The sequence below is a fragment of the Battus philenor genome, unplaced genomic scaffold, assembly GCF_028537555.1.
Source record: "Battus philenor isolate CCGP_79_NKW_IND1 unplaced genomic scaffold, ilBatPhil1.0.hap1 SCAF_10, whole genome shotgun sequence".
Taxonomy (NCBI): domain Eukaryota; kingdom Metazoa; phylum Arthropoda; class Insecta; order Lepidoptera; family Papilionidae; genus Battus; species Battus philenor.
In genome coordinates this window covers 3759663-3881558 of record NW_027181662.1, presented here as the reverse complement: position 1 = coordinate 3881558, position 121896 = coordinate 3759663, and the positions used below count along the sequence as shown (strand labels likewise).

The 121896-nt window shown below is 31.3% G+C and overlaps 2 protein-coding genes across 2 annotated transcripts; one reads left to right on the top strand and one right to left on the bottom strand.

Moving 5' to 3' along the window:
- Positions 1–5609: 5609 nt before the first annotated feature.
- On the top strand, positions 5610–6554 carry LOC137926744 (probable sodium/potassium-transporting ATPase subunit beta-3). The gene has a single exon (XM_068770435.1). The coding sequence runs from the start codon at positions 5610–5612 to the stop codon at positions 6552–6554; it is 945 nt and encodes a 314-aa protein (XP_068626536.1).
- Positions 6555–14284: 7730 nt separating this feature from the next.
- On the bottom strand, positions 14285–97014 carry chp (chaoptin). The gene is made up of 24 exons (XM_068766534.1): positions 96898–97014; positions 44224–44313; positions 36672–36876; positions 34369–34539; positions 31090–31298; positions 29531–29685; positions 28122–28224; positions 27077–27277; positions 26065–26201; positions 23895–24114; positions 23543–23764; positions 22690–22931; positions 22401–22573; positions 21684–21765; positions 21446–21611; positions 21233–21375; positions 20026–20167; positions 19403–19534; positions 18714–18911; positions 18018–18302; positions 17443–17685; positions 16209–16444; positions 15227–15353; positions 14285–14906 (listed from the first exon to the last, which is right to left on the bottom strand). Exons 1-24 carry the CDS (start codon positions 96898–96900, stop codon positions 14802–14804), a joined length of 3990 nt encoding a protein of 1329 aa, XP_068622635.1. The 5' UTR covers positions 96901–97014; the 3' UTR covers positions 14285–14801.
- Between the last annotated feature and the right edge of the window lie 24882 nt (positions 97015–121896).

Here is a 121896-nt window from a genome sequence, read left to right as displayed (position 1 = left end):
AGTCTACCGTGGTAGCTAGTAAATGCAAAAGTTTTTCTGCCGTCTAGTTTTAAGAACATTGAAATATTTACGTCATTTGATGATCATATAAAACCTCTTTATAATAGTGGTATCCTTGAGGCCAACGCTGTATATTACGATCCTTATACAAAGGTTTATAGTCTTTTCAGATAGTCAATATATGTGCCACTAACGTAATAAATATTATGACTACGACAATAGTGTAATAATTCTGTTAATGAAACTTTTGTCATTAAAACAGATTTGAATAATACTAATAATTATTAATATCTGAATGGAATTTTATTGTAGAATCTTGATGGAGAATCGTCTATCAGTACACAATATGCGAAGTTTTTTTTTACAGTACTGACAACTAATTTCCCGTGAATTGATATTAATATGCTATACCAGTTGGATCAAAACGACCAAACGTATAATTGGGTATGAATATATATGCGTTTAGTGGGTCGTTATGTGTTAAAAAAACAACAGAAAATGAGGCACAACATCATTGAACAAAAAACCAAATTAACAGACGAACTGTCTTGTGACTTATGCTTGAAGTGGAAATGGGTAAGTCACACCTTCATCAAGGCACAGCAGGATATACGTACAAACAAGAATATTAAAAATAACTACACGATGAAATCAGCAATATCAGCCAATAGGGATGTTGGAAGATAGAAGAAAAAATTGGGTGGACAAAATTAAAGATGACATTTGAAGATATAACGATAAGAGAAGATGCCGGTAGCGGTTGGGGTGGCATTTACTAAGAGATTCATGCAGGCCGAATTAACATATTATATTAATTTTTTTTTGTAATAGTTTAGTATAAAAGCAAAAGAGGAATTTCTAACCATGTATTGCAATGGACTTAAAAACAACGTGGGTTCGCAATCGAAGCATATTTAAAGGTCAAATACATGTTTAATTTACTAGATGCTTTAAGTGATATGATGATTTATGTTACTGAATATAATTGGCAATCTATACTTATACTAGAAATACGCTTAAAAGATCAGTATTAAAACAACGAATCTTTTTTGAAACGTATAATACAGTTGAGAGATATAAAATAACTCTATTATTCATATTCATTATTATTATTATTTAAACTAATTTTACAAACAATAATGGCAGTCAGACTCTATCAGGTTAATAATCTTCTTGAGTATTTTTGCTACAAAAACTTTCGATTGACATGCAAATTGTCTATAGTTTAATTTAAAAGTTTCACAAAGTGGCGCAGGCAGGAAAATTATGTTCAATACGAGCTTTTCCTTCCACCTTTGTTTAGTCATCAACTTATGTATAAATTCAACACTTACTTAAATATTCCTTGTAAATTCCAAAGAAATATTGATTCTGTTTAAAAATTCTCAGAATTGTTTAACTTTTGTAGCTTAAATTCTACAGACTATTTTTCATGTTACGAATACATTTTGGAAATATAAAAAAGTGTTCGATTATATTGTTAAATTTTCTGAAGGTCTTTAGTTTTAACCTATACTTATTTTTAATAATAATCATAATAATAACAAAAGGAACAAAAATTTGGAATAGTTTTGTTTGTTTTATGAATGTTTAGTCTATTTTGCAAGAGGGAGTTAGGATTGTCTACCGTCTTTTCCTTTTCATCATCCAATAATACCAATCAATCGTAGTGCTGAACAGAATCAGGCACACTTAATCCAAAACAATATACGTTATAGTAAGTTTCAAATAACATTGGACAAATTTAAATAAGTTTTCTTATTGTACGTACATAGTTCCGGTCATAATTATCTTTTAACTAAATGTTAATAAAGTTATAACAATCAAAGTAATAAAAGTGCTACTCAAATAATATTATTTGTATTTACTCTTCATTGTACACCATAGGTAATAATTAAAAGAAAAGAATCAATTTATACAGAGGCACAAGAGGTGATATTATCACTCGAGGCGATTTCCGCCAGACAACCTTTGGATGGAGATGAGAGACATGAAGAAGAATGTAGTTTAGGGTGCATGTATATATATATACACTCACATATATATATTTTGATTTATATATACATATATGTACATACAAATACATACACTGCTAATGTTCAGAGCGTAGGTGACTAAAAATGTATACGCATTTTAATTAGGTAATTATTTACTTTATTTCGCTCGTGATAAATATGTAATTTAAAAATATCTAAATTCATTTATCTTATGACACTTCTAAATACGCTAACAGGTTTATGTATTATGTAGTCATTATTTTTATCGTTAAAATTGGGTAAATATTCTTATCAGTTATCAATAGTTCCATTTCTCACAAACACTAGTACGTGATTGAAGGCACTTTTCATGACGTTTGTCTGGAAATGCTTAGTAAGATTTGTGCGGTAAATTACACTATCTACAAATGTAAAGCCCCGAGCGGCCACTGAGCCTTGCAATAACGCTATCCGACAATCTTGGACATTCTGTGACATCGGACCCGCTGTTTCTACATCAGTGATATCGTCACATTTGGTATTGACCCTTCAACGCAATAGCCTCGAGGAAAGTTTCATGCTTTTACTACGTACATTTTGTTACAATGAAATTTTTATTTTATTAGACTTTGTGATCAGTGTTTATACTGATCGTAAGTAATATTATTAGTATGATTTGGTTTTCATTTTTCTACACATATTTTTTCACAGATATTATTAATTCTTGACATGACTTTAATTAAGCTAGGAGGACTAAGATGTAAGACCAATATCGAGCTCTATCCAATCGTCTATATATGTATTTTATGTATTTTATTTCTAATTAAAAATAGTCTATTTATGTATTTTATACGACATCAATAATAGTACATAATTTTTAAGGAATAATAACTTATTTTCAGAATCAGTAAATACACATTTTATAAAAATACCAATATTTGTATTATACATTATTTTAAATTTAAAAATTAAATTTTTATCCCGAAATTTCTTATTGATATAACCCAATGGATAGGCTACTTAAAAAGGAAATGTATAGGCCACATATCGCGCAGAACCGATGACTGCAGATCCTTTAAGTTCCAAAGTGCAGATTCCATCAGAAAACTAATAACGATGACCTTATTAAATTAGTTGGTAAATGCCGAATGCTGCCCGCTTCTAACTAATCTTATCAGAAATTTATGGGGGAGGCCTATGTCCAGCTGTGTACGGCATTTGGCTGAAACGTTAAGACGATTAATTACTTTGAGTTACTATTTTATGTTATCGTGGATTACATTTAAAGAAAAGGAAGTAATGACAAAGTACATGTTTATTCATATTTTGAAGAAATAGTATCAAAGGTTTTTTTTAAAGAGCGATGTCGGCTGGCATCTTATATATAACTGGTGGTTAAAAAAAAATCCAATAATACACAGTAACGAAGAATTTTGTTATATTCCACTAACAGCATAACAATGTTTTAAAAGATCCGTAAGTTTCGGTGGTTCAAATGAAAGCTCATTCTTTTTCATATCGTCTGTGCATTGTTATATATACTCACCAACAATAGTCACAAACACTGATCTACAATTACAATTAATTTTTAACAATATGGTAGTAACTAAATATATATTTATTCTACAATAAATGAAATTTATTAACCATGCAATTTTCAAGTCTGTCATGCCAACAAATAGTATTAACTATTGTATTATAAATAAATTAAGACCATAGAGAAAATATAGAAATTATTCTATCAAGTTCGAACACAAATTTAATGAGTTTTCCCATGATTTTCCTAAATCACTTACCTTAATTATTACTTAGGCAAATTAAACAATTACACAAATTAACGCATGCCATGAAGCTTTTTAGGGGGCCATTAAAGTTTTACGAGTTATAAATTTTCAGAAAAACCTTGTAACAAAGTTCAAATTTATTTCGATAACCTAGGATAAAAGTATATTTTATGTTCAAATTAATGATCCACTAATTTGTTCATACATTTTAACTTAATATTACTTATAGGAAAGAAGTAATGCTTATATTAGATTTATATACTTTGTTTCAGAGTTAGTTACTTGTTAAAACTTTTTAAAGTCATAAATCGACTATTGGAGTTATATCGTATTGTCATTATTAGTTCCATTATTTCATAATAGCGCTTTTCGCGTAAGACAAAAATAACCCTAGATAGCCAGTACTGAGCGAAAGAAATAGACTTGGCATTTTGTACATAGTTGGATTGACGGTCGGAAAAACAATTTATTGTCTATATAAATTAAAATGTTTGTCAATTTTAATATTTGTCAAATTACCTTCAAGTTTTTTTTTCTAGAAAAGAACAAAAAAATTAGAAAACTGACTTATGCTTTATAATATCTTATTACATATATGTCTTGATCGAAATATTTATTTAACAATAGTTGACCCGTGGAGATGGCTATGTTGGGGATTTCATAAAAGTAACCGACATAGTCCAGCGGCCTCGTGGCTGAAGTGGAAACCACGGACTAATATGGATTAGCGGATTAGTAAATTGAAGTTGAAATGGCAGCCGCCAAACCAGGTAGCATGCAGATGGCTTCTGAAGTCTTAAGATTCTGAAGTGGAGACGATCTGAGGGCCTGGTAAGTGTAGCGTGGGGCGTCCACCCAAAAGAGGACGGACAGCTTTTTATAGACTTTTCCAACCGGTCCTGTTAAAAATCTATGAAGGGTGCCTATGTCCTTCGGTTGAAATGATAACAATGAAGCTATCCCATTCGGATTTGGACTGTCACAAGTTATTGGCTTGACCCAAAGCAATAAACAAAAAGTAATAAATAAATCGTATGCCAGAATGATATATAACAGTTTAATGTCTTGATTTTCTTTTCGTTCTTTATAATTTTATTGCAAAAATACAATAAATTGTTGATGTATTGCACACGATACTTTTTTTTTAAAAATGATTACTTATTTTTCGGATTTGATTAAGGTCAAATATCAAAGGACAGATATTTTAATTTACTTAGAGGTTCGTACCCAAATATAAAGGAGTTGTTTTTACTATTTTCCTCGTAATTCAACCTTCATGTAACCGTAACTAAAATATAAAAAAAAAGAAATTGCCGTTTTCGAGTATAGTGCTTAGCAACTCATTTGGAAATTCATTTTTATTTATATAGTTGTGCATATACACAGAAAATTGACATATCATAACAATTTTTTTTTATCTGTACGTATGTCTTATTATCTTATTTATATTTCAAGTTTATCATGAAAACCTTTAAAAAATCTCTGTTGGCGAATTAAAGCTTAGTTGAAAACGAAATAAATAATATTTTTGTAATAATAATTGATTTGACCTTTTATTTTTTTCGCTAATATTAAAATAAACGTATTTTTATTAAATAAAGAGTTAATAGTTTTATAAAACGATTACTTTAAGATACGGTGTTTATTAATTTAAAATATTAATCAACTTAGTCAAATTAATTGTAGTTAATAAATACAAAATTACTGACACAAACATTCAGAAACCATTGACATCGCAGCCGTATTGATGTTACGAGTTCAAATACGACTGTAGCAACTGTCAAGACATGTCAATGTGAAGTTATTTGTTAATAATAATAAATCTCGTAGATGTTCTTCAAGTGGTGTAATGGGATCAAAGGAACCTAATATAGTAAAAGATAAGGCTAAAGCGATATCATTATCTCCAAGTAAAGATTACACACCACCGACAACTTCTAGAGACACGGGACATGTGATTGTGAAAAAGGATCAGTCAAAAATTCAAACACCGTGGTATAGAAAACTTTGCAACTACTGTTACAATAGAGATCAGAAAACATTATGCGGTAGACCGACATCAAGTTGGCTCTATATTATTGCATATTCAATTATATACTTTTTATTCCTGTGTACATATACTATGATATTTTTGTATGCCACGTTAACGATTATAAAAATGAAAGGAGACTATCACCTCGTAGATAAAGCTGAATTACTAACGTACGCTCAACACGGAATAGGTTTATCAGCGACCCCATGTGATGTCAACAATTTACCATTAATCTGGTACAAGGATCGCGACGCAAAAGACTACCAAAAATATGTTAAAGCCATTGATGACTTACTCTCAGATAACAGAAGAAAAAGACACGCAAATCAATCAGACTTGGGTCCTTGTGGACAACAACCATACGGCTATGGTGAGAAACCCTGTATAATTATAAGGATTAACAAGCAACTAGGTTGGTCAGTAAAACCTATAGATGAGAACTCTGTCAATATTAAAGATGTTCCGGTACAATTAAAACAGTTGTTAAAAACAGATAAAAGAAAGCTGATCTTAAACTGTGATGGTTACCACAAGTACGACAAAGAGCATATTGGTAAAATCGCGTACTTTCCAGACCCTCCCGGTTTTGACGCGAGTATATTTCCATTGGATATAGAAAAAAGTTCACCGTTGATAGCTATACAAATATCAGATTTCACACTTGGCCTCTCAATAGCAGTCGAGTGCAAGCTGTATTACGACGGAGGTACGTCGTCGGTGCAATTTGTTATTTACGTCACACCTAATAATACAAATGTATAAAATATAAATAAGCTTACTTCATTGGTCAATAAAACTTGAAATATTTTTTTTGCATTTCTATTTACAAAACTAATGTAAGCTGTTATATTCGTTAATGTCCAATAATAAATCGTTTTATATATTGCTGACAATATTTGCGAGTATACTTGGAAGGTAGAGGAGAATTTTTTTTATAAATTAAAGGTTTATAATACCGTTATCAAAAAGTAAGGTTAATTTGTTTATAAAATTTAAATTTCTTACTTATTCTTCTAAATTAATTTCATACCTTTAAAAGTAATCCTCGTTCAACAAAACGCACCATTGGCATGGTTTTTTTTAGTTTTCGAAACAGACAGATTAGTTTTTCCGGTATAGCCTGTGACACCTTCTTCAATTCGGTTTTTATCTCTTTAAACGTATCAAAAAAGCTTACCCGTCTTTTGAGCTTGTTAACAGGCGAATGCAGTGGTTGCGGAAGTACCAATGCAGTATGACGTCGACTAATCGACACAGAGAGACCTTTAAAATAGTCTGGGTAAAGCCAAACAATATTATAAGTCTAATCTCTTATTGTCAATCGACGATTTTCATGCAAGAAATTTTTAATTTCACCTTACCTTTTAATCACAGAGTATAATCTCAATTTCCATAACAACTCACAAACAATACTCATTATGTTTATGTTATAAATTTGTACTGTTTTAATATTGTCAATATTAGACTTCCTTAATAACGGAGAATGGTTTATAAATGTATCAGAATAGATGATGTTGGTATTATATCGTCGTCGGTCGTCCAAATATTACTCGGTTCACAAGTAAGATTATTATTGGCATGTTTGTATTATGTGCTGCTTTTAGTTCTGTTTGTGTCGAAAGTTCCCATTTCTGTCATCTATAATAGCTCAAGCAAAGCAATATAACCATTTATTTATTTATGTTATTATATTACTACATACATATAACGACGAACTTAATGTTGGACGCCTTCACTACAACTTCAAAATTTGTGCGATGCTGAGATAAATTATTGAAGATATACATAGATAATAAATCGAGTAATTTCCTTCGCATTTTGTTAATAAATAAAAATACATCCACTATATAGCCCTGACCTTCAGATTTAACTAATTGCTTCGGTCTCTTCACTATTTTTTATGCAGTCTTAGATTAATATTAAAAGAGAAAACTGTCAATACTATTTATCGCGTTTTTTATCACTCGTTCCATAAATTCTTTAGAAACGCATCCTGTCAAATCTTAACGATGGCAACAAGTTTTCATACAAAATTACGTCAAAAGACCATACTTAAATGTTAACAAACTTTCATATATACAGGGTGTACCACGACAAAATGTGGTTCTGGAACGGAGGTCGTAAATATCTATCTATTACACATCTATGTATGTTCAGTAATTATCTAAGTATTTGCGATATAAGTTAATAATAGACATATTATGTACTATGAAATCATTGGAGTTTTTTTTTAAAAAAAATCTTAAGTTCTTATATATCAGCCGAACCATTCAATATTGCTGAAAATATGTAGCGGTGAAATGAATAGGTAATGTAGCCAACAATCTCCACCCCTGGATCAAGTTTAAACTGTCAACCATATACACACTATATGCGATATATACTTATAATAAAAGAAAATAAAAACAGTGATATATCCCTAAAAATCTAACTTACATTTGTATAAACAAAGATAATAATTCAGTTAGATAAATAATAATTACAAACCAGCATGGAACTCTTTTACCAGCGGTACACATTTTTATTAATAATGTCGACTCAGACAGCCGTTTCATTTTCTTCTCTGCGGGTTGTCTATTTGTTATTATAATAGAAAAACTACAACAGTTTTTTTATAGAACAGTTAGACAGCTCTTGTAGACGATTGTTTTGTACCGCCAGCTCAAATTATACCGACTGCCATGTAATATTATGTAATAACATTTCACTTGTATTGAGCATAACTCTTTATAAACTGCAAAAGCTTTGATACTTATGAATACTAGTTCGAAATATTTAGTTAAACTGATTATTGGTCACAGATGTATAATCTTTGAAGAGGTTAATGTTTTACTTATAGCAGTACAAAGTCTGCAACGCACATTGTAAAATATAATTAATTTTAATATATAGTAATCTCAATTTTGTAAACGCTATTTCTTACCATATTATTATTACGATATTTATTATTTCTTAACCCTTAACTACTCGCACGAATAAAATCGCTTAACTGCTCGCACGGGGTCCGTGGTGACCCCAATTTGTATAAATGAAATTTGATGATTCCTTTTTTTTAATGAAACAAGCGAATAGTAATTATGAAAGTACTTTATTTAATCTATAAGACATAAAAACCACAACTTAAAATAAAATCTAAGGCATAAAAATAAATAAAAAATAAACTTCTACAATAAGGAACATTTTTGCACAACATGTGATCATGCATTAAAATTTCATGAATATTTAGGAACTATAGCGATCATCGTTATTGCAGTTTTGGCAGTAAACAATGAAGTGCTCACTACACAAAAACTTTTTGCATTTACTGCATTTTGTGGAAACTTTTCGGTCACTCTTTCTCAGGCAATTATAGCACCGCCCACGTTTAGTGGCAGGTGGAGCAGGTGGGGTTTCTCAACCATGTACTTCCAATAGCCACCTTTTTACTATTTTTGGAGTTGCGTTGACGTTGGTTCGACGTTTTTGATGACTTTCAACAAGTTCCGTTGCAAGTTGTCGCAAGAATAGACGCCTCACGTGAGTACGTACATTTTTTGTGTTCGCTTTGTGAACAACCAATACACTTATGCATGTAACATTTAAAAAATGAAAAAATAATGCTAATGGCCAACGTTTGGTTCTCCTTCCAACATTATATGTCCCACACAAATGGTCATTAGTTTCTACTCTACTCTTTGTGCTATTATAATAAGTAATTATAGCAGGCTTATTCTTATCACCAGACACTGGGTCAATGTCTGCATTGAAGACAGTAATATCACAGATTTATTTGGCTTTGGTACATAGGATACCATGCTCATTGTTTTTTGAAATCCAGAAAGGGAACTGGTTGGAATTTTGGTCATCACGTACATCCAGTAGCCAATGTGCAATCCATGTTTGATAACTGAGGAATAAAAAAAGACCTATGTAAATAACATATTTGAACGAAAAATAAAAAAAAAATTCTAAACCAGTAAAACGATAGAAATTATCATTCACTATAATATATCATTCAAGGTTATATCAATATCCAAATAAAAACAATAGAATATAAAAAGCTTCCCTTTCTCAAAAAAGTTACGTAAGTACTCGCACGGGGTCACGGCTCAAGACAGCAGCGGCGTGGTCTTCACCTACAGCGGCCTAAACGGTACTAAAGTATGTTCTTTAGCGCATATTAGGAGGCTAGCGGGCACACGGGGAGGTTCTAACCGTTGCAAGTGCATTTTTTCGATGCGCGAAAATGCGTTGACCCCATGCGAGCAGTTAAGGGTTAAACCAATTATTTTTGGAGTGCATGTACCATACATTCGTTGTTTCAGCTCTTAGACGTCAATTGCAAGGCACATGCCTCCTCTGAAGATAAGTATGTTTATCTTTGGGGAAGGCCTATTCCGCTACCACCACCCTTTCTACCATACAGTATTTGCCAGCAAATGAGCTATACCTCTTTAAAGTTTTTCCACCTATAGCCAATCATGTCGTAAAAATAGTCATAAAGTAATAAGTTGTTATGTAGTTAATAATTGTTAATAATAACACATTTTTAAAAAGCCTGCAGATAATATATACGGACTTATATAATTTTTCTATTTTAACAGAAAATAATAAAAACAAAATGTACAATTCCATTTACTTTTTATCAAATTAAGCGAGGTAATATTTCTTCAATAATGGGGAAACTTAATTCAATATTTCACAGAGTAACAGAATATTTACTTAAACAAATCTCTTACATATTTACGACTAAACAGAGAGAACTTATTGTTCTACAGGATTATTTGTTGGTCGGGAGAATTTTAAAAAATGATGAATACAAAATAAAAAAGTATGGTTTCTGACATCATTCCTAAGGTATTTTTCAGGGTAGTTTGAGTTATCCATCTTAAATTAAATTAAATATGTGAAGTAAACCACATACCTGTTCCATACGGAAAGTGTATTTACAGAATTACAGGGTTTATTATACACCTACGGGAATAATATTATGAAGGGCTCCTTGTGGCGACGTTGGTGAACGCGTTGTCCTGTTGCGTATCTCGGCATTACTAGAAGTGAATCGTCTGTCGACAAACAAATTATTTTTTCTTTTCTTAATCGGCATCGGTCGAGATTCGCCGGTTAGAAATTGACACGAATCATTGGTCTCCAAATATACTTTGATTATAAAATCACTTTGTTTTTTTTTGCAAACATGATGAACAACTCGCAAAAAAAAAAAAACCAAGGCTACCCTTGTCCTTTTTCCGCTTCTTTACTTAACGGTTTTGTAAAGCAGTAAATTTTATATTAAAATTCTGTTGCCGGACACATAATAACTTCAAGTGTTGCAGCTACAGTTTCAAAGTTGAAAACTTATAGGTTAGACAAATAAAACAAAAACAATTATATTTACGCAATAATTTATTCATACACTAATAATTCAATTTTTATCATAATCACACTATTAAAAGAGTTGTTAAGTAGTAAATACATAAACATTTTATTTTATTTTAAATCGAATTAGTTTTTATAATGTAAAACCATCCTAGCCGCAACATATTCGATTCACTTAGAGCTTAAAATAATTATAACGGTTTGAATAACTAGGACTTATAAGCGAACACATATTTTTTTTCATCATAAACAACGTTTTAACAATTATATTATATTTAAATTAATTAAAAATATCTTATTTTAACATCAAATAGAAAAGATAATCAAATAAGTCAGCATCAAAGAACATATTTCCAAGTAATCGTAACAACAAACTCTTTGCTAATTATAATAAAAGTATGAACACATTAAAACTTAAACATAGATTAAAAATATTTTGTTTTAGTATATTTGTTAGAATCATTCGACGACATTATGTATTGAACTAAAACAACTAAATGAGTGGCTTAAGTCGATAGTAAAATAAAAATTTCCAAACATATAAGTCCATGTTAGTCAAACCCTAAAATAGATACAAGAAGACAACTTATTCCGATCGGAGGAGAAATACTCAAAAAGTCTAGCTTCATCTATATCGCAAAAAAAAATATACAACTAACAGTACTTTATTATTTTATTATACTTATAAATACACAATTAAATTGAGTGCCACTGATTGTTGTCTGTTTTAAAATCTTCAAATTTTTAAATAAAAAACCGAGAATTAATTCTAAAACGAAACATATGAAGAGTTGTTCAACTAAACATTTTTTTTTATTTCTGCTCTATGCTTTATTATGTGCCAGTCTTGTGGTATATTTTAAACGACGAGGTCAAAGAGGTTTGATTAAATTATTATATATTAAAGAAAGAGCCAGTAAAGTTATTTGCAACCAGAACGAATAGATAATAAATTAATAAACGCTCCAATCGGACAAAGTTGATACACTTCAGCAAGTAACTTCGCGAAGTTTGACAATCGTAACTATACTTAAAATATTTTATTGGCACTATCTATGTATAATACCTATCACAATCGGACCTTGCAGGTTAATTAAATATTATAATAAGGTAATATTAATAAGTATCATTTTCAAATAGTAAATTATTTTGGGATTCTTTGGATAATGTGACATTTATAAGACTATAGCTTCATATGGTTCTGCCTTAATGCAAAACATTGATCATTCGTAAATAGATGATATTTATATGACTTGTATATTCAAGTATTATATTTGGAGTCAAATTTATGTCTATCAATTTCAGGAAAAGAGAAGCATTAAATTTATTTTTCAATATAGCCCATTGATTATGTCTTATGAACATGATTACTGATGTGATATTGTATTACTTTCATATAATTATCATCGTTTACGAAATCTATTATAGTTTACTCGTTATATTATTGAAAGACTTCACGTAATTAACTTGTTAAGGTATTTATATCGAAATCTTTTTTGTTTGTTGTGTGACATTACAAATCAAGTTTGTAAAAACATAACATATAACAACAGATATTTTTATAAGAAATCAAGTCTGCGTTAAGACAAAACCAAATTCATATACATTAAATTCTTGCGATGTCATATTTAAATTTGATGATTGGAATGTTACCTTTTGCCCTTTAAGGGTTATAATTTCCTTTATTTTAGTTTAAAGCTACAAAGTTTGCAAATAAATATGTCAAGTCGATAAGTTTGTTAATCGTATGCATTCGACTGTCAAAAATGCTGATTTGGAATCGATTTAAAAATATATCTAAAGATTGCTACTTGCTTCATTCGAGAACTAATATATAATTTTTGCAAAAATTGTAGTTTTTGTCGATAAAATTAGACATCCTGAAAGCTATTATGTTAAAGATTAAAGAGCAACTATTATAGATTTAACTTTAAATCAGCTATACAATTCCCGTCCAGGTTAGCAATATTTATTGTAGGCTTATCAAAAATAGAAGGATTAGAGTAATATATATCACAAAATATATTCATTGTTATAATGATACGACTTTGTTTTCCATACCAAGGCATAATGAAATAATTAAAACAATTACACTCAAGAAAATATCAGTTGTTTAACATTTACACCTAGATACCATGTACGAAAATCAAAAATAAAACCTAAAATTGGTATTAAAAATAAATTATTAGTAGTTAAAATATAATTTTATATATTTTAAGAGTAGCAACGATGGAATGGTATCGAAAACAATAGTCTAAAAGTAGGCCTGACACCACATTCAGACTGGACCACTGAAGAAGAGGTATATCTGATTCACTCGGTTATACAGAAATATTGAAAACATTGGACTCTACAGCATGCAAAGATTGGGATGGTGCAATAAACAATTAAAAATAGCGTGCCTGCTAAAAGAGGAGTAAAATATCTAAATATTCATTACAAAAGCTTTTAAGTCGAATCCAAGTAAAGTATCCAATCAACTAATACAAAAAATGTAGGCTATTAATTTTTCAATAACACTATCATAATCAGCAGTGAGGCTTACAAGTACTTCAATTCAGTCAATAAGATTTTAATTGAGTCAAATTTTAATTTCATTTTACGGCATGCTATGTAGACAAAATGTCGCTACAGGCAAATACAATACTAAAAGTTATGTATTAAAATATTTTTTTTAGATTTTGTAACCACATAGACTTTGAAATACAAAAACAATGAAAATTTCTTAAACATTTCTCAGAAGATAACTAATTTGTAGAAGTATAAGAAGAGATTTGGATAAATATAACACTACGTCAAACATTAAAAAGATAAATATCATTTAATAACAACTATATTTCAGATTTGCGAAGGTATTCAAACAAATTATAACGAAAATAAACTATTCCTAAGAACATTTCACATTTGAATATATTTATAAACGTTAAGGCCAAATTCTCAAACAAATACATCTATAAATTATATTGTTAATATTAATAATGGACGAACACATATCATTCGAGCGAATGCAGTCTACGAATACGTTAAGTCATTGCTTTCAATTCAATTAATCTTAATTCGAATTAAATGCAATATCTACATGACATTAAGTGCACTTCCATACACTTATATAACTATCATGATGATGTCACTATATATGATAAGCGTTATGTATAAAATAATAATTAAATAGTTCTACTCAAAAAATAGGACAGTGCACGAAATGTGTAGATTTTGAATAAAAAAACAATAACACTCAAGACTAAAGGGAGCAAAACAAAGCGTATTTTAAAAACTAAACTTCAAAAACATTTTTTTGTAGACTCAATTCCATGAGATCGCACTACTCAATTTGATTTATTAAATCACATTTTACAGGCTTCTATATACTCACTCGTTATAACCTCAATGTACATTTAGTATCCACCATCAAGTAATCTCATAGTCTTAAGTTCACAGTATAATCACTGCATTTTCTTGGTTTTGGCTGATAAAGATTTTTTACTAGGCCATATTACTGTATAATCCGAAATTTGTATTGGTTTCAAGTCTCACTCGTTTCTGGATTTTAAATAGTGAAATTAAGAGATACTGTAATCACATTATGATGGTTTTAATATTTTTAAATGAAAACTTCTAATATATTCAAGCAATGTCACAAAGTCAATGTCTTCAGATGTGAAGAAATGCCAAAAAGGACATGCACAAAATGGTAAGTATATTCGGTGACGACAAAAATCCTTTACTCCAACTGCAATCTAACTCCTTCGAGAGTACCTGCAAATTGAAGCAGTTTTGAATTATCTTTTCACTTAAATATTATAAACTTTGCGGGCTTTTAGGCTAAAGATGTCGCGTAGCAAATTAAAAAAACAGACCCGTGTATAGAGTTACCAGTCTGACTCGGCCCCGCGTACAGCCAACATTAACAAATATTATATAACTTTTCTTTTCATAATTATAATGTTTTTTATAACATGCATTTTAACCGTTGTAATGCTGATGATAATAAATTGTTGCTCACATTTTTGTAATAAAAATTCAGAGATAAGTAGATAAATGAACCTATTTAAAAAATAAATATTGAAATAACTTACGTCAATCAAAGTTCGATTATTGTACAAAGGACAAATAGAGAATCTGACGTCGTCGCGCGTCGCAACACATTTTGAAGGACTTTCACAAAGGTATTGTCTTCTCTTACGATCCCAAGCTTCGATCCATCTGCAATGTTAATTAATAATTTGTATCTTATTTTTCTTCAAGCCAGTTTACAAATTAGAAGCGAATAGCTAATATTTTTATGTCGACGGGTAATGTGGATGAAACTCCGGCCCCCAAAAGGAGTAGTAGTGCTACAGTAAAAACACTATATATATTTTACTCTTGGTCATTTGTTAACAAAGAAGAAAAGTTACAAAAGTATTTACAAACAATATTTAAAAATAATGTTAATGGCTTCTAAATCTGTGAAACATCTTTATCCACTTTGATCAATACTGCTAGATGGATTTATATATTTCATACGATGTTACTTGGAAGGACAAGGAAATAAAACATTGTTTTGATACGATTTTTTGCCAAATGCCGAATTTGTTATAATTAACACTAAATATAACGAGATAAATGACTTATTTTGAGCCTTTGCATTGAAAATGCACGTATCATCTTATCGCTTTTGCACATTTGACTTCATGACTTTTTGTTATTAATTAATCTACGGTTATTATACTAGTTCTATTTATTATTAAATTTAATTTTTATAATTTGCCTAAAAACCGTATTTCATATATTCAAGCAGGAACCATAAAGTCGGGTCATTTGATCATCTATCGTAGGAATAAGTGCTTAGTGTGATTAGTGTTAAAAGATGCTTCGTTTTACACATAAGTCTAGTAATTTTACCAACCCAGTTTGCGTTAAATCAAAATTGAAAATCACAGATGCCTGTTACTTTTTGTAATAGAAAACTCCGGGGCATATGTATGCCAAAATGACCTAATTTAAAACTTATTAATTTATTTATCTGTTCCCTTGAATTTTATGCTTAGATTAAAAAGTTAATTTGCCAATACGTACCCGATTCCACAATCACACGCAAGAGGATTTCCTGATACGAGAATATCGTGAAGGAACAAGTGGTTGGGAACATCTGGCCACTCCTTCTGTGCTGGATTAGGCACTCTAGCAAGGCGGTTGTATCTTAGATCCAGTGTTAAGTTTTTGATACGGCCTGGCCTCCAGAATACTTCGCTAACGATATCTTCGACGCTTGTGTTGTGTATTGTTAATCGTAAGACCTTTGATTGCACTCCCTGATCACATAAAACAAGTTTATGATCATAAAAAGTCTGTAATTCTTTAAACTATTATAAGTACATTACTACGTAATTTAACAAAAATATTAATATATAATATTTGTCGTTTTAACTGACAGCTTCATAGCATCCGAAGTTATTTGAAATGTAAAGAAATTTGGATTTTACCAATTACAATTAGTTATTTTGTCAACTGATCGTTAGATATTTCATTCGTAGACCCATTCTTCTGTTATGAACATTAGATATAGACATCTATAAGAGATATTAAAAGGACTACAACACCTTGTCAATAAAATGTCACAAGTGCTAAATTAAGAGGAGTATGGACTTAATTGGAACAATGTTTTATCTATTGCAAGTTTATAAGTTAAGGAAAAGAATTGGCGAAATACTTTATTTATTTATTGATTGAAAACATTTTTAATTCAATTTATGTATAACGGCGGACTTAATGCTGAAGACATTCTCTACCAGTTAACCGTTAGGTGGTGCAGAAATAAATCAATAAAGGTAGACGAAACAAGTAAATATCATAAAAGACGAAAAATAAAATAAAAAAGTAAAATCAAATTGAGAGAGAAAATTATCATATAAAGACACTTTACATAAATGTACTGGTGGGTACTACCTACTATAATTATTTATAAATATAACATAAAACACATATTTAAATATCTATATGTACTATTCATGTATATATTAAATAATAAAATAAAATAATCGTGATGATTCTGATATATGATAATATACATAGGATTATAATGATTGAAATGAAAGTATAAGAATTGAAAAAGTAATTAGTATTTTAAATTTTTTGAACCATGTTTAGTTTACATACAAAAATATCAAACTGTCCAATCGCCTCAATGTTTTTCTATTTTGACGTTATTTTTTAAGATCACGAGGCTTAATCATGACTAGTGCAATACGAATCTTATTTTAATTATAAATTAAACTTACTGTTAAATATATGATACTTAAACAATACTTACACTCAGTAAATATTGAGATATAAATTTCAAAGATCTTCCTGTTAATGTTATGTTATTAAGTTTGCATGGTAGTTCACCAGTCATTTCCTTGCCGAGGTCCACCTGTGGGTCATCTACTTCGATTTGGAGATTTTCTATCGCCGCATTATACGTCAATAGTTCTGGTATATTAAAATCCCTTACACTGGGATATACGTTCGTTTTCAATGTACGTAATCCAAACATTTTACTGAAGACTCCATTCTGACAAGAGAACGATTAAATAATTTAGTAATATTTATTTCAGGCCTCTAGATCGACACTAGTCGACGCCTTTGGCATAAGGAGCGTAGTGTTAAAGACTCTAACGTTAATTGTAGATTTGTTGAGTTATACATCATTGTATCACATACGATGAAGAACAATATATTTTCTAAAGTTATATCCTTTTATCAGTAATCTACTTCTTTGTATGTGTTATTAAAATCTTAGGATAAACACAAATAAGTGATAGATACAAATTCTCCTCGGCTATCAATAAAACCTATTATTTTAAAATTCTTTAAAGATCAATATATTTAATTAAAAATACTTACTTCCAAAATATTTAACTTGAGACGTGTCACGTCTAGATATTCAAGACGAGGTGACACTCCATATAGACTTGTATTTCTCAGTGCTGTGATAGGATTCCCTGACAATGATAACCAACGAAGGTTGGTTAATGAGTGCGTTGCTTCTGGAACTTTAGTGAAATCGTTGTACGATAGATCCAGAGCTCTAAGTTTTGTCAAATTTGCTGTGGTCTCTGGTGATATTGATGGTAGGTTGTTGTAAGACAGGTCAAGACTTTTTAGTTTCGACAACGCCATTGACGGTATCTGAAAAGAAAGTACATTTATTTTTAGACGTTGTTCTGTTATTCTTTGAAGCCATAAGGCGGCCTTTTTTAAGATAAAGCCGTAATATAGTCATAGTTACCCTATGACAAACTTCAACCGAAACTCGATAATGCTTATGCACTACCGTTCGGTGATCAAATAAACACCATGGAACCTGCATAGCCTTACAAAATAGACACCTACATTTGGTATCATAATAGTGGCAATATTTTGAACAGAAGATGAAAATTACACAATCGTTATCAAGTGAAGATAAAGTAAAAATACAGATACTTGACTAACCATTATATATGTAAGGTTGCAAAATTAGATATAAGCAGCTTCCAATCGGTCTTATTAGTAATCATTGGGCGGCCTACGAATGGTGATGAAAGTTTGTCAAATACTTACAGATGTCAAGCTCACGTTCTTCAAGCCCAAATGAGATAGTCTTCTTTCTAATCCTTTAAACATAGTGTTGACTCGATCGCTCGGATTAAACGGCGAATTGTTGCTCAAGTCCAACCATCGCAGCCTAGGTAAAGCCCCAAAAGACCCACCTTCCACGCGCACCAAATGATTGTTAGATAAATCCAACCATGCCAGGGACTGGAATTATAGAAATTTAACAAAACTTAATGGTGGTTGTTTAATAAACACAAATCAATTTGAACATGAAGAAATGACCACTGATTGTCCAATGTTAAAATACGTTTTTTGAAAAAATTCAATTGTATATGTGATCATTATTTTTTATCTTAACTGGTGAATAAATAATAAGAGATGTTTAAAAATAAAATATTTAGTACTTACTTGAAATAAAGAAAACTAAATAAATTACTACAGAAATAATAGTGAAAAAGGAAAGATTGTGTCAGTAATGCAAAGGAATTATTAAAAGTCAAAATTTCTATATAAGACAAATAATAATGAAAAAGAATATGCCAAAAAAAGTTCATAGACGTAACAAAATAACACAGTCGCAGAAAAGTATGCAGGTTGGAAAATCAAAATAAGCACATACAAAAAAAAACATACAAATAAAATTGCACTATTTGTTTGTTGATGAAAAATTAGTTCAGGATCTAACAGCGGTCTACCTTGTACAAAATATTCTGCGGGAATTGCTTTTTTTGGTGGAAGACCCGAGTGTGATCCCTTCTAGCTGTGTGGTACATGTATTCGTCGTTGTAGTCGTCATGATCCTCGGGCCAGTAGTCCTGATCGGGGTTCTGGCAACACATGCAGGGACAAGGCCACAAATTAGCATTAACTACCCACACACTGGCTGATACAACTACGTATGTGTTAGTAAACATACACAAGATAATTTGTCGCTTTCTTGTTTCGAACATAGACGTTGCACAAAAATCAAACTTTAATATTTAAAAAGGTAAATACTTTTATAAAATTTATCTTTCAATAGACTTCAGAAAAATCGATGTTGAAGAATTTAGCTATTTTATATTTGTAAACAAAAAAGCGACGATATCCCATAACAATGCCAAACAGGTGAACGTTGTTAAATATGTCACATAACACAAATTATTTAAACATGTAGAACAAATTACATTTGACGATCATATTTACATTATTTTCGTTTCATTCTTAAATCATGAAACATACAAGCGTTTATTTAAACTACTTCTCAAACAGCAGGTTATTTCCAATAAAGATTTGCATTGTTTTTATTGCAGTGCAATGTTATTTGGTGCATAGTTACCCTGAATCTTTGAACTAGGTCGGTAATGGAAACTGCTGGTATGGTATTTCCGCTCAAGTCCAATTCGACCAGGTTTCCGGCGGCGGCATGTGATAAACAATTTGTAGGTACTCTTGATAAATCGTTATTTGATAAATCCAATCTGTCGAAAAAATTTAATTAAAATTTGAGTAAAGAATTGAAAAAATATTTTTCCAGGCGATTGATTAACAAGGTAGTAGCAAAATTGACTCTTCTTTAACAAATATCTTGTTTGACATGCGACTAGAAGAACGCCATCTAAATGGACGGTGCACTTCGAGAAACGATGTCGCAATAACACATAGTGTCGACGACGGGCAGCATGTAATTTGATATGCCGCGCGATTATCGGAACTATTGACAATATTATATCTTTGAAAGAATGAATAGCTATACGAGTTTATGAGGCGGTGGTGAAACACCGCCCGAGCACGTGTTTGATCTTCCTTCGATTCGTGCAGTTCGCTGACGAAAATATTAGCCATGATCAACTAGAATAGTGTTTCCCAACGTGGCGTCTCCGTCCCAAAGAGTGGCAATTTAATTATTAAGGGGGCAATTTGAATATGTACTCGACACGAGTTTACCCCTTACGCTTTAAAATAAAATTTATGTATGTTGCATAGGGCGTACACAGGACATAAGAATTTTAAGGTGAGGCGTGCCACAAAAAGGTTGGGAAACACTGGATTAGATAGTATATTAATACACATACCAAAAGTATTTATAATTTGCACCTGTTTTTTACCTATTTATACCTAACACAACGGCAGCGACCACATTACGAATAGAGTCCGATTAGAATTTTTTTTTAAATTATACTTAAAAGTATTGTGGCCAGCAGTACGGAGTATGAACGTTATATAGCCATGACATTATGTCAATATAAGCATTCTGTTTGCAATATCATTTCTGTTACAACATGACACTGTTATATTTGATTAAATTCAGGATTAAGTACCGCTATATTCGCAAAGTAATATAGATTAAATAGTGTAGGAAATATTAATTTAATAAAAAACTTATCAAAACAATCTGTTAGGTCAACGGTCAAAACTTAAGTACTTAGGTTTGGAATTTAAAATTTGATGAAAAAACTTATCTTTGAAATATGCTGGTTTAGTGTAAATTTTATGAATTATACAACTTATAGAAGAAAACAAAAATTTTAATTTGGTTTATTTACCTTTCGATTGATGGCGATATAACAAGATTGTCCGCTAAGTTTTTAATACGGTTATCGGAGAGATCAACGGATGTTAATGCCAACATCTCATGAAATACTTCAATAGGCATATCAATAATGTTATTATGCGACAAATCCACGATCTGCAAAGCAAAATTACATTAACACCAATATTTAATTGTCAAAACAGTTTATCAATAAGATTGTTTTTACCTGTAGATTCTTGACTTTTTTAAAGCAGTCGTATTCCATGTGGTATATTTGATTGTGAGATAAATCTAGATATTGTAGCATCAGCATAGATCCAAAAACTTCCCTTGTTATGTTTCTAAGTAAATTATGTGATAGATATAATTCTGATAGAGTTAGATCGGCATGCCTAAAAAAAGATGTTACAGTCAATTTTATATCTAAATAAAACAATATACGTAGAAGAAAAAAAAAACCGTACCTGAAATAATACGGCGCGATGTAGGTGATATTATTATGTGAAAAGTCCAACACTCGAATGTTGACTGAGACCGTTCCCATACCTAAAAAAATATCACATTTAATTAAATTATTAACAATAATCTATAATCTGTATCATTTGTAGATGAAAATAAAAAAAAAACATGAAGTTGATTCACCTTGTTGTAGAGGAATCGCATTGTCAGAAATCAAGCCTTCATTAGATGCAAATAAAGAGAAATAGGAAGAAATTATTAGAACAAAAGACGCAAATAAACATAAAATTATTAAGATAATAGTAACAATAAGCACAAAATTACATTTGCAAGCCAATTTCTTGTTTTTTATAAATATACTGCGGAGATTCTTCGGTAATATTGATTCGCTTATAACTTAGAATATGCTCGTATATAAATGAAAAATACTAATGAGATTGCATGTAAATGTCACTGTTGAAATGTAATTAGAACCAGTAGCAATTTTTGAGTATTACTACAGCTTTTTGTTTCAAATTAACTAAATGGAATAAACCTGTGGTGTTCTTTATTATGTTTTAATATTAAACTTGTTTATCAAATAAAAATAAACTTTAAGGCAAAACATTTTGTTAGTTATAATAATGCTACTGTAACACTATATTGAAAAAGCAGAAATCGAAAAAATAAGAAGAATGCTACACGAAATGATGACACACAGTAAAACATCAAATATAACATACTTTGTGGTTTTGGTGGTGGATAAAAGTTCGACGAGAAGAAAGTTGGTGCATTGGAATCGGTGAGTGTAGTAATGCGGTTGTAGGAAGCATTTACTTTCAAAGCTGTTGCCGAACCCACTTGATCGAAAATGGAGAACTTGAAAGTTTCTAGACGATTAAACGATATATCCAACCTGGAAAAATAACAAAATGGTTATTCATTATAATAGGAATAGGTATAGCAAATGCAATTAAAACCGAAGCATCGTATTATATATTGTTAGTTCCGTTAAAACAAACTAAATCTTACTCTTTAAGAGCCGGTAAATTTTGAAAAGCTTCCTCGGTAATATCGATTATTCTGTTTCCCCTGAGTTTGATAACTTTCAAATTATCTAAACTAGTGAACGCTCGTCTTTGAATACTTTCGATTTGATTATCTTCTATTAAAACTTCTTGAAGTTCTCGCAGGTCAACGAACGTGTGTTGGGCAATTTGGGTCATTTGGTTCAGGGATAAGCATACGCTTTCCAGAAATCTATGTATATCACCCTGAAATCATATTAAAGTCATTGTAAATTGTTGATATTGTCAGTTTTTGATATATTCAGGCGAAATTTCAGAATTTCATCGATTTATATAAAATTGATTGATTTTTATACATGAGAATGCTGCTACAAGAGCATTACTAACATCATTTAAAATCCTCAAGAGAAAAAAAAAAACAATAAATCAATTCCGAAATCACTAGAACTAACTGCGTAAGTTTACAACCTATGATCTGATATACCAGCATTAAAGTTTAAGATAAACGAGTCTACCAGTCAATAAACATAATATACGAACCCATAGCTAGTAATTAAAGTTACATATAATACATTAACAATTTTTGAAAACGTTTTGTAAAAAACATAAACCGAAGCCTTTGATATTTTGTATAGATCTTCATAGAGCGATCTTTCTTTACGACAATTATAAGCATCTATTTGAATTTAAAGTGTTGAAATTTACCTTTACTTACTAGAAAATATTGATGTACTGAACTAGCACTTGTAATTAGAAGGAATTAAATATTTTTTGCCAATGCCTAGTATATCTTTACAATCTTTATTTACCATGCTATCGAAGTGAACAACCAAATAAATGTTTGACTTGTTATTTACCTGCAAGGTTCCTTTGGAGAAATGATCTATGGAATTATCTTGAAGGTTTAAAATTCTGAGTTTGTACAGGAAGTGGAAAGAAGTGTCGGGGACGTTCTTTATCTTGTTGTTACTTAAATCTAAATATTGCAACTCAATCAGAGCTTTCAATGGTTCGAATGGTAATATTTTAACTGAGTCGTCCAAACCATTGGCCATTTTTAATGTTGTTAAACTATGCAACTGAAATAAAAAAGTGTAATTAAACATAAATTATAAAGGATCCAAATTTACTCCACAATTTTACTTTCTTTTTACGAAAAAAAAAAACACAAAGTAAGTTTGAAAAATTCAATGCCTATGCGATGCTTACCTCAGCAAAAGCAAATGGATCGATATAATCAATATTATTTTCAGACAGATCGAGTGTTTTGATCGTCCTTACGTATTGAAATGCACTTGCTTCTATTTTGTTTATAGTACTGCCAAATATTTTTAGATCTTCAAGTTCAACGCCAAATTCGAGAAAATCTTCAGCGCTTATACTTCTTCTTATTAATTTACTGACCGCAAGATATCTCAGCGATCTCATTCTGTAATAAGACAATGTTAAATGAATTACAAAAGTGTTTAAATTCTACTAGTTAATCTAGTCTTTCCCCAAAGGTCCATTTAGTGGGACTGATGACTTAGTTAAGTTCACGAGAAGTCGCTGGAACTTTATGTCCAGTAGTGGGCATCTATCGGCTGATTTGATGATGATGATGAAAGGCCATTATGTTGCCATTATAATTATCACTTTACAAAACTTTGGGTTTTTCAAGGATTGACTGAATAATTGTGGTTTTGTTATTATTTCTACCAATATCACGAAAGTTAATTTATTTTGTTAATTACGAGGGCCAAACTGAAAGTTTTTAGAACTGACAACTTAAAAGCATTATATTAAAAAAATAAGTTTAAATTTTGAAAATAGAACTCTTTACCAATAATATTGAGTATACATTTCATTCATTTGTCATTTGTTTTACGATTTGGCGGCAAATTGAAAATTGTCTGTGCACGTCAGAATGAATTTAAGCCGAGAAAATTTTCGTGCAATGATTTTTTATGACTTTCAATGTCATATAAGTCAACAAGAAAGTTATGATAGACTTCGATTGGCTTTTCACGATGAAGCCCCATCTCGTGCCACAGTTTACAACTGGTTTAATGAATTGAAACGTGGTCGAACTAATCTCACCGATGATTTGCGTGAGGGACGGCCTTCTACAGCGACGACTGAAGACAATATCAGTGTTGTGCGGCGTATGATAGAGACTGACAAAAGAGTGACCTATCAGCAGATTCGGACAAGTCTAGGCATAGGTATGAGTCAAGTGCACAAAATCCTCCATGAACATTTAGCGGTCAGGAAGCTTTGTGCCCGCTGGATACCGCATAATTTGACCGAGGCTCAAAAACTCCGCCGTGTTGATTGGTGCCGAGAAATGATCCAAAAATTTAACGGAGGTGACTCAAATGCTGTGTTCGACATACTAACGGGTGACGAAAGCTGGATTTACTGTTATGATCCGGAAACCAAAAGACAGTCTGCTCAGAGGGTGTTTCCTTCCGAAGAGTTGCCAACTAAAGTGAAGAGAGGTCGAAGTGTTGGAAAAAAGATGGTGGCCTCGTTCTTCGGAAAGACAGGTCATTACGCGACAGTTGTCTTAGAGGATCAGAAAACGGTTAATGCAGAGTGGTACACTAATAACTGTTTGCCACTTGTCTTGGAAAAAGTTCGAGAGAAACGACCTCGGAGCAGGATCCTCCTTCATCACGACAATGCCTCGTCACACACCGCCAGGCAAACGATCGACTATTTGGCGACCTCAGACGTGGAATTACTGGGTCACCCGCCGTATAGCCCCGACCTCGCACCCTGCGATTTTTATTTATTCCCGAAAATAAAAGAAAAACTTCGAGGAAAACATTTTATGGACGCCGAAGAAGCAGTGGCTGCGTTTCAAAACGCCGTCGAAGAGACCTCTAAGGCCGAGTGGGCAAGGTGCTTTTCTCAATGGTTCCATCGAATGCAGCGATGTATTGATGTAAATGGACGCTATTTTGAAAAGTTATAATAAAACTAATAACTTGCTAGAATGCTTAGTTTTTGATTTTCTAAGAACTTTCAATTTGACCCTCGTATGTACAACATTTTTCAATTCATAAAATCTTAATGAATGAAACTCAGTTAGTTTTATCTATCCGAAGATGTTAAAAATTTAATACTATCTAATGTAGAAATAGATATATAAGTGAAAGCATTTTAACTTTGTTGTTATATACATGTATCTATTTACATACATTCTAAATCATTTATTTCTATTGTAAATTGATATCTTTGCTTTCTTGCCTGTCCTTGAAATCTGTTTTAATTGCTTAAATGATAATAAAATATTATCTTTTCAACATTTTTATATTCTGTACCGTATATAGTTAAGTACGGTATCTTAGTATTAAAGATAGAACATATAAAATGTAGAAAGATATAAACGTACTTTCTTATATCTTGCAAACTTGTTTCCAAAGAGGACGAGCCACTGATGTCCAGGTAGAATAGTTTGTACTGGAAGTTGTTGTACGAAGTTGGAGTAAACTCCGTCGGATTGTTGGTGGTAAGTAAGTTAGTGTCCACCTGTAACGTGTACAATTTTATAGTTTACTAGCTGATCCCGCAAACGTTGTTTTGCAATAAATTAAAGTTTTTATTTAACAAATGTAAGATAAGGGTTGATCGAAGAGGGGTGAAAATTTAGGTTTGTATGTATTTTTGTATGCTGTATCATAATAAAATAAAAACCAAAAAAATTGTCTAAAAAATTAAAAATTAAATTTAGCGGTGGACCACCCTTATCACTTAGGGGTATGGAAAATAGATAGTAGCCAATTCTCAGACATACTGAATACGCATGTAAAATTTGGTAAAAATCGGTCAAGCCGTTTCGGAGGAGTCACGAACACCGTGACACGAGAATTTTACATATTAGATTTTTAATTTCCTATTAATGCAGGTACCACCAAAAGCCTTTATTCTTTTATTGTGAATTTTTTCTTCGAGATTATTGTGGCCTCTTAATAGGTTGGGTGCGTTTGGTAGTCTCGTAGCTTTAAGTTAAATAAAAATAAGTTCGTCTTCCAGCTGCGAGCCACGACAGCGTTTCATCATTATATATAATTTTTCTTATATATTTTATGGGTAAATACAGCTAAAATTTATACAAATTAACTACTCAATTTGGAAGTTTTACTCAATTAAGTAGTACATTATTTTATTTCAAGTTGATGGATAAGCGCTACAGGCCGGTAAATGCCTTGAGGTTTAGAACAATGTGCCAGGACAACTCATCAAAAGATTCTGCGGTAGATTTTTTCTTGAGGAGGTCCGGTATGTTGAACGAAGGTATAAACTTAATAGTTTATACCATTATATAAAATTTTTGCGTAAATATGCACATTAAATTTAATAATTTAATGAGCATATTTACGCAAAAATTTTGAACAGCTATTTACCTTATTCTCCCGCAGATTAAGTAATCTTAGCGAGTCGAGTTTATTCAACATGAACTTCGAGAGCATCGTTAGGTTGTTTTCGGATAGATCTAAACTTTGCAGACTGTTCTCAAGCCCGGCGAAAGAGGCGGGCGATAAATCTGAAATACTGCAATCACGAAGCGAAAGTGATTTGATCTTTGCATTTCTGAAAGCATCCTCCTGAAATCGATAAAAGTATATTTATTAGTCGCTCCTTCTTTATAAACTATACATAAATTCTGACATAAAAATATATTATTTATTTTTTATGTTTAGAATATTAAACATGGGTGACATATTATAAAAGCAGAGAAGAATAAATTAGTCTATACACCAATATGTGAGCAATTAGGCAGAAAAGAGCGCGATTGATAAAACGCACACAAAATAATTAAAGAACAGATGGCCTGATTTTTATCTACCTTTGTCGAACACATATCTCAGTAGATGACTTCCATTTGCACACTGCAGTTAAATTTTGTATTACGTGGCACTTAATTATTTATTTATTAATGCAGTTGGCATTCTCTTTGACTGGCACATTCGATAAATAAATGACACGATAAACTAAACCTAAAATATATATTCTTACCATGTTTAATATTTATACTTCACTATATAATTACCAAATGAAGGGTTATAAATTACACGTATGATACTTATATAATAATTTTAAAATCACAATGATAGGATATTATTATTCGGTCATATTATTAAGTGAATTCTAAATTTGAATTTAAACCACAGTAGAATATTCTAGTGATTTCTTTCGGTATATATAGTATGAAATAAATATTAAGACAAATTGAGTGCTAGACGTTTTAACCAACACAATTCTAATTGATTTGTAGTTTTTTACTAGTGTTATTATATTTCCATGATATTTTTAATTTGGTATCTAATTATGAATTGAAACCCTATTCTGTCGTGTTCAAGATAGACTATTAAATAAATAAAAAAATAAATAAAACTATTTGTTTTCCGTAAGGAAAATACAATCCTAATACCAATTGATCGCACTTACCCTTAAAGAGATGATAGGATTTCCATCCAGCGCTGTGGAATTCAATATATTGAAATATTTAAAGGACCCGGGCATCAGGGTCCCGATGAGATTATGGTCTAATCTGAAATAAAAAAAAATAACGATCTAAAGCACAAACAAAAATAGAGAAAACAGAATATATTTGATATATAAATCGATAATTTGTAGGTGCATTAAACGGGTGAACACATAGCGCATTTGTCAGAAAAAAACTTTTACGCCTGTTTTCACAGGTCATTAATTTATTTCTTCTATTGAGATACGTGAATAACTAATAACTGCTTGCAGTAAAATGTCTGCGAGGCAAGTAGTAAACAAGTTTTACACCGATAAAATAATTGCCAAACACCGTGTGAACACTCGGTGTTAAAATTAATATCAATAATTATTATAAGTCCTTTCTAAACTAATTAATAGTAGTGCATAAATCTGAGATATTTAATATATGTTATATCATAGATATTTTATAAGCATTATCACGGAAACAAGTCCAAAATATTTTTTTTTATTTGTTACTAAATCATTACTTTAGCATATCAATGGTACGTCATGTTTTATGACGATCACCTTGTACTCGTAGATAGGCGGCTTACGCTGTGTTTATATTTGGTAAATTATCATCGTAAATAGCAAGTTATTTGGAAATAATATTGTCGAACACTGTGTCCTATAAATAAAAGTACTTCACCACTAAGTTGACACCAGTTTCAACTCCTATCTTCATTTATTTCGTTAACGCAATTGTTACATATCATGCGGGGATTCCCCGCTCGCGGAATAACCAATGAAAATCATTGGCAGTTGTAAATCAAATGTGGCGAGGGGACATAGTTCAAGTTTTATTACACAAAAACTGACACGTGGAGGTGGATCATAATGAAAAAGCAATTCGCCAATGAAAAATCAATTTTTACCCACACCAATAGCATTCGTGAACAGAAATCTGTTATAGTACGGATGCGCATTTTAACGAGACTTTGGTAATAAAATAAACAAATAAATCAGCCTTTCACAGAAATATCACGTAAGTTCTGTTTCTGAACGAATATTTATCTAGTGATACGTTAATATATTTACTAATGCTTTATATTCACTGACATATAAAAAAAAGAATTGATATGGCTGTAACATTATTTATGAACTGAAAAAACTATTTTTACTATTTAATACGGCTTTTTTGTTTTAAAGTTTGTATGTTCATATTATTTTTATCTCATCTTCTATTTAAAAATTTTAAATTTGAAAAAAAAAATCCTTATTTATTTTCTTTTCCGATTTACGGGGAATCGAATTGCGAAGTAAAACCAAGAACTGGATTTTATACTATGCTACTGCTTCAGGAATATTGGATATTTATTTTAATTAAATTAAACGTTTTACCAACTTACTTTAATGTGTCCAAAGACAAAGTAACTCCATTCAGTTCATGATTCGGAGGCACTTGCTTGATCATGTTGTTGGAAAGGTCCAGATATCTCAATTGGCGGAGTGGAACCAACTCTTCGTACGGGATGTAAGAGAGCTGATTGTCACTTAATAGCAGCTGTAATTTTGATTACAATGATATTAAGTATTGTGAACAAAATTTCTCGCACACAAGTTTTGTTGTTATAAAATGTTCCACTACTGGAACAGGTTTCGAAAAGTGTACAGTACGATTTGTGATTTTAAATTTTATATTTTATTTAAATCTTTATTGTACACGCTGGAAAATATATACATAGTTAGAAAATGTACAATGCGCGGTCTTCCCACTCAAGGCAATTTCATCCAAACAACCAGAGTATGGAACAGAGGGGTAAATAAAAGGTAGTTAAAGTGTAGATATATATAAAAATATAAATTTACAAACATATGTATATAGCAAATGCTCATTAAAAAGACGGTTTAATACATAATTATAAATAAAAACATCAAACTTAACTTGGATCGCACTTGTCTCGGAAACAATAAAGAAACAAAATGTAAAATGTTGCAAGTACATTAAAGTTTTCTCCTAATTGTTAAGAAACACTTCAATAGATGTTGAAGTCTATATGTTTCCTAATGCTATTGCCAATCTACGAAATTAACTTAAAAGCGAAATTGATATGCTGCTATTAACGCATAAATCACAAATTCATCTTTACCAATGATTTAGTCATTAATATATATTTGCACTAAATTGAGAAACCAAAAAACAAAGCAACTGCAAACATTGTTGCTTAAACATAATCATTTTTTTGTTATAAAATACGTACATCCGGTGTTCTCACTCGAGACAGTTTCTATTGAAGAAGGACAATTAACATAGGATAGAAATTTAATATGTATAGTGATTATAAATACATAACTTACAGAAAAAACTATTTGAAATGTGTACATAAATGTATGTGTATATTTATATATATCATCATCATTTCAACTTAGAACGTCCACTACTGGACATTAGGCTCGCTCATCAGTTTCCAACAGGACCGGTGGGAACTCGCTTGAATCCAGCGTCTTCCAATGACCTAAAAAGGTCGTTTGTTCACCTTTTGGGGGGTCATCCCCGTCCAAAGGTCCGTGGTTACCGCTCCAGAACCTTAACGCCCCAACGGCCATCTATTCTTTTCAACTAGCCAATCTGCTGGGTGATGTCGGCTACATTAAATCGTCTTTGGAGCTCGTTATTATTGATGATTTCGTAGAGAAATCCCGAACATTGCCGTTTCCAATTTTTAAAGTAGTAGCACACGATTGAATAGATATAGAAATGAAGTCACTAAGTTCATAAGGAATCATAATTTGTTAAGCAGTGTTCAGAATATATAATATTACAAGATTTCTTAGCTCCCATGAGTAAGAGAGAAGTGTACATATGAAGTACACTAATTATATTCAATAGTTAGACCAAACGCTCTTAGATGTATTAAGAAAAATATTTGTTTATTGAATAGAAATAAAAATTGCTTGTAAAATTTACCTTATTCAGTCTATTCATGCCATCTCTAAATACTCCGCTGTCGATAACAGCTAAGTGGTTTCCATGCAGGTCCAAAACCTCCAGCATTGGTAGACCAGAGAACGCGTCCAATGGCAACGTGCTGATCGAGTTCTCGGCTAGGATCAAGGTGTGCAAAGTGTTCTCAAGGCCTCTCCAATTGTCACCAGATATATCTGTTATCTCGTTGCCTGAAATTCATAAAATTATATTTCTATATACTGCACTTTACATAGCATTTAAACACTCCCAAGGGTTCGTTTGTTTCATAGTCTGAACAGAAAACTAACATCATTTTTTATAAATTCATGTTATTATATACATGGGATCATTAACAAAGATTTCTTCTGTACGTCGTCGTGAAGGATCTATCATCCTACAGCCCAATTTGATAGAATCTAGAATCAAATTTAGCTTTCCTATAGTGATATCTGTCTACTAAAAGCTTCGAAAGTTCCAAACGCGCCTTGTGAAGAACAAATTAAGTCAGTTTTTTTATAGTTACTTTCACAAATCCTTGATACTTTAGTCGAGCACTCATTCCAAACCTATATTAAACACTATAACAGAATATTTTTACGAGTATTTGCTAAATTATTTTTTTTTAATTAATTTTCTTTTCAGCCAATGGATGCACACTGCAGGACAAAGGCTTCACTCAAAGATCACCACGATGATCGCCTTCCCGCAACCTTAACGATAGCTTAAGTCCACCTAGTGGGACCTACTCACTCCGCCTGGATTAAAAGTGACTACATGTTTGTTTAGAGTCTAAATACGGGAGTATAGCACTATACGTAGTAACAAATCTTTTAACTTACGTTAAGAATTAATTAGAAGTATTTAATTAACAAAGTAAGTAAGGCTGTTGTCTAAGTGTCTCGCAACTTTCCTCACGTTAAGATAAATGTCCAAAAAGACGATCATTAATTACAGTCTCTTGACGATAGCGTTTACGACGACCTTATATATGAAGTTTAATTTGTCCTGACAACAGGTATATATGAGAAATCGCTATAATATAGTTACATAAGCACTTTCAATGGTAATGGTTTACAATTAGTACCCATAAGCAGTTTACGTAATGCGACTACCTGTTGCTTTTATTTGAATTATTAAACTTATAATATAATCGTAATCCTTTAAGAAACTTATAATATAATATAGTTAATGTTTTTATAACCTAGAAACAGGCGGCATATAAGTTATGTGAAGAAAGGATTTTTAAAATCATAAACATTCAACGCCTGCGATGCTACTGTGAAAGTTATATTTTTTTGCCATATGAACCTTTTACAAAGTATAAGTTAACTTGTAAAAGATATGAATAAAATCCTTAGAGTCGTTCATAAGTTATTGCATAATATGCTGATGCTCGTATACAGGCTGATTAATTATATGTGTATAAGTCTTCAAAAAGTTTTTAAGCTTTTTACACCTATTTCCAATCTCCCTGTATGATAAATTCAATGATCATTTTTAAATATGTAAAATTATTTTTATTAGAATAATCCAGGCCAATAACTTTTGACAGTATAAAGTCTGCAGGAAGAGAGAGTAAAAAAATATTTTTATGTATACACTTTATCTTATATTATTATTATCATTACATTAATTATTATTACTACGAAACTATTGATTTTTGAATAGGATGTCATTTACTAGATCAATTACGGTGAAAACTTGTGTGTAATATCATGTCAACAATGCCACAAGAGTTGAATTTGGACCTAATTTGAGTCTATCATATCGCCTGTAATGGCATTTTTTAACTTAAAACTATGAGGGCTCCAATCGTGCTTCGATATTAGAAGAGTCGACAACAAACTAAAACAGGTTTTTTCGTAATACAGAAGTAAGGAAATTCATTCTATAGCCTTATCACTTATAAATCCTTCACAATATAAACTTATTAAATTAGTCATATGATTTTTCAGTTTTCAGTGCATCCAATACTATACTCATTTGTTCACAAATGAGCCACTGATTTTTAACTTACAGAATAATAATTCTATCTCCATTTATAGATATATCCTTATGTATATCGGTAGCTTTAGTATATTTATAAAATTTCACTAGTGATTTAAACATAATTAAAGTCAAAATCTTCGCTGTTCTCACTGAGGTAATCGGCTTAATTTATTCTGCTGATTTATTTATTTCTAAGCGTACATTTGTTTATCTACCTTTATAAATTCTCATCATTGATCTTACTTAGTAAAAACGTTAGCCTTATTCAATTTTAGGTTTAACTTAATTTAGTGATTTCAAAGATAGGATGGGAGAGGGATAAGAACGAGTGGCAAAGTGAAGAAAATTTCTTTTTATCTTCGTACTGGTAACAGTTATTGGCTTGTACCAATTCGTTCTTAAAAAAAAAAAATCTCATATAAATTTAAATAATTCGCTTGATTCATTGACAATTTCTTTGTAACAGTAAATAATTACATACACAAATAACTTTGTGATTTCATATATAAAAGTATGGTTATATAATAAATGGTTATAATTTGTAATGTAGAGTTATGTATATGATTTTTTTTATTTGAGACACACAAGCCTTACTTTTATATAATATTACGGGTAGGGGCTGGAGTTTCATTTAGCTGTATGCTTGTAATAGAAATGAAAAATGTTATTGATTCACTTTTCTTGTATTTTTTTAATGAAAATAAAAAAAATTCAAGCGGTCCTTGATTTCTTTACGAAGGAACTCAATTGGTGATACCGTTACGTACGATACGTTTCTGTCGACATATTTTACGGAAAACCGATTGATTTTTACTGCTCTGGCATTGAAAATTTGTATACTAGATGGCAAAAAGTTATTGATAACGAAGATGAATATATTGTTTATTAATAGTAAAAACTTGCTTAAAATGTAGTCGTGTAAATTTAACTTAAGAAAGCGATATTACTTTTTGATTCCCTTAATATTTACAGTTTGAGCTGGAATTTTAAAGTTAATTTATTTAAAGTTATTATACCCTTGCTATATTTTTTGTCTCTAAAAGAGTTATTAAACGAAAACAAAAAAAAAAAATATTTATGTAGTCCTCGAATTTTGTACATAGAAACCCATTTGGCGATTTATTTTAATTTATATATACATTTAAAACATCGAACTTCCCACGCATATATTGTAAATAACGTCTTACATTGTATTACATCAAAGCAATAAATTTTAACAAGTACAGCGCTCTCTCAGTGAGAACGTAAAGACGTTATCAATGAAATTACTTCGGTTAAGATCCCACTCACCCGTCAGATCCAGCAACCTCAATTTCTGTAGATATCTGAGCGCCCTACTCGGCACGGCCGTCAATTTATCGTGTTTCAGTTCGAGCTCCCATAACGTGTTGTCGAGGCCGTAGAACGCCTCCTCGTGTACGCTCTCCAAGGGGTTCTGGTTTATAGCCAACCTGTAGAGACCTGAAATCGATTAAACGTAAGATTAAACCGGTACATCACTCCGTTCTTAATACACGTTGAGGATGCGATGCGAATTACATCACAGTGAATCGTAAATTGACATCGTAATTGTCTATCTCCGTTCTTGGAAATGGTGTTCATTGGTACCTATTTGCGGCTTGATAGATGTTTCAACTGTGTAACAACTAATTTAATTAAAAGGATTATCATCGTGCTAGGTATTGTATTTTTTATATTTCATTAGCGAAATTTAAAAGTATAAAGAAAGAAGCAAATTAACATTCTTTAACTTTTAAAATAAGTACATAAAACAAAAGTTTAACACGCCAGGTAGCGAGTGAAGACTCGATTCCCGTTCTTTCAACCAAATAAAAAAAAGACTTTTATTTCTAGATCCCTAATTTCATTAAATTTCCGAACAGTTGATTATTGTATTTTAAGATTAATCTGTGTTAAATCGTTGCTTAATATGATTTTGGTTGCTGTTTTAATTAATTAATTAAACTATGATTTATATACATTTGCTATATCATTGTCATACTTTCGTAGAGAATCCCGAAGTAATAAAAGAGTTATATATTTTTAATCCACATAACCCAGTGTATTGGCATGTTGAACCGGTAGTAGATAGGCCATAAAATAGACAGCTATTGAAGCCTTAAGGTTCTAGAGTAAAGACCACAGACCGCTAAGTCCAGCGTTGGATGTGCACTCACCTCGTTGGAAGACGCTAAATTCAGGCATCTTCCAACAGATACTCTTGGAAATCTACGAGGTATGCTTATGTTCAGCAGTGATTTTCCTACAATTTTAATAATAATACTTATGGCGAAATTAAATAAAACTTCAACACGCGTATTAAAAATTCGTAATCTAAAAATAAATACAATATTTATGAGAAAACAGTAATATGAAGCTGAAGAGAAGGTTACAGAAATGTCAATTCTACATTTAAATTGAACTTATTCGTCATAGAAATCCAATCAGTCAGCCCTGGTTAGTTAACAGGCGACCTTTAAGCTTGCGTATTTCTATAAATAGTCGCTGGGCAATAATCCATTTAAAGACTTACGCTTGGCATACGGTAGCTGTTGCAGTAATCCACTTAAGTTATTGACAGTGAATGAAGCTCTAGTAGAAAATGCTGAGATCTGTAGCCTAGCGGTAGAGTATTGAGACTGCGATCGTAGGTCGCGGGTTCGATTGTTGATACAGTCTTATATATATTTCACACTTTGTACATTAATTGTATAAGATTATCCTTGCTTACAAACATATTCTCAGAGGATATACAGCAGGGTACTCTGCGTAAAATAGTACGTCACTACGATCGCTAACCCGCATGCCAAGCCTTGCTATTATGGTATATCTATCAATAAATATCTTTAACGGAGGCCTATGTCGTGGGCGTTTTTGGACTGAAACGACGATGATATGACAACAAAGGTAGCTTCTCAGCATTTCATGTATTCACCTTGTTAACGTTTTAATATGAGGGGCCCTTTTAAGGAGATCGCACTGTAATTTATTTACATTTACCGTTTGAACTCCTTTTCCTACCTAAAAATTTTTTATTGAACCTAAAAACTTGTTATAGAAGCCCGTTTCCGAAATGAGTTGATGTTTCTTGACTGGTCTAAATCCTTCAACAGGTTAGATATATTTCACTTTGAGAAGTTATTGATTTTATAATATCAATAAACATGCAAACATAAATTTGTCAGTGACTTTTGTTTTAAAATTTAATTTTAAAAGAAACAAATTGTTTACCTTATAATTAACACTCTAAACATAACGTAGATATGATTTAGAGATTTTTTTATATAAAATCTTTTGCAGTAACACGTCTCGTCTCTTTAAGAGACAATAGATGTTGTGTTTCGATAGCTCAGTAATTACATTAACGTAATTACTGAATGCGTGGCGAAGGACAGATCCACTCGTACACTATACTATTATAATGGCTTTGTTTGTTTGAGGACAGTATTGGGCTTTTTATGCAAAAGAAACTTAAAAGTTTCAATGGGATGTTCCTGATTTGTGTTTATAATTGAAACAACACAAAATGTGTATCATTTCAGCAGCCATCTTTTTTTGTAGTTTCTGACCTACTTAGAATAAATAATTTTTACCTGTTGTTTGAAAGAACTGCGGCTCCAGATCTCTTATCTTATTCCCCGTCAGCTGTAGCGTGAAAACTTTTGAACTGTTGACGGCACTTGGCACTCTGAGTATGGGCACGTGCTTGCATGTAACAATACCCAAGTCGCCCGCTGGTTTTGAACAAGTGCACAGGGCTTGGAACAGACACGGCGGATGACCAGTGTCTACGTGAAGCTAGAACAAAAAGATATTTGAATAAGAGTTTCCTTAATCGACTTGTGTATGTGTGTGTCTGTTAATGTGTGATTAAGCTCATGTGTGTGACATGTTTCTCTGCGTATTAGCAATGTCTGAATACAATCATTACCTTGTAAAATATAGAAATAATAAATTAATGTTATGAATACATGTATGATAAATATGCACGATTAAATAAATTTATAATAAAATAATGTAGTGAAATAAAAAGGTGTAAAAAAATAAGATTGTTTAAATAAAATTGACATAAAAATTCTCGCATGTTAACATTAATTGCTTCACTCCCGTTGGAATGCTGCTTACGCCATAAAATATCACGCCGCGCTATTTCACTGAGTTTATATTCTAACTTTTAAATAACTATATATTTTTCACTAATGTTTATAACACTGAATCTGCCATATTAAAGTCAATCTAAGCATTTATAATTAAACAATATAAACACTGGAGAACGTTTACTCGCATATTGAATTATATTGACACATCATTACTTGAATTGTTTGTAATAAATGTTAAGGTGCGTGTGAGATAAATGGGAGCTCCTCCGCATGTGAATTGTTATGTTATGAGCGCCTTACGCCCTGAGAATTGTAATTGCAGGAGGAAAGTATGTAATCCACAAAACGAAGACATTCATAGAAGTTAAGTTACAAAGTTACATATGAAATTGACAATTTAAGTCGATTAGACGAAAACAAAATGATTTTTTTTAAATATACATTAACTGACTGCCTCGACTGATTTCTAAGTGTCAAAAGCTGCCTGTCGCAGTCTAATGGAAAGAAATTAAGAAATAAAACGTATTTCAAAGTGACCACTTTACTTATTGATTTATTATTGAATAACAATTAACGAATAAAACATTTTATTTTCATTTAAGTAATTGATATTATAACGTATACCATAAATTTCATTTAAAGCGATCAACTGTGAAGTTTCTGGTCGGTTCTTCACAGCAGATCAACATAAGGAGCCGATGGTAGCGTACTACTAATATTAAAATAATTACGATTCGAAATGCCTGTAAATAACTATTTGAATAAATATATTTTGAATTTGAATTGTTATTCTTTATTATACAACACATTTTTCTTAATTCTAGTTTATTTTTAATTGAAAAATGGCATAAAATAAGAAAAGTGGTTGTTGTTTCTGTTTTCCTCGACCTCATTACGCAATATGTGATCAATTTTTAATTAAAAAATAACAAAAAGTATTAAACACAGTTTTTCTTTTGTAATGATTGTCAAAAAAAATTGTTATTCAGGAACAGATGGTAAATTACTGTGAGACTTCTGTTGAAAAAATAAAATGTTCTTTTCATTCGGATTGGCAGAGGCGTTGTCAAAGTTTGTTATATTTATTGTTTGTTTAATCATTTTTATATAATAATTCGCAATGTAAACTATTGGCAGCCATGTACTACTGCAATTTTGTACGTTTTATAATTTTTTTGTTTAAAAAATTCGGGTAGCAAGATTTTTGTTCATGATAAATAATTTAAAACTAATGAAGCATTTGAATTACCATAAAACGGTGAATGGTGGTAGGTTAGAGCCAGGTCTCAAGAGTATGGAGGGTAGCTTAAAATTTTCAGTTATAGGTTTTTACAGCAACAATTTTTCATTGAGTGTGTTGTTTAATGGTAAGCCTTTCTATTTGTTCTTTGCAAAAATGTATCAAAGGATAGACTTAATGCCTAGTCATTCTCGTTAAGTCAATCGTGGAGTCGATCAGTATTTGGTACAAACTAGTAATTATTTTGTTGTATTTTAATAATAACTATTTGTGTAGTTATAAATGTTTTATACAAAGCTTTCATACTATCAAACTTTTAATGGACACATTGTGTCTTTGCATTGAAAGTATTTATGTAAAAGTTCGTGAAAAAGAATGTCTACGCAAGATGTTTAGGTCCCTGTATTTCACGCTAGATTGCGCTAGTTGTATTTTAAATATCGCTATGGTTTGTACTCTGCCAGTATTTTAGCCACTTCGGGACCTGAGAGGGGGTGTTTTATTGAAATTTTACGCAAAGAAGAGGCACTCTTAATAATTGATACGTATTTCTAGTACAAAACTTATCATTTTCCCATTAACTCGGCTAATTAGAGAATTTCCTCGTTCCGTCCCTTACACACTTTTTTCCATATAGATTCAATATAGTCTTTCAAAAAAATTACAGAGTTCACAACAGAATATTACTAGAGACGGAATTTTACAGTGAATGTTGTCCAAAATTTAAAAATAATTGTCAGGATAATTTTTTTAAGAAAATCTAGTCACCTTTAAATTTAATAATAATAAGCTCATAGTAAATGGATTGCTTCTTAAGAAAGAGATGTGTTTTTATCTACTTTAGTTTCATTGAGGTCTAACGATTAATTGAAGTGAGGATACGAAATATAGTTTCCCTTTTAACGTGCGAAGATGAAAAGTAAGCTTTAAGTAAGTAAGTTAAGCGTTTTCTTTCCTTTAAGTTCACATTTTCTACTTAGAAAAGAAATAAAACAGTTCAATGTGTTGCCTATTTCTATTTGAGCAGTTGTATAGTTAGGTAGATAGATTTCGTATGTTTCTACTAAGTGTTATTGGGTTTCTAATTCGGTTTAGGGTTGGCATTGATGAACCCATTTAAACAAATCTGTAATAAAGCGGACGTGACAGTGGACAGTGACATAAAGTGCGCAGAACAGATGGACGCTTGGGCCTGGTTCTGGAATCAGAGACCAAGGTCTGGCAGCGTTGCACATCGATCTACGAAGTTGACATTGTAAATCTGTGAGGGCGGCCAATGTTCAGTAATGAAAGTCCTATAGCTGTAATGATTATATTTACTTACTCAACTCTCTCAATATACGAATATTTTAGAATCTCATATTGTATAAGCCGTTTACTGTGTTTGGTTTAACTGGATTAAACCACTACATGAGCAAATTATGAAGCACTTCATAAATTATATCATCAATAAAACTGTGAAATAATTTAAAAAATAAACGAAAATTTTCCGACACCCTTCGAGTTCTCCGCCGTACTTTAGTTACTCTTATAAATTGACATATAAGATGACGCTTTTAAAAGGCTAGATAATTTCAATATTTTTACAACTAACACGATAATATAATTGACGGAATAAGACGTACGATTATTTGACATTAATATTTGACACCTTATATCATCACCATTTCAGCTTAGGTTGTCTATTGCTAGGCATCAGTCTCGTACAAAGTTTGCCGAATAAGACCAGCCGTAACAGACCTGCATCCAGTATTTTTCGACTATCTTTACTATGTCATCTGTGATTGTGTATGCTGTATGCTGCGCTTGCGATCAGCGACCGTCTGCTCTTCGCATTATGTGGACTTCCTACTGCCATCTATACATAGAAATTTATTTCAATTTATCGCGTTTGATGTCATCAACTTGAAATCATCAAAAATAATGACTACGACTGTGCGTAGTGATGTGTGTCTTGCAAAGCGATTAAATGGTTCAGATGCTTAAATACATTACTTTTAAACAACAATAGGACTGAAACCATAGATTTTAAATAATACAATGCATTTACTTTAAAAATTTACCACAAAAATTGGAATCAAATGACAAATATATTTTAATAAGTTAAGTTATTTTTCATAACAATGATTTCATAATACAATTTGTAATACAAAATACTGCATATTAAAACCTTTGCATTAGCGTCTTGTGATGTAAAATGGTGTTCACATTATTCCATTTATTTTAGCACGATACAGCGCTCGTTATTGTAATGTTGTCACACGTCTGTTTTGCGAGAAAAATAACTACCAGTAGAATACAGTTACTTGTAATTGACATAATTCAACTTATAAATTGTCTTTTTATTAAAATACGATATTGTGCTCTGTAATAAGCGACAACCCTGTTCTGTGTAATAATGAACAGTCTATACGAGTGTACCGAAGTATTAGTATGCCCTATTACGTATTTGAGGTTATGTGACTGGCTTATTTAGAAATGATTATTTACGTTTACACAATTATCTTGTACAATTTCTTTTTTAAGCAATACAATTCGATTTTTTGTCGTCTACAAAAGTCGCCTTGGATTTCTTTTGTATCTTATTGTGTACTATGTTTTATTAACTTAATATTCAGTCCTCATTGTCGGCCTCCACCAAAGATATCTAAATGGATGATATACCATTTTATTTCTGTTTTACTAACGTGAGAGGTAGGTGCAAATGTCACTGAGCATGTGTAAAATGTCAACAGGCATTAATTCCGGCTTTATTAATTGTCTTTGCATCTTTAGAGAAAAAAAAATTATAATCTTTTTTCAAATACCGTTTATACTATGAAATAGAAGGGGTGTAACCTTTTTATAACATGTACTTTTGAACTTATTTTAATGTTGTAGATGTATTATAATACACGACGATCTCTAACAAGGAATACAGCACATACAATGGATACATTGGTAACATGTTTACAATTCACAAACTGACGTGTTTCTCAACTACCACACCATGCAACCACAATATGGAAACCCAAATACAACGACCAAAAAATACGCAATTGAAATCAGATAATAAAAACTTTTAATAAATATTATATTAATTTGTGTTACATTTTGATAAATGTTCAACTATAACGGTTTCAAAAATTTTTAACCGTGTGTAAATAATTTTGATATCATAATTCACGATAGTCTTGTCGAAAATTATACTTTTAATGTTTAATTAAGTTACTGTTTCTCTTTAGAATAGCAAAAAAAAATAATGACCTTAAAAAGAAAAAAAGAAAAATCTTTTGGAAGATTAATACCAGCTTAGAATACCAGCAAGATTAGCACCAGGTGTACGAACAAGTAATAGGTATTCGAACTTTACAATCACAAAATTGACTAATTTATTTTACATTATCAGAAAATTATAATGGTAAATGTTATTAAAGAGGTAAAATTATACAGGCAGATTTCAAATAGATGTAAAAGTGTTTAGGGGGTATAGTTCATTTCTCAGCAAAAGGCTTCAAAGGTTTATAGCCTATTTTCAATAACTCCGTACAAAGTAATCTGTTTGATACATATACAATAAATTTATTTTAATATTTAGTAATCAGAATTATTAAATCGATGTTATCGATCAGTTCTGAAACCACTGACTTTTGAATAGAGTGTACTTTGCGTGTAATTAGGGTGTAATTGCCAGGAAATATGTCATATATATTTTTAGAAACTCTTACTGCCCTTTTTCAATTATCCTGTATAAATATTATTAGTAGTTTCCACCACTAAACTTAACAAAAGTTTAACTAAAAAGATCTAAATAATGTCGAACACAGTATTAAAAACAAGGTTGCAGGATTTATTTGTTTTTAACGGATAGCCTCTTTTGCCTAATCGTCAAATACGTATCTCTTCTAACGGCAGTGCACAAAATTTGAGGACTCCGTTGGCAGTCTCAGCTTTTTTGACCTGGCTTATATTGCAGCCTAAGTGACATTTGCAGATTATCCAGAGCCGAGGAGGCAGGGAGTAGAGATGAGTTTAGCCCAAAACATGGGAGAACTTATCTTCCGAGCTCTTAGATCTCTTGGACGAACTCTTCTTGAAGTGACCTAGTGTAAGGGACATGAGAGACGATGTCGACTTGACTCGGCTAACATTAATATCACTTCACAAAGCTTTAGCCATGGTGGAAAGAAAGATTTTACGCCCCAAAAATCAAGAGCATGCACAGTCGTTTTTGTAGAGAGGTACATGATTGACTTGAAATAAAAACAATTAGAAAGCCTTTTTATTCGCCTTTTTACATTGTATTCAATAAATCAGTAATCTCTTAATTGAATAAAAAGATAATATATATCTACATAAATACTTTTTGCATTCCAATTCATATTTACCTAATTCTTTGAAATCCTTATTACGTGCTCCTTCTCAAAGCAGACTCGTGTTTGCAATATTAAATGTTCGAAACTCAAACATACGTAGAAATCATTTCTTCCAAGAAAATTAAAACTGATCGAAGCGAACAAGGCATTTGCTTTTGAAGTATTCGAATTAAATATGTTAACGGATTTGATACATGTCTAGAGCAGATTTATTACATCGACCTATATAATATTGTTAGAGTAACACAACATCGACAGATCACACAGATTGAGTGATGAAACACACTGTTAGTACCAAACCACACATGAGTAAATGTTAAAGAAATGGCTGACGTAACTTGCGAACATATGTAATGTTCTAGCTCTTATTAATGAAGTCCGATGAAGGAACATGACCGATCAATCACCACAAATTACATCACAAGTAAAGCGAGAAACTGCGACTCATTCACACTTGACTTAAATACCTTAAGGGGTCCGGCATAACACTTGGACCGACGGCAACATATTAGCAGAGCTATGAGAGGCAGATATAATCTCTTCATTTTTTTCATTTATAAATAGACGGGTAAAGCAGCATTCCACCAGCCTTCAGCGTCGTTTGTCGGCGTCAGTTTACTGTTTAAAAATGCAATAACGACTAAAATAAAAGTAAAACTTATGGATGATGCCAATGAAGTGATCGATTGTAGTTTAACATAAAGTTAAATTATTTATAAAGTATTTAAAAATCGAACAGACACATCATTACTTTTATGTTTTACCATACCATCATCATTTCAGCTGTAGAACCTCCACTCCTATACATAAGCCTCCCCATAAAAGATTTCCGATAAGACTAATTGGAAAAGGCTTAAATGCTAGATTTTCCGACGACCTTAGCAAGGTCATCTGTCGTTTGTAGTTGGACTTACTAGACTGCTTTTGTAGATCCATGGTCAGAACAGAACCTTAAGGCTGCGGCAGGTATATGTTTCTCACGCTTTGCGCTTATCTCACTGCCATTTCAACTTGCCCATTCGCTGGGCAATATCGGTTACTTTTGTTTGCTTACGGATCCTTTTATTTCTGATTCCATATCATGGAGACGTCTCGGCAATAACCCTCTCAATAACTCTTTTAATGACTGCGAGCTTACCAATGAGGCCCAAAATTAGAGACGCTGAAGGATATTAACAATACATCATTGACAAATTTATAAATATCATTAGATCCTTATATATTAAATTTTCATTCTCAATATTGGTGACTTTGTACTGATTTCAATATAAATTAAAACAATCTCAATTTAGTTTTGAATTGATCGTTTAGCGTGATTTTAGAACGTTTATTGTTATTTCAAATTTAAAAATTAGTAGTTCATATGTAAGGACCTAACATATATAACAATGGGTGTGTTAATAAAGTGGAATCGTGTGATATTGTTATAAGTCCGAATGAATGTACTCACTTCTAATGCTCTCGCCAATGAAGCCCATATCATCAAGAGCAATGTGACGACTACGAGCATGTAGCCAAACTTGATTATCGCCATCAAACTCTGAAAAGAAACAAAAAATAACATAAACTTCATGTCTATCAAAAGAATTTACAAACTCATTGAGAGCAGGTATGTTTATCGATCAATAAATGTTATATAAAGACGAACACGGAACAACAATTATAAGTGAGACAATATCATTTATTTTTAATCCGTAATCGATAATAATTTTGTCATAACTGCAATGAAAAATTGCTCTGAAATTTTTTAGAATTAAACAAATGTTGGCCGCTTTCAAGCGATCATATTGGGGAGACCTAAGCACAGCTGTAGACACTCTTGTTGGTAGATATGAATAACAAGCACTGGTAACACAAACAGAGAAAGTAGTCTCTTGAAGCGAAATGAAAAAGTTATTAATTTTATCAGCCTAGCTAGATGCCAAAAACATTTGCAGAAATACTACACAGTAACTATAGTGTTGGTGCATTTGTACATGATGATTTAATTGATAGATTTCCTTATGCGCGTAGTATAAAACTAAACGAGTTTATGATCATCATCATCTAAGCCAATAGAAGACTACTGCAAGGCATAGGTCTCCCACAAAGATCGATATGATGACAGGTCTTGCACTGCCAACATCCAGCGACATCCCGAACAATCCAAATATTATGAGTTCATTTATTGCTGTATTACATTTAAAAATAATATTTTTTTCTCCTAGAACTCACAACTAAATGAGTCGTGGTAGTTCAGTTTTTATTCAAGGCGAAGGTCAAACATTTATGTTTTGAAATAAAATATATCATGCACTTCGAAAATAAAAAATGTGGAATGAATGAAACGAGCCGGTGTCATAAAATACGCTGTTTTAATTAAAACATCGCCAACAGATACGGTACGATACAACTTGGTTCGTATAAACTTTCTAGGTCAAGTTCAGTAGCAAGTAAAAACAAAAGTGGCGCATATAAAAAGCTGACTGCAATGCAAGCGAAAGCATTATCTAAAAATAAAAAAGCACTGTTGTGGTTGCAAATAAACAGTGACAATATGACGAAAGTTAAAACAATGGTATATAGTTATGAAATAGTCAAATATATGACGAATGTTACAGGTTCACGCTTCGCACTGCTTACGTTTAAGAAAGTTTTAAAAACAGCAACCATGTAAAGGTACTTTTTATAGGAATCCAAAGGACTAATGTCGGCATGGCTCCTCTGAAAAAATTGAGAAACATGAAGCCGCATTATGCGCTTCGGATTACGTTGCAATATTAATATTTGAAATAAGTCCCATGAATAATACATTAAAATTAACTGTTATAAGTTAAATTGTTGTGTAGTGCACAATTGTTCTTCGCTAGTAACAAACGCATTTTATGTGCGCGTAGGGATTGATGCAGCAAAGAAAAGTAAACTTAATAATGAGCCCAGATATACGAAAGTTATTAATAGCAATAATAATAATCGTACATTTTATTGGACATTCAAGTAACATGTAGATATAAATGCAACATATTAGTGTCTAGCGATTAGTGCGTAGATTGAGCACATGTGTCACATTTAGCTATTAACGCATAGAGTAAGAACTATTGGAATTATATTAATATCTATCGTTCTTGGAGCTGATGATAAAGTGTAAGCGTATTGAGATCAGAGAAAGATTTAACTGCGACATATGAAGCGACCAACTAAATATTAACCCACGAGATCTGACCGACGCCACACTTTAAATAAAGAGAGGACTATCGTCTTTTTGACAGACGACGTACTTCGAGTAACATCTAATGTATCTGTAGCAGTCATACTTAAAGCTACATGCAATCGCCCAAATGCTTGTCCACGTGTTTTGAACGACGCTACACTTCACATAAAGAGAGAACGGTCGTCTTATTGACAGACGACGTACTTCGAGTAACATCTAAAGTATCTGTAGCTATCACACTTGAAGCTAGATGCAATCGCCCAAATGCTGGTCCACGTGTTTCGATCGCTGACACATTTTAAGCGAAGAGAGAACGATCGTCTTCTTAATAGACGACATACTTTAAGTAATGCCTAAGGTTTGCATAGCTGCCAAACTTGAAGCTACATACAATCGACTAAATGTTAACCCACGAGTCCGTCAATGAGTGAAACGCGGTATGCGTTGACAAACTTTGCCAAAACTAGTCACTTATATGCCGCATAATTGTAAGAACTCTTTATGCCTGCATATATAAATAGCCAAGTAATTCTGTGAATTCTTTCTATGGCTGATAGGTCTTGAAGTATTAAAAACACGAAAACCGAAATAAAAGTGTGTATACTCATTTGAGCTTCGCGCGTATATATACCGACGTAAATGAATTTTATTTCTGTGGAATTCCCCGTTTTCGATGCGACGGTAATGATATGTAGGTACTGATGTAAATAAAGAATCATATTTCAGTGATATTCCTCTTTTCGATATGCCGCTGACGATGACGTAATATTCTCCCTCTACTACTCCCTACTCTAAAACTAAAAAGGGACCGGCAATCCTGACTTACACTCAGGGGAACTGCTCCTCAATAAGACTACACAAAAATCAGCTCTCGAAGTATCGCACCTTAATTACGTTATTTGAATATTTGTGAGTGAATCATTAATAAAGTTATTTTTAAAAACGAAGTCTTGCAATCCTGAAGCTAAACCATCTCATAAACATAATAGAAACACTATAATAGAAATACTGAATTGGCGGGGTTTTCGCATTCCGCGAATTTTGCTGACATCCTTTGGATGGATTGAAAAAGTTTTGGGAAATTAATGGAGGAGTGTCAACTGTAACGAAAAAAAGAAGCACTCTATATTGTATAAATAATAAACATGTACATTTTGTTTTTTGTAGTCATTTTTTGTTTAATCGTTACACAACCATCCAATACTAGCTTATTAGCTAGAATAGTAAATAGTTCATTAACAAAAAAACTTACTACTATTTTAATTATTCTGAATTGCGAACATATGCTAAAGTTTAATCACGACACCTTCATACTTAACATCAAATTAAGTTACTGAAAAAAAGGTTTTTCATTGAGGAATAGTTGTTGGAAAGCCAATATTAAAAATCAGTTACTTTAGTTAAACAGATATTATTGAATTTACCGTTCATTAGTACGAAATTCAATACGATCTGATATTAAGTTACTACGATTTACTTAATTGAATGTTGCTTTACCGATTTCACAGATATTTCTAGTAATAAATAATTAAATTCACTTTTCTTATAATTTATATAGAGTATATATATATATATGTTTAACTAAAGTAACTGATTTTTAATATTAGCTTTCCAACAGCTATTCCTCAATATACAGTACACATTTCAAGTAAAATAAGTTATAAGAAAAGTGAATTTCACACTGCATTTTTAATTTGTGGCATAAAATTATTTCTAATTACAGAGCCTGTTTTAGTTGGAGAAGCAATAAAGTATTAGGAAAACGGTATTCTAATATATTATATATTAGTATAGTTCAAATATAACATATATACATAATTATCAATTGGTAAAGCATGTGCTTCATACAATTAAAAGAAATAAAGTGGTCATATTTGTATGTGCATATAAATCTTATGGAAATCGATAGAATCGCGTAACGAACCAACAAGCACATGCCTCCAGCTCAAACACTTCCGCACGCTCACGTGAAGAGCCATTAGCCTCAAGTGATTTCTGCGAAATGTCAGAAGCCCTTGTTAAGGCGATCGATAATGACATTGAACTATCATTAATCCATCCATAGCTTTAAAAAATATCTATTGAAAGTTCCACATGAACGGTTTAAAACAAATATAATGCTTTTAATACAGTTTTTTTCTAGTACGGATAAAGACTGTATTATATCCTAAACATTATTATTTGATTCAGATGTGTAATAAGTAAATAGATACGGGTTACTAGTGTTTGCACAATCTGACACACGATTAACATTAATTGTTAAAGAACTATTAAATACAATCACCATTATTTCAGCAATAGGATGTTACTGCTGTACATAGGCCTCACCCATAAATTTACAATATGACCGGTTGGAAGGTGTCTTCGTAGGCCGTTGCCTGTGTACATGTGGAGTGGAGTGGAGACACTCCAGAACCAACAGCGTTGTTAATAATTGTAGCTTGTTGTTACAATTATTAAAAACGTTTAAAAACTTTGAATGGGGTTATTAGTTAATATTTATACTGGTGCGATGATTTACAGGCAGGCGGTATATATATATATATATATATATATATATATATATATATATATATATATATATATATATATATATATATATATATACATATTTATACATTTTATAATGGTACATATATATACATACACACACATATATATGTGTGTGTGTATGCAAGCAATGCCTTGCGAAGAACGCCTTGTTGAGTTCGATGGAAGGCGCTTTATTTATGCCCCTTCCTACCGGTCCTATTAAAAATCTATAGGTGAGACCTATGTTTAGCAGTGGTCTGGCTGAAATAATAATGTTTGTTTTAATAGTAGCCTAACCATTATATATGTTGTATACAGCTGCTACTCTCGAACATGAAGGAAAAATTTATTTTAGAAGATTGCGCTGAGGAAATATTATCACATTAAGAGCTCCTTTAGTATTTAAGTTATTAGTAGTTATTAGTTAGTATATTGTAGCACATAAAAGACATGTGACATTCTTCAGTTCGTACTGAGCCAGTTTTATCTCCAAGTATGTAAAATGGAGAACCATACAGTATGTAAGAAGTCAAAGGTAAGTTTTTGTAAATAGGAACTATAAACTTGTAAATAAGAACTATTAAAAAGTAAATGTAATGTTAAGTACTTTTTATCTCACATGAATTCAAATTTGACGTTTTATTTGTGCAGTGTTTTCATTTAACACTTATATATAGAAATAGACTCTATGCTATTTTATATCACGATCTAAGAATTTGTAGCCAATATACCATTTTGTTGTTAATTAATTTTTTTAATAACCAATGGCATAAGTTCTACAATATATTTAAAAGTTTGCTATTGTATATCTAACATTAGCGAGAATATTTAAAAAAGAACAAATAAAAGAGATACGCAGAATGAAACGTCAAAGTGATACTGTCCGGTACAAATTTTTCAAAATCGATTTGTTCTGACTATAAACTACTTTGATAGTAATCCACTGGGAAATTTTCTGAAAACGTAGAACATTTTTATGAACAAATATTGTCAATCGGAAATCTAGTTTCAGATTTTATTACACTTTTATTATTGTAAATGACTTTTGACATTTTTCATTTGGTATTTATGACATCAACTATTCCCAGGAAAACTTGCACGTTTCTTTCAAAATTGAATAATACTTTTTTTATATTCGAAATAAAATAAATGTTTAAGTCACGAAATTTAATATTTGTCTCTAAATTATATATTCTTAGAAGTTCAAATCTTTTATTTTAAGTTATAAAAATATTTGAAAAATGTGTATTACTTTATGCATAACATTACAACTGTATATAAGAGAAGGTTAAATGTAAAATTCAATATTTGGTATGTAAGTCAAGTAATTTAGCCTTCATTTTCAAGTAAACCAACACTCCGTAATTAATGAGGCTTCACTTTAAGCTTAGTGCAACGCTTAATGTGCCGGTGAGGTTAACAAGGACTTAATTGCCACCTCTATTAGTGCTAGGAAGAAATGTACAGTTTATTTTTGCGAAAGAATTCTTAGAAGCATTTATCAAGGTTATTCATTTACTCAGACGAAATATTTCTATCACAGACTTTATTATAATCAAAGGTCTGCGATTTTTGCAAAAACAATTCAAAAATTGCATTCACAAAGCGTTGTTCAATTAGATATGTAGCATTCACCATTCCGGATTGAATAGTAGACCCGAACGAATATAAGGGAGGTAGCTCTGAGTGTAGAATGTGAATGAATAAAATATGAAACGTTTATATGTAATACGTGACGTGATAATATAATTTGAAACTAGCCAATCATTGAAATTCGATCAAGATCTTATCTACCAATTCATGAGTAACGGTTTTTATTCTTTTTACAAATCCACTTACGAACTTTTTATTGTTTTGATACTCTAAGTTGGATTGATTGTAAGCTCTTTCGTTCAACGTCTTCAAAAAAAAAAGATGACAAGTTTCCATTGTCCTATATTTTCCACATTATCTGTTAAACAGGGACGCTGTATTTACATATCGGTTGTATACCGGCGGTCATCGCAAATATTAAATGTGCTATAACCCTGATATTTGAAGTAACACGTTTTCATATAACCGGCCTAGTACTTAAGAATCTAACTTTTATAGTTATTTCCTTTGTATAATTGGCTTCATTAAAAAAAAAAAACATTTTCCTCGATAGTGCTATAAAATGAGAAAGACTAACGATTTATTTCATCTATTTTCTATAACTTTGACAAGACTTTACAGATGATTTAATAAAAAAATCTTACAATTTCGAGTGAAGCTTCCAATTGTTACTCGTGTGTTAATAAAATTATAAAAGCAGTTGTTGAAGGTTTTTGGTATCAATCTGAAAATTCAAGTTTCTTTAACCATGACCTATTACTTGTCGCCGGTTCCCGTGTTGGAGAATTATAAGCGATACTTATTTAGTAAACGTAAATAGACTTAAGCCTCTAAAATAGAAAATTGTGTAACTTCTGTCATTTATTTGTATTTATATGATACTTTTTCCCACGTAAATATATACATATATAATAATATTAATTTATATATATATATAAATTTATAGATATGTATACACACACATACATATATATACATATATTTATTTATATATATATATACAAGAGTACGTATTTGTAGGTACGTACATCCTAAACAGTCCACACTTTCATGTCTCTCATCTCCATCCAAAGGTTGTCTGGTAGAAATCGCCTCGAGCGATAAGACCGCCTCTTGTACCTTTAAACGGTTTGTTTCTTTTTTTTCTAGTTATTGTCTATGGTGTACAAAAAAAGTTTAAATAGTAATGCTGTGCTGTGTATATGAAAAAGTCATTTAACTCTATGTTTTTTAATGATTATTTATTTATTTAATTTAGGATTGATTATTTGAAACTAAGACAAGAAAACGTGTGTTGAGTTATCTGGCACAGAAAAAATCTAAAATTTCGGAGTCTATTATTTATATACGGCTGATATAATGAATAATGAAAATTGTATCCACATAGTACTGTTAATAAATTATAAGTGGATTAACCATAGATATATCATAGTGGTTTAATTCAGGTGGACGGGATATAATTTGATGATTAATCGTATAGACGCAATGGACGCAAGGAGAACGTACGGTCTAGAAATTGGTGTGGTTTGAATATTGACTTCTTAAGTCCACGATTAGATATAGAGGTGAATTTATAATTGATGACTACGTAAAAAAGTAGGTATTTAATGAAATATTTATAATAAGAATATATTTATATCACAGAAATTATGATGTAATTAGCAGTAATATAGTTTAAAGCTTTTAGAAAATGAAACAACATTATGAAGAAAGTTTATTTAGCTTACGTAACGAAGTACCGAAAAAACCGACCTATATTAACTTAATTATTTTTTGTTTCGATACGTTCTATGTAAAGTTTGAAACGAATATTTTTAACACTACACACGAACCCTTCCAACGCCACAAATGTTTCCACAAATGTTACGAAAAATCAAGAGCTTTGAGTTCGGTAAAATGTAAAATATTTTTCCGTCTAACGTTTTTATTTTTTTTTTGTACAGAAACATTTCGAGTTGCCGGTACATTGCTGTAGTACTAGAGTCAATTCCTTTTTTCATTCCCGAAAAATTAAATTTAGCGGAATTTGAAAGTTTTAATATTTTTTGACTGAAAGCCTTGACGCTGTGGATACTTACGCCTGGATTCAACTGTCGTGTTGACGGCTGAAAATCGAGTTTCAAGAGAGGCTGATAATTGTTTGTTTTAATATTACTGCGAAATTGTTATCAGACATTGTTTTTCCTTTGATCATGGTGCTATATTTATTAAAATACATTTCGCAGTAGTAACAAACATTTATTTTGATTTTTGGGCTAGTTTTAAAATATGCGTTTATGAAAACAAACAACGCGTAGATTCCGAACAAACATAACGAGAGATTGAATTACATTTTATCTCATTAATGTTGGAATCTCTGTGACCATTGCCTACTTTAGAAAATTATATTATAATACGACCAGATTAAAATACTTAAAGTGACGATTTTCCACAAAAAAAAACAAGTTGTGTAAACATTAAAAATAAATAAATCGATAAAGAATTTATAAATATTGGCGTAACCCGCATAGCAATTGATGTAAATATAAAATGGACTGCTGTTTTGGTGAAACAATATCAAAGGGCGTATCATGATAGGTAGTTGGCTGTTAATTGCTTAAATGTGCAATGGTTTTACTGTGTATTTTTTAAGGCTGTTTTGGAGCATCGAATTTTTTTTCATCTTTTCTTTTAAGTTGAACATTGTAGTCATGGTTTTAGCTAAGAGGTTTTGTAATAATAAAAGTGTACATATTTTTAGATAATGTATTAAGTAAATGTTTGAAAAAAATTACCGATTCAGCTTTAAGATTACTTATCGATTAAAAACAAAACTTTTGATAATTTTTTATTATGTGAAGTGGTTGAAAATCTCGAAGTCAATTATAATCGTTATTAAATCAAAATTTGGGTCCACAAAGAAAATTTAATTGAATTTGTGTGGGAGTGAAATATGGTAACGCAGCCTTTACCTCATACATACATTTATTTCGCCTAAAATTTTCAATTTTAGATTATGCCCACATGCTAACAAGCGAATGTGATTTTCCAACCGACGACAGACGGAAAGGATGCGATGTTGAAAATGAGCTTCTAAGTTTAAAAATGAACTTTAATATCTAAGATAAAAAGTTTTAAATTGAACAACGCAGTAATAATGAATAGATGCATTTATTTTGCATGTTTTTATTGCGAGCGACTCTAACGAATATTGTGGTTTGACGAAGTTTTTGATTTATGAACATGTAAGGTTCGTTCGTTGAATAATGTTTCACTAGGGCACTATAGATGTATGTCAGAAGAGATACAATTACACTTTATATAATTTATGTAAACAAAAAACAATAAGTTTTAGGATAGGATCATTACGTATGTAAAATAATATTGATACAAATATTTATTATATTAATATGCGGTTTTATGATTTTGTCAAAAGGTGTCTATTGATTATGACTTAAGAAACAAAGTCCTATTGTGGTCTATGAAATGAGTCAATACTTACGTACTTTACTATTGTTTTTCTTGAAATATTAATTTTTTATTCTTGATAAACATTTTTTTTTTTATTTTATTCATTTTGCAGTGAAGATACGAAAATGAATGAACAATCACAATTGTCGAATATCACAACAAATTTTATAAAAGATAAAAGTGTATTTAAAAATGAATATTACAAATTGCGGACGTTCGGCGTGACCCTAAATATTTTATTACCTTTACTACGGTATCATTATTTATTTTCAGATGATACGATGCGTGAGTTGTCATTAATCATGTAAACTCAGCGATTATGTTCACACATGAGATGGTCTGCTGATTTATGAAAATTTACATTGACAGAGAAACAGGCAGATTTCAGAAATACATAACTATTTAACGTAGTATTTATAATTAATAATTTTTATATAGATTAGGTTATGTTGTAAGCTTAATGAAAATTAGTTAAATCGATTCGTTTCAAATTCAACCATTTAAGAGCATCTATATAAAAAGCATGAATAGTGAAAAAAAAAAAGATTTTTTTTCGAAATTGCCAGCGGTAAGGCTCGCAACCGAAGTGGGGCGGCTTCCATCGCCTATGGGTTGCGTCAAGTTATTTCACGTCGGCTAGGTGACCCAAATACACTGTTACCTGGGAAAATGTCAGTAATCCAAGCCTCACCAGGAGACTAATAACGGGTTTAAAGTAACCGTGTATTCGCAGATTTAAATATTTCCGTTCTAAATTCAAAAACACAATCACATATTAAATTCACAAAGAGAATATAGATGTTAAAAGCAATTATTTAAAAAAAGTATTCCCATTATATATTATTTAAATGAATCTTATTACACGTTGCATGTTATGTCCAAATACTATCTTTATTTAATTTAAATAAAAGAAATGCATAAATATATGAAACAACTACTAGATCAAATTAGTTGTTCTTAAGGACATTGGGTTTGAAAACTGTTTAGTTTGTTTTCAATATATGTTTATACCTATATCCTGATACACATAGTAAAATGAGGAACTAATAATAAAATCTAAAATAATTTATTTTTTAACGATACCACTACGATTATTGTAACATATATTTGTAATAGGATTGTAAAAAGATGATTCAAAATTACATTATCACGTTCTTATTAGACTGTGACTCAGTCAAGAATATATACGGATTCTTTTATGTATTATATTTTTTAATGCAGGGAATGATTTTCAAATTTTTTTCAAAAAAAACAAATATAAAACACAACAAGAAAGGAAAAAAAAACAAAAAAAAATTGAACCAGAATCAGTTAATAGTGAGTATACATTCTGAATTTAAAATTACTCGCTTTATTTTTAAAATCCGGAGATTGGATCGGTTTATGGTAGCTGTAAACATTTCAACGTTGCAGTTATCGAGTAGTCAATTACCACTCAGCTTTCGCTAGACTTAAGTGCAATGGCACATTATATCTTTGAACTCGAGTCACTGAATAGTCATCGCAATCTTTCCAGATACATTGACATGAATAACTGAAAATAGTACTGAAAATAATATTTAAAATTAAACTCTCGTATATTTTTGTTTCGAAACGGATTTATTATTAGACACAATTTTTTACTTTCTCAGTTTTGGGATCGAGATTTTGTTGTTCTTTTTTCCGTCTGACATTAACTTCTTCTTACCTTTAGATGATGAAGTAGGCATATGCCTCTCCTACCTCAACAATGTCGTCGGTCCAGAGACAGAAAAGAAGAGAACCTTTCGGCCCAACCGCCATTGGTTGCAACTTTAGACAAGCAACATTGAACTACGTCGGTGATCTTGATTCTTCTGTTATTTGTTCTGGAAATTGGCTACCTTATGATAATCCTAACAGGCTATTTGGATCTTTGTCCCTGCAGACCGGAGTATTTTTCTCTTTTGTCATTTTCAAACAGTTCTTGAGATCTGTTAGCCTTAAATTGACCTGCTAGTTTTCATTCGATACCGCAACAGTCGAAGCAATGCACGCACAAAAGGCGTAACATAGTGTGCGATAAACTTTCTGATTAGGGTCACAATCCTTAGTAGAGAAAGCATGACGTAACAAGGAGGAGTTTTGGCCGAAGAAGACAATACTACTCTTTCAGAATTACATAGCCTACTGTACTGCTTTCCGAGTTATATAGTATTCAAAATATCCTATTTCCCGCTGACTTATTGTAATACTCACGTCATTTGATATCTTATTTTTGTTGAACATCATATTCTTAGTAAAATTCTGTATAATCACATTCCCAACGCCCACTGACCTTTGCTCATTGTTTCAATGAGTTTTTATCACTTCGCGTCATACAAAATTGAAAATAAAAACAGACAGAGGGAACAATTACAAAAAAGATAATTTTATCTTGCTTATGAGAAATGCGTGAGGAACTTACTTAGTATGAAAGTTTAATTTAGAGTTACCAAGTTACTTTGGACTCTACTTGTATCTTCTATGGATTTTGAATCGTAGGATATGTTTTTTCAAGGTGTTTTTATTTTTATTGTACGTACCTGTGTGGTGATCGACCTCACATTATTTCGTCTTAAATTTCAATCCTGAATAATTAGTACTATGTTTCTGTTTTAGTAATTTAATACACAAATATGTCACGTGTTGGTTAGTAATATTATTTAATAAAAATCGAGTGGAATAAATAGCAAAATAGCTTTTCTTATCCGTATCATAAAGCTGTCCATAAACCGATCAAATAGGGTTTAAAGAGAATTAAAGTACGTTTGATAAAGGTCATAAATTGTTAGCGACCTGTGTTATTTCATCTTGCCCCTTTTTACTAAGATGAACGCACGCTTCAACAATGGAAGCAATAAAAAGACGGGATAAAAGTTTGAATTGATGTTCTATGAAGACCGATCTCTCTTCAACATTAGCGTTGAAGTACTAGGCTATAGTAAAATAGTAATAATAAATCTCTTAAGTAAGTAATAATAAATCTCTTCAAATTTATCTGAGACACGAACGTGTTTTTGAAATGGGTTACTCTAATATTCAGACCCGGTATGCATTAGTGGTAGGAAGTTACTTTAAGTTATATTCAAAACAGAAAGAAGAAATCAATACACTGGTTATCGTAGGAAATTTCTCAAACTATAGACGACCATCGCAATGAACAGATAGTACAATCTATTCATATCAAATAAAATGCTACACGTGTTGCAGAAAGCGCAACTACGGTCTTACAAATTCACCTAATTTTTTCTGAATATTTTTGTTTAAGTACGAAAAATGTTCTTAAAGAAAACACAACCCCTTTTTTTCAATGCAAACAACATCAAATATAAAATACAAAATCAAATTAAAGCAAGTATACTATACAAAAATTTTTTGTAAAAAATATGAAAAAGTGTGTTAGAGTGTCAAACCAAACTATCGTGGATCATAAAGCCTTAGAAATGTCTTGAAGTGTACATAAAAAACTTATAAAATTCTTCTAAGTTATTGTTATTAATAATAAATTAAGCGATTATTCTAAAATATTTTGTATGAGAAGCCAATAGCTTTCGACCGCGCAAAATCTATGGAGGCAGCAAGTTTAAAATAATTATTTCCTTTGTTTATTTTGAAAATTATATTCCATTAGCTACGAAAACAATATCGTGCCATCAATCAACCGCGAACGTAAATACAAAATAAAACAAAAGAACAGACTGAAGATCTAATAAAAAATATACGGAACTGTTTCATCAAAACCACACAAAAAGGACAGTGGAAATACAAACGAAGTCGAGAATAAAACAAACTTTGCGGCTTCCACTCGCTACGGTACGGAGTGAAAAAAATGTGAAAAATTTCTACCGTCGTGTTAATACGGTGTGAGATACGCGGGAAATGCGAAAGCAGAATGAATACTGTGTATTAATTATACAATAATAATAATTTACAATAATTTTGCAAGAACATGATGCAGTTTATCTTGTACGTATCTTTTTTATAATTGAGGATTGCATAGTTGTGTCAACGAGGAAATCACGTAAATATAACGCAGTATACATTCGAGTCACACTCCCAAACAATATCTTCTTTATAAAAACAATTTTAAGGAGCTTCTCTACGAATCGGTTTTTCATATTTTACAAATTTTTTTTCATGGATAAGTTACACCAGCCTTTATAACTACCAGTAAGCAATCACCACAAGGTACAAGGTATTAAATACAAATTAGTTTACGTTTAGTAATCTTTTTGTTATTATCTGTAGACACAATAGCAAGCAATCGTTTTGACGCAATAAATAATAAAAGCTTTTGCAGCTTATTTAATATCATCATTTCAGCTGTAGAACGTTAAATACCGCATTTAAGCCTCTCCTAAATTTTCAATAAGACCACAAAGGTCATCAGTTGAGATACGATAATGACTTCCATGTATCTACGAATCTCCTTGTTCCTTATGCCATCTCTTAGCATAGCTTTCTCCAGGGCTTCTTGAAGTACTTTCAGCTGGCCAAAGAGGCTCGAAATGAGAGACCACGTTTCCGTGTTCCCCGTTCCAATATCTAATTATAAAATTAATTTTATAAGATTGGCCTACCGCCCCGCGTTCTATAATAACCAACCGTTTAACGAAGGCAATTTTATCGTACCACCATGCATCGCTTATTGAATTACAGTACAGCTAGAAAGGGAAAATTCATATTAAATCGCATAAATAAATTGAATTTTGTTACTATTGTATTCTTGATCATTTAACATTGTTACATAAAAACACATCTTTTTTTTAAGTTACAAAAGATTGATTACTTAGTTCTTGTCTCTTATTTAATCTAAAGTTTAGTCACTATCGCGGTGTTATTAAATATAAAACATCAATCAATAAGGATTAAAGTCATCTGATATAAAGAGTTTATTCAAAAACATCATGCTCTAGTCATTCTCTCCGTGATAAAGTTAGAGATCCCTTATAATCACTAACGTCTCCGCTTTGCCTGTAATTATACCTCCAGTATCATTCAACTACTGAAAAAAAGGTAGCGTAAATGACGACATTACGGTAATATCTTGCTGATGAGGGTGGAACCCTTTAGTCTAAGGACCTATTGATGCAACTGCTTTCATTACTAGGATTCGAAAAGATCTCTTCACGACAAACAGTTTAACAATGCAACTGGTGTACACGACTGTACCAATAATTTTGTTTTATTACTTACACTTTTTGAACTTACATTAATACTGTACTGTTAAACATATTTACTTAATAGCATGGTTTGTTATAGAAATAAAATATATAGACTTGTAATAATGTTAAAAACTTGAAACGTTTTCTTGTTAATATGCAGTAAAACTTAAGACATTAAAACAGTGATCTTTGTATTGTGAATAATCTTTTCGAACTCTGTAAGATTACAGAATGTTTTATCCATATGATACGTATCTATTTCGTTCAAAAAGCCACATTTATCTAGAAATTAATGTTTTCATACTTCATACAGTAGAACCTTCATAATTAACGTTCAATTATGAGAGTTGAGCAGTGGTGGTCCAGAGGTAGAGCACAGAGACTAGCGATTGAAGGTCGCGGATTTGATTCCGAATCTTATATAATTCACACTTTGTGTAATAATATAGGGTTGCCATGCTCACAAACAACCACTAGTTACCAGAGAATGGGCAGCAGCGTCCTCTGCGAATCATGGAACCACACAGCGATTATGTTATATCTCCCCGTGGATACCTTTAAAGGCCTACGGATAAAACTACGATGGATGACAGAATGCTTTTATTAAAAGACTTAATCGAAGAACAAAATTATAAAAAATAAATTAATGATAGTTTAGTCGGTGAAAAAATTCATGAATATAAAATATAATTATATACAAAATGAAAGTAGATGTAATTCAGTAAGGTTGTAACATTTTGCGTTCTCGAATATCCCTTTTCTCGTACCACTTCTACGTCGTAATAACGAAGCCAATTTATTCATATTTTCTCATATCGGAGTATTAAGTACATTGCACCCGTCTTACTCAAAGCGAAAATATAGACCGTTTTATTCATGATACTTAATACAAACGTATATTGTTATTAAATTTTATATTGTTTTATATATTGAAGTAGAATTCAATTCTCAGAAGTGTTTTCTTATTCCTAGTAGAGCAGATACAATCATGGGGGTTCATAGCATCTCTACCAATCTTTTCCATCTTTATTTCATAGAAGTAGAGATGAAAAAGATTGATAGTAGAAGTAGAAGTATTTAGCACGTCCATCTAGTGGCTACTCCGTGGGGTCGTTCATCTAATCTGACCATCATAAAGCTAGGCGACATATAAAGTTGTGGAATCTTTAAAGGGGTATATATGTAGTTTAATTCATATAAAATAATCTGTCCGAAAATGAATGGTTTCAAAAACATTAAACAACGTAAAGTTAACATAATAAGAAAAATCGTTTTCAAAATTCGAATAACTATATATTAAATAAATTATTACGTAGTATCTTTTCATAAAGACTTAGCACTGGTAAAAGGTCGTATTTCAATTGAATAATAATATATGCTATTATATTTATACATTTCAGATTGTTCACATGGTGATGAGAAATAAGCGAAAAGTTTTATCGCTCTACTAGCAAATGAGATATACATACATTTATTTATAAAAATTACATCTAAAATCAATCGTCCTGTAGTATAAGATGAACAAGGAAGTAAAATATATAAGGGTATACCTTACCCAGATCGCCTATTACATTGCAGTGATATATAGCCCAAATTTACAGAGGGTATATCTTTGTGCTATAATGTCCTGTGACTTTTTATAGCACTTTCAACTAGTGGGCGTTAAATATTATAAAGGTACATTTATACATACAACCTTTAAAAAGGTAAATAATATTTTAATTTTTTTTATCCTAATCCGAAAATTCTACTTAATTCGAATAAATATTATCTTATTCGAAATGAAATTATCTGATTCAATATTTCGGGTTCTTAATTAATGATAAAATTATCGGTCTCTGTTTTGATATTATGATCCTAGCATTAATTTTAGTGACACCATATTCAAATTAAATAAAAAAAAATTCAAAAACATGGTATTCTTTGGGTTAAACAGATATAATTAAATAAATTACTAGAGAACAAGTTCTCAATACTGCTGTAAACTGATATTTTATTCGATGTAAACGCATCTTTATTTCATTATTACAACGCAAAGAAATAATTTGTACATTTACAATTTCAGTTATACACAAAAGAGCTACAGAATCTTCACAAATGTTTTCTTTAGTTGTGTTAAGGAGAAAAAGTAAACGAAACAGTGCTAATGTAATGGACGTTTCGAATCGCTTCTCTTTAAGTTTTTCTTAATTTACCAAAGCAGTAACACAAATTAAAAAACATAAAAACATAGCCCCGCGCCAAAAGGGAATATTTATTCGGTGCGAAATTCTTTGTTGTTCTAAATTATACTCTAAATGGTTGGTGTAAAGATCAAAACCTTTTTAGCACAGCCAAAACTAAGAATGTACAGAAAATTTTCTGAAATGATTTAAGGAGAGTGATAAAAATGGTTTATGCGATGGTAATTAGAGAACATTTCTTACTGCTAAGCACCTTTTTTATACTAAAATTAAAACCTTTTTTTAACACAATTTAATGAATAGATAGTAGAAAGTAAGTAGTAAAATAATTATTAAATAAAATATAACGTAATAATCTCGTTACAAAAATAACTAATCAACTCTTTGATATAAGTTTTAGGTAGCCAATATAAAACTTTTTCTGAATCAATTTCATTAATTCCGCGTTTAATAACTCATATTTTAGTACGAAATTACTTATAAAACTTCTGATGTAATTGATGTAATTATGTTCGTGCAATTTCTTTTGGTTCTGTGATGGTGAAAATCATAAATTTTGATATGTTACTCTCCTATGACTATTTTTACTAACATACCTTAAGTGACATAGTAAAATAGCGTATCTCCTTTATACAGATCCCGCTGAAAATTCTAAGTAGAAAAAAAAGTTTTATTCAAACTTTACAAGAATATCTCGTCACGCATAACTACTTATTTATATTCATATTCCTTTTCAAAAGTTACGCTTACATATATGTATATATATATATATTACTTTTATATATGTATACATTAAAATAATTTTAGTTAATTAATATTATTTTGCCTAACACGCTTTAAAATTAGTTTTTAAATTTAATTCTAAATATTTTTTTATAGGTGACTTGTATGCGCTGGAGGTAGAAGCAAGCAGTGTAGCAGAAAAACATATCTATAACCTCATAAAGTATTTACATCAATTAGGAAGGAACATGAGTTTAATTCTGAAACGGGCTTCTCAAGCGGTATTGAGAGGTCACTATTTTTTTTTATCCTCTCTCCTATTTAATGTCGGGACAGAGTATTAACATTTTTTTAAGAATTTTTTCACGTCATATTTTATTTATATACTCGTCTATAATTTATCTTAAGATCTCTCTTCCATCATCTTACATTCTACAATCTCTCTCTACTTTCCTTCTACATTACTTTCTAAACTAATGTTCTTTCCATCGCCTCTTGTCCTTCGCCTCATTCCTCAACTATCGCAGGTGCAGTTTTAATATACATATTATTTTTTTACATATTACAATGTACTACTTTAGTTTATATTACTACTAGCTGACCTGGCCACGCGTTGCTGTGAAAATTTAAAAAGTGGAAATAATTGAATTATACGGTATTTCGTTCACTACAAAATAAATTTAATTAATTTTATAGCGTCAACAACACGTGGTAATTATGCTGTTAAAATGTAGCTTATATGACACGTTCGTAGATTTACCATAGCAGCGCCATCTATTGATTACTTACTCAACCCAGTCGAAAGGTATCGACATCTGTTAGAATCATTTGGAGTTAACAGATAATTGTGACTGTCAAATAATAACAGACAATAATTAGCAATAAATTAAAATTGCGACTATACTTTGAGATTTAAACTATCCTGTCTCTCAAGTTAGATCGAACTGCACATGGTGTGCGAATTTTATTATAATCGGTTAAGTGGTTTAGAAGTCCATTGAGTATAAACATTGTGACACGAGATTTATATATATTAAAATTATGCTGTTTATTTTCTTATTTTACGAATATTATCACATTTTATCACAGCAAAAGATTTTAACTTAAAATTTTGTAAGGTAGGGAGAGGTGAGGGGTCGCTGGAGGTGAACGTCAACGCTTTGTAAGGAAATCTTCCTAATCCTAAAACGTATTTCGTTAGCATCGCACCTCCCTCTTCCTTCAATATTATAGATCGCACAGTGAATCCATGGAATGCTAATAAATTACGTCTCTAAATTTTTAATCATAAATTTACCATTCTATTTTCTAACGTTATTATAAATGATAATTACCTTTTCAATATATTTTAAATAAAATGAAGGTTGTAAATATTGATAAAATCTTTCATGATAATTATATTTATCTACGTGTAACAATACAAACATTACATTGATGAAATAAAACAATTACTATCTCAAAGTACCTTACGGTAAAAAATTATAGAAGAATCCATAGGGAAAATCGCCACAGTTGCATCGTTTCCCTGAAAAACTTTTTAAAATGCATCTAACAAAGAAAAATTGACGCTTTGAATTCTCTGTCATATGAAGTGGAAATTTTTCTATTTTGCATTGTATCAATACCTATCTTCTACTATGTGGTACTGTTTAAGTTGCAATGTACTGATTGCATGTGCTTTATAAAAACATTTTTTAGTAAAATAAGAAAATTTTAATGCAGCAATAATACATTAATTCGTAGTAATTGAAACATATCGGTAACCTTATTAGATTCATAATAAGCGAAATTTATATTGTTATCGCTGTCCACATGTGGAGGTAGCGCTGGCTTTGTTATTGGTTCGGATCTGGTGAATTTTATCTAGCAATGAAATCATCATGCCAAATTTATTCGACTTCTGTATCAACGATTTTTTTTTCTAGGCCAAATTTATTGAGATAAAATATTTTTTTAAATAATTTATTAGTTTAAAATATGTCTCTAGCGCAAGTACTATATTATATTTATATTTTACTTGCTATATATCATCTTAATTTTCATAACAATACGATGGTCTCATAACTACGTCGTTAACTATCTTAATAAAAGCTCCTTTCAAATGCTAGTTACGAGACGTCGTTAGAGAGTAGTGAGAAACGTTTATGCGAATTCTGCTATAGTGAAGTGCTAGATGTCACTGACCCTAACACGATGTTTTTATAAGATCAAAGAATAAGAGTATTTTTTTTACATTGGGTCTTAAATGGCATTTGCAGATTTCGTCGGAGCGAGGTTGTAGGGCGCAGACTGAGCTTAGCCTAAAACCTCTTTCAAGGTAGCAAATCTCCAGCGCGCCCTGTGGAGCGTCGGTCGCGCTTTTCCATCGCTCAAGCAGACGCTCAAGTGCACTCACGAGGGAACGCGGGCTTGGACTGTCACTCTTCGATAATAACCGTTTATCATTCTGATATACTCCTGGCACCCGAATGAACCCAAAACAAAGTGTGTATGCGAGTATTGAACAATATATTAATTTAATGTGACTCTGTTTTCATAGCCCTAGGATCTATAATCCTGTCTGTAAGAAAGCTTAGTCCTTACTGTCTGAAAATCACAGCTTATAATATAAATATATTAGTATATAATAATGTGTTGTTAATAACTATGAAATAAGTAGCTTAAATGAGAAACGTTGCCCTAGCATAGTTATAAATAATCAAAAGCAAAGTGATTATCGTAATCATTATGATACACACGATTGTTGGTAATATTTGCTGGTAAATATATAATGTTAATGCTATTTCAACACAGAAACAGGCGAAATAAAATTGGCACATGAAAAACAAAGACTTTTAAATATTCATGCCATATACACTCAATGTCTACTCTTGCAATATAATATTTCAAATGCAAGTCGTTGTGGAAATTATTTTTTTTTAACAAGAACTTTTCAAACTTTTCAAAAAGAGTGTACGTTGTAATTACATCAATTAACTCCCTATCTACTTTTTTCCATCGGACTACAAGACTCACGGATTCAAGATACAAATACACGGTTGATATCTCTTCAACCTGCACTAAGCGTTTTGATCCTACTTTTAAAGTTCGAACAACAAAGGTATTTAACAACCTACCTGCGTTGTTGTTTCCAACTAACTTGGAAGAGTTCAAGTCATCAGTGATTATGTTTCTTCTAGGCAAACACATAGCATTGTAGTCATCGCTTAAAAAAACTTTTGAAAAGGAAGATCAATAAAATTGATACAGTATTTCTCAAGCTATGCGTGACTGAGGAATATATATATATATTTATTATATTAATAAAATATGTTATATTAATAGAATATGAATATATTTATAAAACCATTTTCAGATTTTGAATGGTATTACATTAATAAAATTTAATAATGTAAAGTTTCCACGGCTGTCGCAAAACCGGAGTTTGTATGTAACAAAGAACAGTTAGTGACCTAAATTGGTTAAGTAACATATACGGATATTAAATTATATTGATTAGTGTGCTTGTTATAACTGTTGGCTTTACATTTGGGACTCGTTTATGATTCCCAAATGTAAAGATAACGCACACTCCATAACGTTATTATGGTACTGTTGCGTACATAATTTCTCCAATAACAATCTCAATAGAGTTATCTGATATGGAAAGATAAAAGAGTTTAAAATGACAGGAAAAGATTGTTTTATACCACGGGTGCAGGACGCTTCAAACAAGTCTTTACGGAAATCTATTGAACTTAACTCATCATTGGACATTTTAGGGCTGACATTAAGGTAATGCTGAAATAAGTCAATAGAATAAGGAAAGGAAATAAACAATATAGCCTTTAAGAACATAACATAAATATACTAAGGAAGTGTAATTAAATATACATGTACTTATATTCCTATTTTTCTACAAATATGTGCTGCAGCTTCCTAAACAATTCTTTTACCGCACGTTCTATCAGGATTTGGAATGAGCTACCATTTAAAATACGAGAAGCTGGCAGCAAGAAGACTTAAAACGAATGCTGTGCGATCATTTTCTAACATTGCAGCAGAATTTTATCTTATTTCTATTGAATTTTATTTAATACTGCGGTCCTATAGAAAGAGTAAACAATATACAAAGTTTTCATTTTATTTGTTGATTTAATGTCGTAATGTAAAAAAACGATTACTTAAGAAATAGTCTTATGAACTGTAAGACGAGTAATAATATGTTTATATATACAATGTATTCTTTAAGGGTTTACAATAATTTTATATTTGATTACATTCTGATACGCCTGTTTTTGTTTTGATTGACATCAAATGTTTAACTGCAATTGTCAGGAGTTTTATCTAATGAGATTTATATGGTAAAAGAAAAGTACTGTTTATCTATCAATCGCTTAATTTTTTCTACATAGGAACCTTCCTTGTGCTTTAACAAAATATAAAAAAAAAATCCGGAGCCTTAGCGGAGTTTTATACATACAAATAACATATTTCGCATTTTTTTTACATTTTTCATTGATTTAAATTTATTTAAATACATGTACTTTTGTATTAATTTTTAAATTCATTAGTACTTGCTTTTAAATTATTATTTATTAATAGATACATATGTCCATTATAATGTAACAGATCACACATACTAGGCGTATATTTTTATTTAAGTAATGAATTTATAAATAGAAGGCATATCCTTAAAATAAAGATTTTTTTTTATTTTCGACTGGTCTCCCGCTGCTACCCAAACGTCATAAAGGTTCCTCGGGTTTATAGAGGCGGGGCGTCAGCCTTAGACCTTTTATAAGGTATCGAAGCTCGATGGCTTCCGGGAGTTGTGATTCAGGCCACATACTACTATTTTACCGGATTGGTAAAACTTTTGCTTACCTCTAAAGACAGGAACATAATATCCTGTTGCTTTGTGTTTTATACAGTGTTTTTCAAATTTGTATTTTGTAATTTCTTAAATCGATCCTATAAATTAATCGAATGAATAATAAAATATTTTATACGAGAGACAAAAATAGGCAAATGAAAAACAAAAGAATAAAGAGTGAAATACGTAACACTGATTTCGTATGATTGCCTCCACGTCTATTGAACATGGCTATTGTGCGGCACTTGATTTTTCTGAACGGGAAATACTTTTTAGTAAAGTCTTGCTAAACTGTATCGGAATATACATTGATTGAAAACAGGCGAAGGCAGAACCCATATAATATCAATTAATATATGTTATACCTTATTAAAATCACTGGTTCTAGAAATAATCAATATCGATCATATTGTAAGAAAAGGCCTCTATACTGGAATTATTACAATTTAAAATTAATTATTGTTTACAATATGTCTCTGCAGAATTTGTGCCGCTAGAAGTTATTGGACTATAGTATTCTTGTAGAGTTTCAGATTGATCACTATGTACAGGGTGGTGCAGGTTAAAAAATACTTTTCGCTGACAAATTAGCCATACATTCACCACTTTAAAGTTTTTACACCAACAACGTTCCTAAATCAATATAATTGTATAGCGCATATTTAAATTTATTTATTTTATTTAAAATATCAAAACCTGTAACAATTTGTGTAATAAAAAAATAAGAGTAAATTAAAAACATTCACATACTCCAATGTATCTCTATTGCGCCACAGAGCAGCTACAAGAACAACAAAACAGTGAAAATTGTTAACATTTGAACACGACTCCTCATTACATTGTACACAAGCTTTCATGAATAATTACTCTGTGTATGAACCTGAAACAGTTACATTATCTAATTGTAGATATTCAAAACCAAAAAATCGTAGCATAATATAGCATAATACAAATATTTGATAACATTAAAAGTAATCATTTTTTCAACCGTTAGATGTCTAGATCTGAACACAGGCCTCTCACACAGACTTCTAATAAGAAGTAAACACCTAGCGTGTTTTATATATGTTTATGTATGTGTATTTTATATTGCATTATTGTTAACACTCAAAAGCACTGGTCACACGAAATGCTATTAAATGAATAACTTTAGTTTTATAAACTCATGTATCCAACAATTCACAACAGAATTATATGGATCGTAAAAATATATGTCCAGTGTAGTCACAAATTTGGACAAGATTATAAAACTCAACTGCATTCAACTCCTGTGTGGTTTACAAAGTTATAGTATAAATTTAAACATGACGGAGAATTTAATGCAAAAAAATTTCAGTAGAAAATTACTTAAATCCCAGAAGAACTTTATTAACATCGTGAACATTAAAATTCTATTTCCTCTAGAGATTCTAACTCAGCTTATTTTAAATAGATAATAATGTACAGAAGAACACGTTATTCATTTATTTTACACGTTCCTTATTAAATTAAATACCTTTATTATTGATTTCCACTAATAAAAAGTTGGATAAAAATGTTCTATTTTTTCTCGAAAACAAAATCGACGGTTTTACACAAATTGAGTTAAGAAATACAAAACATAAAATGACAATTTGTAAAACCTTTTGCAAAAAACCATCAAGGACACAAAGTGGTGCCTATATGTGTGCCAGAGAGTGTTCTAGTTTAAAAGGCGCATGAGTAATAATCCTATAGGCCGGAAATAGTGTTGTATAATTCAAAGAGTGCATCGTCTGCCGTCGCTAATAGACTTCCATTATTTGTGTCGCATTTTAAATTCTCATATTTATATATAAAGAGGACCGGAAAGTAATGTCGTTTCTGTCGACATAACATATTTTACAGATAAACCTTATGATTTTTACCGCTCCGATACTGAATATTTGTAAACTAGATGGCAAAAAGTCGTTAATAAAGGTTAACACATTATTGATTAGAAATGAAAATTTGTTAAAAATTTAGTCGTGTGAATTTAAGTTAAAAAAGCGACATTACTTTCCGGGCCTCCTAATATAAAATTGTTCATACACGTAAAACACAATTTTTTTTCTTTTCGATATATTTAACTATCTTCCTCTCTGTATATTTATAAATACGTTTACCTATTTATTTTGAAGAAAATGACTTAAGTTAAAAATAAACATATATGAGCATAAAATATTAAGACAATTTTATTGCCAAAATTATAAAGCAAACACATAATATAATTGACAAAAGTCTATTCAAATCGTATTTAAAAAAAGTAGTTTAAAATTGAACAAGTCAAGATTCTGCGCCGGCATGTAGCTTATAACTACTAATAAATGTTTTCGAAAGTTAGTTGAAATATAATGTTTAAAGTTAAAATTAGTTGAGTTGTTTTAAACTCCGTTAATGAGAAAGTCTGATGTCGATAACACTACCTCGGGTTATTAGTATTTGTTAATTATACCGCAATATTTTATATGCTTAATATATAATTAATTTAAAAATTTATCTAACTTAGGCTTATGGCTTAATATTGCCTGGTTGTTCACTAACTTATCTCTTCCTAACTTAACTCCGTAAGGTAGATGCGTTGCATAATTAACAATAATTGGCCGCGTAAGGTAGGTGCGATTTTATACCAAAGGCCTCCACAGTACTCTCCGTTCAGACCGTTACTATGGTCGATAATAATCTGGAAATCGTACTGTTCTGCCACTTTTGGTACATCTCTGTTCGTTTTCAGTGGGTAATGCTTGAAATAAATTTGATATCTAAAATTAAAACAAAGATCTTACAAATACGCAGAAAATAAATCAAGTATCTAAAAATAGTCATTGAATTTAAAAATAATCCTGTAGGACGCTGAACTGATATTTGATATAAAATGATCATAACAAAAGAATCTATTTTTAACAGACAAAAATAAATTCTTTAGTAGCGCGTGGAGAATTTCAAAGGAAAGAGATTTTCGTCGCTTAGATGAAATTTAAAGAAAGATATAGCTCTATCTAACAATTGAAGATATTACTTTAAAAATATAAATAAAATATAAGGTATATTTTTATCAATTGTATTACAATGGCTACTATAAAATATATATCACAAAAGTGAATATCTTATCACCAAACAGAAGCACGATATGTAACCTCATCATCATAGCGAAGTTATCTAATATCCTTTCTGGTTGAGAGGTAAAAATAATTCTAGAAACAGCATAAATTCAATATAAAAGATGGCTGTTGGCTGCTATACCTTCTAGTGCTTATCTATGTTAGATTTTTTTATCGGGTAAGTTCTTCTATTTCACGTAGCAGACTGATACATTTTACGTCCCAAAGGAATCAGAACACGTTACGAATGTACGTAGATCTAGCAATAAAAGAATGATCAGAAACGGTAGCTGAATCCATATTATCTTATCTTACAAAGACCCGTTTACATTTATCATTCATTGTAATGTTGTGTAGATCCGTGGTTTCCAAAGTGGTCCAGGTTAACTCTTGGGGTACCATCGATAAACGCAGGGGTTGTTGGCGAGACAAAAAATGATGGTTCACGATTCGTAAACGGTAATCCAAAAAAAATATCTGCTTTCGATAGTGAAGAACTAAAATGTTTGCATGGCACTTTAGTTACCTACTTAACTTAGTTAATACTTCTAAAACTTGTGTATTCCGTATTCAACACAACATGTCGTTATTTGTAAATCGCCGCCGTCCGCAACGTTTATTCAGACGTGCAAAGGGACAAAGTACGACTTGTGGTGTGTGTGCATACAATCTTGTCTTAATTTGTTTGATTCTTCACCAACATAAATACAAATGGCAAGGATATTCGTTACTCATTTGTTTCCGAAATTTCGAAAAAATAGTTAATGGTTGTTTGTCACAGTCGCTGCAGGGGGTTTACCGGAAGCAACTAAATTTTCAAAGTAGTTTATGAGAAAAAAGTTTAGAATCCTCTGGTATATATAATCAATAGTTTGCAATATAATTATAGTTCAATCTACGCTAATGTTCGCATGAAACCCGTTGCGGTCATATGCGAAGCCTCGAATGGCAATGATTGAATGATTTGTAAATTCAACTCGGAATATATAGATAAACTAACAAAGCATTTATTTCCATACTTGTATTGATGTACATATCCATCTCTTTTCTGTACACAAAATAATTTAAATATGTATTAAATCGATGTTTACTCTGCAATTATGATCAAATTCGTTCGTAAATTTTATGCTCCATTTTAATTTCAGTTCTCACGGTAATATTAGCAGTTATTATTTGGATAACAAAAGTTTACATGTTTAAGAATTATGTGAAATCTATTTGTACCAGTTTTTATATCTCCTAAGAGGTATATATAAATCACAGGTAATCTGAAAGCAAATAATCGCTTTAACATATATATAATATTAAGGTATAATTAAAATTACCTTATTGTGAATAATGGTATTTAGTCTATCGTCTATAATGTTACTCTTATATTTTATTACTTCTTGTATAAGCTGAACTATTCGAATTTTATTTACAATATTAATTTTAAATGAACCATTTCAATTATTTTTATCCATGGCTCTCTGGTTGTTAATTTTAATTCAATTACTGCTACTTTACTAAGAATTCATGAGAGAGTTTCTAGTTAAATTTGGATTTAATTATGTAATCCTTAATTCTTGTTAAATAATAAAAAACACGACCACAAAAATATTTAATTGTATTTTCCGGTAACTTGGATCAACCGCCGAAAAAATATGATGTAATAATAATTATATGGGAGAAGCACATCGTTCATGGAACCGAAGATCGTTGGAGCCGAAAAGTTCCCGAATGGCGACCACGGCCTGGTAGACATGACGTGGGTAGCCTCCACATAAGGAGGGCCGATGACATACTTAAGGTTTCGGGAAGTTGCAAAAAGGTCCGCTTCTTTGGAAAACGTTGGAAATCTAGGAGTGAGTCAATGTTTAGTAGTAACTGTTCTAAGGCTGAAATGAAAAAATATTGATAAAATATTTAACGTTTAATGACCACAGTAGAAAAGGTGGGCAGGCTCCTTACTTGGTGACACAATTAAGGTCGGAGGAAGTCGCTGGACGCAGAGAGGGCAAGGCTGGTCATCCTGGCCATCTTTGAGGGAAGCCTATGCCTTGTAGTGGGCATTTAGCGGCTGTTATGATGATGGTGATGAACCACTATATTTAAAAATTGGATGTGGACAATTTAAAAGGCTGATAATTGAAAAACATTCTGCTTTCAGCTGATCTTCACTGCTAGACATGGACTCCCAATTTAATTCCGGTTGCGCCTTCCAATGACCTAAACCAAAGCTCCTCTCCACTTTATGAGTGGTCGTTTTACGCTATCCGTTCCGTGCTCCCCTGAACCTATAGGCAAAAGTGGCCATTTGTTTTACCCGCTATATGACCTTTCCAATGCCACTACAACTTGCCATTATTAAATCCAGAGGAGTAATTCTGAGTATAGGCTTCTCCATGGCTCGTTAAGCAACTGGAAGCCTGCCAATAAGGGCTAGAAAGCATGTTTCAGTTCCCTAAGTCATCACTGGTAATACATATTTGTCGACTTTCGTCCTAAGTTACTTCCGAAAGTTATTGAAGTTTTATAAATAAATAATAAATATAAATCGAGTGAACATTTTACCACCGTTCAAGTTAGCTTAATGAGAAATAAATTACATGTACTATGATAAAAATCTTTCTTAAATGAGGATAATAAAAATGATTTATAGGGACATCGTTTATGTAGATTTTTGGAGACAATAGATGTCTTTGTTCTACGTAGTAAAGCTTAAGTATAAAAAATTAGAACAATTTTTCTGTCAATAAGTATCAACATTGTATAAACCTAAAAGAAAATTTGAGATTTTAATAAACTTTTAAGATCCAAGAGAGGACAATTTTATTTTTAATCTATGAATTGATATTTTTCCTAGTCAATCTGTTTATTATTAATTAAGCACATACTAAATCATTCGTTAGATGTACCGTGTTATTTAAAATAGATTTTTAACTTATAATAACGTCCTTAGCACTTCTTAGGGAGAGATTTGTACGAGTCATTGTAGTATTTAAAAGTTCTCAATTAATGTTAGCATTCATTGTCAAATCTACGTAATATGTCCAGTGATAATTGACAAGAAAAATAAGTTAAAAACCTCTAATTAACAGGATGTTATGTTATAAGTACAAAAGACTTAAATGGGTGAATGTATAACGCATTTACTATCAATTAATGTAATGAATAGCCTGTATAAAATTCAATAGCTTCCGAAACAATAAATAACTAAAAGCTAAATTCGAATTACTAGGAACAAAATAAAAATTAATTGTTGTTTATTATCTGTGCATATACTTTATAATGACAAAAGTTGTTGACTTGACGCATTCCAAAAAAAAATAAGGAATGTAACATATTTCAAAGTGATCATTTTATACAGAGTGATTGTAAATAGGTGCAAACGTTGTACAGTTTTCGTTGACCAATACTTTTATAGCTTAAACCAATCAACCTGTTTGGGTAATGTACGACAACATGTTAATATTTTTCAAATACTCTAACGTATTTTCAGATTTGCTTTATATTTCTGTTTTCCAAAAATAGAGTGAAAATGAAAAAAAAATATATAATAATCAAATTTGTAATAATTACAATTACATTTAGACTACTTTTGATTTGTACTAAGAAGGCATCCAGGCCTCACCTAAAACTCGAAGCGTATATTTTTAATTGGCAGCTACTTCACCGTTTTATCAATTTTCAGACTTTAAGCCATTACCGTGGTTTTATCAGCGGTTTTAATCAAAGGCTTAAAACTTTACGAGTTTTGTGCTCCGATGAAAATGAGAAACAAACTTGTTAATAATTACGGCTACAAATTTTTCGAACCGTTTTAATAAATTAACTTTTATCACAATTAACTTCACTATAAACACTTTAACTATTAAAATTGTCAATTTCTGTTCTATATAAAGATATACTATATTTTTAATTTATTGAAAGAGCCAGTGTCTGTTTTCAAATAACACAAAAAAAATATGTATAAACATAGAGTAAATAAGAAACACGTAAATTTTAATGCGGTGTTATATCGAAGTATCGAAATATTCACTTTCATGTAAATTTATATTGAATTTATAATTTATACACGCAGGATCAAAGAGGTCTGATCAATGATGAACTTCTGTATTTAATTGTACATTATAACTTAAAAATATTCTTCTTAAGCAGGTATAAATTAACTATAAAGATATTATATATATATATATATATATATATATATATATATTTATATATATATATATATATATATAAATATATATTTATATCTATATATATGTATGTGTACGTGGGAACGGTACTATATAAATACGAATATTTAATAGATGCTACATAATATCCTATTTTAGAGGCAAAGGAAATGCTGACAGATATTATTTTGGTATATATATAGTGATATTATCAAAGGTTGCTAAATTTTAATCTAATTTCTATAAAATTTACTTCCTCTGGCAATTTTCTCATGATATATATAATAACAAATGATAATAATGATAACTTTACAAATACAAACTTCTAGATCTGAGAATATAATATATAAAAATGTAATGTTTATAAAAGACTATAAAAACTTTTTTTTAATTAATGGATCAGTACAAACGCCGGACAGCGCCAGCGCTCTTCGGCTAATGCGTAATTAATTTTGTAGAGATTAAAATATCATGTACATTTAATTTATAAACAGAATAACGTTGAATTAACTATGCAGAAACTCATTAATAAACTAGAAAATTCTATTTCGATATTATGTTTGTTATAATACGATAGTGGAGTTGTTGTAGCGAACTTTAAAATAAAAATTTAACCATAATCGTTAAGTCCACAGTTATATAACAGCAGGTTACAAAGTGGACGGAATGGATAGCCGCTGTGAGGCTGTAAGATTCAAAGGGTAGACCACAGACCAGCAATCGATGCAAAGGACGTCCACTTACTTTGGTCAGAGCTTGTTAATGTTGTAAAAAATGCTGCTTGCAGTTCGCTTTCTATCGGTCTTATTGAAAATGATGATAATGAAATAAATCAGTGATTCCCAAAGTGGTCTATATCCACCCCTAGGGGTCTATGACAACCTGCAAGGGGTCTACGTCAGCGAAAAAAAATTTGGGGGTCCATGAAATGAAAATGGGGGTCCGCGACAGTGGATCTCAATACATACACTGATAGTACCTATTTACTTACATCATACTATCATATAATATCAAAACATTTACATTATTTATAAAAGTATCTATGAAGTAAAAAATTATTAATATGTTACGTATATTTTTCATAACAGATACAAAATTTTATTTTGAGTAGTGTTAATTTAAATTCAATTAATAAATGTATAAATTAACATGTGTTCTCAAAACAAATCTAATAACGTTTACTCCCAGTTGAAACAAATTGTATTAATTCTGCCCGATGTCATAAATAAGTGCATTTAAACGGCACGCTGTGTAAATCTAACAATAAATATACGCGATAGAAACTTCGAGAACCGGCATCAAAGTTAGACCACAGCGCGGCGTCTGCTAATCGTATATCAAACTGTATATTCGAACTTTGCGAAACTCTAGCAAACTAGACTTATAGGCAATCTTCATAATAGGCCAAACATCGAGGGCAATTTGATGGAATATTATTTGGCGCAGATTGCATGAACCAATTTTGTCGTTTTACTTCGTTATTGTTTTTAATTTTTTATTTATTTTTTGTTCAGAAGGTCACAGTGTATCTTCATCATTTTAACCCGTTCCCTCATAGACTTACAATGGGAACTGTAGCAAGCAGTTTGCATTCAGCAACTGCTTATCTTGTGTGCAATGATTATATTTATAAACATACTTCTTTTTTACAACCATAATGGCGGCGTAGAGGTTAATTAATGAAGGTAGGTGAAATAAGTATAATAAAAGAGAATAAATGATAAGAAGAGTAAATGTTTATTTACGATAGTCATTTTAACTAAGTATCCAATTGTAACTATACTTAACTACAATATAATAATAATAATAAATTTAATTTCAGAATCTAATGAGTCCATAAAATTTAAGTACAAAATTTACTTAAAGGCTATATTAGTCAAGGATTATTATGTCATACAATTTAACTACAACACTAATTTAAAAAAGTAGTTTAATATAAAAACTTACTTAAGACATTTATTAATAGTAGTGTTTATTTTAACATTCACACTCTTTTGTACGTGGATACAGTGGTGATAGAAACCATTTTCGTATACATCACGCGCGACTACAGTTAAAATATCTAATAATAATAATAAAACATATAATATATAATAATAGATCAATATATATAAATATAAATAGTAATAAATATGAAAGAGGGATTTTTCTCGCGTTCGTTTGGTATATATATATTTTCAAACTATATCTTCTATTGGTATAAAAAGTGACGAAAATATTTTTATGGCAAGTTAAAAATTATCATGAGCGAATCGTGAAATTAAACCCCTAAAGGATAGTTTGGGTCCAACGAAACGGTCGGAGACAGCTAGTATATAAATTATTACATGGATTATCAATATTATCATTTCTTTTTTATTTTTCATGCTTGAGGCTCCCATAGAAACCACGATCGTAAGGTAAGATATTTCATCAAACATGAAATCCGCAAGGTTTGAAAGTCACATGAACAGACATTCCATTTGATTGAAACGCAAAAGCTGACAAGAGATCTCTACTTAGCTTGTCACTTAATACTAGCTTAGCATTCCGGTACAAGGATGTTCAAGAGGAACCTCGGCTGGAACTGTTTCTGTAATCAGATTACACTTAATAGTCTTATGCCTTTCGGAGTAAGTATGGAATGTAGTTCTGAATGTCTAGTCAGCGCAAATATGTAAATGTGATTTACCTTTTATAATTTTGATGGCGATATATTCTGAGCTATTTGTGATCATTTGCAATTATTTATTTTTTTATGTATAAACTTTAGAAGATCGATTAGTGGTCTTATAATTTAAATCGTAATGTTATATATCGTATTCTCATTTAGAAATTTATAAACTAAAACGTGTAAAAAAATTTATTACTGTGCGAAGGACTTTGAAAACGACAATAAAGTTGCCACAAAAATAAAATCGTCTGTATTTGTTGTGGGCTCTTTTTAGATTAGGGACAGTTTAGAAATCATGTAGGTATAAGTTGAAGAATGGAATTATAGGGGAGCTCAGTGTGATTCTTGTTTCTATTAAATTAGATTCTTCTAGCAATATTCTCATCCTCTATATGATTCTCAGTTGGTAATATGAATAAAATAAACTTAACTCCAACAAATGTATACCGTATCTATGACCTACTATAGGCCATTGTCGTCAATAACTACGCCAACTATAATTTAAACTTAAACAGATATAAATCGACATAACTTTCAAAAAAAGTGAATAGCCTTATAAATAGGGAACTGCTAATAAAAAGTGAATATAAAAGTAAAAGATATTGCGATCGGTGCTTGAACTTTTATGATTCTATATTACGAGAGTTAGTTGACGTTTTTATACCCGCTGAGTTGTAGCTGGTTCGTATATTTAGAAAAAAAAGCAAGTCATCGTATTTACAGATTCTCTCCTTCACAAATCTCTTTCGCTTAATATCTTTACAGATAAATACGGTAATTGAAATTGTTCGTGATTCGTAACGCGTTGGAAATAGAACCGAATTTTCATCACCCTAGCACATCACTCTTTAACAAAGATACATTATCATCATTTTATAAAATGTGCCTAGGAAGTACACAAAATAATTCCCCCCCATCTCCTTTTTTACCATCGGACAACAAGACGTATGGATTTATTTATTTATTTACTTTATTGGAGATAAACAGTAACAAAAGGCAGTAAGAAAGTACAAACTTACAAGCTTAGAAATATAAAATTAGTTACAATAGTTACCTTATAACTATCTCACTAAGAACATATAATGATTTATTGTCAAACAATGACAAAACAAATAAAAACATTACTAAACAGGGATCAAAGATTATGGTTTATATAATATATTTATATTATATATTTATATTATGGTTTAAATTGTATTGTATGTACTCAATAATTTCGAAAGAAATAGTCTTTTAATAGATACGAGAAAGCACGAGTATATATTAATAACACTAATATATGAATTGTGGAGGTCACACATTCTGTATAAGGGTGCACGTTTACCGATATTTGTCTTAGCCGTTGATAAAAAAAGAGAGATCTAGAACGCGTTCTTGCTGCAGGATTCACGATAAACGTACACAGTTGAAATACCTTCTACCCCCGTTAAGCATTTTGGAAATACTTTCACAGTGCGGACAGCCAAAGTGTGAAACAATCTACCGGCGTCATTTTTTCTAACCAAGTGTAACTGAGGAGTCTTCAAAATAAGAGTGAATTGGTTTCTTCTAGGTAAGCATGTATCATCGCACGCTTCGTTATTACTTAAGATCCTGCGATACAGAGGTCAAATGCTTCGGATAAAAAACCATTTCAGTCATAGAACGTCCACTGCAAAGTTCAGTCTTTCCCTATAGACTTATACGAGAACGGGAAATGGTCTACGTCCTACGTCTTGCAACGATCCCACTAAGGTCGCCTGTGCAGCTTGTGCGCTTGCGCATCCTTGGTCTCCACTCCAGAATCTCAAGTCCCCAGCAGCTTTCAGTTTTACTGTGTGGCCTATCCTCTTCTATTTCAACTTGCGTTCTGTTTGTCAGTTATATTGGGTTTTTTTTTCGTTAATAGACGGTTACTTTCGTTTGTCTACGGATCTCTTCATATCTATTCATTCCTCTTCATAGCTCGTTGACTGAATGAGCTTGCGAATAAATAGAAGTAGTAAGAAATACTTTTTTATCATCACTGATCATCGCACAAATTTCGCGCAAAAAATTCAAATTTCATAAATATGTATTGGCAGTTTATAATTGATTTAATTCCACTGTGACACTTTATATTTCTTCATTACTCTTAAAACGTTGAAGGAAAATTGTATCTATTTACTGTTATAAAAATGTAAATAGGTCAGTTTTCATTAAAATGATTAAACAGCCATTTTTATTGAGATATACACTTAAGTGAAGTTAGGGAAGTTACCAGCATAATAAGGCATTATACGTTACATCAGTTTGAAAGGATATAAACATATCTCTCCTTTAAAGAAAGACTTGTGATTAGGTGATAATGATTCCTCGCTAGTCGCAATCGTTTTTTTTTACACAAACAGTATATCACATTACACTAAACAATTTTTCTCATCCGTCATTGTCTACAGATAAAGTTTTTCAAAGAATAAGACCATTTACTTTGTTCTACACACCGATGCACACCCAATAACGCACCAATTTCATACTCTAAAAATTTTCTAAAGCCCTACGTTCAAATTTAGACTTTAATAACATAGCAGAGAAGCTGTAAATCGTGTGATGCTGCAATATACCGCAGCATTTACGAATGTAGTCAAAGAGCGCATATATTTATTTGTTGGGAAAATTTAAAGGAGCGCAGTAGTGGTGCGCTTTCAGCGTTTCTCGAGGGGACGCGCGGAGGTCGAAACGGCGGAACGATAAATCGTTTGTAAAAACTTGTTTTATGTTCTGCTGCTCGGTTTTTTTTTTATCCTATTTGGATTTCACTTTGCTGCGAACAAATCCAACGTATTGTGCATTGTTGAACTGAAAGTTTATGTTCTTAAATGCTTTGAAAGTATTCAAATTTGTTTAATGTTGTTTCACGTACACAATATTAGCAGCTATTTAAATTACGAGGATCCTCTAGCAAACATTGATTGGAAAAGGAGAATAATCTCAGAAAAAATTGTAAAGGACATATCGCTAACGGTAACATTAGTCGTAATGAAGCATGCACAATAGTTATACAGGGTGATTGGTTTTAGGTGTTAAAGCTTCAAAGAAGTGAATTTCTAGTATATTTATAGTTTCTGTTGATTTTCCAGGCCAATAACTACTAGCAGTATTAAGTCTGCAGACAAAAATAGTAAACAATAATTAATTTTAATATGTTGTAATTCGAATTAAAAATCGTTTTTTTTTGTAACTATATAATAGTTACGGTATTCATTGCTTATAAATACATTGTTTTTTTGGATAAAATACACCTTACATTATACATTCACCATTTTCTAGCTTTTACTGCCTTATTTCCAATTAACTTGTAAATAAAATTTAATAAGACCCCTCCTAATAAGGAATAATCTACTAGTTCGTGACTATGATTTTGCGAAGGTTAGGAATTTCCGTGCTTTAACGTCTCTCTCTATAGAATTTACAATATTGCCTCGACATATCTAGTTGCAACGGAAACTGTAATATACTTTAAGACTCACGGGTACTCGGCCCTTTGTTGTGAATATTATTCTGTCTACAATGCAAACAAAGCAATTTGTTATAGCAAATTTAAAACGAAGGAGTTTTACAAAGGAATAATTTCAATCCAAATATGACTATGTTTTCCCCTCGATACCACAAAACTAGGCTTTTAACAGATAACTGCGTTTTGCCAAAGAAGGCCTAGCCTAATAATTCTGATAATTTAAACAAGTATTTACAGTATCGTGTTTGTAAAATAGTTGTATACATTAAATTATACGCTTATTACATTGTCACACAAACACACTCACACGTATATTCATGTGCGTAGGCACACTTACACGTATACGCACACGCACACGTAAACGAACACGCACATACACACACACACACACACAAGTAACTATATTTACCCTGAAAGAGCTACACAAAACAAATATCTAAAAAATATTAAAATCTTAACTTTCAGTAAATAAGGGAAATCTATGATTAGCCTATATTAAAGTTAAATTTGATATATTACTGTGATTTTTCATAATAAATATAAAAATTATTCACTGTTTAACTTTATGTGGAATCGTAGTACGTTATATATAGAATATATATGGTGTACTATTTTCTTGATTTATAAGTATATGAAATACTATTTTTATCTTGTATACGAAAGATGAATAAAAACCTTTATGCTTTATATAACAATCAGCTGCCCTGACAGACTTCGTCCTGACAACTCTTCGACCTGTTGCTGATCTATAAAAAATATATTATTAAAATATAATTCATAGTGATTATCTTTTTATCTATTAATTAGTTTCCTATTTCGTGCGAAACTTTAGAGTGATTATATTATAATTGTAATTCTAATGCTTATTTGAACATGATATTTATAGTTTGATATCACCATAACACAAAAAGGATGTTTAATATCATACAGGTGTTTTAATTTACTTCGTGGCTTACATCGGATAATAAAATTGTACTTTATACGATTTTACTTTCCTCGGCGTTTCTCGAACCTTTCTCGTTTCCTAAGAAAAATATATCCTTATCATTCTTATTTTTATACATTGTTGTTGATTTGTATAACAAACCATAATATTTATTTATTAAGACATATATACATCTCTACTTGATATTCAGATTGAGTACGTCATACCTTATAGTTATTTGCGGTGAGCATAAGATACGTTCTCGACTTGACTGGAAAAATTATGAAAATTGTTTGAGAGAAATAAGTAAAACGTGTTTTTATCCGTTATAAATATTAATCAAATTTTCTGTTTTTTTTGTACATTCTGTATTGGTTATTGTTTATATTTATGTACTAAGTAAATTCTGATATAATCTATAATATTTGTTAAAAAATAGCTGTTGACTTGTTGATTGAAATTAAGGTTGTAGGTGAATATATATAGTATACAAAGCGGTACTTTAATTAGAGATTTAAAAGCTAATTATGCAGCAGAAATATACGACGTCATACAAGGAAACCGTTGTACAGCATTTAGGAAAATGCGGCGAAATGAAGACCGTGAAAAAGAACGCATACGGCAGCAATACATTGACGACGCAATTATTTACGCGACAACTGCGTATGTCTATACTACTCCCACCTCTTTATTTAGTTGTGCGTATAGCTATGGTACAGCGGTTTCTGTAGCACCACAGTACTAACCTGATGCACTTTACACGAGAGCTACAGTTGTAAATTACCTCGCAACACACTAGCAAGTTGAAAAAATATTTGGGAGCGATTTACAAACCTATTTTTAACTTAATATTTATTAGTGATTTTACTAACTTACACAAGTGCAATGAAGATATTTTGAAGTGATATTTAAATCAATCGTAGGTATTTTAGTGATTATATTTCCATTAGTTATGGAACAACAATCCCACAAATCTGGTTAGCCTGAAATCCGATAATTGGATGTCAATTTGCATCAAGTTATTCTTGCTTAGAAACTATTGGAGTAGATTCAGCTTCAGATAGAACTCGATTACTTTAGCGGATTTTTTTTTATAATCAAACTTTAACGAACAATATACTAAAACAGGATTTACTTCAATTCACTACCGACATGAACGCAAGTTTCGTTGTATGTACAGAAGTAAAAACGACGACTAAAACGCTAGTCGAAGTGTTAGTCGAAAAGGAAAATAAAGTTAGTCAGTCGTCGATTGTGATCCGTCTGATGTATCAATCACGATTAACCCAACAACAATCACAAAAGCTTTCTATCTGTTAGCGTTCGAATTTTAAATCCAACGTGAAGTTATAAATAATATTGAAAATTATTTAATGCTGGCCAGTATGCAATATAAAGCGTTCTCACTCGAATGCTATAACTGTTATTTTAAAAAAAAATATAAGCGCGAACAGAAAAAAACATATATGCATAATAGATTCAGTTTTCCCACAATGAGAACATAATAACAGAAAACCGGTTACACTTAAGAGTTCAGCAAGGCTAACTTGTTCCCAGGTACACAAATGTGAACAATTGTTCCGTGCATTGTTTTCACGCGAGGGTTAAATTAAGAGGGTCAGGATACTTATACCATAATACCGGTATGGACTCTATTACGTTATCCTCATAAATGTTTTTCGCATTTAGTACGCATTAAGTTTACTGCGACTTTAAAAAAAACTTACAGATTCTTATTTTTATTTTGAGCGGTGATAGCCCAGCGATAGAGGAATGAGAATCCCGGAGAGAAATTTAAATTCCGAGATAATGTCTTATATATGTATTCACACTTTGTGAATTAATTACATTGCCAATGCTTACAAATAAGTTTCCCAACGCTGGGCAGCAGCGTCCATCCGTTCTAAAATACCACACTGCGATCGCCAACCCGCATACCAAGCGTAGCGATTATAGTACATCCCCTCATAGATATCTTTTGAAAATGCCTATTCTTTGTAGTGGGCATTTAGGACCTAAGAAAACGACATTCGAAAAAAATTATTATGAAAGTTACGCTAAAACATCACATTATTAATAGTATCGAAACGTATATGTGACGGAATAGTGGAGTATAGGAAATATTTATTTTGTGTTATGTCAAATGATAGTTATTACTTTATGTTATAAATATTTTCATAGTTTTACATTCAATAGTTTATTTAAAGTTTTTACATATCACATAATGGCGGACTTAATGCCTTACAGGCAGACACTACCAGTCAACTTGGTGTGGTGCAGAGATAACTTGTAAGCACATGTAAATATGATAGAAAATAAACGGAACATTTATAACATTATAAACTACATGTACATAATATATGAAAAACTTATTATCTAATTATTAATAAACACATGCACAATAACCATTCAGAGATTTTAATATATGAAGACTATATACTACTATGCTATACTCTTTTACTATAGACTTATGATGCACATAGTTACGAATTAGATTTTTAATATTAATATGCAATCATTTATTGTAAAACCTCTTTTGATAATTTTTTAAAAATAATATAAAGTGACCAGAGTTTATATTTTTAATTGTTTTAATTAAAAGAATCTCGAATGTTTTCTTTCCGTTTACATTATCTCAAAAAATCATAATATTCTTTATTCGAATAGGCTATTACAAGCACTTTCGAATCTCCGATCTACATAAAATATCGGCATTGTTATCAATAACAAAAAGATTGTTATCAATAACAATTACAAGAAGCTACCACCGGCTTGGAAGGCAGTTCTGCTTACAAGAGCTGATGAGAACAACTCAACAGTTGCTTTTTAAATATAAAGTTTAGTAAAGAGTGTTTGACAATAATTTGCTTCCTGAGTGAGCATCAACAACATTTAATTGCACAAACTAACATCATTATAATATTCTTGGATAGAATAATGTACTTTTTTAATATTGGTTTTAAATCTATTCACTGGCAGATCTCAAGTTGATATCTTGTGCTATAAACAGACAGAAGGATAAAAAAAAAACACTCATAGCCAAAAACAGAAATATTTACTTGTGTATTTTGTGAAATCTTATCTAAAAATGTACGTGAATATATCTAAACCACTTCATTTATATATAGTAATATGACGAAGCCAATCGGCGAGTTCTAAGTTAATCCGGATCTGGGCCCGACGGCGAATGAGGATATTAAATCGTCCCCACCGACAAAAGACGAAGGGAATTTGTTTAGGATTATTTGATTGGCTGTTGATTGGATTGATGGATGTACTCAGATTTAAAAAAAAATCTACAACTCCCTCATCTTATTTTGACATTGCGTTTTTAGTTTATAGCCGGTGTAGATAATTGGGAGTAATTTTTTAGAATTTATTTCTTACTTTGATAAATCAAGAAGATAAAAAATAGTACAAATTGGTAATATTCTGTTTCTTAACATTTCGTTTGCAACTATCTCTATTATATAGATTTTTAATTCAATTAGTTGTTCTTAAAATAAAATTTCCCTGTTAAACATGATAATTGGTTTAATGGTGATAATTTAGTAATAAAAGTATTGTAGTCATTTTCTACCCGAATCGGTAACAAAATAAATCCAACACTTAGTTTGAAGAAAAAGATATATTTTTGCGCAAATAATAAGATATACGAAAAAGTTTCTATCCTTTAACGAAACGAGTAAACAAGTTTTTTTTATATCACTTTACACAATAGGCTTTACCATCAAGCCAAGTTCATTGTTTTGCTTTGCACAAAAAACAAATACATCTTCTTGACACTGTTTTTGGAACAAATTTCAATTCAACTTATTAATTTTTTTTCTTGCCTTGGATAATTACATGAAACTTTTAAGCAAATTCTGGCGTTTGACACCAAATAGTTTTTGTTTAAAATTTATTGTTTTTAAAGAAAAGACTTTATCATCCGACATAGTTACTTAAGCAGAAATATACGATGTCGCATAGGGCTACCGAAGCCGCTGTACCGTGCCTTAGGAAAGTGCGACGTGGCGGGGATCGAGGAAAAGGGAGCATGTGCAATGCTGTCGCGTTTATTGACAGCGGACCGACTTTATGAAATATAACCTAAACCAGTTATTTATTATATAGTATTCACGGGAAGAGATTTTAACTAATAGAATAAAAATGATTTTATCACCGATTTTAGAAAATTAAAGATTTTTTTTAACTTGCTAGCATCATTCGAAAAATATTTTAAAAAATCTGAGACCTCAAAACAATTATTTCTATTGAACTGTGAACTATATAAAATATTTTGTAAAAGTAATCACAAATGAAAAAGAAAATCCGTCAGAAACTGTTGTGAATTAGTCCTCCAATCGTCGTCTCCGATCATTTGGTGTAAAATACGATCTGATCGGCTTTAAATTGAGGGTCATTATAGTGGACCTTAATCCCATTCCAATGTCTATAAAATAAACTCTTCGGGCATTCTTCTTGTAATCTACATCATCTTCCACCATTTTGTTCTGGTTTAAAGTTATCGACGCAATCAACACCGTTGAAAATTCGAAATTTAAAATTAACGTTGCACATTAAAAGAATGAAACGTTCGTTACTTATCTTGATTACATGAGATCCAATGAATGCGACATTCTCCGAAATGCTTACACGATCTGAAATGACTATCTTCCGTCGATCGGACACATCAATAGCAGGTCTGAGAGCCTGTTATTTTTAACTAGTATAGGATTGGCGAGTGCAATGTAGAACGTCCACCCGCGAGCTAGACACAACCTTGTTAAGATGTCAAGAGTCTTTGGATGCCTGTTTCAGACAGTCCTATTAGAAGTCTATGAGAGAGGCTTACATCCAGCAGTGGGCGGCCTATAGCTTTAATGAGGATGGTTGAGTCTATTTTTGTTAAAATCTCATAAAGTAATTTAATCTTCTTCAAAATAAATTTTAATTAATAAACACTAAGTACTACCACAACTTTAAAAGGACACCGTTTCGAGAAACTCCAAAGGAAAGGCAGCTTTCGCACGGCTCCGTTCTTTATGGCAATCACGGAAGCCGACTAGGAGAGTTAAGCTCAAAATATTCTGGTCCAATTTGAAAACAGTGTTGTTAAATAGATGCGAGACGTGGAAGGTTACTAAAGATATCACGCGTCCAAGTCTTCGTTAACAACTGTCTTTAACGTATTCTCGGTATATACTAGCTTGAGAGAGTCTCCAACGTAGACCTCTGGAAACGCTGCGGTGAGATGCCGATCGACCAACAGATCAAACGCCGCAAGTGAAACTGCCCCGAAGGGACCCTGATCACATACCAAGGCAAGCTCTAGGATAGAATCCCCTAGAAAAGCAAAGACGTGGCCGCCCAAAACAAATCCGGCGGCGGACGTTCACTGCTGAAGGCAGTTGGAATGACGTGGAGCGAAGTAAAGCGCAGGGCTCAAGACCACTCGACGTATTGTGGATACCCTCTGCCCCATCTTGGGGACATAGGAATAAATGAAATGACTAACACAACATTCCTAAACAAAAACTTTGTCTCAAAGATAATAGAATGCAAAAGTTTATCATTCAATGCACTAATCTCAATTTGAAAGAATACAAAAATAATTCTAACCTAAAAAATGATTAACTAAAAAGTTAAAATTGTAAAGGTCTTTCAACTCGAAATGTAAATCTAGAAAACCTAAATTCGCAGTCTCGATTATATTTGTCAAATTGTAAAAATAACACGGAACGACGATTTTACCCGATTTTCTTAATAATAGCTGTAACATTTTAAACCGAACCACGGTAACGAAAATAGGTGGCTTTGTTTTCACGTACAGAAAGAGAGACGTGCATTTTATATATACATTCTTATGAATACATAGTACATTTTAGATACCCCGTCCGAGATACACTAAAGCACTTTGTAAGAGCGAAATAAACAAAAAGAAACGCGCCGAAAATTTTTTGAACTATCTCAAGCTCTTTCTACTCGTAATTTCTCGTATACATCGTATCTCTTCTCGTATCTCTTCACTGAATATATCTTCAGGAAAATGATATGTAATTTTAAATTTGCTGTATTTTAAATGTAGGTATATTTATGTATATTAAATCTAACGCTTTTAAAGTAGCATTGGAAGGATTATTTAAAATTTGGTTAGGTAGAGAAAAGAGTCTTGTCTGTGAAAATGAATCCATTGCTAGAATGCATGGAGAACTGATGAAATCAATATCATAAGAGTCGCTTGATGCCCACCGCACGGCATAGCTCTCTGCCAAAGATCGTTAAGACCTGAAGTCTTGCGCTGCTGCATCCAGCGGCTCCTAGCAACTTTAACTTTGTTGTCGGTTTAGCCATATGCTCCCCCTATTGCTACCTCAGAAGGCCAATTCTTCGAGATACGTTAGTGACCTTTGCTCTTCTGTAAATCATCTTATTCCTGATTCGATCTCGCAGCAAAGTTTTGAGCATAACCTTTTCCATTTTCTTTTGGGTGACATTAAGCTGGGCTGATAGTAAACACTTATCAGACCGACATCACCGACATCAACCAATGGTGAAAAACCTTTGTCTTCAGACTTTGCGTACGTCATAGCTCATTAGTTGCCAAAAAATCGCTTTTTCTAACTTCTTCGATTGATTAAATAACTGACCAATCAAAAGATTGAATAATTTTTTACAATAAATAATAAAGTAAACGATAAAAATAACTACACAAACAAAGGCTTTTGTTTTAAAAATTATTAAGAAGCTAATTAAGGTCGAAATGGCGTTATATAAAAATGTCAAAGATTTTCTGCTGAACGTTTCTAAGGCTTCCGTTAAAGCGATTGACTTTCTCGTTGGTATTGGCTTCTGAGGCAATGAAAGGTATCGCTAACGATGTCTGTGTTGTTATAAAGGTAACGAAGGATATATTTTTATACAATAGTTATGAATATTTTGATTACGTATTTATTTCTCGTACTACCAAATCTCTATTAATTGTTTAAAAACTATATATTACAAAAAAATAAAATTTTTATCTCATTTTTGCCACCTGATAAACGCCCACTACAAAGTATCGGCCTCCCCCAAAGATCTTCTCCACCTATTCTACCTATTGGGCCCATCAAATGGCTTCGCTTACATCGTCTCGCTACTCAGGGTCCTTCGAGTTGCGTGATTTTTATCACGATTTTGACGACCGTAAACACTTACACATAGCACGCATTATCGCAATCTAAATCTGAATTTATTCCACGGTATAAGAGGTGTAAGTACTAGTAAATTTTTGTAAGCCTATGAACATAAAAAGTGTAATCTAGAAAGTGTGATTTACAAAGCTGCTATTTTACTGTGGTATTCAATGAAAGACGTTTCATAATCTTATGTCGGGATGTCACTAAAATTTGACTCGCATTTTTTTATTTAATCCCTTTTATAAAAAAATATAAAGTCAATTTATGTAGCTATAAATTCATAGTAAAAAAGATTTTTAGAAAGCATAAAGTACGTAAAAAGAAATTAAAAACGATATTACATAAATTATTATATATTTTATATATATATATATATATTATACATTATTATATAAATACATTTTGAGTATATAATATTAATAACAATTTTTTAATAAAGTAAAATAAATTGAACAACACCGAAAAAAAAACACTTATTGTAAATAGTATAAGTTCACAAATATAGTAAATCTGATTCCATTTATAATTTTCGTTATAAACGTTAATCGAGTTAAGGACTGAGAGAAGTTTAATATCAAGTCTAAAAAGAGGGACTATTGATAAAGAGAGCTCCGTTAAACTTTTACTCTGATATATTTATGCGAGTTATTCGTGTATTTTTTTAAAACTAAAACACTTAACTGACTGTGTTAGAATTTGAAGTTAAAAATCGTACAATACACTGCTACTATACCAAAGACACAGTTGTCACCAAAGATCAATATACCAGTTTGTTTAGACTAGCGCTGTCATTAGTTATTTAGATACAATGCTATATTGAACACAAGAATCGATATCGGTAGCAGCATACCTAGTAAATTTAGAGACTTTTTTGGATACAGATCCAAAAATTGTGAATGTACTTTGACATAAAGCATCCACATCACACAGATTACACTAACGGTTTATAATTAAACAAATTTATAATAGGTGTAGCTTATCTATCATTCTGTACAACAATCATTCAATTGAACGAACGTGGAATGACCTTGCAGCGAACTATTTGAACGTTTGCGTTCTTGTTTTTTTAGAATTACTTATACCTTTTATAGCAAAATGTGAAGCAAGACATTTTATAAACAACACCCGGTTTTAAGGGCCGGCCGTATGCTCTCTGACCGCGAAAAGCGTGAGGAAACCGTGGTTACATCCGGATCCCTCCTTGGCTCACCTGTGGTCCACGATGTCGTCCCAAGTCGTATATACATAACATCAACACTAGACAGCTCTACTCGGGTAGAGCGCTTTATTACGTGCGAACGATTTTGCAGAACTGGAACGTGCCCGTCCAGGTTTCGTTTTATTTTTAAGTTTTTAACTTTACGGACCCTTCCGCTCCGATGAAGCTGTAAAAACTCCCGGGCTAACAGCATCAATATCAGAGAGAATAAGTATGTACATTTTATGTATATTTCAATTGACTATGAACAACTATATCAATTATGACGAAAGGGTCTCTCGTATTATTTAAAGGTGTCTCTTTCTCATCAATCTTTTCTACATAGTCTGATTCATGTATTTCAGATCAATTATACTTTGTATGGAAAATGCATTGGATTTTAAACACTTGATAAATATTTCAGCGAACTATTCTTAATTATATCAATTCTTTACCTTTTGGTATGCTCTCTTCTATATCAAAATGAAACTTTGTAAATGCAGCGAATCATTGAATGTTGGAGGATCTTTAGAAATATTTATCGCTGGCTGATTTACATTGGTACATGAATGTACAGATTCTTGTATTTGCAACCAGTTACCATAGGAGTTATGGTGGATTTAAACAAACGAGTTATCTATAAATAGGATTCCATAATTGTTATACCTATAAATACACAGGGTGACTAGTTACAGGCTTATTTGCCAACAAAGCTTTTAAGCATTTACACCTATTTTTTTCGTTTACTACCTGTATAAAGTAAAAACTGTAAAATACATTATGTGAATTATTTTTATTTTTTGGGATTGGTAGAACTATAAATTGAACTGCAGTTGCCCTATCAGCCTTTGCATACTTGATATTACTACTTTAAAGTCTACAGGGACAAATAGTAAACAATATTTAATCTTAATATGTAGTAATCCGTATTTTGAAAACGAATTTTTACATTCTCATTACGTAATTTATTATTTAGGAACTTTACGTAATTTATTATTTTAGGAACCATTATTTTGGGATAAGGTGTATCATACAATAATTGATAGCAAATGGGTTTTTAATTTTAAATGCTCTAAACTAATAGATGTAATATTTTAAATTATAACTTACATAACACATTCACAAATATTTTCTTTCATTATTAAAATGTATATGTAATAGTATAATGTAATAGTTTAAATGCTTAATAAAATTGTATGACTGTCGTATCGTAAATACAATATAGCAGTTCACAAGGCTAAGCTTTATTGAAGTTTATTACTGGATATAAAGGGGTTTTGATGACACACACGCACATGCATGTTCATGTACCCATGTATATATATATATATATATATATATATGTGTATGTGTATGTGTTTGCGTGCGTTTACATACACCGAAGTAGTTTTTCTGTGTGTTTTGTTTAGTGTGAGTTCTAAATTCAATTTAAGATTAAACGAAGTCGAATAATGAAACTGAATGTTGATAATTGTTTGATGCCGAAATTGTCGTTAAACCTCAAGGCATGTCGTTGTACATACGACACTGCATCAACTTCTCTATGGTCTAACACTTTGAAATATAACAAATAAATATATTCTTGCATAGGAAATAAATACATATTATTTTGAGATAGTAATTATTGGTATTAACCTGATTTCAATCTATAGTTACATTTATTAACATTACAAGAATTTATTTACACAAACATTTATATACATATATATATATATATATATATATATATATATATATATATATATATATATATATATATATATATATACATATACATAAATGTGTGTGTATGTATGCGTTTTAAATTAACATACATTCACTTATATCAACCCTACTTTAGAAAAATCGAAGTGTTATATAAATAAAAATGTACCTCCAAATATGTTGCCAAGACTAAATTAGAAGAATTCCTCAGCCAATCAGGAATTACTTTAAACATTTTTGTTTTGAAATGAGGAAGGTTATCAAAAAAAGAAAAAGAAAAATTGAGAGTTTGACAGTTTTCATTAAAAGATACAACAATATTGTGTTACCTTGCAAACCACAGAGTAAATTAAAACACTCGTCTCTAGCTGCCATACATGTCGCGTTAATAGAAACGATAAAAATGTTCGAATGTAATACATAATAAAAAACATGTCCCATGAAGCATTATTCTAAATCACACTAATACTAAAATCTTGCGTTTGTTATTAAGAAATTAAGTGAATAAATAAAATTTCTTGCTCATTTTTCCAACGTTATTTTGTCCGCGTCTGACCACCAACTCGCCCGATGGACAGCAACAATTTGGTCGAAGCTGAAGCACGCGGTGTCTATTCACTTTGACCCTGAATAAACCTGCGTTATAATCCTCGAGGATTAAGGAACGAACTGAGCAGAAAAGCCATCATATGACATAGGCTTTTCAGCCCAATTTACAGTCAGTAATAGTCTTACCTCGTTTCCCATGCGCACAAATAACGAGTGAGTTAACAGGTGAGAAAAATGTATGCACTACCGTGATATTACACTCGTATTAATTACGGCACAACGTATTATAATATAATCGTCGTACATATATATAGTATTGTACAATGTAATTACTTTAACTTTAATTATTATTCTTGATACTTATTTTAAATATTATCTTTACAATGTTTTTCGAAACGTGACAGAAGAACAATGCCATACTAGCCCTCCATTAGTCGCCATCTTGATGAATTTCTTAAAGTGTCACGAGATATATTTTTAACTATTAAACTGCGATATATTTTTAACATAATACAGTTTATTGACAGGCAGCTACTTGTTAAGATAACTGTTTATTTAATATGAATGCATGCATATTCTCTGTTATATATCCATTAAAACGGTAACTAAAAACATCGCTTATTGACATTATAATTAGTGTCAGAAGTCTGTTCAAACTTAAAAAAAGTATATTAAAAATTAGTTTAAAACAATTATAATGACTCACAGCTAACCTCGTTAGGGGAATTAAATAATTCTCGAAGCGGTATCGTTCGAAGCGCAGAAATGAATTGCAAATTAAAAAATTCATAGCGCTGTCTCGTTACATTGAAACGTACCGCTTAAACATAACGCTCCGTGAATTAAAAAGGAGACGCTCTATTCAGTAGAGTATTTAAGTTCCTGGCTCACTTTAAAAATACTTCTTTACATAAAAATATACTTAAAGGATCAGTTAAACTATATAAAGTTATTTACATTAATATCCTCTATACTAAACTTATGTACTCATATTGTTTAATACGATACAACTTCATTAGAACGCGTACCAGTTAAATTTTAAAACTGAATTGCGTATTTTTACAACATCAAAAAATTATGGGACTGTTGTTCAAAGTTCATGATAAACATAAGTTGATGATAATGAAAAAAAAATGCCAGAGGTCTTGACACATAATAATCAACTAGAGTAACAAAATAAAAGATTTTGCTTTATCTGTTAATATGAAAATAAATACGTATATAAATTGTACCTATATTCGTTCTTCACCGTCATCACCCTATCAGTCGTAGGCCGTTTACCGCCGAACAGGTATCCCCGAGAGACTATATATGTTAATAAAAAAAATATGTAATCAGTAAGTTGGAGAAATTCTCAGTTAGTTTATGAAAGTTCACTACGAACTTCAAACAATAGAGTTTTAATCATACTCGTACATACATATGAAAAGTATACTCAAAATTAATTAAGAACGGTACGTGTAAAAGATATATGAAAGGAACCAACGAAAATTTACGTAAAAGAGCAATGTCAGGAATGAATAATAAACTCCGCTGTAATTAAAATGTTTTCAGTCAAATGGCTAAGTTACAGTGAATATAGGAGTAGTTATTCACTCAAAGGTTTAATGTTTAACTATATTATTATAAAAAGGATTATTTTCACAACGAAGTGAGTGTGAGACCAGCGTAACGGCGTAAACATCATAGAGACTAGATTTTATAAATAAATATCCAACACGATATTTAAAAACGTTATTTTAAACGATAAGGTATGTATTTTTGATTCAATAATTTTTAATTTAAATGAACAGTGAATTGGACGTATTCGTACAAAAAAAATGATACTGAAGCGACATAATGATGATATTTTATAAACGATGATTTACTGTTTTCTAACATTAATGCAACTTAAGAATAATGTAGAAAAAGCAAGGTCATAAAAGATCTTTTGGGCTGAAATAGTCTGGAGTGACAACCACGAAGTCGTTGACATGAGAGGTGACGACAAATGCAATTTATGATAAGATAAATATAAAATTCATTTTATCAACATGGCACTTTTAACAGAACTCTTATTGATCGGCAACTTTTTTTTTTATTTATTTAAGTTTTACTTTACTTCGCAAGATGTTATAGTTGCGGAGAAGAAACAGGAAGAAACTCAGAATATTAATGCTTTATTGAATAAGTCCTTATTATTCATCGCATTCTTATCTTCATTACTTAGGTTTATGATCTCCTGGACGTAGAATGAATTTCATTTTCAATATTCTGCGCCTCACTTGTATAATTATATATAAAAACAAACTATTTCTCTTTTCCGTGGCAAAGAAAGAGTTATTCCGAAGTAATCTTTTCGTTCCGGGATAGACTCTCTCTCGATGAGTCCGGGCCCTTGTTGACTAAAACCTCATATACTACATATCTCAAAATTTTATATTTTTTCATACTACCGTAGTTCCGACGGTGTTGACATTTCGCCTCGATTTAGGACATAATAGTAACTCCACACTCGTTATAATCCAAGTCAAATATTTTAGTGAAAACGAAAAGTTTTTTTTAGTGAAAACGATTAGTCTGACCGGCAAATATCAGATTTAATGTCCATCGTCAAATGTAACTTCGGTGAAGAGTCTCTCTATGACTTTGTTTCGATGCTGAACATCCTTTACTACATAACACTGCATATTCTATTATTATCTTGAATCATTAAATGGTATCAGTAATTTCACTAGGGCGAGGCAGAAACATAAAACATTAACAGAACTTTTAACAAGAGGAACTAAGCACTAGTTATTGTAAATTAACTTTTGTTATCTTTGAACAAACACTTGGCTCACTATGAGAAGACAAAATGTACCAAACATTGCTTGTAGCGCTCTTGAAAATTTATAAAGCCGGCTTCAGAGTAAATTAAATGCTCAGCGTATTTTAATCTTGGTGAAATTAATTTTGCACAGACCAGAGGGCAGAGTTGAGAACGGTCTGCGTCCCGTATAGTTTTTAAAAATCTAGAATACTTGATGAATATTAAAATGAACGCAAGATTAGAACGTGAAGTTATATAAAATCGCATTAAATATTTCAATTCCGATGTAATGGTATTAAAGATTGTTTCTGACAAAGACAACGTGGTCCATAATTTCATAAATATGTTTTTGTATGTTGCAATAACAATTCATTTGTGGTAATATTCTAGCAACTTCGGTTATAGTTATATATAAATAGGTATATTAGCTACGAACTGCCACAACTCAACTTTTTATTCGTGTTATTGTCCGCTAAGGATCACTCATAGCGATTATTTGTATACGTTATGAGAAAAATGTCAGAAGAGCTCTATTTAATAGAAACTACACCCACCCCCAGATTTACATGGTATATACGTTCCTGAGAAAAAAGTGTAAATCGAATATTAAAAATTTCCAAGTCTAAACCGTGTAAATCGAAAAACTTGCAGAAAATGCATAATTTTGCTATTTAAAAGTTGTGATTTTTTTTTATATTTATAGACGTACAGAAATAAAAATAAAATGCATTGACAAGTTAAAATATTTAATACATTACGGAAATACTGTTTAATTACAATACATTAAACAGAAGAACAAAAAATAAAACCAAATGTGTTTTATTATCCTTTATCACTGTCAGAAATTACTCTCATTCTTTTTTTCGAAATCAAAGGTTCGAATTCACTTTCATCACTCAAAATTATTTTGCCGAAATATTTACATTATGAGAGTCGGTAATAAAATCGGATATTAAAACAAAAGAAAAACTTATTCGGAAAACCATGTAAAAGCGAAAAGGTGTAAAACAAGTACCGTGTAAATCGGGGATAGGTGTGTAATCAAATCGTGCTTGTCTACGATGACGCCCTTAGAGTTAAAATAGTTCTTTACTCGCCTGAGCCCGCTACAAAGTCACTCATTATGATATACATGTTAAGAAGGAATTTTAAAAACTGAACATTGTTTGGGCGTAGTTAAAAGCAAACAAGACAACAATGATTAAAAATAAATATTATTCTCCAACTTTGTTTTAAATAGTGTACGAATTAAATTCGTAAAAAGTTCAAAAGACAGTAAACATGTATAAACGTGAGCAAAATCATTTATTTGCAATATATACATGTAATTGTAAAACACAGGCATGGACGTTAATGTCTGTGAAATATAAATTCTAATAATAAAAAAGATATAGATAAAATAAAGACTCTCTGGACGCAGAAATAAAATTTTCACTCTCCAAGTCGCTTTATTCACACATGTGGAGAGACATCCGTATATGTATAATGTGTACAAATTACGTTTTTTAAAATCGTTCTCAAATTATATTTATAAAAAACAAACTAACAAAAATGGATTACATTTCAAATGGAATATATACAACTCTTCTATTATTATAATATCGCATTGCTACTTCTCTTTTGCTAAAAATCCGAACGGTACGTGTTCCAAGTTGATAAGCGCAAATCACAGGGATTACGATATTTAAAATTCTATTTATCATCAGATTGTTACGTCTACTTTTACTTTTTAGTATAAACATATTTGGACTTCGAATATATAAAAAACGAACTTCGTTATTCAATTTTACGTCACATATTTTAACAATATTTGTGACATTTTAAAATTTTTTTTGCTAAAACCATCTCTCGCTTTGTTCAGTATTGTCAATGCGATGGTGTGCACGGTCAATTAAAGACCATCAAATTGCTTGCGTGGGCGCAGTGCAGCAGGTGTTGGTATCCAAAGTGACCTTTTTAATTGAGGAAGTGCGAACTTAAACCATTAAGATTTTAAAAGCATTTTACCCGTCTCAGTTATAAATAAATGCAACTTGCATTTAATACTAACAACGTAGATAATCATTTTTCGTACATTCATACATCGAACTACATTAAAATTAAAATCATTAATTCGTTAACGTTATTTGCAAGTACTCGTTCGCTCAACAGGCTATGGAGAGCTATCCTTGAGATTTCTATATGATATATAATCAGAAAATTATATACTCTGTGGAGGAACAAAAGTAACATTTACATTCTAGTGAATTGGGACGTTGACGACAGCCCACATATCGCAGATCGGATGGCTGATGGCGACTTAAGGTTTTCAAGTGGAGACCATTTACCGGTAAACACAGAGTGGAACCTCCACCCACAAGGTGGATAAACGACCTTTGTAAAGACCTATATTAATCAGTTGTTGTCCTATGGCTGAAATGATGAAGAAATCGTAAACTAAAAGTCATTAGTTTGGCTACTGATACACATGTAATTCATACAGATTTATTGCAGATTTAAAGATGTTATATCTTCCATATTTTTGCCCTAAAGAGTCTCTTATGTACGCTTATAGTGAGAACGGCAGAAGCGGGAAGTCGAATAAGAAGGAGTATATATATGTCTCTTAAATTGACACCACCAACTAAGATACATCAAAAGTACGAAATATTTTGACAATTACCTATTTTAAAAAAAGAACTTGATTATAATTTAAAATTAAAAAAAAAGACATTACTTACCATGTTTCGCTATATAAAAACAACTCCATATAATCTCAGCATTCGGGGCACCCTCTACACATCACAGATCACTCGACGTATCAAACTATTTCACTTTTCACACTTTAAACACTGTAATTTTTCACAAAATTTTATTTAGTTTAAAGTGCCTGTAATTTTTATAATTTTGTTAGTTCGTAATATAACCAGCCAGTAACTTAAATTTCGAACGAATTTCGTGCGATTATTTAAATAAATATAAAAGATTTAAATAAAGATATAGAGAATTTTGCTTTTCCTCTTTTCTGTATGTTTTAACAGCGTGTTCAATTTAAAAAGCGTAAACAGGTTTTTTTTCATTCATGCATGACTATACTGAGCCGTTGAAAAACATCTAAAAGTCCGATGTATAACAATGTGACTTGGTGAAATGAAAGGGGCTCTATGCTTTGATGTGGTTCATACCTATTGTGTATTCATGTTACCCTGGTACCAGCGGAAGAAATGAAACACTTTAGTTCGTTTACAAACATATGTAATTACACTCCATGCATGTATTCTATATTCTCTGCTATGTACATAGTTGAACAAAAAATTCAGAAGTTACGTTCATATAATTTTTCACCTCAGTTAACCTTTGTTGTAGATATTGATAGATACATTAAACTTTAGGTTCTTTTGTATTTACTTTCTTTTGAAATTTATGGCCAAAAATATATATGCCTTTATCCATTACGTTTATTGGTGGATGACACATTATTGATTTCTATATGCTATTTCTTAACTATTTTTTTACCGTCAGTAAACAGAGACATAAATAATGTAAAGTATGTGTCATTGAAAGAATTAATAACAACAGCTTCTATCGTAAGCCGCATTCCAGAATAACTAAACCGCAACTGTCGTCCTCCTTTGTTTTGACAACATGGTTTTTTCGTAATAAATATATGCTTGTTACTAAATTTTCGTACATAGTATAATAACCAAAGTAATTAACAAAGTTTTTTGTTTTAAAATCCTTTATTATGTTCAAAGAAAATTTAAAATATTTATATATATATATATATATATATATATATATATATATATATCCGGCAAATCCGCGTTGTAAAATCGCATAATTGTTGAAAATTGATTAAATAGCAAGCGGGTATAAATAACGAAATCACATCAACGGCATAAGAGAAAAGTTGTCACGTGGATATTTTAATAAAAGAAAATATTGCGTAATTGTGCTGTTTTGAATGTGTGTTGTTAAACAAAATTGTGTTAATGCGATCGGAAAAGATAACTTTTAATTTGAATATCAATGCGTTTATACCTCCGACTTATTAATATGTTAAATTTAAAAAACTGGACAGAAGAAACAAAGCATTTTTCCTAGCCGTTAGCTGTATCAAGGCGTTTGTAGTTGCTGTGTATCTTCCTCTTGAAACCCTCGCGAACCTCGTTGAGAAACAATGCGAGGACGGTACAGCGTACGATAAAGAAATACGAAGGAACCTCTCTTTATAACACTTCGGGTACGGTACCTTTCTTATACAAAGCAATATAAAATATTTTGTGAAAAACTTCTTGCACTGGACAATTGCACTTTATAATTTCTTTTTCGCAGCTTCCCTGGTTGCTGAAAATTGGGCTCAGTAACACAAACGCGATCACAGACTCTAAGTCTGTCATTACTCTCGAAGATTTAAGTTGTTCAGTCCGGTAAAATTTTACCTATACAAAAACTTTTGTTTAAGAAAAGTTCTAGTATTTCGCTTTTTCACTCAAATCTGTAGAACAATTCCGCAGTTCAGAAGAAAAACACGATGGTATCATCTGAATACATGAGTACTGAAGAGACCATCGTTTCGCAGATCGTGATGATGTCCTTCTACCCAACTGAAGCTTTCGTCATCAAAACTAGCCATACTTGTTGAAACGAATAGGTGATAGAATTCAACCCTGGCGTACTCCTTTCGTCGGCCTAAAAATCTTGACTCCAAAATACCCTTTGCACATACATTCCTTGGTCCGAGGGAATGATGGAATTGTGTTGTATTGGTTAACTATGCTTCAATTGCTCAAAAAAATTATGTTAGTGATGCCGGTAAAGCAAAAATTACTGTCTATTAATAATGATACTATGGATATATATTTATATATATACCTATAAATAATATATATACATATGACTATTTATACCTATATATAAACGATAATAAATGGGTTTGATGAACGTAAAATATGAAAAGTGTGAACTCGCTTAGAAAATAATTTTTCAAATCGTTTACCAACTTATAGTACCGTCGCGGCGTCGTAAAATTTGCTTTAGAAAATACAACCAGACATTGATGTATTGTGTTACGGAGCAAGTTGTAAGGCTTCAGCTAAAGCGATTTCCTTCTTTATTTCCAAGGGCCTTTAATACGACGCTCAAAAGTACTCCTAACAACGAAGCTAATTTTCAACGCAAACAATAAACTTTGATGAGATTTTACGAACTTTTTTCGGCAAGAGCTTTGATTATATTCTGTTACGCTTTAGAATATAAACACAATATAACGTTGCAATACAGATGTAACAAAATATTTTTATTAATTTAACACTTCTTTAATCGCATGAAGTTATGAAAAGATTGCACGCTGAGCCTAAATTTATCGAAACGAATAACTTAAAATATTATTTAAGAGATTTAACAAAATCACGGCGCATTTGATCTCGGAATAGCTGACAACAAATTCACGGTGGTTTTTTTTTGTTACAATTTATTATAAATATCCTATCAAATCCTTGACACCCTGGTGAAATTTTTTTTGTACTTTATGTTCAAATAACTTTTATAAAAAAATTATTACATTTATAAATTTCGTATGTGACTATTATTCTGTTAAAACATCATAAGCTTTGTTAATGTCATTAAAACCTATTTCCTTTCCCGCGAATCAATGTAGTTTATGTCGGTAAGTCATTAAAAGTTATTTATATTATTTTCACTATAACGCCCTTATCGACTTTCCAGGCTTTGCCGAAAATATAAGGTTGAATGTTGAATGCTTCACAAAATTTAATTAGGCGTCGGAATTGTATGCTTAACGACTTGTGCTACGTTGAAATTATACGATCATATCGGGGATACGTTACATTGTTTATTTTTAAACTTAAATTTTAGAGCTGTTGGCGTAACGCAGGTTTACAAATTCGGTTATGTGAAGATATGTCCTTACCCTTAAATTCCGAAAGGTCAGAGTGTTTAAGTGTGGTAAATGTTAAAACACGTAAAGTGATAAACCACCCCGTTTATTTTTATTTATTTTTCTTTATTGTACACGATAGGATACATTTAAATAGTTTCACAATAATATACAAAAATGTACAAAGGGCGGTCTTATCACACAAGGTTATCTCTACACAACCATAGTATGGAAAAGGTAGAAGTACTAATAATGGGCAGTTAACGCGTACAAAACATACATAGACGTATATACTTAAACATATATAAACATCCTTGTATGTAACATATACATTAATAACAATTAAGGTATAATATAATACAAATGATATTTGTAACACAATGATAAATAAAACATCAAACTGGTTTGTATCGCACATGCTTCAGAAATAATTAAGAAACAGTAGGAAAAAAATAAATGAAATAGCAGTAATAATATATAAATTGATTTCCCACAATAATGAAATAAAAACTTCTTCTCTGCGATAAATTTACACAAATTGCCTTCGACTTAATATTAAATTTGTTAGGCCAGTAATTTACTATTTACGATGTCCTTCTAAACGAAGCACTGTATTGTTTAACTAATAATTGTAAAATCACATAGTACGTGTTATTATCCTCAAAGACAACTTTGTCCGACCAATGTCAATATATGCAAGTCTCTACCGCATTATCATTTTATGGGAACATTTTATAAAGATATTAAATATATATGTGGCTTCTACGTCGTAAGCTATTGCTCATAAAGTGTGTAATATAAAAATATACTTTCTCAATGCTTCATAAAATTAAATTCGTTTGTGGGCGAATATGTACGGTTTTACTATGTACTCACGTGCAATAAATAACTCTAAATTATTATGTATCAAATATTAAACAAGAACTTTAAAACTGTATTAAAAATTTTGAAAAGGATTTTTAAGTGATGATAATAAATAGGTATTGAATTACTCTTAAACTGTAATAAAGATACTGTGAAAATAATCGTAAAAAATCCGTCTAGGTTTGTTATTGTTATGGGCTCTTCACAGATCAGGCTTCGTTTCGCAACCTTTAAGATGAAGTAAGAATGCTTTCATGAATTATATGGGAGCTCATTCCTGGTTTCTATCAAAAAGGGCTCTTCCAGCATTCTTCTCACAACTTCTACAAGTGCTCTTTGTGAATGATCATATGTGGTTAATAATTTGAAGAAAGCAATTTATCTTAAGTAATGAAAAATAGATTAAATGTCTAACGAAATCGTTTTCTTCGGTTGCAGAGAAATCAAAACCAATTTGACCAAATTGAAATGCATAAATTGCCATTTGTCATTACCAAGATTTAAAAAAAAAATCTATAGTTTCCGCAAGTGGTTACAATTACGCAATTGTCCCACCATAGAACAGCGCAATGTAAAAGCTATAGTTTTTGCATGTATATTTGTACTACCAAAGTACACTAGCGAGGTTCATTAGTACTTATGTAAGAAGGTAATTTTGGTGCGATTAAAACTCAACCTTTTTGCGTGAACAATATGGTTTAATTTAAATCGTTCATTATTTAATAACAATGTTGTATTACTTACAGCACAGGTTGCAATGTGCCTCCTTTAGATATGCATGTGGACGACAACCGGTATTTTCTTAATGCAGTTAGATGCTGTACCAAACTATGTAATACTATACTATTGGTATAAAAAATCAAACGAATGAAAAGCAAGTATTTATGACATTAAATGAACAAGAGTAGCAAACAAAAGTTGTTTTGACTTTTCATTTGTATTTGTTCCTAGCTTTTACTTTGATTTCGTACGTATGGAATTTTAATATTCTTAACCATAGTTAGGTTTTTTTTTAGTTTTTTTTTTATTTTAAGAAATTTTCTTACATAAAAGTTGCATAGTACAAGTCCGAACGTAGTATAAGTCCCATCAAAATCGGTACAGCTATATCAAAGATTAGCCGGAATAAGTAGACAGACAGACAAAGCTTTTAAAAAAAATGTTTTGGTACATGTATCATACATGTTCATATGCATGCAATAGAAAGTCAAATAAAACAATGAAATTTTAAAACTAAGTTTTGATTAAACCTAAAAATATATGGTAAAGCAAACTCTATTTCGCTCTATTGAAAAAAAAAAGGTTTCGGTCAACTTTGTTAGCTGTTATATGACGAACCTACGAAAGGTTTGTCGGATTTTGGATCCGCGAGTTAAAATGAAATACTGATTTCCAATAAAAATAATCTCGTTTAATCTAAATATTTCGACATGATTTAAAATCAAGTTGACACGTTTAAAAAGCCAATTATATTAATAGCTCGATTAATCAAAAGTAAAATAATTTTAAATAAATTTATTTTACAAGTGAAATAAAACTAAATGACATGCATTTATACTTTATGGAACATTTCTCTACTTCAAAAAATGCTATATTAACAACACAATGTGAAGTAATAGTGTGTATTAAATAAATTCTGTAAGAAAAATATGGAAGAGATCCAAAATAAGAAGTCGTGTCGTCTTTTGCTCTACATCCCTTTATTAGGTTATTTCATGAGTCAGTACACGGGGTGAAATGTAACTGTGGCCCAGATTTGAGATGTCGCGAGTATAACTCGTCCACGATTTTGAGGACAAGTATATTAAATAATTCTTTACAAAGAATACTTTGCGGGGATTACACAGATTACAATATCGATTTACTGTCTATGAATAGATATCGATTTTCGAAATTTGAAATTCATTCTATTTTTTTTATAGAAAATGGGTTTGCGGTGCGAACATTTCCATGAAATGATTTATTTACTTTAATTAGCTTATACGGACAAGGAGCATATATGCAAATAAGCAAATGTGTACTGTCGATGTAATGAGGTTAAGTAGGGTCTTTTAAATCTGAAATGTGTTGAAAGAAACGATCGTCTTTTGGTTGCTACGAAAGTCACGAAATACATACGAATTATTTACTAATCTGTAATGTAATGCCGTAATGCTCTATGTTTAGTTGGGAAACAAATCGTTCATAATATTCAAAGTAAGCACCTTTGCATATGAAGAATTGTTTCGAATTTGGTATACCACAGCCTCAACTCGTGAACTTTGCGATGAAGACACGCTCCTTATTAGACACCACGTCGTTAGACCTTTTGGGTTATCCGTCTTATAGCTCTGATTTATCACCGTGTGTTAACATCTTGTTCTCTTAAATTTCAAAACCTTGTCAATTCGATTTAGTATGCTTCCTCAGAATTTTCGATCATTCAGTTTGTGAAGAATCCTTTGTAGCCTGGGAAATTTGCTTCAGAAATTGATTCAGACACATAAAACATTTTATCCCACTTGCAGAGTGTTTCCAGAAATGATTAAAATAAATAATAGCCCGTACTCTGTCTATATTTTTTTACAAAACTTCCTGAAGGTACACGTGTGAAAACGTTTCGAAAGAAATATAAATTAAGTTATTAAAGCTCATTCAAAACTACAGTCAAGTTTGTTATAATAATACTTAACAGCGCTGCTGTTGCTCTTGACAGTAGTTGAATCTATAACTTGACACGATCATTCAAGTTATTAGAATTCCACTAAAATCGATATTTAGTTTCGCAATTTAAAGTGAGTTACGACAGAAGTTTCTAACTATCGAATAGGAATCTCGAGAGATTTTAAAGTTGCAACTGCTCGGGTAAAACGGTTAACCTAAAAATGTCAGAACACGCCACGATGGCAGCTTAATTGTTCCAGTAGCGGAACATGGAAAACTACGAACGTTTTAATGTTTATTTAATATTAATAATCGAACAAGTCGATTCCAGACTTCAATTAATTTATTTTAAAAGCGGTTTTAATAATTTTCATATGTAAGTGATTGATTTATTAAATATTATATTTGACAAACAACATGGACACTTTACTGTCGGGTAATACCGACATTAAAGTGTCCCTGGTTCTGAAACTCTACATTTACTATAATTAATGTCTCAGTTAAGCCAACAATTCTTGAAGTTCCGGTTTTCGTAAATTTAAAACTATGTTTGCATACTTATTTTAGGCGTCAGGAATTGGCGACATGTTGGCACCCGTTTAAAGACCAATTCTTAGTTTATATAGCGCTTCAAAGATTTTTTTACATCCAATTAGATAACAGTCAGATTTTATCTAGAACTCCTTTCACATTTTCTTGCAGTCTCAATTAAATTTCTGATGCAAATACTACTAGGTATAAATTTATTTGCAGTAAGATGTTTGTGGAACCATTGCACTACTAACACATACCATCATCGGTCAGGTTTTGTGTTCCAATTCTCTAAGTATCACATTATATCATAAGACTATCGCTAATTATTTTTTAAGTCGTGTTCCTCTCGAAACTTTATCGATAAGAAAATTATGCAATTGAAAGATCTGTGCTTTGCTTTGTCATGATCTTAAATAAGATGGTCTCTGTTACAAAATTAACTTGATCAGACCAGCTGGTAGCTGATTGTTAAGAGATTTCCTAGTTGGTGATGGCGATGTGGCCAAAATAACTTGTTGATAATATATTGAGTTGGTTGGGGGATGATTAAAAATGATAAATTTTGTAAATTAAATCTTTCTCAGGTGTTTATAAAGGAAAAAACTTTTATAGAACAAATTGAAGTGAGATTAATTGCGCATAAAGTAAATGTAAGGATTGGAAAATTTAGAAATACCTCCTATATGAAGCAACACTTTGTAGAATATTTTACCGCCATTTGCCGCCAAGGCTCTCTCAATTTTTATAGAGCTCATCGATGCTACTTAACCCGGTTTACACAAGCTTTAACATTTTAGGTGTTAAAAAGAATTCTCTTCTCGTAAGTCTACTCGTAAGATGCTATTAGCATGCATTTATCTGTTTAAAGATATTGTCATACAGTAGGAATACAAAAATAATTGTGTATAAATCTAAGTGTTAGTTTAAAATAAACAAAAGTATCCTTTTAGCGTACTATTAGTTAAAAATATTTAAGTAATATTTGGTTTTTACGATTTTACTTATAGAAACATTCTTATATGAAAACAATTAAAATTAAAATTTGAAATAAACAACACATTATAAATATTATTCAATTATGTTTTGTTTATATTACAGGATTCATGCAATTAAAACATAGTATTAACAAAAGCTTATTATATTTCTATAAAATATCGGCTTTTCATGAAAACATGCTTTGATAATAACTAATTTGAAAACAATTTAACTAAATATTGTAATTAATTGCTATTTCTTTAGTGTGATCAATAGTGATATTACTCATATCCTAAAATCATTTGTTTATAAGGCAGTATTTTCAAAAATTATCACTACAGCATTTAACGAAAATTTTCGATAAGATTTAAGGAAAATTTTGAATATCTAAAATAATTATTAATAAATCGTTTTATCAAAAACACCTAATAAATGTTCAAAAAAGTTTCCTAATTTATTTTGCAACATTACATAAGTGTAAATACTAGGCCTGACCAAAAAAAAAACTTTCACTGTGTCTTTTCTATTACGACAGACCTCTAAACGGGTATTTGCATTGTAGATGGCGCACGTGTTTTGGGTCAAGCGTAAAAATCAAATTACCATTAATTTTCGCACGAATTTGAAAGATTTTATTATTTTCTTGGTTATTTTATTAGAACTTTTTGTTTATAAAGCTTAAATCAATCATTATCGTTATTTCAAGACGACATTTTGAAATAATGTAGAGGAAATTTCTTATTATAATTGATAACCTACATAAAAGCATAACTATTATATTTTTATAATGAATAAACAAGCTTAGTTTACATGTAATTATTAAAAAGTTAAAGAAAAAATGGCAAACAGTAAATACGTAATCACGAAATCATGTCACGTACAAAGTAAAAGTGATGATTTCTTCGTTCGAGAATTCATAGTAGCTTCAATCACTCCCACCGTTTCGACGCACCATGAGCATGCTATGAGTGTCAACATTATGCAACGTGACCTCGACTAAGTTTCAAACAATATTCTATCCTATGCACTTTATTATAAAATATGTTTTCATTTGCTTTCCTTGTGAACGGCGGTGTCAATAAAACTAATAACGTGACGCAAGCTATGCATGGGACTTTGAAAGCCTTCTAGCATTTGACGTCCTTGATTGTTTTCCACCGAAATATTTCAAAATTAACACTTTAAATCAGAGAATAAAGATGGTTCGGTAAAACTTAATAAAAAAAAGATTTGTTTTTACGGTTTGCCTGTTTATGAAAATCCTCATTGACATATAATTATGATTAACATTTAAATTATATTTTTGCACGAACAAAAAATATATATTTAATTTTGTAGTACTACAATAATAGAAGTAGATATAGACAAAAAATTTGTTGTGTATAGCCACGATATAACATATATACATTACAATATACATTAAATTTACATTTAAAAATGTTCTTATCCGTTGCGGTAATGCGAATAGGTATCCGCAGTAAGCCCGGTGGAAGATTTAAGTGAGTCATTTGTCAATGGAGTTATGAATCATTCTTTAATATCCTATAATTGAATCATTAACCGCATTGTATTATGCAGCTATTATATTAGTGGTCACGTTTTCGAGGTACAGACAAACAAAATTCAAACATTACTACTTTAATTATTAAATAACTTTGTATGGATAATATTATCAATATTAAAAATTCTCGCGCCAATAATTCTACATGATAATAAAATCGTAATTATTTTTCGACTTTTCATTTTTATAAGAATAATATATATTTAATAGACACAATGATAACAATAACTAGTTACTTAAGCAGAAAACACGAAGCAAATATATACATAAACATTTGAAAATATTTCCTTATTTTTCCGAACGGAATGATATCCGCGTATGTGTGTGCATGGCTGTGTATATGTGTTTCGTATGTGTGCAAACGGACCTATTTTACATGGGACTTATGACAAGCCGAGACACGCTGATCTTCCAAAGACTGGTGTTTTATACCGTTTTTGTACAATTGGTATAAAAGACTAAGATATTACATTAGTAATTAATTATTTTTATTTTCACAATTACATATGTTATCTTTCGATTCTCAGATGGTAACATATAGAGTGTGATATTCTTTGAAATATTTTAATTTTGAACTTTGACACAGTGTCATAAGAATAACATAAAATGTTATAATATATTACCTTTAACTGTAAACATTACGTTGTCATTTGTATGGGCGGTATGCGCGTAAAATGTGTTAAAATAATAGCATAAATAAAACTTTAGTTATGGCTTAGTATATTAGACAGCACCGGACCCTTGTCATAAACCAACATGAGCCGTATGATCGTCCTAAAAACATGTTTTGCTGCCACATTTTCCAAGTTACCTTTTTCAAAGATATCAAAATATTATACGACATGAAACATTTTATTATTTGGTCTACATTCGATTTTGAATTGTAGATTTTTATTTTTACATATCTATCCACATAGTATCATTTACAATCACTATTGTATATCATGATAAGAATACCAGACGAGCCCAATTTGATTCAAAACCAGAATCAGATTGAACTCACCTGTAATGACACGTTAAAGTTTAAGCTATGAGAGTTCTAAATATGCAATGATTTGAGAAGATTCCACAACAAACAAAGATGGGATTTTGTTTGGGGGGGTACCTTTGAGAATATCCTTATTACAGTAGTAGAGCCATTTCAGCCCATGGAAACCCATTACAGGACATAGGTATCAGCCAAAGAACTTTACAGTGATATACTTTATTAGCCACGCTTGGTAAGCGGGTCGGCGATCGCAGTGTGGTAATGTTGTATGTAGAGAATGCTGCTACCATCCTCTCGAATCTTGTTTATCAATAGTTGCAATCCAATATAACTAATGCACAAATGTGTCAGTTATGTACGATTATAGCCCGGGAATCGAATCTGAGTTCTTTACCGTTTGGCTACCACTGCCGAATCAATTTATTAGAAAGCTAGATTATCACTTTAAAATCCTTTATACTTTAATAGAATTTATCACTAATTTTTGTTCAATGAAATTCTTAAATTTACTTAAAGTTTATTTATATACTTTACATGTAAATACAATACGTTCCGTAATCTAATATCTTCTATACACAGGTGCCCAAAAAGACCTATTAATTTTATGAAGCGTAGAGATATGTGATGTTGGAGGTATATAACATGGTAGCAAAAACAAATCAAGCAATCCAAGTTCACAAACAAATCATGAATCCATTGTTCCCGCCATGTTGGTACGGGTGGACAAAGCGTCTATAGTTGGTACAACTGTATCGTTACGCAATCACTCAATAGTGATGTAGTTATAGACGTTATATGTCTCTTGTTTGCTATGCATGTAACGTTTTATTAATATTTAAAGATTTTGATTTATTAGCAAATATCTTTAAAGCTTCACTTTCACACCTAATTCCACTTACCATATTAAAAGTGATAGCTCTAAAACATGTTACATTAATTTATTTTTGTGACCGGCACACAAGCCAATAACTTCTGGTATAATAGTCTGCAGGGATAGATAGTAAAAAAAATCAATATTAAATCATTCAAATTTTGAATATCCGTATTCTTATTTTGTTATCATAGCGTTATTTAAATATAACTTTTCAAACCATTGATTTTTTATTGACTGTACATTGATTGACATTAGCCCTTCCCTTATAAAGTAATACAGATAAAGAAATAAAATTAAAAATTATAGACAATTTAGAAATATATTTTTTTTAATTTTAGAAATTTTTACAAATGCAAAAATTTAAAATGATATATATATTTTTTTTATTTCTTACGAAACAAAATATTTTAAATAAATATTCAATAGGAATATTCAGGCTTCTAAATAAGGTTCACAGCGATCTGAAGCATAACGCAAAGCGTAGTTCGCAAAAACTACAATTGTATTCACCAGAAAAGCATTCTATGTTTACTAAGTAACCAATGTGCAATAGAACTCAGTTCTGTTTGTCAGACCAAACGGTATCAGTTTTCCATATATTGACGAAGACTCGTATATTGCCTTTAGCCAGAAAAAATTTAACTCAGTGTGATGTATATCGTTTTCTCTATAAGAATAAATAAAGAATATGTACAATGTTCTACTTTGCTTTAATGTTGCTAACATCCTAACTTACGTAGTCATAAAGAAATCTTAAGAATACATAATTACATAAAAAATACATATTTAAATTGTCATTGCTGCCCATAAATGCCCACTGCAATAACTCCTGCTTAGACCCCAGCGATTTCCGACAACCTTAACTACGTCGTCTGTGTATCTAATTGGGTGCCTACCCGGCCGCGTGGTGCTAGTGCTGTTGCATATATATTTAGTGCTTTTGCAATAGTAAAAATTTTCAACCTAAATTAGGTGCCTATCATAGGAAGATCGATTTTTTTCTGGAATGGACTTTAACTGTTGTTCCAATGGCATTTTTAGATACCTCTTTCAAGCTCGAAGGCTCCTTGAGGAGCTCCGGCTTCATCTAGTATTTCACCACTACTATTATTTCACTATATTTGAAGACCGCTGTGCTAGTAGATCGACTGTGGCATCACAGAGTCACTATGGTTAAGGGCCCCCACAAAGGAACCTCGGCTTGGGTTATCACTCGTCGATTATACCCGCTTAACTTACCGACACTAGGGTATCGGAATGAGCCAAACGCTTGACTAGGAGGGGGTAAGGAGGAAAGTACGACGGCATCGACAACACGAACGACGACCTCCGGGAAGAATTTCCCGGATGTCATATCAGCCTATCGCGTGCTCCGCAGTATCGATGTAAACGCAGTTTTGGTCCAGCTCTTCACGGGGTACGAGTTCTCCGAGTACCTTCACCGGTTTAAGCTCAAGGAGGACCCCTCGTATTTCTGTGAACCAGGTGTGGACCAGACCATGGTCCGCCTGGTAACCCACTGTCCCGCATTCGGAAGACTCCGGGTCGACTCCGAATGTCGGTTAGGCCATAAATGTTGGCAAAGACTCTATGACCTCGCTAATCAAAGACAAGGAAGCAAGACCAAAGTTCCTAAAAATGTGCTGAACGATTACGGAAAACGTGATAAAAAGAAACAAGAGTTGAGCGAAACTTAAAAAAATTGTAAATAAAAATGTAAAAATAGACAAGTAAATATATAAGTAAGTAAAATAAAATAAATATTAAACGTATACCTAGAATCAAAATCAAAAATGTGATATAGAATAAAAAGAAAGAAATTATAATAGTTAAGGTATGAGGAGAAGAAAGAATGGTATCCTGGCTAATAATAATACTACTATTTCATAAAATTTTGATGCTAGGAGTAGAAATGGCGGAAGAAGTTCCAGCAAGAAGCGCTAGAAGCGTTGCTGGAATTTCTAGTACAGATAGATTGTCATTACCTTAATTTTGTTGATACTATTATATTCAAAATACGATTTAATTTTTTCCCACTGTTTAACGGTTCTTATTACTTTTCCTTGAAACATGTTTAAAATATGCATTTGCGTTTTATATAATTGAACACCTATTTTCGATGTAGACGCCACTATTATGGTAACTTATATAACTTCAACTTAGCTTCGCCTAAGTCTTCCATAAACCGGCCGATAAACGTTATATTTATAATTTTCTAGTCACATACGTGATTGTAAATAAAAGGAGGTTTCATATAAATAAACAAATCTCTTTAATAATTAACGTAGACATTTTCAAATACGCTATTTATGTTGAGTAGCAATATTTCGTTGTGATTAATTTAGCAATGTAAGAAAATTTCAAAATGCTTATCTGTAATAGTTAAAGTTATATTTTGTATCTAACAAGACAAACTATTGGGCGAAGGATATTGAATTAGGGCATGTCTAGTTTGCATAGTCGCTACGGATTTAATAAACAACGGAGAAGTTGAATAATTCATCTCGTTTATACGAAGCGTTCATAACACAACTAAAATTAGCTACGTATGCGTATATACATTTCTTTTGCTGGAAGCTGTTTTCCCACAGATTTATATCGCCACACAGTAATATATTTACTGTGTGTGATGAACGCAGTAAGTAGTAAATATAGTACTCTTTATTTTACTTTGTGTCAAAAGATATTGGTAATTATCATATTCTTCGAATGATGTGCATAGATGTAGTGATACATACTTATTCAAGGTTAATGTAGTTGCCCAAAGGCTTTTACAGCTTCATCAGAGCCCAGTTCACGGAGCGAAAGAATCCGTGAACTTAAAAATAAACAAACTAGACCTAGACGAACTAGACGGGAAAATACCAGTTGCATGAAAACGATCCCACGTAGTAAAGCGCTCTACCCGTGTAGAGCTGTGTATTGTTTGTGTTGTATGTATGCGGCTTGGGACGACAGCGTAGACCACAGGCGAGCCAAGAAGGGATTCGGATCCAATCTCGGTTCGCCCAGGTGTTCGCGGTTCGGGAGCATGCAGCCGTTCCCTAAAAACGGTTGCTATGGTAGTGCTACATAAAATGTTGTATTACAAAACGTTAAGTCGTATAAACATCTTATTTGATTCGTTGATATTATGGTTTATTTCACAAAAACAATATTTGAATTAAAAATTAACTTCAAGAAGGAGAATCTGCCTTGTAGAATTAAATATATTTTGATAACCTTAGTGATTTAAATTTTTTTGAATATCTAATAGATACAGGTGTTATTTTGCGGAAGTCCATCCTCAGTAAGAAAAGGACCAATACATAGTTACTTCCGCCAAAGCAGAAGTAGCTGTATATTGGTCTTTTCCTTACTAACTTTTTTGAAAAAGTCCTTGTAAGATAACGGCATTAAAATATTTCCTGTGATGTCAGATATTGCTATGTAGCCTTACTTGATGCTGTGCTCCACGATGCCAGAGGAACAGGTTACGAGGTATATGATATTAATATGTTAATCTCATATTAATATTATACATCTCTACAAATAGTAGAGATGAACTATTTTATATTAAAAATTGCAAACTGTGAATGTAATTTGGCAGTAGCAAACCTACATCGACATACACAATTTTTTTTTAATTAAAGTTCAGCTGTGCTTCTTTCATTTATTCTTCTCAAATATAAAGCATTTATTATCCGAGCAGGTGTCCAAATAATGTTGAATTAAAATAAAATTGATCCATTTAAACGTAGATGAAGCTAAATTAAAAATCATTGAGTGCAATCACGATATTGCAAATTTTCATAGAATAAAGCGGTATAATCTAAAATTAACGTTGAAACTAATTTATAACTTACAAATAATAAGTAAATATTTAAAAATCGAACACGCAATCGAAGATAGTTTTATTCGGAAAGCACGCGACATTACAAAGATAAAATATATACTACCTAATGAAAATTACTTAGCTTTTTGACAATTTTAATTATTAAATGAACTTAATGCAGAGCGCGCTTCACAGCGCCTAATTAAACGATGTCGCTTTGATACTCATGCCTGCTTTTAATAAGCGATGTTGTTTTTAAAGATTATCCTCTATTTTTAACAATCGCTCGCTAAAAATACCTCACTTTTAACACTCCAAACTCTTTTTCTACCTCATACCTCTGTCAAAAACATTTAAACGCTTAATTTTAATTATTTGCTAACACTAGGTAAAAGGATTCCTATAATTTTAAAACTATTATTAAATGGAGAAAAACTGATAATTATTAATAATACTTGTAATAAAAACAAGTTGTTAAACATAAGAATGATCAAAGAAATATTGTAATACGTTGTAAGAATTAAATAGTGAATCATTCGGCAGTTTAAACGCAGATGTGATGACAATATAGAAACAATTGATCCGCACCGTCGATGTGTCGTAGTGAGATATCGGTACCAAATGATTGCATTTAAGCTGAAATAGCACACAGCAGTATATTCGAGAAGAGAAAATTCTTTAGTCGATAAAAAGAACACCTTGCGAACAGTCCGATTCAGCCCAAAGACTTTTTCTATAACGCACGAGCCTCTATCAAAGATGTCTATGGGGAATATACCATAAATGCCAAGCTTAGCAGGTGGTTTGCAATCGTAGTGTGGTATTATGGTACTTGTACAGTGGCAATCCTATGCACAAAATATGATATAAACCACAAAAATAAAAATAAGCGTGGATTATATAATATTGTATCCCCGGAATCGAACCCGCGGCTTATGATTCTCAGTGCTCTACCGCTGAGCTAGTAGTAGCCAGATTAAAAATAGTCTATTAGTCATTACAGGTAATAATAATTTACGTTGAATTAAATATCTGCAATACTCTTTTTTATCTACCTCCAAGTAGCAATATGAATATAAACATCAACATAAAACAGATTATCAATTTTCGCCTAGAAAGGTTTTTGATTTATGATTGTACGTGCGATTTCTGACAAGTGCATACTTCAAGTGATTTATAACTTGTGAGTAGGGTGTTGTGTGAAAAGAAAAAAAGATTAGAGGAAATTGCAAAAAAATAAAAATATTATAAAAATATTTTCGCACATTGAAAATCAATTTGGTATACCGAATAATCTGTTCAGCGCATCAACGACTCATTTTGTGTAAGAAAATTGGTGATAGCAGATATATTAATAACTTAATATAATATGAAGTATACTTAGTTATCAAAATAATGTAAAAGAATAATACACATTTCACGTCTTAGTCGTTTTAGCTTATAGACGACCGATGCAATACTTTGGCCTCCCCCTAAACATATCTATGGGGGATATTCTGGAAAGCAAAAGAGACTGCTGCCCAACCTCTGAAAACTTGTTTGTTAGAAGTGGTAAACCGATATAATGCACAAAATATTATATGCCTGTATCCCGGGAACGAACCCGCGACTTACGATAGCACGTCTCAATCTTCCACCGTTGAACTATAACTGCTTGCATTTCAAGTAAGATCAAACAATGCTGATAAATTATTCACCGTTCATCTTCCAAAATAATTAAAACAATAAAAGATCGCTAACACTGATGTTTTATGAAGACATTCTATAAAAACAATACAACGGTGAACTAGATTTCTTTAAGCTGAACTAATTTCGACTGAAGTAACAAATCATTATTATCTGCGCGGTAATTTTTTTTCTTAGTTGATTCATTTCTATAGAAATAACGAAACATCTTCTCAACTAATATTCCCTAGTGCCTAAAGATTCTTTTTCTTCTTCAAAGTTGTATCATAGTCTTCTCCCCGGAACTCATTGACAAGCTCACAGGCGTTGGAAAGAAACAAGCAGAGTATTTATTTACGAGATCCAGTCAGGAATTAGAAGCCTGATGTCGGTTAAGTACCTATGTAGCTCAGCATACTGGCAAGTAAAAGTAGCAGTGAAAAGGGCACATAATACGCAGAACAGGTGACCGCCTTAAACTTCTGGAGTAAAGATCACGGGCCGGCAAATGTCCACCCATAAAGTGGACAGGTGACCTTGTTAAGATCAACAGAAGATGCTAGATGGAGGCCTCTTTCGACTACTTTTACTGAGATTCTTTGCAAGTTAAATGATCGCACACAGTTAAAAGAGTAAAAACAATTTTCTTGTAATGCTGTATTAAAAAAAAAAATTCTTATATCTCTATAGATGAAAGAATATTCGGTTAGAAACGGACAAGGCAATTTTTGCGTAGTACTTGTTAAATCTGTTACTGAAATTGAAATGACAGTATTCTGGGACACTGGACGCTTCGGTAATTGATTTGGGCGCGGACTGTTTGCATAAAGAGGTCCGAATGGATTTTTCAGAGCGTGTGTTGAATCTTGTCGACATTTATGCTTTTAGTACATTTTTATTCGATCTCGTCAAAATAGGTTTTGTTTTTCAGTAGATTCTTTTATGCCAGTTTCCTTAGTCTAATTGCTAATTCAGCTATCTATGATAATACCTCTTAGTCTTTAATAGACTAACATTGCGCAAGACAACTTATTGTCTCCATTTCTTCTTCGAACTTCTAAAACCAATTACCCAGATACGACGGTGAAGACATTATCTTCCTACAAGAATCTTTTATATAACGTTCGTCAAGTCTGGTGATAGAATCCGTTTTTCCATTTTTTTTCACACAGTCTTGTTTGTGCGTCTTCGTCTCAGAGACCCCAGTTTTCAATCTTCTTCACAATACTCATTCACCACAATTTTGTCCTTCAAGGATAAGTGTAGTATTGTCTGTGGTACTCCAATGGTCTCTTTACGATATGCGTGTAACATTGCAACCGGTTTTCTAGAGCTTGTCTGCGACTTCACGAACGCTCGGGCTATTTATTCATCTATTCATCATCTATTATTTATTTGTTGACACAGGTTTATAATTAAGGTTTTATGATAGATTTATATATTGATTTTACTCCCCGAATTTCATAGGCATACTACTGTCGCAAATCATTTCAGATTGCTGCAGATTCAATGTGCTGTATGCTATTGTCCAGATTTCCAACTTCCTCGATGATACTACCTAGATACACTATACTGTTCAATTATTTATCCCGCATCGATTGGATCAGTGGACTTAAGATTTTTAGAGTTTTTCCCAGAATGTCGAACTGAATGATATAAAATTTACTAGCTGTCTTATTGGAATGTGTATAAGGCTAAACAATATTGGTTCCAATATAGATTCTTGGTGAACGCCTACAGGGATGTCCTTTTACCGTTTTATAAATGACCGAGCAATTTTATACATGTCAGTGGATCCGTTGACATATGCTTCGGAGACATTTCTTAATATACAATTTGCTTGAGAAATTTCGTTCGGTATTTACTTCTCACAGCACATCTATAACTCATTTAAGATTAGATCTCATGTCTAGTTAACTTCGCAATTGTCCAACAATTTGGTGCGGATAAATTGTGTCTTAAATAATTATTTATTGTACACTTCAGACAGTAAATCGTTGTAATTTGTTACAGTTATTACAGTTTCGTCTTTGTTTGCCAGAAAATATAGTAATAAAGCTATTTAATTCTATCATAAAACAACAAATTGAACACCAAATTTAGCTAATAATATTGTTTCCTTTCTATCTATATGGTGATATATTTTACGGACCAATAACATTTTGTGCGTAAAAAATTTATGCTGAATAAACTTTTTCATTTCACGGTTCATCATATCTGAGTTCGAAGCCTAGAGGTAGAAAGGTATATCTTAATAACACATCTTTTTTTCTAGTGAAATCACACTCAAATCAAAAAATAAAATTACTTAACAAGTACTATCATACGACAAGCAGACGTTGCAGACGTCTTAGATAACCGCAGCGTCTTTCGCTGTGAAAATCACCAAATTGTTTCTAATTTTCAGAGACACGTTTAATTTTATCCCTCAAAAATTATAATTACAGCTCGGCGAAGAAAAAAAAATATTTTGAGGAGTTCCTCACTGTTATGGGAAATAATTTTTTTTTCACTAATACGTCTTTCTTGTATTGTCATTTTTAGAATCCAAAAGTCATATAATAAAAATTGTTTAAATAGAAAAGGACTAAGTCAATAAACGCCGAATCAACTCTTCAAAGAAGAGGGGTACCGTCCTCACCTGAGATCATAAGGCTCCGATTAGGCAAGCACAAATCTTTACAAAAATCTTTAAGCGAAAGTAAACGGATCAGATCAAGCCGATATTTTTTTTTTATTTACTAAATAGGCACATGTATTTCTGGTCTTATATTGTCTGAATTAAGCTAAAATGTTACTCATTATATCTTTTATCTAATAATTTAAATATTATTTTGTTTAACATACCAATTTTAAGGTCTTTTATAAGTTTTTTGTATAATTACGTACCAATAATGTCGTTTTAATATTCCCTCAAGTATGTACGCATTGAAATTGTAATGGGTTTTTAATTTATCTTCGTTATAATGTGTTAAAGCTAATTAAAAATACATTTATAAATGTACATATAAATGAAATTAATAAAGTTAGTAAAGACATTTCAATTTAGCGTGATTTTTTTTGGCCGAATTTTATAAGCCTTCTTTCTCACCTTGCACCTTTTACGCTGTTTAAAAAAGTAACAACAACGAAGGCTTTGAAACAGCGATTATCGAACGAAAATGCACCAGCCGCCCGTGAACTTGACGTCATCCGTTGCTATAGCAATACTCCCGGGGTAAAACACCCTTGACCAACTTCACTTTAAAAAAAAATTAAAAGAAAAAAAATTCGACACAAATGAATAGGAGAATTACAGGCACCTTAGATTTTTAAAAATAAAAAAAAACAACAAACGTTCGAAAATTCGAATTTGGAATTACTCTGAGCGCTCTTTGGTTCGACTCACGCGGTAACGCGACGAAGGCACCGGGCCTACTACGCAAATGTCAGCGCGGTTGGCACATGTGCGGGCCGAAGTACGGCTGTGTTCATACTGGCAACCATTTCCCTCGCGTCTTAATTTAAGCTTACTTAAATATTTTTTTTTATTATGACTTGTCGAGTGCCATATACATAGCACCCGACAAGTCGTCATGTAGCGAAGTTATTAAGATTTTTAAGATATCATATATTACAAAAAAGAAATTAAAACCCTGCTTGCGTTTATTACATGGTTGACAGCATCTCATTTACTCAGTTATTGCAGTAACAGAAGAAAAATCATGATGCTTTACTGTTTGGTGGTATTTTCATGGTACGCTATCAAAGACCTGCACCAAAGATGTTACGGTACGATGTTTTTTTGTTATATATAACTTTAATTATGAATAACTTTACTCGTTTTTTTACAGTTATGAGCTACTCTTAAATTAAGCAGAAATTTATTACATCTGTCAAGTGTTTTAAAAATACTAATAAATTTGTGATTTTAAAAATATATATTTGTTTCGTGTTCGATATCTTATTATAATAATTCAAATGATGTTTAATTTAAACTTAAAAATAATACTGACTTAATTATGACAAACGTAGAGTAAAATAAATCAATGCAGAAGAGAATTTTTTTTTAAATAATAATATTTAATAAAAAATATCTCCGGGAAAACTTACTCGTTTGTATACGCGCCCTAATAATGAGCGAGAGAGAAGGTAAACCTCCCGGGTTGTGCATTCGTTTTTCTCGGCGTTATGTAAGCTACGGCCCTGGAGCCTGGCATCCCGCACCAATACACCCCTCCCTCAGACGCGATAGTCGCTTTCATCTGCAAACACGCTACGCTATCTCGCGACACTGTGCAACAAACCATTGATTTTCGAAGTCGGAAACTTGGCACTGTGTTCATAGTTGGATAACACTTTTGAGGCCGCCCGGTAAAGTTGTCGGGTGAGCGAACTGGGTAACCGGAATTTGGACCCCAATGCCTATAAATAAAACTCATTAAGTTATCAAATTTGTAAACCTATAAATAACGCGATGCCTTTTAATACCTTTATTTGTTAAGAAGATTAATTTTCATTTATACTTTGCTTTATAATTTTGCCTTAAGAGAAAACCCTGATATAAATTAACCTTACTAAACTTTCAACGAACCACATTTTTAATTATGAATTTTTCTTTTTTACATAAACATGAGATAAAAGAAAGGCTCTTGTCCATTTTTTCACAAAAAAAAAACTTTGCGAAAAAGAGCAGAGGTAGTATTTATCGGTGGCAACGCTTTTAACTGAGTGTTAGGAACAACAACACATTTATATCTACCAATTTGTTTCACTGCACGTGGTATTTGATTTTTGTAACTAGTAATATTATGTCTCTCTGTTTGAAAATAACCTTTCCATTTGTTATTGTTTATAAAGAAACTTTAAATTTTATATTTAGAATATTGATTCATTATTTTTTTTTAAATTTTATTTTTTTATGAAGTATACAGGATGATAGCCTTAAAGAGGTGAATGTATAGTTCGTTTGCTGTCAATTAACATATGATATCCAAATAGTGACGTAATTAAAATACAGTAAGAAAAAGTTTTTTTTCAAATTGGGATTACTAATTATATTAAAAATTAATCCAAAAAATAAATTGATGTTACATAATTCAAAATGACTACTTAATATAAAGAAATAGAGGGGTTTTGCATCTATAATCAATCATCCTGTACATTTATTAATAATTTAAAGTTATCAATCAAAGCAACAAAATATTTTGTTTATATATGTTGGATTACATGTTGCATACAGTCTCTGACGAAGTATACTTAGATGTTTTTTATTTTAATACTTGTTATAATAGTTCGAAAATTAAAACGCATAATTACTAAAGAAATTTACTATGTATTAAAATATTACTGTGTAAAGGTAATAAAACATCGAAGAAATAATAAACGAGCATCTTTAACATTTATGCAACTATGAGACAACAAATCTATCGTCTATACTAATGTATTACTACTACTAGATTTTGTTATCAGAGGGGGACGGGATGCCATTGCAAACCTGCCCTTAGCATGCACGGACTGCTCGTATGTTGCAATGCACTGACTGAACTCCCTACCATCTTCCATCATCACTATATGATGAAGTCCACGTGAACATGTTTATGCAACAATGACGCCTACCTGCGTTGGCCCAGTTCATGTATATCTACCTCTTCTCCTAAGTTCTTCACTTTAATTCGCAGACTTACCACAACTCTTGCAACCACATTCGCAATGCGATCATCCTTTGTTTTAAAAAACAAGAAGAGTGGGACATCGTTATACTTCCTCTCTCTCTTCGCGAGCCTGCCGACATTGCAGAATCAGAGACCCACGCTTTCTTTTGGTCCGCAGACCACTGTTTTCCTATGAAGTGAATCATCGAACCCACTCAGAGCAACCGTTTTGTGCCATTCCTATACCTCAGACAAACTAGTTCCTCAGACAATTAAGTTCCAATTGGTAGACTAGACCATTGCTACTAAACCCCACCTCTGCCACTTCAAGAAGGTAAACAGTACTATTTTTAAAATAAAAACCACAAGATTGATAAGGAATTTCTACAAATATTTACACAATTCATTATTATTATCACCATTTTATCTCATTGAATCTAATTGGCACCGGTAAGTTCAATGGCAGCGGACGACAAACGAACGTCGACTGTACTTCGCGGTTGCCGGTAGCCCTGCGTTATCCTTCTCTAGATTTCCAACAGGACCAGTTGAAGCGGTCTACATCCTGCGTCTTCTTAGGACCTTAATAAGGTCGTTTGTCCACCTTGTAGGCGTACTTCCTACTGGAAGACCATGGTCTCCTCTTCAGAGTTTTAAGTCCCCAGCGAAATATACCAACTGCCGCATATCTCATATTCCATTTCTGTTTTCATATTGTTTTCTTAAGTTATTCAATTCCGAACATAGCCTTCGCTATGACTTGATAAGCAGCTGATAGTTTTTTTGTAAATTAATAGTACCTGTAATACACTTAATCTCAATTAATAATTAATTAATAAAAAAAATCATTAATTAATTAAGATTTTCCAACTTTGATCTTCATCCAGACTTCTCTTTGTATAAACAGAGTTTGTTGATACCTCTATATATCGGCATGAGAGCAGATAGTAAATTGTAGACAAAGTTTAATTAAAACGTGGTCCAATTATAAATTCAGCGTTATGTATGAAAGCTGCTGTGTTTTGTATGGGTAAAGTTTTTTATATTAATTTCACGTTTTTATATGTATAAGATTCGGTTAGATTCATTTGATAAAATGTTACACATGATTCACCAAATACAGATAGTTAAAAGGTAGTGTGCATTTATTGAAGAGAAAATATAATGGTAATTAACAGTTTTTACAATAAAAAATTACTATCATTTATAGGTTTTTGAAAGGACATTGCATAAATGGATAAAAAGGTGTATTAAAAAGTACCTGACGAAAGCGGAAGTTTAAGTCATAAAATGTGTGTTCTATGTACAGTTAACTAATTGAATTAGGTCTGAATTTATACCTGTACAAGATTACAATAAAGTTCGTCACTGATCAGAAGCCTCAAAGATTTAATAATATTACGTATACGTATTTGCTACATTGTAAGCTAGCATTATATATTTTTAATAACAAGTCACTAATGCGCTGTTATTTTAAATTAATATGAAAAACAGAGATAGACACGTGATAAATGCAAGAACAGTAGTGGCGCTGAAGTAAAAGAGTGAGACTTGTATTCGTAGGTCGCGGATTCGATCTCGAGATACAATTTTACATAATTTATACCTTGTGTTTTTAAATATTTCCAGAAGATGGGCAGCTGCGTCTCCTGCCAAGCTTGGCGATCATGGTATATCCCCCCACTGATACCTTTGGGGAAGGCCTATGCCATGCATATATGCATAAGGCTATTTATCGGCTGAAACGACATGATAAATACAAGAAATAAAAATTAACACGATACGCCGAAATTACGTCTTAAAAATTTAATAAATCCATCATGAGTCTGCGTATATATGCATATATAATAAAGTTCCACAAGATATCTTAAATCTTCCTTATCTTAGTTTTTTATTTTAAAATTAAAATTATGTAATTATATAAATCTTATTATAGCGTTCAGGAATTTTCAGTTGATAGAAATCTGTGAAACTTTGACTCATTTACATGACTATATATATATATATATATATATAATTATGTACATTATTTAAAGGAGCAACTGTTGAGTCTCTGTACGACTCTTCTCAACTGATCAGCTTTCCTAGCCGATGGTAGATTACTACTGATAATGATGGAACAATTGATGATTTAAAAGCGCATGTAAATGCCTACTTGAATAAAGACAACTTGACACCTTACTTTACTTAATTTGATCTCGCGTGTTACTTAAACATATTTTTATTAATTTCGCAAGTGATAAAAATGTTAAAAATACTATTTTAACTAATTATTTCGTTAAATCATTTT

Coding starts and splice junctions, on each gene's coding strand:
- chp (XM_068766534.1), bottom strand. Junction 29,686..31,089: donor GCATGAATAGACTGAATAAG/GTAAATTTTACA, acceptor TCAAAATTACAG/CTGCTATTAAGTGACAATCA. Junction 18,303..18,713: donor AGAACGTGAGCTTGACATCT/GTAAGTATTTGA, acceptor CTTTCTTTTCAG/ATACCGTCAATGGCGTTGTC.
- LOC137926744 (XM_068770435.1), top strand. CDS start 5,610: ATGGGATCAAAGGAACCTAATATAGTAAAAGATAAGGCTAAAGCGATA.